Source organism: Lynx canadensis, chromosome B3, assembly GCF_007474595.2.
Source record: "Lynx canadensis isolate LIC74 chromosome B3, mLynCan4.pri.v2, whole genome shotgun sequence".
NCBI classification, from domain to species: domain Eukaryota; kingdom Metazoa; phylum Chordata; class Mammalia; order Carnivora; family Felidae; genus Lynx; species Lynx canadensis.
This window is the reverse complement of record NC_044308.2, coordinates 11,120,715-11,264,603: the sequence shown is the minus strand read 5'-3', so window position 1 is coordinate 11,264,603 and position 143,889 is coordinate 11,120,715. Positions and strand designations below refer to the sequence as shown.

The 143,889-nt window shown below is 47.1% G+C and overlaps 1 protein-coding gene across 1 annotated transcript; it reads right to left on the bottom strand.

Annotated features, from left to right (window-relative positions):
- Positions 1-43,423: 43,423 nt before the first annotated feature.
- ST8SIA2 (ST8 alpha-N-acetyl-neuraminide alpha-2,8-sialyltransferase 2) lies at positions 43,424-109,826 on the bottom strand. The gene is made up of 8 exons (XM_032593471.1): positions 109,729-109,826; positions 108,915-109,025; positions 77,115-77,177; positions 72,997-73,125; positions 68,852-69,109; positions 62,541-62,834; positions 46,252-46,533; positions 43,424-43,673 (listed from the first exon to the last, which is right to left on the bottom strand). Exons 1-8 carry the CDS (start codon positions 109,824-109,826, stop codon positions 43,424-43,426), a joined length of 1,485 nt encoding a protein of 494 aa, XP_032449362.1.
- Positions 109,827-143,889: the final 34,063 nt, after the last annotated feature.

Below are 143,889 nucleotides of genomic sequence, written 5' to 3'. Positions count from 1 at the left end.
TATCAAAATACCAATAGCATTTCTTACAAAACTACAACAAACAATCCTAAAATTTGTGTGGAACCACAAAAGACCCCAAATAGCCAAAGCAATCTTGAAAAAGAAAAACAAAACTGGAGGTACCACAATTCTAGACTTTATATTACAAAGATGTAGTAATCAAAATAGTATGGTACTGGCATAAAAACAGACACATAGATCAGTAGAACAGAATAGAAAACCCAGAAATAAACCCACAATTATATGGTCAATTAATCTTTGACAAAGCAGGAAAAAATATGCAGTGGGAAAAAAGATAGTCTCTTCAATAAATGATACTGGGAAAACTGGACAGCCACACACAAAAGAATGAAACTGGACCACTTTCCTACACCACACACAAAAATAAATTCAAAATGTATGAAAGACCTAACCGTGAGACCTGAAACTCTAAAAATCCTAGAAGAGTGCACAGGGAATAACTTTTCTGAACTTGGTCGTGGCAGCATGTTTCCTGGGCAAGGGAAATAAAAGCTAGAATAGACTATTGGGACTACATCAAAATAAAAAGCTTCTGCACAGTGAAGGAAACAATCAACAAAAGCAAAAGACAATCTATTGAATGGGAGAAGATATTTGCAGGTGACATATCTGATAAAGGGTTAGTATCCAAAATATATAAAGAACTGATACAGGGGTCCCTTGGTGGCTCGGTCAGTTAAGCGTCTGACTCTAGATTTCAGCTCAGGTCATGATCTCAGGGTCATGAAATTGAGCCCTGCATTGGGATCTGCATTGAATGTGAACCCTGCTTAAGATTCTCTTTCTCGCCCTCTGCCTCTCTCCTGTTTGGTCTTTCTCTCTAAAATTAAAAAAAAAAACACAAAAAACAAAAAACCAAGAACTGATACAATGCAACACCCCAAATAATCTAATTAAAATGGTCAGAAGATATGAATAGACATTTCTCCAAAGAACATATTCAGGTGGCCAACAGACACATAAAAAGATGCTCAACGTCGCTCATCATCAGGGAAATGAAAATCAAAACTACAATGAGATATTACCTTACACCTATCAGAATGGCTAAAATCAACAACACAAGAAACAAGTGTTGGTGAGGATGTGGAGAAGAGGGGAACCTTCCTGCACTGTTGGTGGGAATACAAACTGGTGCAGCCACTCTGGAAAACAGTATAAAGATTCCTCGAAAAGTTAAAAATAGATTACCCCACAATCCAGTAATTGCACCACTGAATATTTACTCCCAAAATATAAAAACATTAATTCAAAGGAATACATGTATCCCTATGTTTATTGCAGCATTATTTACAATAGGCAAATTATGGAAGCAGCCCAACTGTCCGCTGAGAGGTGAATGGACATACACAATGGGTACTAGCCATCAAAAACAATGAAATCTTGCCTTTTAGAATGACATGGATGGAGATAGAGAGTATAATGCTAAATGAAATAAGTCAGCTAGAGAGAGACAAATACCAGATGATCTCACTCATATGTGGAAGTTAAGAAACAAAACAAATGAGCAAAGGGAAAAAAAAAAGAGAGATGAACCAAGAAATAGACTCCTCACTATAGAGAACAAACTGCTGGTCACCAGAAGGGCGAGGGGCGGGATATGATGAAATAGCTGATGGGGATTAAGGAGTGCACTTGTCGTGATGAACACAGGGTGATGTGTACAATTGTTGAATCACTGTATTGTGCACCTGAAACTAATATCACACTGTATGTTACCTAACTGGAATCAAAATAAAATCTTAAACATTTTTTTTTTTTAACTTCTATTCAGTTTTGAGAGACAGAGAGAGACAGAGAGTGAACAGGAGAGGGGTAGAGAGAGAGGAAGACACAGAATCTGAAGCAGGCTCCAGGCTCCGAGCTGTCAGCACAGAGCCCAACGCGGGGCTCGTACTCACAAATGGTGAGATCATGACCTGAACCAAAGTTGGGACACATAACCGACTGAGCCACCCAGGTGCCCCTGAAATAAAGTCTTAATAAAAAAAATGATATGCTCTTAATAAATCAGTGCTATTCCTTTTTCATTTCATTACTGGCAGGTTCCAGGGTATTTGTCAGAGAAGTGCACAGCACCTCCCAAAGGCTTGTCTGAGTCTCTACATTTTCATAAAGCTCCAACTTGTCTGTCTATTTCCTTTCTCTGGCTCCCTTTGCCAAGGACCTTGACAAAATTGGGAGATAACTGATGTTTTTCCTCCCAGCCTTTCCTGCTGTCCCCCTTTGCTCTCTGTGGAAGCTCTCCAAAAGTCTTCTGGGGGAGAGTTTCCTGATTCCGACCACCTTCAATGAGTAACGTCATCCTTTGCAATTTATATTCTGTTAAATTCTCATTTCAGTTCTCTCCAGAAATTGCTATGCTATTTTCGAGATGAGGGAAACCGAGGCTCAGGGAGGTCAGATAATGTGGCTAGTTTTCTGCTGAGCAAGAACTTGCATTCAGTTCAGGGCTGAAGTCCTCCCTGTGGGGTGTGCTTCCACGGACTGCCTTCCACCCACCCCGGTGACCCCCGCTTTCTCTGGCTGCCCCTTACAACATCTGCTTTCAGCAGGCTGTATTTTTCTAGCCATTATCTTTTTGTTCATGTTCATTTTCTATTCCATTATTTTCCTCGATGGCAGGGTGCTGCCTCTTTAAAATACAAATCCCATCACATCGCCCCTTAGCATAAAATTAGTCATGCTTCCGCACGGCTTTCTGGACAGAATCCAAGCATGGCCTCTCAGGCCTGATCTGGCCTTTGCTCTCCTGGCCATTTATTCCTTGCTCTACCCCTGACCCCCACCCCCACCCATTCCACTTGCCCCCTGTGCTCTGCACAGGATCATTGGCAGTGCCTAGGATTCTTGAGTCTCTCTTACCATCATGGCTTTGCACCTGGTATTTTCTCCTTGCCTAGAATGAGCTAGTTTCTGCCCATCCTTGAAGATTCACTCCTCTGGGGAGCCATTCTTACCATGGTCACCCCGCTGCCCTGGGCTATTCTGTGCAGGACCCCTTACAGCTGGACAGCTGAACCCCTGCCCACCCAGTGCCTGCGCCCTCATCTAGACCATGTTCTGAGCCTCAGGGCCCAGGAATATTCTTTGTACAGGGCTCCAGCCTGCTTCCAGGGCCTGAGAAGTTGGGCTGTACACCTCAAGGTCAGAGGGACAGCCATGTTTAGGGAGAGGAGTATTATGTGAATTTATATGTATGTACTGAGCTGGGCACAAATGTTCATAGAGGCCTTTTGTGATGTCCCCGTGAAGTCAGGATAGGAACAGAAAGAGGGTAAGCTAGGGTGGGGAACACTCTTCTCCTGGGTGCTACAGATACTATGCTTAGCCAGCATCCATCCATCATCCTTCCTCCCTCCCTTCCTTCCCTCCCTCCCTTCCTTCCTTCCCTCCTTCCTTCCTTCCTTCCTTCCTTCCTTCCTTCCTTCCTTCCTTCCTCCCTCCCTCCCTCCCTCCCTCCCTCCCTCCCTCCCTCCCTCCTTCCATCCTTCCCTCCTCCATCTCTTTCTCCCTCCTTCCCTTGTTCATTGTGGTACAAAATACATCACACAAAATTTACCATTTTAATACTTTTCTTGTTATTAAGGCGATGCTAACGCTTGAGGTTGAGCTCTTTAATATAAGCTACCCTGGAAGAATTCTGGAGGTCAGACCAGACCTAAGCAGCTAAGGCCAGGGAGTTCGATTTTGGCCGAGAAAGAGTGAAGTCTGGATCGGAAGGCCAGCTCTGGGTGGCAGGAGGAGGAGGACTTGCTCAGAATGCAAGGTCAAAAGACAGTACCTTTGAATTGTTGTCAGCATCTTGAAAAGGGAATTTTAAGTTGGGGTCCAGAAAGGGTTGTGGCCAAATCCTTGATAACGCCCTGCTACTGAGTGCTATGCCAGGAAAATCACCTCCTTAACTGCGTTGGCTTACTTTCCAGGCCTGAACTGGGTATATCCCTGGTCAATACACTTTAAGAGAGGTAGTGACAAGCTGAGGTTTTCAAGAGTAAGGTAAATAGGGGTCTGGATGTGTGCCATAGAAGGAGCTGGAGATATTTGCTCTGAGGACAAGATTCAGGGGACCAAGGTAATTGTGCATATAGTGCAATACTATGTAAATAACTGGGGAAAGAATCCAGTCTTGCACAATTTTAATTAAATTTATTCTTAGATACTGTCTATATGTTGACATATGCTATAAATTGTGTACTGTTCTAAATAGCTTCTTCTGAAAATTACATTTTGAACAGTTATTTTGCTGGTATATAGAAATGAAAAATGTTTTTATATTTTGATTTCAAATCTGGTAACCTTAAACTATCATATTAATTCTAATTATCTATAGATGCTATGTATTCTCCATACCTAATAGTATATTCTGCAAACAATGATAGCTTTGTTTCTTCCTTTCCAATCCTTATTTATTTTCTTGGAGAAAGAAAATTCCTTTTATTATTCTGGGTTTTTTTGTTTTGTTTTGTTTTTTTGAGGCCTCAAGAGCAGAGGGTCAAGTTATTTATGCTTCTTAGTTCATGGTGAATGGTGAATTATCATAATTGATTCATGCAAAGCACCTCTCTTGCATTATTTATTTATTCCCCATTTCTGATACTCCCACTGCCCTCCCCATACTCCAGGGACAATGGCTTCAGCATGTTTAATCTACATGTTTTCCTTTGTATGTATTTTGGAAGATGTTATTGTTTGGTGGGAATACACTTTTAGTTTACATAAATATGTTGTATTATATAGGTCATTAGGTTTCTTTCTTTTTATATTAAACGTTATATGAAGACTTAATCCATAGTTTCTAACTGCTTCATGGTAAATCTATCGTATTTTGCTTCTTCAGTTTCTCAGTAACGCATGCCCAGAAAACCTCTTTGCCACACAAATAGAGCTACAGCAAACATCTCTGTAAATATCTCCTTATAGACCTGTGTAAGAGCATATTTGGAATCCATAGGTGGGAGTGGAATCATGGGCTCTTAATTTTTTTTAAGTTTATATACTTATTTTTTAAAGTTTATTTATTTTGAGAGAGAGAGAGAGAGAGCAAGCTCATGGGGGATGAGCAGAGAGCAAGAGGGACAGAATGAAGAAGGCTCCAGGCTCTGAGCGGTCAGCACAGACCCCCATGCGGGGCTTGAACCCATGAACTGTGAGATCATGACTTGAGCTGAAGTTGACCATGCTACCGACTGAGCCACTCAGGTGTCCCAGTTTATTTATTTATTTTGAGAGAGAGAAAGTGCAAGTGTGGGAGGGGCAGAGAGATGGAGAAAGAGAGAAAATTCCAAGCAGGCCCTGCACACTGTTAGTGTAGACCCCGACGTGGGGCTTGAACTCATGAACTATGAGATCATGACCTGGGCTGAAGTTGTACGCCCAACTGACTGAAGCACCCAGGTGCCCTGCATATTCCTAATTTGATGAAGTCATCTGCATGGGGCTTCAGAACCCCTCTTGCCAGTGGTGTATGGTGTTTCTGTGTCCTCATCTCTTCCAACACATGGCATAGGCCATCTTCCTAATTTTGCCAAGCTAATACATGAAAATGGATATTTCATTGTTATTTTCATTTGCATTTCTTATCCTAATAAGTTTGAGCATCTCTTCATATGCTTTTTGGTTTTGGGGTTTCTTTTTAGTAAAATGCTTGTTTATATTTTCCTCATTTTTCTATTGGGTTTCTGTTCTTTCCTGTTGATTTACACACATTCCTTGTATATTCTAGATATTATTCTCTTGTTGATTTTAGACATTGAAAAATTGTTGATTTTATCAACATGTTTGCCTTATGATTTATACTTTTGAAAATTTGTTTATAGGGTCCTTCCTTGCCCCCAAACCACAAGAATGTTATTGTGCATTTTCTTTGATCAATTTTATGTTCATACTATGTTTCATATTCAGGTCTTTGATCCATCAGAAGTCCTCTAGTAGTAGGTTTAAAATCAGATTTAATGATCCATTCTTTTCGAACTGATTCATGGTGACACCTTCGTCACATATTCAATTCCAATGCATGCACATGTGTGTGCACATAGGCATTTATATGTGTGTGTGTATGCATGTGGATGTATACATAAGGTTAGCCCAAATCTGTAGGTTTGAACTGAGCTCTTCATTCTCTTCTATTGGTCTGCTTAACTATTTTTTCTCTACTGCCAAAATGTTTTTTTATTAATATGTGAATATGTCTTTGTAGACTGTCTTATGTAAGCAAAGACCCTTTATTAACTGTACTTTTTTTTAGGTTTATTTATTTATTTTGAGAGAGAGAGTGAGTGGGGAGGGGCAGAAGGAGAGGGAGAGAATCCCAAGCACAGAGCCTGACACGGGGCTCAAACTCATGAGCCATAAGATCATGACCTGAGCTGAAATCAAGAGTTGGATGCTTAACCGACTGAGCCACCCAGGTGTCCCTTAATTAACTGTACTTTTAAAAAATGATTTACCTACTCACAAATCTTTATTTTTATATGTATGTTTTAAAGTAAATTTATTGAGTTCCTTAAAAAATCGAAACAGAGGGGCGCCTGGGTGGCGCAGTCGGTTAAGCGTCCGACTTCAGCCAGGTCACGATCTCGCGGTCCGTGAGTTCGAGCCCCGCGTCGGGCTCTGGGCTGATGGCTCAGAGCCTGGAGCCTGTTTCCGATTCTGTGTCTCCCTCTCTCTCTGCCCCTCCCCCGTTCATGCTCTGTCTCTCTCTGTCCCAAAAATAAATAAACATTGAAAAAAAAAATTAAAAAAAAAAATCGAAACAGAATTTTGATTGCATAGGATTTATACATTACTGAGGGCAGACTGTAATTTTATAATATTAAGTAATATCATTCAAGAAAATGAAATGCAGTATCTGCATTTAATTAATTTTGAATATTCTTTACTGAATTTTAAAGTTTCACCATAGATGTCTTGTGTGTTCTTGGTGAACCTTTTTCTTAGAAACTTTCTAGTTGTACTGATTTGGGAAATTATGTCTTATTTTGAAGTATATTTTCTTTATGGTTAGAAGGGTCATGTAGAGAAAGTCTCAAGCTGATGAGTCTTATAGGTTATGTCTCTCTTCTGGGCTCTAATTAGATGCATGTCTCTATATTTCTTATTTTTTTCTTTCATACTTACCATCTGTTTTTCCATGTGTTGCCTTTTAGATAATTTATTCAGCTGTAACTTCCAGTTAATTAATTCTCTCTTCAGCAGTGTCTAAAGTGCTCCACCTCTGTAGTGTGTTTTTAGAAAAGAAAAATTTCCCCATGTTATCTTTTTTTTTTTTTGAGAGAGAGAGAGAGAGAGAGAGAGAGAGAGAGAGAGAGAGAGAGAGAGAGAGAGAGACAGGCAGAGAGGGAGAATCTCAAGCAGGCTCCATGCCCAGTGCCAAGCCCAGTGCAGGGCTTGATTTCACAACTGTGAGATCATGACCTAAGCCAGAATCAAGAGTCAGATGCTTAAACTACTGAGCCACCCAGGTGCCCTCATGTTATCTTGTTTTTTAAAGTCAGGTTTATTGAGATATAATTTATAGCCAGTAAAATTCACCATTTTTAGTAGTTTGATATGATCAGTTTTGACAAAATTATACAATAGTGGAATCATCACCACAATCAGTGCATAGAGCATTTCCATCCCCTCAAAAAGTTTCCTCAAGATCTTTCATATTCATTTCTGTCTGTCCTCTCCCAGGTCCTGGAAACCACTGGTTTATTTTCTTTTTTTTTATAGTTTTGCCTTTTCCAGAATGCCATCTAAATGGAATCATATAGCATATAGCCTTTCATGTTTGGCTTCTTTTACTCACTTAGCATGCTTTTGAGATTCATCCATGCATCAATAGTTCATTCTGTTTTATTCCTGAATAGTATCCCTTTGTATGGATGTACCATGATTTATTGATCCATTTTTTTCAATTGATAGAATTTGGGTGGTTTCAATTTTTGGCTATTATGAATAAGAATGCTATGAACACTTGCTTGTAGGTCTGTGTGTGTGGACGTTTGTTTCACTTATTATGGATAGTACCTAGGAGTAGGATTTCTGGATTGTAGAGTAAATATGTTTAGCTTTAAAAAATAGCTGAACATGGGGCGCCTGGGTGGCGCAGTCGGTTAAGCGTCCGACTTCAGCCAGGTCACGATCTCGCGGTCCGGGAGTTCGAGCCCTGCGTCAGGCTCTGGGCTGATGGCTCAGAGCCTGGAGCCTGTTTCCGATTCTGTGTCTCCCTCTCTCTCTGCCCCTCCCCCGTTCATGCTCTGTCTCTCTCTGTCCGAAAAATAAATAAACGTTGAAAAAAAAATTAAAAAAAAACAAAAAACAAAAAAAAACCAGCTGAACATTTCCCAAAGCTTCCATACCATTTTGCATTCCTGCTGGCAATGTATGAGCATTTCAATTCCTCCACATCCATGTCAACGCTTGATATTGCCAGTCTTTTTTAAGTTTAGCTGTTGTAGCAGGTGTGTGGTGTTTATGTAATATATTTGCAATTTCAGTTACTATATTTTTTATTTCTAGAGGTTTTATTCATTTTTCTTCAAATCTGGTTAGTCATTTTTAGATATGCTTGTTTATTACCTGACTCTCCTTTACTTTTTTTATGTTTATTTTTGATAGAGAGAGAGAGAGAGAGAGCGAGCGAGCACAAGTGGGGGATGGGAAGAGAGAGGGAGACACAGAGTCCGAAGCAGGCTCCCGGCTTTGAGCTGTCAGCTTGGACTCAGGAATGGTGAGATCATGACCTGAGCTGAAGTCAGATGCTTAACCAACTGAGTCACCCAGGCATCCCTCTTCTTTACTTTTCAAAAACATATTAAACTTACTTTATATTCGGCGTCCAATAATCGCCTTAGCTACCATATTTTCAGGTCTCATTCTGCTGTTTTTTCAGCTGACTCTTATTCGTGATTTCTCGCTATAGATTGTGAATTCATATTATTTGGACCTTTATCTGAGGAAATGCTCTGAGAGCTGGGTTGAAGATGACGTTTCTCAGGTAGGGAAGGCATCCCTTGCTGTCAGGTGGCTGGGGAATCACCAATCTGGGACTGTTTGAACTGCATTCTCTCCTTGAGGTTCTTAAAATCAAGCATGTGTTTTAATTCAGTCTGTGAACATGCACGAGTCAGATTTGGGATTACAGAGTCTCAGGGGAGATGTTTTTTCTTCTCTACTCACCACAGAGATTTGAGACAGGTCATTTTCCTTGCAGCTCTTGACGGGTGGGTTTCTTTCTAAATCATTCTAACACTAAGGGATGGCTTTTGGGGTCCCAGCTTTTTGTGGAGGGTGTCAAATTTCACGCTCGCTCTACGTTGAGGGAGCTCTGAGCTTTGCTCTGCCATCAGGAAAGATGGGAAAGGAACGGAATTGGGCAGGCAACCAACCCTATGTACTGTAAACAGTATCCTACATGAAAATCACATTAAACACAGCCCGAAGTGAGAAAAAGCAAGGGCCAAGGAGTAGGAACAAAATCCTTACAGGCTTACCTGAAGGCACGGTGTGAGTTGCCTCTAACACCTCACTCCTCTCCTTTTGCATAAAGACTCACACATCATTTTCTCCTTCTCGAGATGAGTTCTTCATAGATTGCCAATAGAGGTCAACCAGCAAAGCATTTAATCCCCTCATTTTTTTTCTTTAAATATGACTAATGTATGGTGGAATAATAAGGTAGAAATTAACACACTCTAAGTCAGATGTGAGAAAACATGTGGCACCATCAGTTACTGCCGATTCTAGAGGAGATTGAGGACGCTTGCACTGTAACAGTGCTCTGTAAGTAGGTTTGTATTGCTTTCTTTCTTGCTGCCTGATAAACTTGTTAGGATAAATTACTAGAAACAGAATTGCAGGCTCAAATGTATGCTGATTTTTTTAAAAACATTTATTTATTTTTGAGAGAGAGAGACAGAGCACGAGCGGGGGAGGGTCAGAGAGAGAGGGAGACACAGAATCCGAAACAGGCTCCAGGCTCCGAGCTGTCAGCACAGAGCCCGATGCAGGGCTCGGACTCACAGACCGCGAGATCATGACCTGAGCTGAAGTCGGCCGTTCAACCGACTGAGCCACCCAGGTGCCCCTGTATGCTGATTTTAAATTTGGAGAGGTATTACCTAATTTTTCCTCAGTTACTGTCTTACCAGCAGAGTATGGGCATTCCTTTTCCTCCATATGTTAGTCACACACCAAATAAAATTCAAAAAAATTTTACACAGTCTTGTAGTCTTGTAACAATTGTCATAAGTTAGTTCTAACTCTCATCTATAAATATCCAATCAAATTCTATGTTCAGCCTCTACTGGGCCAGTTTTTTCTTCTTTCAAGTGCTTTTCTCTATTCTCCATCTTTTCAAGATGGCATCTGGGTGTAGGCATAGGTGTATGTGATTTCATGCCAGTATGCAGGCGACTGGTTCATGGAGGGTCCTTTTGTCGTCATCTGAACTCTTGATGGTCCTACCAGGGTTCTTGTGGGCCTTGCAGATATTCTCTTCACTTTCCATCTGTCCATGGCTTGGGCCATCTCCTTATCAATTTCTGCCTTCAGTGGCACCTTGCCCCTCGCCACTGCAGTCTCATGGCAGGCCTGCTGGCTTACAATGTTCTACTTCCTCCTGCTTTCCTCAGTGGTAAGCCAGGATGAAGGTTCTGGCTGCTCTCTCACTGGGGAAAGACACTAATGTGTCCAACTTATACTCTTGGAGGCAAGGCAGCCGAGTACATAGAGGGTGTAAAAAAGACATCAATTTTCCTTCCCTTCTTTCTCTTCAGTAGGCAATCACAAGTCTGGCTCCGATAGTGGGTTAAAGGAAGGGAAATGGGTCCACTGCTCAGAGATAACCACTTCTCCCTTTCTGATATTTATCCACCTCCAGACGTTTTTCTGTGGCTACATATCTACTTTAGGGTGTGGGTAGAGGGAACCTCCTTTCTCTGCTGTTTGTGGTTCCACATGGTAACACTTGGACTAGAGGAACACTCTAGCCTTTCTCTAATGCTTCATTTAGTCCTCTGAAGAGGAGGGGCTTGGAGATGCTGGGCCTGTAAAAGTCACTACCTCCACTTGCCTGAGACATGCAGAGAGCCTCCATTCTGCCTTGGGGCTCCCTACTGTGAGTCTTACAGGGACAGGATCTGGTCCTGCTGAGGGAGCCTGCTTTTGCCCAATGTTGCCAGTGATCCAGTAGGCAAGGCAGTCAGTGGTGGGGCTGTGTACTGGGAAGCCATAGTCAGTATTTCTCTCTCTCTCTCTCTCTCTCTCTCTCTCTTTCCCTTAATCCCCTATGGATGCATTAAATTGTTTCCATATTTTACTATTAAAACACAGGCTTTGTAAACATTCTTGTACGTATTTCTTTCCTACTTGTCTGATGAACTCGTTAGGATAAATTACTCAAAGCAGAATTGTAGGGTCAAATGTATGGTAATTTTAAATTTGGAGGGGTATTACCTAATTTTTCTAATTACTTAATTCTTTCGTCAGCAGTGTGGAGTTCCTTTTCCTCTGTACCCTCGCCAACACTGGCTGTAATTAATTAAAAAAAAATCTTTGCTCATCTGCTAGCTGAAATATTGTTTTAATTTCCATTCGTTTTATTACTAGTGAGCTTGAACATCTTTTCCAATTTGTTTTTCTTCTTTAATTTGCTTGTGTGTGTTCTCTACAAATTTTTCCATTAGGGTGGTTTTTCTCCCCCTTCTTTGATTTGGAAGAGTTATTTTTGTGTTAGGGATCTCCATCCTTTGTTGATGGCAGATTAGAGTGGTGGCTGAGAGCTTGGGTTTTCGAGATCAAACTAAGATATTTAAATTCTGCTGTCACTTCTTCATCTGTAAATTAGTCCATATTGGACAGGTATAAAATATTAGTCTTTTCCTCTCAACCACACCCCTCCAGGGACAACTGGGAGAGATGGCATTGGTAGCAGCCAAGAGGGTTGGGTCTGTACATAATAGTGACAAATCCAGAGAAGGCAGGAAGCATAAAGAGAAGAATCAATGGAGGAAAATGGAAAGAGAGACGATTGAGGGGAGCAGCTCCACTCTGGGGTGTGGGGAAGATAGATGGGCCAAACAGTTTTTTAAAGAACGTTTTTCTGAGTGTTGTAACCTTTCCTTTGTAGACTCTGGTTCTTCCCCCTCCCTGAGCTTTTTATTCAATAAAATTCTTTTCTTGAGCTTTGATACAGAGCTGTATTTCTTTAGTACTTAGCTCTATGTGACACTGGATTTAAGGAGAGCCAGAAGACTCATTTGACCAGGTTATTAACTGAGATGGGGCAAGTGAGGTGCATTTTGCAAACATTTTCCTTTATCTGTTCTTAGTCTTTATATTGCGTATGACATTCTGCCACGAAGGAAAAAATTGTTTTCATTTTAAATATTTTAAAATACTGTCTCCTAAACTTGTGTCAGTGATGATGTATTTGTCTGCAGGTGACAGAAGACACAATGCAGAGGGGCTTAAACTGTAATCAGGGGTATTGGTTAATGTAAAGGTAGGTCTAGCAATGGGGTGGGCTTCACATCAAGGACTCAGATCTTTCCACCTTTCAGAGTATCGATAACATCTTAAGGCTGATTTCTCTTGTTATTCTAGGACACCTAGAACTCTCCTCTTGTTTCGTGTTCAGGGCAGGAAAAAAGGAGAGAAAGTCTGACTTGCCCTGTGGCTCTATCTTAAGGAAGTTTTATTCCAAAAAACTTTTATCAAACATCTCACTGTATCTCAGAAGGCATAGGTGACCTATCCCAGAAGCCATCATTGGCAAAAAGGAGGGGTATTATACTCTTGGCTTACATCAGGGGTTCTCAAAGTGTGGTCTCTAGAACAGCAACGTCAACCTTCCTTTGAAATAAAAGTTCTCAGGGCCTCACTGCAGGTCTACAGAGTCAGAAATTCTCTGATTTAATAAGTCCTCCAGCTGGTTCAAATGCCCCCTCAAGCCTGAAACCCACTGGCTCAGGGCCCACCACTGGAGCTGAGTGGGTATGTCCCTTGAATCACATAGAGTAGTTAAGGGAGGGATGGACTCCTGAATAAAGCTGAGATTCTGGGAGGCAGGAAGAGAGAAATGAAAGCTGGAGAGGTATCAGCAAAGGTCACTACATGGGACAAATGGCCCATAATTCAAACCCAGATGACCTTTTAAATGCAACTTGTTAAATACAAAAATTAAACAGCACCTGGGTGGCTCAGTCACTTAAGTGTCTGACTCTTTTTTTTTTTTTTTTTTAATTTTTTTTTTCAACGTTTATTTATTTTTGGGACAGAGAGAGAGCATGAACGGGGGAGGGGCAGAGAGAGAGGGAGACACAGAATCGGAAACAGGCTCCAGGCTCCGAGCCATCAGCCCAGAGCCTGACGCGGGGCTCGAACTCACGGACCGCGAGATCGTGACCTGGCTGAAGTCGGACGCTTAACCGACTGCGCCACCCAGGCGCCCCAAGTGTCTGACTCTTGATTTTGGCTCAGGTCATGATCTCGCAGTTGTGAGATTGAGCCCTGCTTCGTGCTCCACACTGAGCATGGAGCCTGCTTGGGGTTCTCACTCTTCTTCTCTCTTCGCCCCTCCCCCGCTTATTCCCTCTCTCTCAAAAAAAATTAAAAAATTAATACATGCACTTAGTAACGTTTTCTAGTTGTGGAAAGGTATAGGTGGGCATACTATACTCATGATTCCATACTTGCTTTTTTCATTCAGAATGCCAGGGAGATTGCTTTATGTCCATAGCCACGAATCTCAGTCTCTCTAAAAGCTGTATATCATTCCATTTCATGAATGTTCCATAATGTATTCCATCAGTCTCCTCTACCTTGAAGTTTTTTCTAATGTTTGCTAATATAAACAAGGCCGCAGTGAACATCTACATCCACACATCTTTGTTTGAGACCAGATATGTACAAGTGGAATTTCCAGCTCAAAGGGAGAGCCATTTAGAATTTTGATAGTTAGGGGCGCCTGGGTGGCGCAGTCGGTTACGCGTCCGACTTCAGCCAGGTCACGATCTCGCGGTCCGTGAGTTCGAGCCCCGCGTCGGGCTCTGGGCTGATGGCTCAGAGCCTGGAGCCTGTTTCCGATTCTGTGTCTCCCTCTCTCTCTGCCCCTCCCCCGTTCATGCTCTGTCTCTCTCTGTCCCAAAAATAAATAAACGTTGAAAAAAAAAATTAGAATTTTGATAGTTATTTGCAAATTATTCCCCATTGGAACGATACTAATTTGCACTGCCACCGAGAACGTATGAGACCCATTCTCCGCCAGCTCAAGGTAGTACCACACATCTAGATTTTTGCTTATTGGAGAAGCAAAAAATTATTACTTTAATGGACATCTTTTTGTCACCATTTAAATTGGCATATACTTATATATAAGGAAGGTTGGGTTAATTTTCCATATTTTCTTATGCTTAAAATGTAGTTTATCACCTTTCTCGAGGGGCCAGCCACACAGACATTCATATTTATATGGTTTCTGCAAGTTCCTGGCTTCAGTGTCATGCAAAGCAGCGTCTTCTGAACTCCACGATTTTGAAGTGACTTTCTAATAGAAAAGAGATTAAATAAAGCATTTCGGGAGTGATAAAGAAGGTCAGTGCTGTTCCATTTGCAAAACTCTGGCTTGTGGAGAACTTTTCAGGCATACATGTCTTAGGCGCACGCAGGATTCTTTACTATCCAAATGCCTGGGTAAAAAAGATTGTCAAACCTTCCATTGAGCAGGGACAGATTGTGGCAAGTCTGAGCTTTCGGTGGAGACCTGAGTCCTCTGTCTGTAGGACGAGGTGTTTACAGTGTTGGCTCTGGTGGGATCCCCCCCCCCAGGACACCCCCTCTGCTGTTGTTTGCTTCCCATTCCTGGTGCCTCGCTGGTCCTCTGCAGGTAGCTTTCAAATACCAGCTCCTCTGGGTCTTGTTAAAATACTTTATCAATGCCCATCTTTCTCTGCAGGGGTGACCTTTAACTCAGCTTTGCTGTCACTACCTGACTTGGATAACCTCCAAAGGAAGGTTGCCATGGCGATCCTGCATTCAGCTCAACCAAATCTGGCTTCTGTATCTTATTAAATGTTCCCTAAAAAGGAAATCACACAGAGACACGGGCGATGAGGGTCATTCACATGTAGCCATGATGTGCTCTCGCCTTGTCTCGCTCCCTGATTCCCAGCCTCTCCTCCTCTGCCATGAATCCGGTCCCTGCCTGGTTCTCCTTGCCCTAATCCCAGCTGTTGTGGTAAATGCTTACATTTTAGGGGGCGAAGGGGTGGGGGATAGTTAGGCAAATGTCAATTTGCCTTTTAGAAGCCATTTTTTTGCAGCTCAATTCGAACATCACTGGCAAATGTCAGAAGTGGATGTATAATGAGGCCGTGTTAGAGACACTAATTGGACGGATCTCCTTTTTCCTCCTTTTTTTTTTTTATTGTGTTTTTCTTCTTTTCCTGGGGACTCTGTGTTCACTGTGACTCTCATTAAATCTGAGGAGATAATCTCCTTTAAACTACAAGCTCGGTGCTTCTTGTAAAGGGAGAGGAGCTGGAATGCACAATGACTGCTGGGGACTTTCAAGAGGTTGTTTTGTATTCACCCCATGGTTAAAAGAAGAGGGGAGAAGGCAAAAAATATGTGACGCTCACAGAGTCTTCAGGAGGATAGATCAGGCTCTCAATCCCTTGCCAACAGTCAGTCTGGCGAAAGGGATGATTGGGCATCGGGGAAGATAAAGGTCGCTCCTGGAAAGGGCACGTGCTGCCATCAGTCTTCAGGTCCCCCTGCCTTTAGAAGCAGAGGCCCCACATCTGCTCTGAGAGGAGGGGAGGCCTGACCCTCTGGCCAGTGCAGAGACGAGGGGCTGGAGATGTGGGCAAACTCTGCTGGTCCTTACCTCCTCCCAGAGTGTCGTCCCCACCCTGACCCCTGTGTTAGTCTGCTATAGGCCTGCCATAATGAAATACCATAGACTGGGCAGCTTAAACATTTATTTCCTCACATTTCTGGAAGTGGGAAGTCTGAGATCAAGATGATGGTACAGTTGTTTCCTTCTGAGGCCTCTCTCCTTGGCTTGCAAATGGTTGTCTTCTTCTTGAGTCCTCACATGGTCTCCCAAGTGAATATCTATGTCCTAATCACTCCATCTTATAAGGACACCAGTCAGATTAGATTGGGGCCCACCCATATGACCCCATTTTACCTCTTTGAAGACCCTATCTGTCTCCAAATACAGTTGCATTCTGACATGCTCGGGGTTAAGACTTCCCCATAAGAACTTTGGTAGGACTCAGTTCAGTCCCAAATAGTCACCTGCTCCTGACCAGTCATCTTTACTGGGCTACCCTTGCCCCCATGCTGTGTTTGTTGAGGAGAATCGCCAGGATTCTGTTCTAGAAGCATGTCTCAAAAGCAAACCGGAAAACTGGTACAGTGTCTGGAACCTCATTTTTACTAGATGTTGGTTGCCATTATGATGAAATGCTAACAAAATTTGATGTTTAAATAATATAATGATCTGCGGTTAAAAATATAATAAAGCATAGGGGCACCTGGGTGGCTCAGTCGGTTAAGCGTCCGACTTCGGCTCAGGTCGTGATCTCACAGTCTGTGGGTTCAAGCCCCATGTCGGGCTCTGTGCTGTCAGCTCAGAGCCCGGAGCCTGCTTCAGATTCTGTGTCTCCCTCTCTCTCTGCCCCTCCTCTGTGGTCTGTCTCTCTCTCTCTCTCTCTCAAAAATAAAATAAACATTAAAAAAATATAACAAAGCATAATCCAATAAATAGGAGTTGTAGGTGAGGTCACTCATTACACTCTCTTTGGGCTCTCGGATCTCTCCTGTTGTACTCCACAGAGCCCTAATTAATACGTTGTGTACAGCATGATTATTGTTCATTCGTTTCTGGTGTTGGAAGCTCCATCCGGGCAAGAACTGTGACTGTTTTCTTCACTCTGTATCCTAACCACTTTACATGGCATGTACTTGAAAATAAATGGTTACGGGCACCTGGGTGGCTCAGTTGTTTGAGCGTCCGACTTCGGCTCAGGTCATGATCTCACAGTTTGTGAGTTCACGCCCCATATCAGGCTCACTGCTGTCAAGCCTGTCAGCACAGAGCCCACTTTGGATGCTCCGTCCCCTTACTCTGCCCACCGCCCCCTTCCCCCCGCCTACTTGCACTCTCCCCAAAATAAGTAAACATTAAAAATGCTAAAAAAATATGGTGAGTCTGGAATATTACTCAGCCATCAAAAAGGATGAAATCTTGCTATTTGCAATGACATGGATGGAGCTAGAGTGTCTTATGCTAAGCAAAATAAGTCAGTCAGAGGAAGACAACTACCATATGATTTCACTTATATGTGGAATTTAAGAAACAGATGAACATATAGGAAGGGGGGAAGAGAGAGAGGGAAACAAACCATAATAGACTCTTAACTATAGAGAACAAACTCAGGGTTGATGGAGGGAGGTGGGTGGAGAATGGGCTAGATGGGTATTAGGGAGGGCACTTGTTGTATGAGCACTGGGTAAGTGACGAATCACCGAATTCTAGTCCTGAAATATTGCACTGTATGTTAAATAACTAAAATTTAAATAAAAACTTGAAACAAATAAACTAAACGGTGAATAAGTAAGTTTATATGCATTCTTATTCCTCCCTCTGTTACAAAACAAATGGCCACAACTCAAGTGCTTTTCTGGTAAGTCAGTGTCCAGCACCCCCACCCCCACCCCATCTGGGAAATCTACCCACAAGTGCTGAAAGGGGGACCCTCGACCAGAGAGGGCTCCCCACCTCCTCTAGCTGCCTTGGCCCAGAGTTAACCACTGACTCTTCCCTTTGTCTTCTAAGAGATAAACACGAACATGGATCTGTTTTAAAAGCTTCATTTGAAGCTTGAAGGATTTGTATTAAAGAGAATAAAACCTTAGAAGTGGTCCTGGGGTTTCACTTCCTCAAAGTTTGTTACCTCCAGGTGTCAGACCTGCCTCCGGCTCCCTCCCATCTCCAGAGCAATCTATTTGCTGAGCCTCAGGCCTGTCCCCAGCTTGTGAGGCTTCTCCTTGCACAGCTGAGTCAATCTGGTGTTATCCACTTAGCCCCCTACCTCGTTCTGGAGCCTCCCCACCCCTGTGCCTGGGAAGGTCAGAGCTGGCATCAAAACTGTCTTCGGAGAGGTATCCCTCACCTTCTGTGAAGATTTCCTGTTAGGTTATCACACCTGGAGACCCACATCCCAATCATAGCATTGGCTTCTGCATTGTTAAGCACTCCCCATTTCAGGACACTTACATAGGGACTTGGGTCTGCACCCTGGAAAATAGCCACTGTGGTGACTTTTCCCAACACCAGGCAGGTCCTGCCCCAAAGAAAAACCACAATTTCTGCCCAAAGCCACTAGAAATTAATGCTCCAGGTTTTGGCTTCTAGCTATCTGAGCCTCAGAGATATTGGGGTTCAGTGTCTGGGGCTCTGGTTTTGCCGGTCTCTTTACCCATAAATTAGGGCCAAGGTGGCACTCTAAGACATTAAGGGATAGTGGGTTGGCCCAGAAAGGCTCAGCTTATAGCAAGGGGCAGTGGAGATGCCCAGGGGGGGTGTGCCTGGCACAGAAACCGCCTGGTCTCTGGCCCCTAATGCTTATCTGGGGGACTCAGAACGTGTCCCCGTGCAGAGTGAAGCCTGAGTGGAGTGGAGAAAAAGAGAGGGTCCCAGAGCCAGTCTTAGGTGGTCATTACCCTTCCCACCCCTTCTCTTAACTCTGCAGATACAGGACAAAATCGGGGCTCACTGGGTCAGTTCATAGAGACAGGTCTTCCCTGGGGTAGAGGTACCTGGGGCTTATGCTTCTCCTCAGAGGAGGTGAGGAGGGGGTCTTGGAGAACCCCTCCCTGGCTCTGCCTGCCCAGGAAGAGGAGTAAGGAGGTGAGCTGGAGGTGCAGCTGGTGATCATGACATTGGAATTGGCTGAACTCTCTTTGTCATTTGCTTTCACTGTGTTCCTGACCCTGTGCCGAAGGATTGCACACAAATGCTCTCATCCCATTCTTACAGGTGCCTTTGAGTTAACAGATAGAGAAATGGGAGACTCCAGGAGACCCAGATCACACTGCTAGCTTGAGGCATGGCCAGACTTTAAACCTTGATTCCCTGATTCCCAAACTGGCCCTGTCCGGGGCTCTGGCCCACAGGTTCTCACTACTCTCTCCTTTAGTGGGTAGAGACAGAACTCTCCTGAGCCAGTTTTGAGAAGCTCATACCTGAGAGGTGGAGACTGACAAATAAAAACGTCTTCAGTGCAACAGGAACCGCAGTCTCAATTCCCTGGGTCGTAGGAAGGACCCCAGGAGTCTTGGGGTGCCCATCCTGAGCACATGGTGTGCGTTGTGTCAGATGAAGGAACACGCCGGCTGCAAACATTCCAAGTTCCTTAGGAGCTGGCCACGTAAGTGGCCGGGAACTCTGGGGGAAGGCCAGCGCCATCTGCACGGGGACATTCCTTCCATTCTAGTTTATAACCTGCCTCATCAGGAGGGGGTCCTGGGTCGTCCCCACCATGACCACAGGCATCCTTGTTTCCCGTCCTCTCAGGCTTGGTTCACCTTTCAAAGAGTGTGGAAAACAGATCCCAGCCCGGGGCTGCTGCTGTGTGGCCACCTGGAAGGTGACAACATATTTAAAAAAAAAATTTTTTTTTAATGTTTATTTTTGAGAGAGGGAGAGAAAAAGAGCACAAGCAGAGGAGGGGCAGAGTGAGAGGGGGACACAGAATCCAAAGCAGGCTCTAGGCTCCGCGCTGTCAGCACAGAGCCCGACTCGGGGCTCAAACTCACCGACCATGAGATTTTGTTGTGTTCTTGTCATTTAACAATCCCTGTCTTTGTCGTCCCTGCCCCACCTCGCTTACCTTGCAAACCGTGGTACCAAGTCACCTCAAAGTAGACAACATCAGTGGGGGCCCACAGGCAACTGCGTTCCAGGGGAGGCAAGAGCCCCAGGCAGCGAGCGTGTTCATGGGCACACCAAGGGTAGAGCCTGGAGGCTGGGTGACTGCCCCCAGCACCCCCTGGCCCCATGAAGAGCGAAATCATTTCCAGACCTTCCAACAGGCATAGAAGCAGTGCAGAGCTGGCCCCAAGGGCATTGAGGAGAGAGAGGGTCAAAGGGAATGTGGGCAGACATCTGGCAGTTGACAGCAAGGACCAGATGGTGACACCGCAGAGGTCCTCAGGATTTGGGGGCCATCACAGGGAGATGAGGACATTCTGAACTAAGTCAGATTTTCTCCCAGCCTTATGGAGCGATGGCTCCAAACAGAACTAAACCCGAGTTACGAGTTACAGAAAGACAAGCAGGTCTCCTTATTTGCACACCGAGTGGGAGACTACAGTTCATGTCTGCCACCCATGTTGCCAGACTTAAAGGCCCTTTCTTCAGGGGGCAGGACTCTGGCCTTTTCTACAGACTGGATGTTGGAGAAGGAAGCAGGGGCTGGTCCTGAATTAGGGGAGGGGGATACAGGCCTGTATAGGAAGAGGGTGAGTGCGGATGGGGAGGGGGCGCTTGGTGTGCGGATGCAATTTTGTGTCTTTGTCCCAGGGGAGGTGGGGAGGGGGCAGAGGCCAGTGTCTCAGCATAACGTAAATTATCCAGACATGGCCACCACAAGGAGCTTTCTTTTGGAGGCAGGAGAGAGCTGGGAGCCTGTGCGTCAGGCCGCCTTCCTGGGCCTCCAGCTCTGCTCAGCATCTCCTACTTCTCGTGCGGCTTCTTTGCATTTACCGGCCCTGTGGTGGCATTTCCTTGGATCAGCTGCTGACAAATAGCGTCTCAATGAATGCTCTGATGGGTGTGTTCTGTGATAGGGAAACCTGAAATAAATTGTGCTAAGCCTTACATGGGGTGTCAAGATGAGGAACGAGAAGGAACCAGAAAAAAAAAAAAAAAAAAACTCCACGATTTTCCAGTAAAAGAAATCTACATTTCATTTTCTCAGAATCCATTCTTTTAAGATTTTTTTTTTTTTCAACGTTTATTTATTTTTGGGACAGAGAGAGACAGAGCACGAACGGGGGAGGGGCAGAGAGAGAGGGAGACACAGAATCGGAAACAGGTTCCAGGCTCCGAGCCATCAGCCCAGAGCCCGACGCGGGGCTCGAACTCACGGACCGCGAGATCGTGACCTGGCTGAAGTCGGACGCTTAACCGACTGCGCCACCCAGGCGCCCCAGAATCCATTCTTTTAGAATGGATACCGGGGAGCTAAAACTGTCTTCTTTTAATTTCCTTGTATCTTTCACTTGGATCTTGAAAACACCAGAAGACACATCACAAACAGATGCAGCGGCTTCTTCTGTGACCTCCTTCCTATCAAGCACCGAGCAAGGCACGGTCACCTTGCACATGATGCTTGGTCTGCTACCCGAGCGAGGGCTGCTCCAGACAGAGGGCTCAGTAACACTCTCTCGGAAATGATGCAGGTGGGGACTCCCTTGAACTCCACCTTCCGTGATCATGTAGGATGATACGGTTCCCTTAATGCACGCAATTATGAAAATGGCTCTTGTTAACGACGAGCCTGGCTGCTTCCCACAACAATTCTGCTTCCTTGCAAAAAGCCAAGAGATGTGTCCATGGCTGGTCTGTCAGGACTCTTACAGGTAGAAGGTGAAAAATGGGTCTACAACTACAGATTTCCAGCAGATTTCCAGATTTCCTTCTTTCAGAGAAGGAAGCCATGAGCCCCCACTCACTTTTCAAATGGAGGGGTTCTCTTTGCCGATTTCATCTGGAGGGGAAAAGGTCTCTGTTGCTGAAATAGGTTTGAAAACCATGTGACTAGGAAGCCCCGAATGGACAAAAGCCTTCACTCCATAGGGAAAGATTGAGTGTGGGGTTTTGGTTACCTTCAGCCTCAATCAGAAGTGTCTTTAAAAAAATTTTTTTTAATGTTTTATTTATTTTTGAGAGAGAGAGAGAGAGAGAGGGAGAGAGAGACAGAGTGCAAGTGGGGGAGGGGCAGGGAGAGAGGGAGACACAGAATCTGAAACAGGCTCCAGGCTCTGAGCTGTCAGCACAGAGCCCGACGCGGGACTCGAATTTGTGGACTGCAAGATCATGACCTGAGCTGAAGTTGGACGCTTAGCCCACTGAGCCACCTGGGCACCCTGTTTTTTTTAAACGTTTATTTTTGAGAGAAACTGCACCTGTGCCTGCACAGGCAGGAGAGGGCCAGAGAGACAGGGGGAGGGACAGGGAGAGAGAGAGGGAGAGGGGTAGAGAGAGAGGGGGACAGAGAGTCCCAGATGGGCTCTGTGCTGACAGCAGAGAGCCCAATTTGGGGCTTGAACTCTCAAACCCTTGAACCCTGAGACTGTGATATGAGCCAAAGTTGGATGCTTAACCGACTGAGTCACCCAGATGCCCCTCGATCAGAAGTGTTTTTTTTTTAAACGTAATCTTTTTAAATGTATATTTATTTTTGAGAGAGAGACACACACACAGCATGAGCAGGGGAGTGCAGAGAGAGAGAGGGAGACACAGAATCCGAAGCAGGCTCCAGGCTCCAGGTCTGACAGTCGCACAGAGCCGGAAGCCGGGCTTGAACTCATGAACCATGAGATCACAACCTGAGCTGAAGTCAGGTGCTTAACTGACTGAGCCACCCTTATATAAGGCGCCCCAGAAATGTCTCGATCGGAGTCATATTACAGTGTTGAGGAAGCCAGTCCCGTCCAGGTGGGAATGACGCCATTGATGTTTTGTGTAGGCTTCTGCCCTGTACTGCTTTGACCAAGGACCATGACTAGGGAGCAGTTGATTTTCTTGTTAGTCCTGGTTTGAGTGAACTGGCACTTTAGGCATGCTGGGCTGTCCCATCACAAGATGCAGCAGCCCACGTGGGTGCTCACAGAGGATGCCACCCCACCTTTTCCTGTTTGATCCCAGCATAGGCTTGGGGCAGGAACACTGGTGTTCTTGGTCTACCGTTCACTAACTCTGTGACGTTGGCAGCTACACTTTCTTCATCTGAAAAGTGGGGAGGACAGAATTTACGAAGTTCTTCTAAAACGGAATCAGATCATTCACATGTAACGCATAGCATGCTGTCTGGCACAGATCAGAATCTCACTGAATTATCATCATCATCATCACCATCATCTCAGGAGTGGATGGCCCGTGGGTCAGTGACTGAGCATCACAGGGGCTGCAGGTGAGCCCTCTGGGATGTGAAATGTGTGACATGGAAGCACAGCGCAATTGTTCAAGGAAGAACTCCAAATTCTCTCTTGCTACATTTAGGAAGGGCAAGTCTGCCCACTGGTCCCTTGAGGATAAGCAGCCCATGGAGTTTTGCTGGAGGGGCATGAACAAGAAGACCCCATGATGCATTTTTGTTTACATTGAAGTAAAATTGGTATACAACATTATATAAATTTCAGGTGTACGACATTATAATTTGACATCAGTAATACTACAAAGTGGTCACCATTAAAAGTCTAGTTACTGTCCATCTGCTATGGACACTCACCCCCTATTTCACTCCCACCCTCCCACCCCAGTCCCCTCTAGTAACCACCAATCTGTTCTCTGTCTCTAGGAGTTTGAGTTATTTTGTTTGTTCATTTGTTTTGTTTTTTAGATTCCACATTTGAGTGATACCATACGATATTTGTCTTTCTCTATCGGACTTGTTTCACTCAGAGTAATGCCCTCTAGGTCCATCCATATTGTTGCAAATGGCAAGATCTCATTCTTTTTTTTTTTATGGCTGATTAGTATTCCATTGTATATATGAAATGTGTATATACCACATCTTTATCCGTGTATCCATTGATGGACATTGGGATTGTTACCATTTCTCCTGGATATTGTAAATAATGCTGCCATGAGTGGTGGTGCCTATATATTTTTGAATGAGTGTTTTTGTATTCTTTGGAGAAATACCCAGAAATGGAATAGCTGGATCATATTGTAGTTGTATTCTTAATTTTTTGAGGAATCTCCGTACTGTTTTTCATAGTGTCTGTACCAGTTTATATTCCCACCAGCACGTATGAGGGTTTCCTGTTCTCCACATCTTCTCCAACACTTGTTATTTCTTCTGTTGTTGACGGTAGCCATTGTAACCAGTGTAAGGTAATAACTCATTATGGTTTTGATATGCATTTCTGTAATAATTGATGATGTTAAATGTCTTTTCTTGTGGCTGTTGTATGTCTTCTTTGGAAAAATGCTTATTTAGGTTCTCTGCCCTTTTTTAAATTGGGTTGATTGTTGTTGTTGTTGAGGTGTATGGGTTCTTTATGTATTTTGGATACATAATCCTTTGTCATATATATGACTTGCAAAAATTTTCTCCCATTCAGTAGATTGCCGTTTCATTTTGATGTTTTTTTCCCTCACTGTGCAGCTTTTTAATTGATGGAATCCTGTTCACTTATTCTTGCTTTTGTTTCCCTTCTCTTTGGAGTCACATCTATAAAAATACCACTAAGACCAATGTTAAGGAGCTTATTACCTATATTTTCTTCTAGGAATTTTATGGTTTTAGATTTTACGTTCAAGTCTTTAATACATTTTTGAGTTTATTTTTGTGTATTGCATGCAATAATGATATAGTTTCATTCTTTTGTGTGTGGGTGCCCAGTTTTCCAAACATCATTTATTGAAAGACTGTCCTTTCTCCATTGTATATTCTTGGCTCCTTGTCATAAATTAATTGCTCATATATGTGTGGGTTTAATTCTGGGCTCTCAATTCTGTTGCATTGTTCTGTGTGTCTGTTTTGATTATTGTAGCACTGTTTTTTTAAAAAGTGCTTTTTTATTTACTTTGAAAGTGAAAGGGAGAGAGAACACGTGTGTGTGTGACTATGGGCAGGGCAAAGAGACAGGGAGAGAGAATCCCAAGCAGGCTCTGAGCTGTCAGCACGGACAGTCTCATGAATTTTGTAGTTCATGACCTGAGCCGAGGTCAAGAGTCAGATACTTCACCAACTGAGCCCAGGTGCCCCATTGATTATTATAGCTTTAATAGTTTGAAATCAGGGTGCATGGTGCCTCCAGCTCTTCTTCTTTCTTAAGTTTGCCCTGCCTATTCGGGATCTTTTATGGTTCCATGCAAATTTTAGAATTATTTGTTCTAGTTCTGTGAAAAATGCCATTGGAATTTTGATAGGTATTGCACGGAATCTATAGACTTTTTTTGGGTAGTATGAACATTATAACAATATTCTTCTAATATGTGAGCATGAAATATCTTTTCATTTATTTGTGTCTTTTTCAATTTCTTTATCAGTGTTTTATAGTTTTCAGTGTAGAGGTCTTTCACTCTCTTAAATTTTTTCCTAGGTATTTTATTCTTTTTGATGCAGTTGTAAATGGGATTGTTTTCTTAGTTTCTCTTTCTGATAATTTGCTATTAGTGTACAGAAACTCAACAGATTTCTGTATGTTGATTTTGTTGTTTTTTAATAAAACATTTTTAAATTTTATTTTAGAGAGAGGGAGAGAGAGTGTGAGCAGGGCAGAAGGGCAGAGGGAAAGAGAGATAATCTTATTAAGCAGGCTCATGCTCAGCATGGAGCCCCATGTGGGGCTCGATCCCATGATCCTGGGATCATGACCTGAGCCAAAATTGAGTCGCATGCTCGGCTGACTGAGCCAGATGCCCCCAGATGGGTCTTGTTCTTGCTTTTTTTTTTTTTTTTTTTTTTTTAAATCCATTCAGCCACTCTGTGTCTTTTGATTGGAGAGTTTAGTGTGTTTACATCTGAAGTGATTATTGATAAGTATGTGCTTATTGTCATTTTGTTAATTGTTTTCTGCTGTTTTTGTAGTTCTTTTCTCTTCCTTTCTTTTTCTCTTTCTTTTCCTCCCGTGGTTTGATGGCTTTCTTTAGTGTTATGCTTAGACCACTTTCTCATTTTCTTTTGTGTATTTAGTATAAATTTTTGCTTTGTGGTTACTGGGAGGTTCACATATAATTTCCTAAGTAAATAAAGGTCTGTTTTGATTTGATAGCAACTTAAATTTGATTGCATTATAAACTTGACATTGCCTCCCATTTTATATTTTTGATGTCACATTTCCCATCTTTTAATTTGTGCATCACTTTACTAATTATTATAGCTTTAGTTAATTTGACTATTTTTGTCTTTTAACCTTCATAGTTGCTTTATGAGTAATTGATCGTACTACCTTTACTATATATTTCCCTTTCCCTTTTCTGGTAAGATTTTTGCTTTCTTGTATTTTCTTATTATAAATTAGTGCCATTTTCTTTAGTCCCTTTACATTTCTTGTAAGGCTGGCTTAACGGTAATGAACTCCTTTAGCTTTTGCTTATTTGGAAAACTCTTAATAATCTCTTTTAATTCCTGAATAATAACCTTCCTGGGTAAAGAATTCTTAATTGGAAGTTTTATCCTTTTAGTACTCTGAATATGTCATGACAGTCTTTTCTGGTTTACAAAGTTTCTGCTTAAAAGTCTGTTGATAGCCTTATGTGATTTCCCTTGTATGTGGTAAGTTTTTCTTTCTTTCTGCTTTTAAGATTCTGTCTTTAACTTTTACCTTTTTAATTATAAAGTGTCTTGGTGTGGCTCTTTTTAGATTCATCTTATTTGGAACTCTCTGGGATTCCTAGACCTGGGGTGTCTCCTTCTTTAGGTAAGTTTTGGGCCATTTTTCTCAAATAAGTTTTCTGGCCCTTTCCCTCTCTCTTCTCCTTTTGGGACCCCTATAATACAAATATTATTTCATTTAGTACTGTCTCAAAAGTCCCTTGAATTATATTCATTTTTTAAAAGTTTTTTTTTTTTTTTTTTTTTTTTTTTCCTGCTCGGTCTGGATGAGTTCTATTTCTTTGTCTTCCAGTTTGTTGATCTTATCTTTGGCCTCATCCAGTCTGTTGAAACCTTCTATTGTATTTGTTAGTTCAGTTATTGTATTTTCAGTTCTGTAACTTCTGTTTGGAACTTACTTATATTTTCTAGCTCTTTATTGATGGTCTACTTGGCTCATCCATTCTTTTCTCAAGTTCAGTGAGCATCTTTATAATCATTACTTTGACTCTTCCTCAGGTAGATTGCTTAGTCCATTTCATTAATTTCTTTTTCCATTGTTTTGTCTTGGTCTTTCATTTGGAACATATTCCTCTGTCTGTTCATTTTGCCCGACTTTCTGAGTTTGTTTCTATGTGTTAGGCAAATCAACTACCTTTCCCAGTCTTGAAGGAGTGGTCTTGTGTAGGAGATGTCACATGGAGCCCAGAAACATAATCACCTCTGACTATTAGAGCTAGTCACTTAAAGGGTATCCCCTATGTGGGATGCACATGCCTGTCTGCTGTGGTGGGGCCACATCTGTGGCATAGAGGCAAGTAAGACTGGCACCTGCTTGGCTGTAGTGTGTAGTTGTGCTGTGGTGTAGGGACAGGAAGGGCTAGTAATTGGCCCATCTGTGACTTGCTGTTGCACTGGGCAGTGTTTTCAGCTGGGTAAGCCCACCACCTCTAGCATGTTGGGGAAATAGTTTCAAAATGGCATGTGCCAGTGCCATCATTGGCAAAATAGAATGAAGTTGCAAATATAGTGCCTTCCAGCGTCTCTGTCCCCAGAGGAAGTCCTAATAGTTTCCTGCCTCTTTGGCAGGTGATTTAAGGTTAATAAGTGGGTCTTTTTCACATATGGTATAGGTGCTTTTCAAATTGATGTTTTGTGCTGAGTCCTAGGGTGAGTTCCTGTGCATGAGCCCTTTAAGACTGGGTTGTTTGTTCCCTACAGTTCTATGATTTCCCTGGACATAATCCCCAGTGTTTTTCAAAGCCTGCCATTTAGGGGGCTTGTTCCTCTTGTGCAGGATCTAAGGGTTGAGATGCCTGATGCGGAACATAAACCCGTTACTCCTCAGGATAAAGTTCTATATTTTTGAGATCCCTCCCAATTGTGGATTGAAATGCCTGGGATGGTTCCCCCCCCTCCCTTTTTTTTGTGACATAGTGTCTCTCTCTCTCCTACCTGTCTTGATGCTATCCTTTTTGTCCTTTGTTGTGGATCCTCTGTTTACTCAGTTTTCTGGTCTTTTTCAGAGGAAAGTATTCCATATGTAGCTGTACATTTATTGTGTCTGTGGGAAGGAGTGTGTTCAGGATCTTCCTACACTGCCATCTTGCACTCAACTCCCCGTTAGGCAGTTTTTAAAAGAACATCTACTTGAATTCTCTCTCCCAACCTCATCTTAGGGAGTTGAAACAGGATCAGCTGTGCCTAGTGTTGTGAACTTCATGAAATCTGGCCTGTTACAGAAGCCAAAATGCTTAGTGCATTTCCTGGGGGGAAACAACACAAAATAACAGAGAGTGGCTTGAGGGAAGGAAAAAAGGCATTTATTCCTTCAAGGAGAATGTCAAACATTCAGTCCAAACACCCCCGTAACTAATTCATTACTTTACACCAAGCAGACATCTTTTAAATTAGGCGGAATACAAATGAGTCTTGTTTTGTGCCATTAATTTCAATGGTTTTACACAATATTTGAATCACTGGTTTTTCTTCTCCTTTGGAGGCAGACCAAGTCAGGCTGAATCTACTCGCATTAAAAGCCATTCATGGGACCCAGCCAGCCCCATCTTGCAGATGGAACGCCATATGTTTTGGCTTGCCCCCACATATGGAACAGTGATATTCAATCCAAGAATAGAATGCACTATTTCTCTACGTCTGCATTGTCGGTCACCTCTAACCCATAAGCACTTTCTGTTCTGGACAGAGGTAGGCAAGTTTATCTGGAAAAGATTCAGAAAGATGCTGAAAGTCTGAAGAGATGGCTTTTGTTTTCTCTGGCTCCTTCTAGACTCAAGACCTCAAATGCAATCAGTTCTAAGAGTTTAGTGCATCCATAATATGGCACTTGGAAGTATTCCATTTTTACTTTTCCAAGAATGTTAGGCCTTTTAACTTGAAAGCATAACATTTGACTTTTTGTTAAAGTCTGAAGACTATAAATAACGAGTTAGCTTGTTCTAGTCCTTTCAAGCACATTTGAACTTAGTTTGATGCTTCTTGGGGTGATCTCAGAATGGAAAAGCAGAAGTACTGTGGCTCAGGAGAGACTGGTAAATATGGCATCTAGATCATATCTACAACTAGAATAAGCCTTGAGTGTTTGGAGAAACTTGACAGGAAAGACGGAGTAAAGGTAGTAAGAAGGAAGGGCTCATTTTCCTGTTTACCCACGTTGCTGCTGACTAGCTGTGTGACTTTGAGCGAGTGCTGGGATTACGGTCCTCACCTATAAAATACGGGAATTAGGTAGAATTGGCAATAGCAAATGGATTTCATCTCTCATGGTATCTTGCACTGGTGGGTACTGGCTGAGGCTTAGTGTGCATGGTGGTGAGGTGAATTAGATGTTCGCTGTGAGCCTGGGGCCTGGAGGTGAGCATGGCCACCACTTACTTGGTTTAGAATTGAATGTCTCCAAGGTCCTTTCCAGCAATAACCTTTTGTAACTATGATTCAGTTTGTTCAACAATTGACCTTGAGGATCCTGGGCACCATTTGGAAACCTCTTAGTGACTGAAGAAGTCTGCTCGGACTTCTTCAAAGCATTCTCGAACATGAGGAATGCCTGTACACAAACCCCTATGTCCATCTGCCCATTGCTGTGAGGTTTTCCTGCCCAGACAGGGAATAGTTCCAACAACAGACCGTTTGATGTCATGGAAACACAGATGCAGCTACTCTGGAATTCTGATTTTAATGAGATTGTAAACCATTAAATAATTCCATTAGATAATGGAATCTCATCTTGTTTCAGATCCCTGAGGTGTGGCCCATCTCTTCTGGTAGCTCTTTGGGTTTCAGTCAGCTATAATCATGGCCTTTGAGTTACCAAATGTCTATTTTCTGGGTCCTTGGAGATTGAGCTTTAAGAAATCTAGGCCCTGAGATTGCCTGACCCTGTAGAACAGGCTTTCAAGCAAGCTGCCTGAACCATTACCTGTAACGGTACATTAAAATGTGACTTTCTGGGGCGCGTGGGTGGCTCAGTTAAGTGTCCGACCTCAGCTCAGGTCATGATCTCACGGTTTGTAAGTTCGAGCCCCGTGACAGCTCAAAGCCTGGAGCCTGCTTCGGATTCTGTGTCTCCCTCTCTCTCTCTGCCTCTCCCCCACTCGCTCTCTCTCTCTCTCTCTCAAAAATAAATAAATATTGAGAAAAATAAAAAAATAAATAAAATGTGACTTTCTATTTCTCTTTTCGCTGAGATGCCACAGGCCAGGAACATGACTCTCGCATTCCAAAGCCAGGAGCTACACATCCACTCAGGACTTGCAAAAGGGCTGACCTAAATCCAGTGTCCTGATCCTTAGCCCATTGCGCATCTCAAGGCCATATAATTGTGGAAAATGGCAATTGGAAAGAGGATATTTGGGGGTAGAGTTGGTAGGTGATATGACCCTCCCCATACCCCAGTCCACACACCACAGGGGAGAGGAGGCAAAAGAAGTAAGAAAGCCTCTGGAGGACCACCTGGAATGCTGCTCTTCCTTAGAATTGGGTGACACAGTGGACTGTGACCTGATACATGTTGGAGTTATTGATTAAGGATTAGAGATGAAGTTATAGATTGAGGCACCAGAGCTGGGAGGATGGAGGCTGCTGGCAGGCAATGTTGTGAATTTTCTGTGAGTCCAATGGGTGTGAGGAGGAGATTTGGTCTGGAAACTTTGCCCAGGAGGTACAATTGGAAGGATGATGGACCCGATGCCTGGTGATCCTTGAATGCTCATGTGTTAGCACTGTGAACGAAAATAGCATTTGAAAACTCGTGTGTCAGTGTATGTGTATATGTGTGTGTATTTGTGTTAGTCATGAGAGACTACACTTATGCTTTTCTTTTTTTAATTTGAAGATCTAATTGGCTTTGTTAAGTAATTTATGAATTGGGTAGTATACCATTCAGCAAGTAGAGGGGAGCTCCCATAGACTTACGTTTGGAAACAATCTCCAGTTCTCAGCCACTTAACAGAACATACTTAGTGAAGGTTACTTTAGAACTCTGCTCTGCACTCAGTGTCCCTGCTTGAGGGAGTTTCCATCATTCTATTGTTGTTTCATCTGGGTCATGTTGTCTGTTTGGGCACAGTACAGGAATAGTCAACCAGATGGCTCTGTGTGTGTGTGTGTGTGTGTGTGTGTGTGTGTGTGTGTGTGTTTGTGCTGGTTCTTATATGTCTTACTCCAGAAGTACTATGCCACTTCTGCCTAAAGTCAATTGGCCATATCTAGTTAGAATTAGGTTCTGCCTCACTGCAAGTGGGCTGGAAAATGTGGGAGAGCAGATGGAATGCTTGTTGACCAGCACTGCCTTTGCCACAAGCTTTTTAACTGTGGGCTCTTGTACAGTGATCTGGCTGGACCCCAGTGTTAATATCTTTCTGTGTTTTTCTCTTGAGATAGTCAGATTGCAAAAGAAGTTCTTCTAATCTCTTACCTATAGAGTGACTCCCCATATCCAATGCTCTGGAAGGAGGAAGAAGGCTAAAATGGGGTTTGTGGAGGGGAAATCTCTACATTTAATATGCCCGGAATCACTCAGTGCCTCTGTCCTGTACCTTTGCCTGGTATCCCCCGTTCTTTGGTTTTATCCTCTCCAGTGCTAGATGTGTGAGGAGCTGTCATCTAGTTTCCCAGAGGGCAGAGGGAATCAGAGGGTTTAATCACTACTGTAATGTGTCTTAACCATTTTTCCTGTTTTTAGCCTCATCTTCACCCCACATTCACAGGCACCTGGTGCCACCTTTCCTATGCCAGCTTACAACGTAGTAGGTCAGTCTGTATTAATCCCTCTGCTTTTCATCTTCCAAATTTCTCTTGTTTTCTTCCCCATGATTTATGTGCCAGAAGATTTGCATCCTTTTTTAAAGAAAAATTTTTAGCGTTTATTTATTTTTCAGAGAGAGAGAGAGAGAGAGAGAGAGAGAGAGAGAGAGAGCACGAGTGGGGGAGAGGCAGAGAGAGAGGGAGACACACAATCTGAAACAGGATCCAGGCTTCGAGCGGTCAGCACAGAGCCCGACGCGGGGCTCGAACTCACGGACCGCGAGATCACGACCTGAGCTGGAGTCAGACATTCAACCGATTGAGCCACCCAGGCGCCTGGATTTGTATCCTTTTTAAAAATCATTTTAATAGGATTTCTAAAGTCAATAGAGGTAAATGGATGCTTTCAATCCCCATCTTTATGCAGAAGACCTGTTCTAACAATTTTTAGAAATTTCCCTTTCTTGTTAAATGACAATTCCTGGACTCTTACATACATCTTATCATTTAAAATTGTTTTTATTGGAACTTGGGACAGCCCTGTCCTACTCCCATTCAGGAAGCAAAACAGGGCACTTTACTCACCCTGCCTTCCTTCTCTGTAGTAAGAGTGGTAAGTAGGTACCTTAGCTTTGGAGTATTTTTGTAGATGACAAACCACAGTTAATTCAAAGGAGCTTGGTAGAGTAGGACCACTGAATGTGGAGAGAGAGTTTTCTTTTTCATTACCTGGAACACAAATTCATCCACCACATATGCCCTCAAGCCCTAAAACTGTTGTGCTGTGACTCTGGTACCATAAACCTTCAGGGTAGCATATTGTGGCTTTATCATGGGCTTTTTCAACTTGGAAGAAGCGTAGTATCTCTTAATGTTTTAAGAGTTTATTTAATGGTTTATGGAAAGCTTGATGAGAGCCCACTTTGTTCTCTTTATAGGGAGTTATAAAAGACCTTATTTCCAGAAACACATCGTAATTTATCTTTTTTTTTTTTTCTCTTGTAGAATATGGCAGAATGAAAGGAGATTTCAAGGGGAGGGGTGGTGTCTGTGGGATACAGAGACACTATATTGAAGGTACAGCCTGAAATAGACTCTCCAGTAGAAATGGGTCATTGTTTGTGCTTTTCAAAGGGAGGATAAACACATGCTTTGTGCTTGGAGTTTGTTTAGAATATGGTTGAGACTCAGCTAATCAACTCTGCTTTTAAACCTACTCTGGGTACATATGAGTCATCCTGAGCCCATCCCCTATCTACAGATTTACATGTGAATATTTGATATTATCCGGTCCCCTGATGTACAGCTAAGGCCCTTCTGAGTGGCAGCTGCCCTGTGTTCAGCATAGGAAACATGAGCTGGAATTATAGAGCCATCTAGGCCAGCTTCCTGTCACTGGCACATGCAGGAGGAAAAATTGGGTTTGAATCTAGTCTATGACTTAGTGCTTCCCTGGGAAACCTCTTTATAATTCCATAATGGAAGTCCCATTGTCCTTAAAATTCTCTCTCATGATTGGCAAAGATAATGCCTGAGTCAAAAGTAGGCAGGGCTACCTTCTGTGCCCCAGCTCTTGAGAAAGGCTAGACCCCACATTGTGCATGCTGTTTTTAAATAGGCTGAGTTCAAAGTCACCATCTGTTATAGACAGAAGTGTAGCTCGTGTCTCCCTTTGGAAATGCAAGCAGGGATGAGCTCTTTTGGCATCTGCGTTGTTGGGTGTGAGGTTGTAAGCACCAGCAAAGCGCCACCACTTAGCCATGTGTCTCTACGTCTTGCCTCACCTTGCTCCTCCTCCTTTTCATCAGTCTTAGTGATTGTCATGTCAGCTTAGTACCTTAAATATTTTGGGAAAAGGTGCCACTTTGTAGAATGGGCTTCTCTTCCGTCCTCCACCACCACCTCCAGATATAATTCAGGGTAGGTCATCTTGTTAATTTCTCCGTTCTTTTTAACCAAGCAGGCAGATTTTGAGGCACCCCGCTATTTACCATGCCCCATTTATTCCTGCCATCCACCTCTTCCTCTTGTAGGTGGGGGCTCAGATTTAGGACCTTGTCACATATCCTTTATGCTCTCAGGCAGGGATAGGATAGCATGTCTCCTGGAGATTCTGGTTAGCTTGGTGGGATCCCGACTGATGACATCATTAGGTGCTGAGGCTGCTCCTCAGATCCAGGACAGGTCTTTTTTTCCTCCAGGGCTGAAGAAAAAAGTGCAGGATCCTGCTCACCCAGCTCAGTGATACTACTTTTATCCTCAGCTCCTCCTTTCTATCTGCTTGACTCCCATTGGTGAGAAGCTGGAGGCCCCTATGTTCCTTGAGAAAGAGCGGGAGGAAGCAGATCAGTGCCTCAGTGGTCTGCGTAGTTTACAGCACTCTTGGGAAACTGTAGCACTTTGGGTGGGCACCTGCTTGCCTTCTCTCCCTCTGGAAAGGCAGAGACCATTATCCACAGATCAAGGGTCTCATGAATCCAGGTAACCTCACCTGGGGCAGCATTTCAATGTAGCGGGGAGGCCAGTGGCAAGGTTTATTCCCTTGGTGGCTTTCGTAAATTGGTGGGGATTGGCAGGAGTGTGGCAGTCCGCTGCCCGAACCTTCCCCTGCTCCTCGCTGCTGCCAAGGAGGGTGGAACCATCCAGAGGGCCAATCAAGAAAGTCAACATCCAACTACCAAAATCCTACTCATTCCTCAAGCCTCAGCTCATCTATCCTCCCCTCTGTGAAGCCTGCCCTGAATCTCTCCAGTTGCTTGGACTGACGTTTCCCTTGTATTTCATTCTGCCATTGGTTGTGCAGAACTGTCCTTCCCATCAGACCTGAGCTTCTGGGGGCAGGTTCTGTGTCTCCCACAGTGCCCAGAGAAAGCTAGTTCATTGCTGGCTCTCAGTGTGTCTGATAATGAATGAACAACTACAAGCAGACACAGGCACCACTTGGGGCCCTCTCCTTGCCCTGCTCCTACTGGTGAGCTCACTGGTGGGGGCCGTGTGCTGTGTATGTGGACTACACCCCCCAACTCCCAGAGCCGGAGGCTCACCAAGCTTCCAGGGTGTGAGGAGGTAGGATCCAGAGGGTCCCAGCCCCCACTGGGGTCCTGTGTCTGTAGAGGAAAGGAGAGTTGTCTTCACAGGCACGAAGACTCAGTCCCTAGGGCGTGTTTTAGAGTTCCACTGCCCCTCCGTAGTGAAGGTCATCAAAGAGAATGGACAAACAGGAGAGGAAGGAGCTGACATGTGCGGGCTGGCAAACTGGCAACAAGGGGAACAGTCACTTACTGTAAGAATTCAAGCACTCCTCATTTGAGAGCTGCCCCTCCAAGGGCCCTTCTCTTTGGTGTGCCTTCCTGCCAGCCAGGTTCCTCCCTCCTTTCTTTCTGCTCTCCCTGGGCAATCTGCTCCTTCCCCTCACATGTACTCTTACAGTGCTGTGCTGTGTGTCTGCCCTCCCTCTGCCATGCCCAACACTGGACTGTGAGCCCCTCCGGAGTGAGCACGGGCTCTTCTTGTGCCCTGACACCCAGAGGAACTCCCCAGTGTTTCTTGAGTGGGTGAAAAGATGAATGAGTGAGTGAGTGATGCATGCATGCATGCATGAATGAATGAGCAGACTCCACCTGCTGCATAGATTAGGGAGGGAGAGATTCATAGAAGGAATTCTCCCTCTGAGTTAGATCCCAGCGCTGCCATACTAGCCATCTGACAGGAATGGGCCTTGGCTTTCTCATCCATAAAATGGGGATAGTACTATTGACCCCAGAGGGCAAAGTGCCCGATGCGGCAATGAGCACATGGTAGATACTCAACAAATGGCAGGTCCTAAGACTACATGACTCGGGGTGTCGCAGGGACACAAAGCCACTTAGAGAAAGCCCTCTTCTGGTGTGCAGTGGGGAGGGAATTTAGGGATTCTGACTGGCATTCAAAACCCATGGTAATCTGCTGCACTACTATGATCCCAGGTGTGGCTGTCAGGTAGAGGAAGGCAGAGGAATGGACCTCTTTTGTTCAGGTATGGAAACCAAGGCTGGGGAGCCCATCTGTTGAGGAGCTGGAGAGAAGTGGTTTCAGGAAACTGGGAAGCATCGTTCATCCATTCATGCCAGGCCCTGCCACTCACTTCTGCAACAGCTAAGCAGACAGGCCGAGCCAGGCGGGGACCAAGCAGAACTCATCACAGGCTAGGCTTCACCCGAGTGGCCTGAGTGCCCTGGAGAAGGCCTCGCTGGCTTTGCGAGGTGGGGGGGGGGGGGGGGGCTCAAGGTGCCTGGTCAGACTTAGTCACAAGGGCATCTAAGCCAAGCGAATTTTCATTTTCCCAGTTTGCTGATGGGGAAACACAGACAGGGGATGAAGTTGCTGGACCCAGCAGCTCAGACAGGACGCTGTGGAGGAAAGGTTGGGGCTGGGTCATCTGGGGTGCCCCAGTTCCGCAGTGCTGCAAAGCAGGTCTGGAGGTCCCTTGTGTGCTGTAACTCAGCCTCGTGTGAATGGTTGTTTTGAGGCAGGCTGTTAGAGCAAGGGTCTTGGCAGGACAGCTGGTGACATCTGGCAGAGTTCACAGGAAAGCTCCATGACCTTTTCCATGCTCTGTCTCTTCTGTTCCTGCTCTTTACCCTCTCACCTCTGTCCACTGTCCCTTTCCAGGCTAGCCTCTGACAGAGGGCGCTTCCACATTTTCCTAGCAGCCTGTGGCTTGGCTGTCCCCCCATGTCATCCCCGGACACGGGCCAAGTGGCTCGGCGTGTGCACAGGGAAATGTCTAGTCCCCGCTTCCTCGCCAAGTTCAAAAAGCAACAGCTGCATCCACAGGGCCCTGTGCAGACAGAGCCTGTCACTGTCACTGTGCTAATGAGCGTTTCCACTCAGTGGGCTGGTGGTGACAGCTGGGGGTCAGCGGGGGCTGGTGGCTGCTACTGGTGTGGGAACAGCACCTGTGGGAAAAGGCTGGTCATCCAGCAGTGAGGCTAATGCAGCCCCCCAGGCCACTGAGATATGCTGACCAAGGTGATGGTGAGGGGCTTCCCGCACCGCTTTGGAATCTGTGGACTTCAGTTCAAATCCCAACTCAGTCACTTCCTGGAATTTTGACCCCTGGCAAATTAATAAACCCTTTGCCTCAGTGTCCTCATCTGTGAGGTGGGAATGATGATAATGTCCACCTGCAAGGAGCACTGTGAGGAGTTAGTCCACGTAAAGCATTCAGTTAGTGGTCAGTGAACCTTGCCTGCCTTTTCTGGTCCTCTGCCAGCCCTCTGTTCCTGGCCCATCTCCCACCCTCCACTTGTGCCTCACATACACTCGTGAAGGCAATCATTTCTTACCACCAGTCCTGGCTGATTGCCCTAAGATGCCTCTCCTGCTTCTTAGGTCTCTTGATGCTTCTGCAGTTGAATTCACCACCCACACTCACATGAGCTGCACAGAACATCTGCTCTGGGTCAAGGGTGTGTCCACGGGAAACAAGAGGGGGGAAAGCCAGCCACCTCTGCAGGCCTGGCTGCCACAAAAACACCAAGGAGAGGAGGCTGTGGTGTCCTGCCCTGTGATCCAGATGCTCCAGCCGCTCTCTTGCCTGGAGGGTCTGGGAGCAGGGGATGATGTGGGAAATGGTGAAGGGCCCCGGGCAGTCAGAGTGGACTCTGGTCATGGTGCTGGAGCATGGCGCACTCGGGAGGGCTCAGCATGGTAGCTCGTAACCAACTGGCAAGGAGGTAGTTTTTCTTCTCTTAATTTTTTAAATGCTTATTTTTGAGAGAGAGAGACAGAGCACAACTGGGGGAGGGACAGAGAGAGAGGGAGACACAGAATGTGAAGCAGGCTCCAGGCTCCGAGCTGACAGCACAGAGCCCGACGTGAGGCTCGAACCCATGAACCGTGAGATCATGACCTGAGCCGAAGTCGGACGCTTAATCAACTGAGCCACCCAGGTGCCCCTTTAATTTTTTTTTTTTTTAATGTTTAAGGAAGTACTTTTAACAGTTGACATTGTTGTGCAAGTGTGTTCTGGGTCTATAGCAGCTGTGCCCATGGGAAGAGCCAATGCAAGCAGTAGGCCGGGAGGGGTCTGGGTGCTCCTGAGCCCCTTCCTGTATGTGGGCTCAGCTTGTGTCTAGAGAGTAGGGGGTTCGAGGGGCCTGTGCTAAGTGTTGGCTTTGGCATCAAACCATCTGCTCATGAGCTTTGGCATCTTGCACAAGTTTTTAGCCCCTGAGACCTTGGTGATCTAATCTATAAAATGGGGGCATGAAGCTCACACGGCTGTTGTAAAGATAAGTGTTACAGAAAGCACAGGGCCCAGCATGCAGGGCCCACAAGGAGAAATGGGTGCAATCTCTGTTCCTCTTCAGGAGGCCCCGGTATTCTTCCCATTAAGATAGGAGTCCTTCCCACTCTGGGGGTCAGCGGGGTGCAAATCTTCCTTAAAGCACTCACTCCCTGCAGCCCGGGCCCGTTTGTTCATTCAGGCCACAAGACTTTGTTAAGTGCCTTCTCGGTGCCAGGCATAGTTCCAGTGCTGGGGATGCTTCAGTGAACATGCCAGGCAGGCCCCGGGCCTCACAGAGCTTTACATTTGGGAAGGGGAGGCAGGTGAGGCCAGGCCTTTCCTCCTGCTGCAAGCACACAGAGATCTCAAACCCTGGAGGTGTTTCATCAGCAGCAGCATCGACAGAACCCAGCAGATGCAACGGAACCAAGCTTGACATCGAGGAAGGAAAACTCCAGAAGCCAGAAACAAAAGAACGACCTCCAACCAGCGGCCTGAGGGAAGTTGCCATGAACTGGTGCAGGGATTCCTGAGCTGGGTCTGGGTCAGCCCTTCCCGTGGGGGTGCACCTCAGTGCCCCCTGGGGGCCTTCTAGAGACGCCAAGGTCTCATCTCAGAACCAACTGTATCAGCATCCTGCTGGGTGCAGGGCTGAGGTACCAGCCATTTGAAAGTGCCCCCAGCTTCTGCAGTGGGATGGGGCTGGGGTTCTCAAGCCTGCTCAGACCAGAAATGAGCTGGGATCCCGGGTAGGGCAGGAGTCGTGAAGTTCTCTGAGTAGGTAAAAAGGGCCCCGGAAAAACTCCACTCCCAACTCAGCTAACGGGATAAAATGCTGGCCACCTGCCCAACTGCTACCCAGCCACCTACGCGGCTGCAGGGGACAAACTGTCGCTCCTGAGAGTGCAAAGCTGGTTTGTGCCTCCTAAGAGTGCCAGAGAACTGGTCACATTGCCAGCCTGTTGCCAGCACCCGGGGCAGACACATTAACAACAATGATGAAGGGTGGACATTTCTCCCTCCCGGGGCACAAGACATTGCTGTCAGAAACGAGTTCCCACTGAACATTCTAGAAAGGCAGGCAGGCAGGCAACAAACAAGGGAGCAAATGCCATTGTTTCTTAATCCTGGCTGTGCACCAGAAGGAGCTTTTAAAAAATACTGACATCCCCGATGAGTTTCCGGAGAAACTGATGAAACTTATCCAGAGTGTGGCCTGGGCATTGGGACCTTTTATGACGTTTCTTGGAGCTGAGAACTACAAGATAAATGAGACAATTCAGAGAGTTTATAGAGGCTACCTAGCAGGATAATGCGATAGGTAATAGAGAGTAATTAGCTGTGGGAGACCAGGGATGGACTCCCCAGGAGGTGAAGTTCAATTTGCAACTTGAAACATGAGGAGGTGGCAGCTTGCAAGGGGCAGGGGAAGCTGTGATCCAGGTAGAGGGAACTGTAAGTGCAAAGTCCCTGAGACTGGAATGAGGCCCGTAAGTTTTAGGAGAAGCCGAAAAAGCTGTGTGCCTGGAATGGCATGAGCCAAAGGGGAGGGGGTTTCAAGCCCCAGTAAGCCGTGGAATTTTGCAGTCTCGGAAACGTCAGCATTTTTTTTTTTCCAAGAGCTAAGGAAAGCCACTAACATGTTTGAGCAGGGCAATGACATGGGGAGATTCCTACAAACTCATAGCTGCACCCATTTCATTTGCTTTATGGCACTGAACCTCCCCACTCCCCTCACCCAGCTTCTCTCTCCACCCCGTTTTTTTTTTTTTGAAAGCTTATTTCTTTATCTTTGAGAGAGGGAGAGAGGGAGAGAGAGAGAGAGAGAGGGAGAGAGGGAGGGAGGGAGGGAGAGAGGGAGAGAGACACAGAGAGAGAATCCCAAGCAGGCTCAGCACTGTCAGTGCGGGGGGCTCAAACTCATGAACCGTGAGATCACGACCTGAGCCAAAAACAAGAGTCAGACGCTCAACCGTCTGAGCCCCCCCAGGCGCCCCTCTACCCGGTTCTTTATATGCATTTTCACAATGACTCGGTGAAAGAGGTAGGTAGGCATCTTCTCCAGTTTACAGAAGAGATGGCGCCCAAGTCGACTGGCTTCATCTTGACTGTGTCTTGCTGCTCTGAGTGCAGGCTTCTGCGATCATCGGGTGCGGGTCCCAGAGCTCTTGCGGGGAGATGGGTTGCTCCTGAGCTCACGCAGCAGCCACAGTTGTTACTACAGTGAGTTACATTCTTGTCAACCCCAGGCCCTTGCAAGGGGAATGCACAATGCTGGCTTTCCTTGAGCAAAGCAGCTTGCCCCAGAGTGGTCTCCTTTGCAACGTCTGCCTTCCAGGAAGGGCTAATTATTCTCATTGCCAGTCGTCTCTTCACAGACTCTCTCTGGCACTCCCCTGTGACCACCTCGTTTTAGAACATGAAGGTGCTTTGAACCAAATCGAAGGGGTGTTTTGTGGAGCCAACCCCGACTTGACTCACCTCCACGTTTGGCCACGGAGTCTGCCCTGCCAGGGTCCACGCGGCCACTGAGCAGCTTCCCCACTGCTTGGCTGTGGGCTCTCATTTTATATTAATTCCCCAAGTTCTGGCTGCTCACAGCTGGTGCTGGGTCAGTTTTGGAGAAACCTCTTTAATATTAGAACATCATGGCTGGAGCATTTGGGTCTTTCCTGACATAGCCCTTGGATCCCCTGGGAGACCCATTTCTCACCCCAGGTTCTCAGGAGGGGGGGGATGGCTGAGGAAATGGAGAGGAAGACTAAGAACAGCCACAGGGGACCCTTAGTGTCCTCATTGGGTGGTTCTGCTGGGTTCTGGATATACACAACGGGGGTGATTCTGGAAACTGGATGATTTGGGGATAGATGGCTCAATGTGTAGTATGTAGAATACGGCCCCACCACCAGGACCACTAATGGTGAAACTCCTGCCCTCACCATGAAGCCCAAGGGCGGTAATTGCTTCCGGATAGACCTCCTTCCGCTGCCTGCCTGTTGCTGTGGATAACCTGCCACTGGAGGAGAATCCCTTGGGATTTTGCTTCCCAGAGAAATGGCATAGGGTGCTCCCCACCCTCCTCCCTTTCTGCCATCCCCCCACATTGCCCCAGTCAGGGCTCAGATACCCGAGAAGAGCTGCAACCCGGCTCCCCAGGCTCACCCTGCTCTTGGTGGATGCCAGAGGGAAGAGCCCTGCTTAGGGGAAGCAGAAGGAGGCGGATGGAGACGGGAAGAGATGATTCCATCCAGCAGTGCTGGTGAGAGACAGGCGGGCTAGGGCAGGCTGTCAGTGTCATTGGGGATGCTATTAAGGGCATTCATGAGGCAGCACACACGTCTGGAGTCCCATCTGACTGGCATCAACAAATGTCCCTGTTCCGTTCATTCTGGAAGGGGGGCTTTAATTAGGCATGAAGAGATTTATCAAACGGCGGCCCCTTGGAGCTGTTGGTCTCTTTGCCATCTGGACGGATGGCTTCGTACCCTGTGACAACAACAGCGGGAATGATTTATGAGGTCCCGCAGGGACCTGGTAAAACCTGAATGGCTTTTGTCCTCCCCCCAAAAGGAGGGAGGCTTTGCCTTTGTGGGTGCAAAATCTGGGGTTCATGTTGAGGTTTATGTTCATGTCTGACTCTGTGAAGGCAATGCCCAGACCTCTGGCAGCCAGGACTGTGATTAAGGTCACTTTCCTGTTTGCAGTGACCCAACCACAAGGATTAACAGAAGATTCCATAAGGGGGTAAGACCTGAGTGCAAATTCTGCCAGTGAGCTATGGGGCTTCATGCAGTTTTTTGCCTCAGTTTTATGACCCATCCAATAGGAATAATGATTTCTGCATCTGCCCAGTTCATATGATTTTTTTTGGAGGTTCTTATGACATTACAGATGCAAAATGACTTCATTAAGTATACAGCCCTCCACAGGCATTCAGGATTTAATCCAACAAACATTTATTGAGCAACTGCTGTGTGCTATGCACCTCTCCTGGTGCTGTGATGGACACAGATGAGTAAAACACAGTCCCTGCCCTTGGCGAGCTTACAATCTAAGAACGGTCATAGGACAAGTGCACAATAACTATAATACAAGGCAGAGTATGGTAAGTGCCATGAGAAAGGTACAAATAAAGTGCTATGGTGGTCCAGCGGAGGGAGAGATCCCAGTGGTTGGTAGATCAGGGAGGGCTTCATGGAAGATGTAGTTTCTGAATGGGCCTTGAAGGGAACAGAAGAAGAACAGCAAGACCAAAGGCACAGAGACAGGAAACCCGGGCACCCCTTCCAGAAGTAGCAACAATTCTAGATGGACCAGTGCAAGGTGTAAAGAAGGAATGGGGTGTTACTGGGTGGTCTGTAGTGTCAGGGTGAAGACTTGTACTTTATTTTGTGGGTCAGGGGAATGTTTAAAGTTTTGTGAATGGCTGGAGATAAAAATTGCCATGCAGGTGCAGGACGCCGGGGGTGTGCCAACGTGCCCAGAGTGAGGGCAAGGGAGCATGCTGCTGCCATTGTGTGAGCCACGGGGAGGCAAGGACAGAGCTGGTGGGGAGGGGTGACAAGGGGACCCCTGGAGAAGAGTCGAAGATGACTTTTGGGTCTCAGACTTGGGTGGTTGAGAAGGTCGTGGGGCTTTTCTCATGAAGAGAGAGGATTGTGGCAGAAGCGGGGGCAGACGTGATAAACTTGCCTTTGGGTGCATGAGGTCTATGGCGCCACCAAGGGGTAGTGTGGGGATGCCACGGAAGGCGCCCATGTACAGAGTGTCCATGTGGTGGGGCAAGGTGGAGAGAAGGAAATGATGGTCTGACCCTCCTCGGGTCCTTTTTGGATCCAGGTAAGGGTGGCAATAAATAAATCATAAATACATAAATAAATAAATACATAAATACATGATGAGGCATTGGGAAGGGAGGAGAGCATGGCATCCTGGGCACCAAGGGGACAGGGGTCTCCAGGAAGGGTCACTGTGGAACCAAGCCATGTGGGGAGCTTGGGGATGACAAGGGGTCTTTTGGTGTGGCCACGTGGAGGGTGCTGAGTTGCAGGTCCCTGGAGCATGGAGGCCAGGTTGGGGGGACCTCAGCACAAGCACCAGAGACCGCTTCCCAAGGCTGGTAGTGATGGGAAGGGAGGGAAGAGGCCGCAGAAGCCGGGATGGGTGGTGTGTGCTGCTGGAAGGGAGGACAGAGGTGGCAGAGGAGTGGCTGGGGAAAATGTCACTGGTCAGAGGACAGAGGTCACTTCCTCCCAGAAATGGGAGGAAGGAGGGGAGCGGGGAGGAAAGAGAGCAGGAGATCTGGAGGAGAGATGGTGTTTTAGATGGCTCCATCAGCCAAGGAGGTGGCTGCTGGAGGGCGGTGGTCATCTGGGGACTTGAGGGGCATAGGGGTCTCGGGGGCTCCAGGGTGGGTGATGGCAGAGTACTGGGGACTAACGGCCAACAGGAGGTGACTGGAAGGGTCTCCTGCTCCGAGGATGGCCATGCCCACTGTCGTCACAAGGTGGTGGACCAGGTGGTAGGGACAGGATGCAGGCTGGGACTCGGGGCCACCCAGGCTAGCTGGCCTGTGCCAGAGGCTACGGTGTCACCTCAGTCAAACTGAACTTCTCTGAATGGGCAGAGGGGGCAGGCTGCCTCCTGACTGTGCGCCCAGCTGGAGGAGCAGGAGCTGGTGGGGGAGCCCAGGCCCCTGGAGCTTCTGCCATCAGTGGCCAGAGCATTTTGGTGGCGCAGGACCTGTGAGCTGGGGAACAGAAGGGTGTGGATGGTCCTGGCTCCCCAGCCCTTCTCTGGGGAGAAGCTGAGGACAGGTTCTCAGGGCTCCTTCTACTTCAACAGCCGCCACTGTCAGTTTAAAGGAGCCACGACAATGGGACAATATGGGACAATGGGGGACAATGCTCAATATGGGACAGAAGGAAAATCATCTCTTCCACGGAGCTCTGGCCGGTACACAGAGCGCGGGGCCAACCCCAGGACCTGGCATCCCAGCTTCCCTAGGACTCACCACTGGAACGTTCTGGAGTCCAAAGCCTTAGTTAATCCGCCGAGACCCAGGCAATTCTGCCTGTTCCCCAGGGCATTGCCAGCTTCAGACATTAAATGTCTTCCAGGGCCTTTGAGATCCTCAAGATGAAAGGCTCTGGAGAAGTGTAAAATATGATACTAATTACTTCCATTTCTTGTGAGGGAGTCCAACCACTCAGTTCCCACAGAGGCTGTTAGGGCTGTTGCTTTTTAAAATATTCATTTTATAATGCAAATCCCAAATCTCAGACTTCAAGCATCAACGGCAAGAACAACAAGGGAAGAAACACAGAGATGCAGGGTGGCAATCGTAGTCGCGGTTTGGAGCTGGGGTATCCACGTGTGGGGGTTGATGGTTCTGGGTACCCTCCCACAGCCTCTCCTTCCCCTCAGTCACGAATTTAGAGCCAACGTCCTGTTCTGAATTGCCGCTGATTAATTATGTCCGGTCTCATGCGCTTGGGAGCAGATCTGGGTTGCTTTTCTTAACTCCCTTCACCTTCGAGATAATGGTTTTTTACTTATCTTTCAAATATGTTTGAAAACACTGTTATTTATCAGGTGAGGGAATACATCTAACTAATCGGGCCGGCTGATGCTTGTCTATATGTGACCTCTGATTCTAGCCCCTAAGTGATTGGCATGGAGCCCAGATTTCCCCAGGGAGATCGTGTCCAGTATTTGGATACTGCATTTGGCTTTGGGTTAAAAAAAAAAAAAAAAAAAAAAAAAAGTCTTAACTATTAATCTTAATAGGGGGCGAGAAGGATCTTCGTGAAATTCTAAAATCATTGCCTCCGTGGGGGAGGGTGGGCCGGTGGGGGTCGAGGTGGAATTGGAACCGCTCCCTGCAGACTTGAAAGCCTCAGTGTTGGAGCTCAGCGCCGGCTAATGTGACCATCAGGATAGGAAGATGATAAGGAAGTGACATTGACACAGGCAGTCTGGCTGCACAGGCCCCCCGAGTGCATGATGCAGAAAGCAAACAGAGCAGTTACAGAGAAATGAAGCTGGGTGCTTAACGTTTTTTCAGGTCTCACGCTCTGGGGCTCTGTGAGGCACCCAGAAAGGCAATCATGTATATTTTAAAAAGGGTGACATTTATCTTGATGGTGCCCTTTCAAGCTTTTGCCATGGCTTCCCCGGTGGCAGAAGGGGACAGTCCGGTCCCTCCAGTGACATTCTAACAGAGCAGGAAGGGGGCTAACCCAGAGGGTGGAATCCCAGGGCCCCTTGCTCCTTGGTGGACTCTACTTGCCTTAAAGAACACCCACCAAACCACCACATTCTGGACACGCTTCTGCCTCACTGTGGGGCGGAGTGCTCCCCTGAGCAGGAGGTCTCAAATTTTGAAAAACGCAAGGCTCTTTAGTGTCATCTGCCTGCTCTGTCCAGGTCCTTGGTGGTTCTTGCAAAGCCAGAATATGCACTGACCATAGTTTCTTCTCTAGCCTTCCCTCCACAGCTGTGGAAGCCTGGCTGGGACAGGTGCGTCCACCGGGGATCATCCCTGGGAGAGTTAAACTCCAAGTTTGTGGAACAAGGCCCACGGCTCTGAAGCGGCTTCTGCTTCCCAGTGTCCCTATACTCCTCTGCCAGGCTGGACCCCTCAATCTCCTTCTCCTCTGTGAACAGCACCATTTTAGACTTGGGTCAAGATGTCCCTTCTGGGTCTTGGCTCACCCAGGATCCACATATCTCAGAGGCTTGGGGCAGCTGCCAACAGGTGGCTCTCCATCCATCCATGAGCCCAAAGATCTCTCCAATCCAGGAAGCAGTTTGTCATCCAAAGTCATGGGACTGGCTTCTTTTTCATGTCAAGTCCTTCTGCCCTTAAAGATGGACCGAGTCTCCATCTGGTTTGGGTGGGTTCTCCACACCTTCTTCCTGTGGCTTATCTGCCTAATGCTAGATGAACACCACACAGTTATAAATACTCAGGTCAATATATATATGCAGGTATAGATATATATATTCTGGTCACTGTTTTACACTTGAACAAAGAAAACCACTAGCCTGCTTGTTGTATGATTTGTACCACCCCGACTCCCATCTGCCTGTGGTGTAGCTGGCAGGAAATGTGAGCCACTGAGTCCCACGAGGTGCCCAGCTTACGTGGCCCCGTCACACTGGCCAACAGTCAGTTTCAAAGCCCCCTGCTCATGCAGGCTCTTGAGGGCCTTGAACTCCAAAGGCATGGTGTGGGGGCTGGCCTGGGAGGTGTAGCCATACTTGAGGCTGTCGTAATAGTGGTACTTGACGGGGTTCTGGTTCTGATCTAGTGGAAAGGGCCAGAAGCCATAGAGGTAGATCTGGTTGCAGAAACGTGTGGCCAGGGTGTACATCAAGAGACCGGTGGTGGGTCTTTTGATGTGGACTTTGTTGGTCAGCCAGTATCTGAAAAAAAAAAAAAAGAAAAAGTGAGAAGAGAAACAAAAAAGAAACGTGAGCTTGTGAATCACTTTTCCAGGAAGGGAACAATTTCTTTATTTTTTTAAGGTTTGAAATGTTAGATTTCCTTCCTTCCTTCCTTCCTTCCTTCCTTCCTTCCTTCCTTCCTTCCTTCCTTTCTTTCTTTCTTTCTTTCTTTCTTTCTTTCTTTCTTTCTTTCTTTCTTTCTTTCTTCCTTCCTTCCTCCCTCCCTCCCTTCCTTCCTTCCTTCTTTCCTTTCCTTCCTTCCTTCCTTTCCTTTCCTTTCCTTTCCTTTCCTTTCCTTTCCTTTCCTTCCTTTCCTTTCCTTTCCTTTCCTTTCCTTCCTTCCTCCCTCCTCCTTCCTTCCTTCCTTCCTTCCTTCCTTCCTTCCTTCCTTCCTTCTTTCCTTTCCTTTTCTTTCCTTCCTTCCTTCCTTCCTCCTTTCCTTTCTTTCTTCTTCCTTCCTTCCTTCCTTCCTTCCTTCCTTCCTTCCTTCCTTCCTTCCTTCCTTCCTTCCTTCCAAGTTAGTTAACATTCAGTGTAGTCTTAGCTTCAGGAGTAGATCCCAGCGATTCATCTCTTACATATGACACCCAGTGCTCATCCCAACAAGTGTCCTCCTCAATGCTCATCACCTATTTTCCCCACCCCCATCAACCCTCAGTTTGTTCTCTGTATTTAAGAATCTCTTGTGGTTTGCCTCCCTCTCCGTTTTTATCTTATTTTTCCTTCCCTTCCCATATGATCACCTGTTAAGTTTCTCAAATTCCACATATGATTGAAATCATGTGATACCTGTCTTTTTTTGACTGACTTATTTCGTTTAGCATAATACCCTCCAGTTCCATCCACATTGTTGCAAATGGCAAGATTTCATTCTTTTTCATCACTGAGTAGTACTCCATTGTATATATACACCACATCTTTATCCATCCATCAGTCAATGGACATTTGGATAGTTCCATAATTTGGCTATTGTTGAAAACGCTGCTATAAACATTGGGGTGCATGTGCCCCTTAGAATCAGCATTTTTGTATCCTTTGGATAAATTCCTAGTAGTGCAATTGCTGGGTAATAGGACAGTTTTATTTTTAATTTTTTGAGGAACCTCCATACTGTTTTCCAGAGTGGCTGCACCAGTTTGTATTCCCACCAATAGTACAAAAGGGTCCTAGGAAGGGGACAATTAAAAAAAATTTTTTTAATCTTATTTTTGAGAGAGAGACAGAGTATGAGCAGGGGAGGAGCAGAGAGAGACACACAGAAACCGAAGCAGGCTCCAGGCCCTGAGCTGTCAGCACAGAGCCCGATGCAGGGCTCGAACTCACAGACCTGAGATCATGATCTGAGCCGAAGTCGGACACTTAACCGACTGAGCCACCCAGGCGCCCCTCCTCTGTGGTTCTTCTGCTTGGTTTTCAAACTCACTGGGGTGTGTGGTATAACCTCTTTCTTTCTTGTAAAAGTTTGTCTTTACCCTAGGCTGAATCCCTTTACATGCAGTACATATGCTTCGGTGGAAAGACAGAATTCCTTACCACCGACTCCTCACGACCATGTGTCCACGCCAGACGCTGACTGTATTTTTCTGACCTCACACCCCATGTGCTCCACCTGCCATTGTGAGACACGTGCACTCCCCAGCCACAGTGCGGCTCCTGATGACACCTGAGCACAGTGATACGTGTGACTGTATAGTCACACACACCAACTGAATTCACGCCAGAAGTAAAAGTATGCCAGGCAGGACATTTACATGTTGCTGGAAGTTGAAACTGCTTCATTAGTCACAGTGGTTTTTAGCTAAAAGCTGGGTGAGCAGGGGGAAGATTTTCTTGAAGCTCAGGTATGCCCTGTCTTTTGCAAGTGGTTCTTTCTGCAGCCCCCAAAGGGAAACCCCAAGACATTCCAGAAAGTTAACCTTAAAATCCTTTTTTTTTTTTTGTGGGGGGGAGGAGGTATTAGCCGTTGGCTCAGACAAGCTTACAGATTCCTAATAACCCATATAATTTCAGTATATCAGGAATATTTGCTATAATGAAACCTATTTCCAGGACACCCCCCACCTCCCTTGGTCCATTCTGTCAGGGTGGGTGATTTGAATCTCCCCTTAGAGTTTGCCGGTGGAGGCTGTGGTCCCAGGTGGCCAGAATCAGAGCAAACATGATTCTCTGGAGCACCGTGTGCTCCGGGGGGAGGCGGGTACAGGCAACTGCTGTTATCTCATGAGCCTGTCACTTGAAGACCACTGTGCTTGGGTCTCTTGTTTCATCCTGTCTGGGCCGAGCAACTTCCCTGTGGCTGAATTTTTCAACCCAGAATCAGACAGGCAGAGAGCAAGACAATGGCTCCACTAACCACAAACACAACTGGGAAAAAATAGGGGGAAAACCTGTGTGGACATCGCGCAGACCTTCATCATTTCTTCCCTGCACGGCTGAGAAGCTTACTCCCAGCTGATACGTGGAGGTCATGGAGCCGGCTCAGGGCGGGCGCTTGGTGCTGAGGTCGAGGCTCACCAGAGAAGGTGTCCTTCCTTGTATGTTCAACGGGGCTGAGCTGAGCTTGGAAGGGCCCCGGGGGAGCGGGGGCAAAAGCAGGGAGAGTACAAGGAGGAGAAGAATCCCAGCAGAGTAGCAGCTGATGTTTGGATCGCCCCACACATCTTTAACAAAGCGCTCATTCACCTTGGCTTCACTACCTCTGATAACAGGGAGCTCTCCCACTCCTGTGCTAGCCTGTTGCATTTTTGGTTCTAACTCGATGGTTTCGACCTCGGCTGTCCACTGAATGGCCTGGAGCTTTAAGAGCACTGAACCTGAATGCAACCTCTAGGTGCAGACTGGACACTGGAAATTTTAAAACCTTCTCCAGTAGTTCAGATGTGCAGCCAAGGCTACAAAGCCCTGCTCTCACTGGTAGGTGGTTCTGCTAAGAGGAAGGTATATTTAGAGAAAAGAGGGGCAACGAGTGAGTCTGAAAGGAATAGTCGTAGAGTTTTAAAGACGATTGAGCCCAGAGAACTCATCTAGCCCGGCAGCCTGGCAGGGGATGTGACAGAGTGAGCTGGGAGCTGGGATGTGTGTAGAGAAAACCAGTGCCCACCCTCAGGCTTGCCAGTGATGGGACTGTGGCATCTAATAGGGCACTCAGTTTTACCATTGTCCAGTATGGTGGTGCTGAATTTTCTGATTTTTTTTCCCAAGAGTATCAGAGATCTGGATTTTTATGCAATTTCTCAAAGCCTTTAAATGTTGGCAACTAATTAAAAAAAACAAACAGGGGCTCCTGGGTGGTTCAGTTAAGCATTCAACTTCGGTTCAGGTGATGATCTCACAGTCCGTGGGTTCGAGCCTCGTGTCTGTCTAAGCACCGATTGCTCAGAGCCTGGAACCTGGTTCAGGTTCTGTGTCTCCTCTCTCTCCCCCTCCCCTGCTCACATACACTCTTTCTCTCTCTCTCAAAAAAATAAAATAAAAAGATCATGTGAGGCCCTATTGGGTGAGTCAACAGACTGTATCTGTGGGTAATCGATGGGTCTCCTAGATTGAACTTGACCTCTTCTTTCAGGTTCCAGGGGAAAACGCAGCAGTCCTAGATGTGCCTGAGAAAAGGTTAGATAGAGCTTAGATAAAACGCTGCTTCCCCACTCCTGGTTTTTGGGCCTCTTCCGCCCTAGGGTGATTCTGAGAGGGTCGAGGCCAGGACCGAGCTGGCCACAGAGGCTGTTGACCCTACCCAGGGGCGTGTGAGCCACTGCAGTGTCCCTGCACGAGAGCATAGCTCCATTTGCTCCCTGAGCAAATTGAAGCCCTAACACCGGCCACATGCCAGATTAAGGGATTTGTGGTTTGTTTATTTTCTGATTGTAAGACCTTTCGCCTGAGAAGGCTTTTGGATATGAATTTCTTTTCAGGACATCAGTGCTTTGCTCAGAGACGGGGAGGGAAGAGTTTGATCAGGAGGAGGTCTGAGGTTACACAGACACATGCTCTGCCCTCCCTTGCAGATGTGACTTTCATCCCCACGTCTCCTTGGTGAACACTGTCTTTCCCCTCCCCTCGCCGCCCCCCTCCCCCAAACTAACCACATGAATCACATCTTCCTGGAAATGTTCTCTTTGTTCCATTCCTTCCCAGTTCCTACTGAGGTAATCGCTTCCACCTATTATGAACGTTGCTCCTGCTTCTCCTGTGGTGCTTATCAATCTGGCCTGATAATTCGCTAGTGTATGGGTTGGTCTCCCCCCCCTAAACAGTGCTGGAATTTCCTCGAGAGCAGAGGCTGTGCCTTATACTCCTGGTAGGAGCTCCAGAGGCACCTGGCTCATTGCAAGGGGCAGCCAGGGCACTGTGGTGAGGACAGCAGCACTCAACAAACACTCCATGTGGCCTCCTACATCTCCCAGTATCCCTTGCAATTGGACAGGAGTCATGTGACCAGCTTTTGCCAATAGGCTGTGACAAGAAATGTGTCCCTTGGGGGCCAATGTTTCTTTTTTTTTTAATTTTTAAAAAATATTTATTTATTTTTGAGAGAGAGAAACAGAGTGCGAGCAGTGGAGGGACAGACAGAGAGGGAGACACAGAATCTGAAGCAGGCTCCAGGCTCTGAGCTGTCAGCACAGAGCCCGAAGTGGAACTCGAACTCACAAACTGCGAGATCATGACCTGAGCTGATGTCAGACACTCAACCGACTAAGCCACCCAGGCGCCCCAGGGCCAATGTTTCTTAAGAGCTGGCCCTCCCTTCTTCTCTTCTGCCTTGGAGAACCTCAAAGCCTCTCATAAAGACGGTGTCAGCCTAAGAAGGAAGAATCCTAGATCCCTGAATCACTGGCTGGAAGAGGCTGGGAGCCGACCTGCACCACACCTTGCACGAATGAGCAATGAGCTTCAGTTGTGCTAAACCATGAAGGGTCTGGGGGTTGTTACTGTAGCACAGCCTAGAACCACTATTATCCTGGCTTCCATTGTGCTCAGCAAACGTTTGACTCAAATGGAACTGGAAAATACAAAGAAGTCAAAAAGCAGAAAGGGGGAAGCCCAGCAGCGCACACGGCCTTGTACTTGTGGCTGGTGGGGCCGGAGATGCCTGCCCTCTCGGGTCTGCTGCCAGCCTTTCCACCGAGAGTCAATCACTGGGGAAGGTGTTAACAGCAAAGGAGGCTCCAGATTGAATCGAGAGCTCAGGGGCACGGAGGGACCCACTTAATTCCCATCCTGCAGCCATGGGTAAACAAGAACACTCCTGAGCGATGTCTGACAGGGACACGGGGGTGCCGTTTAATGAGCAGCTTGTAATAGAAGCTGGCTGAGTCATGTGGGAACAAATCACCCTTGATTTCCTTTCTATCTCCTCAGCCGCTCTGGCCAATTTAGAGACTGTGTGTGTGGCCGACTTGTACACTATTTCCTTCCTTAGGATAACAGCTGGGTGTTAAAACACAAACTAATTAATTTTGCCTTCCCAAATGAGGTTAGCTGGGTGCATCCGGGATGTTGTATTGACAATGCACCTTTAATATCCCAGTCTTGAGATTTTAATTAGAAGGCAAAGTAATCTCAAAGAAGGCAGTAATTATTTTTCAAATTGGTTACCCCAATTGCCAAGACGATTAAGCGCCGTATTTTATGAGCATGGACAGCAATAGATGAGGATTGCCAAAATCATCTCCAAAGCACATTTGTCCTTCTTCCTGGCTCCCTGGGCTCGGGATGTGGCAAACGCAATGGTTGCCACTGTTGGAAAAAGACACCAAAAGGGCTTTCTCTAAGACACTAAAAGCACTTTGTGGGACATAGCTCATGTTGTCCTTAAGGAGCAGGAATGCCTTACAGGTAGTTACCATGGGACACTTGGTGTCACTTTGTGCAAGGCCAGCAGCAAAATAGGGGACAAGACCCTCAGACTCCTGGTCTCCCATTATGCACATCAACAGCTTGGGCCCTGATCTGAGGGCCCACAGCTGTTTTTTCTGACCACAGCCCTCTGCGTAGGGCTCTGGTATCCTGGGGAACATCTCAGGATGAGGCTGCCCAGCTTTGTGACGATGGAGAGCTGGGGATTTTGTCTCAAAATCTGGAAGGGGGGCAGTGCAGAGCTAAGTCCCGTGGATGGTTGAGGCCCATTCCTGGTCCTCAGGCCTCCGTGCTTACCCAAGCCAATGCTCTTCAGTCGAGTCAGCAAGGTTAACCTCAAGTATGACCATGCCACCAAAAACTCCCCAGTGACTCTCGGAGTCCCCGGGAGAATGTCCAGTGGCCTCAGCCAGGCTTGTGAAGCCCTCGTGAGCTGGGCCTGAAATCCCTCCTGCCACCTGGCATACACAGCCACGTGGCTACAAGGTACTTCTTGGTTTCTAGCAGGACATCACCACCTCCCAGTTCTCCTGGCTGGCAATTCCTTCGTATGGTCTCAGCTTCGATGTCACTTCCCGGACCTCCCCAGATGGGTCTGTGCCTGTGTGCTGTTCTTTCCCTAGCAGAGCGCTTATCACCCTATGCTATAATTATTCATTTACTTGTCTTTCTCCTCCCCTACAATTAAAAATTCTGTGAGCAAGTGGACTGACTTCCTGCTTCTTTATGACCCCAGATCCTAGCATAGCTCACGCACAAAGTGGGTGAATCACAAATCTTTATTCAATGAAGCAATGAGTGGAAACGAGCAAGCAGAGGCCAGTGATTCCCTGTGGGGGCACTGGTCAGAGAAGTGAAGGAGGCTGGCCTTACCATAGACCCTTCTAGGCAGCCACCAGGTCTGCACATGAGAGAGGCACGCCAACGGTATGGTGCCAAAAAACATGAGGAAAAATCACGATGCTGATCCCTTCAGGGCTTCCTCCTGCTACAGGGAGGGCCCCTTGGGGAGTCAAGAGACTGTCGCTCATGCACAGGGATCACCCTTTGGCCCAGCAGGGACAGAAAGACCACCTCTTGGGGGCTGAAAACTTGTGGTTGGATCCTGGAGGTTAAACTGACACCACTCCAGACAGGAAAAAAAAATAATAATTAACCTCATTCATAACTAAAGGAATCCAATTTCACACAACAGTCAGATGCCATTTTCCGCTGGATTGGAAACATAACAAATGTTGATAATATACAACGTTGGCAAGGTTATGGAAAAACAGGAATTTTCAATAATTGTAGGTGGGAGTGAAAATTGGTACCTACCTCTAGTGAGGGCAATTTGGTAACCTCTATACAAACTAACAATACCCACATTCATCTCTTTTTAGCGATGGCACATCTAACGAGCAAGCCTATACGTGCATGTATGTGTGCAGGTGTCAGTATAAGATGATCACTGTAGCAGTGGTTATACTAGGACAAGATTGGAAAAACCCACGATGACCACCAATGGCTTCTGCTCACAGAAATTATTGGCCAGACACTGTAAAGGAGAGCTAGGTGCTGTGTACTGATGTGGAACGATTTCCAGAATATATTAAGGTATGGTACTTAAAAAACGCTCCTTTTTGTTTAAAAGTGGCTATTTCTGGAGGAGTATACACAGAAAACCAGTTTAACAGGCTGCCTCTGTGGAGGAAGGCTTGCTTGCTTTTCACTTTAAATCCTTTTAGACTGTTTGGATTTTTCTTTTTACTATGTGCATTTGCTATTTAAAAAATAGAGAGACAGTCTATGAAAAATGACTTAATACCGCAGACCTCTCTCCTTTTCTCCATGTAACGCCGTCATGGAATATACACTCCACGTCCCTGGAGGAGACTGGAACCCGGCTCCTGGACTGGCCCTAGGGACACGTTCTTGGGACTGAGACGGGCATGTGTGGGAGGGGCCACCTCCCAACTGCGCTGGTCTTGCCTCTTATTCTCTGCACCAGGCTTGCTCTCTCACGCATCCAACCTCAGGCTTCTCCAGGCTGCCAGGCAGCAGTGCCCGCTCTGAAGATCTGCTCCAGCCCTGGCTGGGATGCCCGCTGGATCACTGCCATCCTACGGCCTACGTTCAGCACTTTTGGTGCCCAATTAAGCATCAATTCACAGGCTTCCTCTGCACCAGGCCCACGGTTGGGCAGCTAAACGGGCCAGGCAGCAGGCTGCTTTCCTGCCCGAGGGCCACCCTCTCAGTGGGTCACAGGCTTCCGAATTGTTGTCATTGAATCTGAGCCATTCACTACCAGCTGCGGACCAGAGTGTTCCCCATCCTGCAGCCACGTTCAGCTGCCTGGGTGTCCTTCCGCTGGGTTGCTCATCTCCCTTGTCAGCAGCCAGCCGGGGCACTGTGCCACCTGCAGTGTGGCAGAGCCAGAAGCCCTCTGGAAGAGCTGTTCAGTCAGGGGCAGGGCCAGTATGAAGAGTCAAGGGCAGGCTTTCTTAGCACCAGGCTGCCCCCTCCCTGCAAAGCCGCTGCCCAAGGACTACCTCAGATGGGCAAGCATCTGCAGAGTAGCCAGTGGTTAGAGACTCTCCTGGCACAGGTGCAATGAATCAAAGACTCTGAATGGAAAAAGTGACCATCTAGCCCAACTGTTGTGGGCTGAAATATGTTCCCTCAAAATTCGTCTGTGGAAGTCAACCTCAGAATGTGACGTCATCTGGAGATAAGGGTCTTTACAGAGGTAATGAAGTTAAAATGAGGTAATTAGGGTGGCCCTTATTCCAATGCAATGGATGTCATAATACGCAGGGGGGATTTGGAGATACACAGGCACACAGGGAGAATGATGGAGCTGGTCCTCCACAAGAGAGAGGCCTGGGACAGATTCTTCCCTCAGAGCTCTTGGAAGGACTTCCAGTTTGCATATCTGTGAGACAATAATTTCCTGTTGTCAATTTAGGTCACTCGGCCTGTGGTCCTTTGTTATAGCAGTCCTCACAAACTAATACACTAACTCTGCCTGATGCAGGTTTCCCAAGTCATGGCCCACCAAGAGGCATTCACTGCTGCCTGAACAAGAGGCAACCAAGCTCATTTCAGATGACCTTTATTTGTTGGAATGTTCTTCCCAGTGTCCAGATGAAACCTGACTCCCTGTATATCCCTTCTCAACCCTAGTTCTACACCTAGAGCCTCACAGGCCAAATCCTTGAGCCCCTCAAGGGCAAAATCCTTGCTTCATTGACTTTTGTGTTCCCCCAGGACAGGCCTGGAGCCTTCTGGGAGCCTATAAATACTTGTTAATCGGAGAAAGATTGTTCTCATGCTCTTTGGAGACTTCTCTGTCTAAAGCTTTCAACTTTCGAACTTCTCTGCCACCGTGGTCCTTCTCATGCCTGGGCCTGGGACCTAAAACATCTCCAAGTGGGATTTGACCAAAGTCATTGATGACTCCCAGACTCTCGAAATGTTATACATTTTGTATAAGATCTAAGATTTTAGATTATACGGTTGTTTAGAACTTGAGTACAGAATCTCGCATTTATCCATATTAAATTCCTCCCTCTTAGACTGACTGATTGTTTCAGCCCATCAAAAGAAGTGTGGATTCAACTCTGAGCCCCAAATATTAGGAACGTCCCAAAAGTCACGTCTTCTGTGCATTGGCTAAGGAGACAACTGATGCCTTCATCTAAGCCATTGGTAAAAATGGGGATAGTTGGCAGGATGGGAGGCTGGTGGAATGTTCTTAGAGATCCCCATGAAATCAACCTTTAATTAATTAGTGTCTTTTGGGTGTCAGTGGTCAACAGACAGTGGTCAGCCTATCTGTCAAGGACATGAGAGGAGGGATGGCAGTGGAAGAGTAGAGACAACTGAAGCCTATACACATGGGTTCTAGTCCCACCGCTCCTCATCTGAGTGACCTGGGGCGATCCACTTAGCATTTCTGAGCCTGTTTCCTTGTGAGGAAAATGGGGATGAAAATAGCGTGTATCTTACAAGGCTTCTCTGAGAAGAGAGTTAACATTTGCTCCCTTTTACTCCTTGAACCATCCATCAGATCGCAGTTCTTTCTCCATGCTGCTCAAGAAATACTTTGTCAAAGTATTGATCCTGGCTCTACCTGTCTACCATCCTCCTTGGAAAAGCAGAGCAGGACAGTGTGCCCTGGCATCGTCCAGTGAGCACAACTGCTCTCGGTGTTTACTTCTTCAGGTGTTCATGAGCCATTGATTGCACTGCTGACCTTTTTAAAATTCTGGCTTAGGGTTGACAACAAGCCCAGTGGAGTCCATATTTCACCCATGTTTAGAAAATTGGGGCAAGGATGGGCTGTTCCAGACTGTCCTTTTCCAATTTTTGTATGATTTGGAGAAGATCACAGCCAGCTTCTCAGTGGTCTTAGTGTACGATTTCTCCCGGGATGTTAATTGGTCTCGGTTTTGTTGAGAGTAGAGGTTCTCAAACTTACGCCATGCATTGGAATCACCTACTGGGTTTGTTAAAATGCAGATTTCTTGGCCCCAGTCCTACAGTTTCTGATTCAGTAAGCCCGGTTGGGTCCGAGAATTTGCATTTCTAACAGGTACCCAGGTGATGCTGATATTGCTGGTCTGGGGACCATGTTGAGAACCACTGGTTTCAAGCAGTTGGGTGGCATTGTAAGTAATGACACCAAAGGCTTTGTTACACTATCCACAGCTCTTCTTTGCTGAGAAGACAGATGTAGAAGAGAAATCAAGAGTCCAGTTTCCCTCTGTCTTTTGTAGCCTCTGCACCACCTGCCCTTATCTTTTTGGTTTTCCTTACTTGAAACATAAGATGCCCTTTCTGTTGTTCTTATTATTTTCTTAAGCTCAAACTCAGGCTTTGGCCTTCCTGACATTATTCTTCTAGGGCCTCTGTCATTATTCCCTGGTTATTGTAATGGGGCAAATGGATCGGGGGCGGGCGGGGGGGGGGGGGGGTGATCCGGAGCAAGGGAGGAGTCCTGAATCTGTCTCTTGCCAGCCATGGGACCTTATACAAGTTGCTTACCACCCGAGGCTCAATTTTCTTATCTTTAAAATAGGATATTTGTAGTAGCTCTCTCATTACGTGACACAATGCTTAGCACGGTGTCTGGCACAGAAGTGTTAGGGATGGTTACTTGTGGCCCTTGTCTCTTTTCCTACATGTCCTTCTTAAATCTGAGCTCACTGGGGACCTGTTGACCAGTCGCCAGATGCTCTCTGAGTATCAGCACTGTGCAGCAGGAAGTGGCATCACCCTGGCCTCAAGGCACTTACACCTGAAACAATTAGTGACCAGAAGCAGGTTAATAATCACAAATGTGTACTAGGAGATTGTTGAACCAGGGAAACTGAAACCATGGTCATTTGGTCTCTTGACATGGCTCTACCATGTGCCAGGTGTTAGTGCCGGATGGACTTAACACCAGCCGCATTGGCTCTAGAAGTGATTTATATACATGATTTCATGTGGTCCTCACAATAAGCCTATTGGCGGTTACTAGAGCATCCCACAATTTTTTCCCCATGAATGGATGGACTGCGGACACTAAACCAGCCCTGGGAGCACAGTGACTTGCATGTGGACATATCTGGGCATTGCAAGCCACCCAACAGCCAAATGAATGAGGGAGGGCAAAGACCAAGGTGAGGTCAAGGGGCAAACGACACTGAGAGCCTCAACAGAGGGTTCCACAAGACTGTGTCAAGCCTCAGGTGCCAGCGGGTGTTTGGTGGGACCCTGAGGTATTCTCACCTTTTGGTGCATCGTACCTGGTGGGAAAGTTGCCCCATACTCAGAACTGCCCTGTGCACTGCGCTCATATATGCTGCTGCCCACTGTGGTCTCCTAACATCGCTTCCCCAGTGCGGCAGTGCCCGGCCCACTGAGCTCACTGGACCCCCAATCCAGACCGGGCTGGGTGTAAATTTGCTGCATCTCATGCACTGGCTAGAGTGGGGTGATGTGCTTGAGTGCCTGGCTGTGCCTCTCACTGGCTGGGTGGTCTCCCACAAATCACCCAACCCATCTAGGCATTGACTTCCTCATTTGAAGAACGAAGACGCTAGGATGACTCAAAGTTCATTCCCACTTGACATTCCCACCAGCAGGGCACAAGGATTCCGATTTCTTCACATCCTCACTGACACTTGCTATTTCCCACTTTTTCGATAGCCATCATCCTAGTGGGTGTAGAGTGGTACCTCACTGTGGTTTCGTGTTTTCCCAATGACTAGTGATGTTGAGCATCTTTTCATGTGCTTTTTGGCCATCTGGACATCTGCTCTGTAGAAATGTCTATCCAAATCATTTTTAAATTGGGTTGTTTGATTTATTTATGTTGCTGAATTGTAGGAGTTCCATGTGTACTCCGGATACTAATCCCTTATCAGATATGTGATTTTCTCCCATTTATTTTCCCATTTATGTGATTTTCTCCCAAATATTTTCTCCCATTCTGTGGGTGGATTTTTTTTTTCACTCTTTTAATATATTGGCTTTTTGGTGCAGAAGAAGTTTTAATTTTGATGAAGTCCCTTTTATCTGTTTTTTCTTTTGTTGCCTGTGTTTTTGGTGTCATTCTTAAGAAGCCGTGGCTTAACCTAAGGTCATAAGGATTTTCCCCTACGTTTTCCTCTAATAGCCACTTTCTTATAATTGTACACTTAAAAGCGGCTAACATGGGCTACTATATAAAAAAACAAACAAACATAACAAGTGTTATCAGGGATGTGGGAAAATTCAATGACAAATGTCAGTGAAAATGTGGAGAAACCGAGACCCTTGGGCACTGCTGGTGGATTGTAAAATGGTGCAGCTACTATGGAGAACAGTGTGGAGGTTCTTTAAAAAATTAAAAACAGAACTACCATACGATCCAGCAATTCTACTTGGGTATGTAGCTGAAAGAATCAAAAGCAGGGTCTTGGGGCGCCTGAGTGGCTCAGTTGGTTCAGCAACTGACTTTGGCTCAGGTCACAATCTCCCAGTTTGTGGGATCAAGCTCTGAGCTGGGTTGTGTGCTGACGGCATAGAGCCTGCTTCAGATTCTCTGCCTCCCTCACTCTCTGCCCCTCCCCTGCTCTCTCTCTCTCTCTCTCTTTCAAGAATAAACAAAACAAACATTAAAAAAAAAGAAAGCAGGGTCTTGAAGAGAGAGCACACCTATGTTCATAATAGCACTACTCAACAATTGTCAAGAAGTGAAAGAAAATTGAATGTCCTTTGAAGGGTGAATGGACAAACAGAATATTACTCAGTCTTCAAAAGGAAGCACATTCTGACATATGCTACAGTATGGGTGAACCTTGAGGACATTATGTTAAGTGAAAATGAGTCAGTCACAGCAAGGCAACTGCTGTGCACGAATCTACTTGTAGGAAGTATATAAAGTAGCCAAATTCATGGCAAGTGAAGTAGAAAGTGGTACCAGGGGCTGGAGGGATTGGAGAAAAGGGGACTTGTTGTTTCATAGGTACAGAGTTTCAGATTTGCAAGATGAAAAACTTCTGGAGATCTGTTTCCCAACAGTGTCCATATACTTAATGCTACTGAGCTGCCCGGTTAAAACTGGTTAAAGTAGTAAATATTATGTTGTATATATTTTATCACAATGAAAATGTTTATCCCCTCCCACCTCATAAACAGAATTTAATTACAGATTTTTAAAAAAGGAACAAGATTATCCTGTGAACTAGTTTATACTGGAACTTTGAGGTGAAGAACTCCCGACAGGTGACTCTGACTTCATCCATCACTGTACTGCAGGATCCTTTATCAAAATTGAGCCTAATATGGCTCCTTCCTGTGGTTTCACCTTCTGGTCCTACTTCTCCTTCTTCCTTTTAAATATGGTCTTTTTTTTTTTTTTTAAGTTTGCTTATTTGAGAGAGAGAGAGAGAGAGAGAGAGAGAGAGAATGAGCAGGGAGGGGCAGAGACAGAGGGGGACAGAGGATCTGAAGCAGCTCTGCACTGACATCACAGAGCCCGATGCAGGGCTCAAACTCAGGAACTGCGAGATCATGACCTGAGCCAAAGTTGAATGCTTAACCGACTGAGCCACCCAGGCGCCCCCTAACTTCTACCTCTTAAGTCTATAGGTCAAGTCTAATCCCTTGGTGGGTGGTTGGTGGCAGCTGGCATGGTGGCAGGAGCTATGGTTGACTGACTGTGTGTCTCCTTCGTCAGCACAGGACACACACTCAGATGTAGGAAGTGTTCCCCAGCGAAGGGACAGAAAAAACAGGGCTCAGGCAGACAATGGGCCTCTTCAACCGCATGAGTAGCGGAGCCGGGATTTGAAGCCAGGGCTCCCTAACTCCAAAGCCCACAATTTTCATGCTAGACGGGTCTGCCTCTGGGCCAGGTTCCTCCTCAGCCATCTTTTCTGTGATCCCTTGGTCTTTTCTCCTGTGGCTTTTTTCCACGTGCCCCCCGCCCCCACCAGCCCACTCCTCCTCTTGAAGCAAACCCCAGGTAAATTCCCACCAAGTCCAAGGCAAGCCCTCCCTCTCACTACAGATGCTGCCCACCTTTCCTGTAACGCCCTCCTGGACCCCAGACCCCACAGAGGGAGAGGCTCATTGGCAGAAATCCATTCCAAGGCCCCTGAAGCCCTCTCCGCCCCCCGCCCCCCACCTCTTTTTCTTGCTAAAAGCAGAAGGCTGCCCTGTTCTCTCTCCTGCAGGATTTCCTCCCGGGAGTTGCTGCAAGAGAAAATGTTGCCATCCCAGGATTAACAGCCTGTTTGTTTAAAGGGCCTATTACTGGTGCTTAATGCTATTTTGACAGATGAAAGTGAGTCAATTATAGCTGGAAATAGCTCTGGCTGTGTACGTCTCTTCCAGGTAGTGGCCCATTCCCTGTCTAAGGGACTGTTTCTCTTTACCAAGGGGCAGTCCTTCTTCTTTTCTTATCCCGTCTGACCTCCAAACCATGCAAAGAATTTCTTCCTTCCAGGAAGAGGCAACATTTAAGGCCTGGAACCTAAATCCAAGAGATGGGGGCTTCTGGGGGCAAGACCCACGCTGTGACAGGGGTGAAGTGGATGCTGAAGGAAGGCCTGACAGGTGAACCTCCAGGATAAGGGATGTGGCCCCAGTGAGCCCTGTGTCCATCAGGAGTCACTCTGCTCCATCAGCCACGAGCATGGCTGCCTCTTACTGAATGTCTCTTTAGGCCTTTTTGGGGGGCAATGGGTTTCTGTGTTGACACCCACCCTAAAGAGACCAGAGCTGGTCACAGGCTTGGGTGCCTCAGGGGTCACCTTGGTGAGGACAGCAAGAGTCCTTTGATTGGCTAGAGAGTTTCCCAGGGTCACACTGAGTTATGCTCAGGCCCCAGTAAAGAGCATTTCAATTTCACAGGGGGTCTGTACAAGGGGCTCGCTTATGCCCAGGGCAGGACAGTGAACTTCCTGCCACGTGACTGGATGGGCATCTGGTTGTAGGGCCTGACTCAAGCTGCAAGGTCAGGAGTGTGCAGGGGCATGTTTGTAACAGGCATCTCAAGCTTAATATGCCCCAAATCCTTCTTCCTCAATACCCCCAGGCATGCATGGGGTTCTCCCCAGCTCTCCACTCACAGAAAATGGTGCCACTGTCCACCCACCTGCTCAAGCTCTAATCCTAACTGCCATCCTGGATGTTTCTCTTTCTCACACCCTGGAAGTCCTTAAGCAGAACCCACCAGAAAATCCTGCTGCCTCTCCTCCAAAGTATTCAGCAAATCTGAGCCAACTGTTGCCTATCTGCCAGCACTGTCCCAGTCAAAGCCACAGTCAGCCCCAACCCAAACTATTGCAAGAGCTTCCAACACATGTTCCTCCTTCCATCCTTGCCCTTCATGGTTTGTCACTCGCACAGCAGCAAGGGGAGGACCGTTCTCAACACAGCTCTCCAGGCCGGCACTACCGATTGGTCAAAACTGGCATGCCAGATGGAACCCACCTGCCAGCGCCCCTCCTTCCTCCAGGTGGGAAGGCTCAGAAAGGCCGGGGACGTGCTGAGGTCACACAACCAGTGAGGGGGGTAAGCTGGAACGGAAATGCATCTGGGAAAGGAGTATTGCCCACCAAGCACCCGTCATACTCGGTGACGGCCCCCACCCCCAGGGAGAGGCCGCTCACCCGCGGACGGCGTGCAGCAGGCGCAGAGAGGGGTATGCAGTTCGCACGTTGACGCGGTGCTTCAGGATGAGCTCGTTGACCCACTCAACGCGCTCCTTGCCGCCCCTGGCCATGAAGGCGGGAATCCACAGGATGCTGCCGTTGAGACTGTGCAGTCGCTGCAGCAACTTCTCCCGCCAAGTGGCGTTGACCAAGTCCTCAAAGGCCCGTTGGATGACGGAGGGGTTCATGGTCACCAGGTCTGTCTTGAGCCCCACATCCCGGGCATATTCCTGCACGGGGGCCAGGTTGCACCTGCCAGGGAGAAAAGCATCATGGTCCTTTGGGGCAAGATGAGACGCTGTTGCTTGTATTTCATTTTGTCCAACCTTTGCCTCCCCTCACCTCTTCCTCATCCCCCAAGACCCAGGGCATCTTCCAGCACCCACCCGCCCCTCCTGTCACCCGTGCTCCTTCTTCCCTGCCACACGTATTTGCTAGGCTCTTACCACACACATACAACTTTGCTGGTCCCTGGGGCTGTACAGTGCCTGCCTTCTGGAGTTGAGGATGTAGCAGAGGAAGGAGGCAAGTAAGCCACCCTAAGCTCACAAGATGACCATGCTATTGCAGGTGTGACCTGGCCACGTTAGGTAACAGTGAGGGCTCTGAAGGCACACTCCTGCTTCTTACCTGTGTGATTCTGGGCAACCTGCTCAACCTCTCTGTGCTTCCTAAGAGCTTTCCCTACAGCTAAGGAATATGCCCAACGGGTTCTTTAGCTATGATAGAGATTGCAACAGCACCCCATTCCAGGGATTAAAGGAGTCATTGCATATTGAGTACTTAGGACCTGTTGGACCACACCAAGATCTCAGTAAATGCAAACTATTGGCCTATTAATATTCCCATATTAATATGGGAAGGAGGAATGTTTGGTCGTGTTCCCAGAGGTGGTGACCACTGAGAGAAATCTAGAAGGATGGGTGAGCATTAGTCCATTTGTGGATGAGGCAGTTAGAAGAGTGTTTTTCCAGCTTGCCCGAGCAGAGGAATCACTTCAGGCAGTAGTTAAAAATACGGATTCACTGTGTCTCTCACCTGGGCATCCAGGTTCAGCAGGTGAGCCTAGGAATTGATACTTATTTTTACAAGCTCTTCAGGTAATTCTTATAACCAGGCAGTTTGGGAAACATCAGGCTCTGGCATTGTAGGCACAAGAAATGTATGTAAGGGCATAGAGGTGTGGAGCAGTGTGGGTATTAAGGGGAAGGCAAGCGATTTGCCTTCTGGGGCATATTGTGTGGAAGCGATGAATCTAGAGAGGTCAGCAGGGCCTATATGTCAGGGATTTGGCTCCAAGGGCAATAGGGAGTCACTGAAGATTCCCGAGCAGGAGAGTAACAGATTTGCATTTTAGGCAATAGCTAGACAACAATAAGATGAAGTTGTACAGGTATTTAGAGTGGATGGAATTGTATCTAGGAGGACAAACTAAAAGGCCATTGCAATCTCTTGCTGAACAAGCCTGGGACTCTGGGTGGGTGGCCTCTGATATCTCACCAGAGGCCTGCTTTGTGGGGAACTCTCCCACCTTCACGGGTCCAGCTTGCATGTGCACACGGGGGCTTCTTGCCTGTGATGCAAGCTGATCAGACTAGGGTGGCCAAGGGCACTGCTGGGGAGGCCTCGCTGCTGTCTGCCTGGAAGATTTGTTGGTGGAGGAGCCCTTTGACCAGTGGAGTTAAGTCTGAGAAATTAGAGTAAGTATTTATAGAACAGAGGCTAGAGACATGAAGACCAGGGTCACAGGTCATTGCCAAATGATGAGATCCAGAGAGACACCACTTACCCTCCTTTCAAGCCAGGACTTTCTTCCTTCAACGATTGGGGAGAAAAAGTAGGATCATCAGAAAGAAAACTAACATCCTGGGGCTCCGGGTGTTTGTCAGCCCCTGGTCCTTTAACACAGGTCTGCTCATCTTATTCTGGCTCAGTATTAATCACCCTCACTTTATGGATGTGGAAACTAAGGCCCAGAATGTGCCAAGTAACTTGCCCAGAGTCCTAGAGCTAGTAAGGGAATCTCCAGGATTCAGTCTCTGGTGTGTCGGGCTCAAAAGCCTGTTTGCTACTCAGACTAGACCCCCTAAAATGCCCGCTCTCCCCATTCCCACCCTGGCCTTGCTATCGCTGACTGTGGTTACACATTGCAAGGGGGCAGAACTGACTTGAGACACCTTCAGGGGCCCCTGCTGCAGACCTTAGAGGAACAGAGCATCTCATCATGTCCACCAGTTAGAGACAGTTACCCCTATTGTCCTATAGCCCGGCTGAACCAGGCTTCTGAGGGCTTCCTGAAGGCCTGGGGCCTCTTCCAGGCCAACCACCAGGTCCTGATAGCAGGGTCCTCAGTGCAGTTCAGGTGTACTGAGTCTGTCGTGGGCCAGTGAGGGCTGTGGGGGAGGCAAAGGAGGAACTGATGTGGAGCCTGACACCAGGAGGCTTCTGGGGTGGTTAGGGGAGAGGAACCATGGAAGTCCTTACCCAGCTACGATACTGGTCACTCGGGATATCGTCCAAGTAAGGTGCGATAGACTCTGGGGAGCCCTGGGGCTTCAACCTCCCTGGGGCAGGCTCCCAACCTCATTCAACATGGGGCCCAGCTAATGGAAGGTATTCCAGGCAGGGGAAAACTGCAAAGGCTAGGATTTTCCCATGACCATGTCTCAGGGCCACTTCTTGAGCGAGGATGATGGAGACATTAGAGTAAGTCTGCTCAGCTCTATCTTATCCCACAGCAGGCCCGGCCTCCCAAAGCAAATTCTGGGTGGGCTGTGGGTGGGCTGGACAAGAGTCCATCCATTCCAGAAACAGGCATGTCCACAGGCACAGGGTGAGGCCCACAGCCTGAGCCTGGTCCGAGTGTGCCATGGACCTCTGGTTCTCTCAGCCTCAATTTCCTCCCTGCAAAAGCCAGCGCAAGATAGAACATTCCTGACAGGGTTGTTGCAAGAATAAAATAAGTTAGGGGCGCCTGGGTGGCGCAGTCGGTTAAGCGTCCGACTTCAGCCAGGTCACGATCTCGCGGTCCGGGAGTTCGAGCCCCGCGTCAGGCTCTGGGCTGATGGCTCAGAGCCTGGAGCCTGTTTCCGATTCTGTGTCTCCCTCTCTCTCTGCCCCTCCCCCGTTCATGCTCTGTCTCTCTCTGTCCGAAAAATAAATAAACGTTGAAAAAAAAATTAAAAAAAAAAAAAAAAAAGAATAAAATAAGTTAATAAACATGAAGTGCATAGATTTGCACCTGGTGTATGCTAAGTAACTAATGAGCATGATGATAATGATGGGGATTTATCTGTGAAAGGGCGTTTGTTCATAAGACTCTCCCTATTGAAATTGTGTGTGTGTGTGTGTGTGTGTGTGTGTCCATGCGCACACATGTAAATGTGAGCAAACAGTGAAGTTTTGATCCCTAAACATCTGGGAATATACTCTGTACATATATGACCCTGAGTTAGGTAGTCTCTTCAACCTGCCATTGCAGGCTCATGGGGACCCTGTGGGGACCAGCCCTCCTGTCTGGCCCCATTTCCCAGCCACACCCGAGACAACGTAGGCTCACTCAGGCACCAGCTTCCATGATCCATGAGTCTAGCTTCTTGCTTCCATGGCTTTCCTCACACTACGTCCTCATGCTCACCATTTTCATGTGCTAAACTCAGCCACCTTCTTCTAGAAGCCTGCCCTCAGGTCCCCCAGGAGGCTGCGTATTTTGCAACCTCATTGCATTTTGCATGGGGGTGTCTTCCCATGGTTCAGTGTTGAGTTTTCTGAGAGGGGGCAAGGTCTTGATGTCTCCCATGCAGAAGAGGGGCCCAAATGACATAGAGCAAGGCAAAGTGATTGAAGACTTCAATTGATGGAGACAAAGAACATCCCATCAGAACCCTCCAGGCATCTGTTCTCTCAGCAAAGCTGCTCCGAGCCTGAGCCCGAGCCCCTCATCTATGCCAGGCACAGGCTTGGGCTGGCGTTCAGGGATGGACACAAGCAGTCCGCTTTAGGGGAGCTCATGGTCAGTGTGAGGCAGGTGGGGTGGAGACACAGGGTCCACGGAGAGCTCTCATTTGCAGAGGCAAATGGTACAGGAGAGACGGTGTGGAATTGTGGGGTGACCTCCCTGCACCCCAAGGGAAAGGCAGCGGGGAGATGAACACTTGTGCTTTGTTGTGGGACACATGGCCCAGGCACACTCACACGTGCCAACTCAGGCAGTGGCCATAGCATCACACCCCGTTTACTCTTTATGGGGCCTTTGGCCTGTGGGATTCCCCCCGGGGGAGGACACGGGTGATCCTCCAGATGGGAAGAGCCCAGAGGAATGGCCCCACTGGGGCGGAGGAGCCAGTGCTGCCACTCGGCACCAGCAGGGGTCTGTACCCGGAACAGCTTTGTGCTCTTGTCCTAAAAGACCACTCAAGTCCACCCCCCAAACACACAGGTGTGTGAGAGCCACGTGCAGAGTGTAAAGCTCGAAGGACAACTGTGCGTTGTTCTGAGGCGCTCTCTCCTTGGTGCTTCAGCTCCCTCTTTTCTAAGCACGCGTGGACAGGTGTGGACAGGACCCCCAGGAGAGGCAAAGCATGGCCTTCCAAGTACAGCCCGCACAGCAGCAGGGAGGGCATTAGATATGCATGGTCTTAGGCCCCGCCCCAGACTGGATGACTCTGCCCTTGGAATAAGCTCAGGGGGCTCCTGTGAAGGTCAAAGTTTGCCGGGTCTGGCCCAGAGCACAGCCGGTATTCCTAACAGAAGGACCTCAAAGACAACCAGTCCAACCCGCTCCATTTACAGAGGGTGAAACAGAGGTCCAGAAAGGGCAGTGACACACTCCCGAGTCGTGTGACAAAAATGAGCCACAGAGCCAAGATGGGACTCTGACGCCACACTGCTCATCTTGCTGTGTCAGTGCCCACAAGGGAAAGTTCTGGCTGGAATCAGCCGTTGCCTTTGGAAATTGCTAGGGCAGGGCTAGTTCAGAGAGGGAAACCTCGTCATCAAAACTAGTGACAAAGGCATGGCTTATATGTGTGACACCAAATCAGAAAGGCCTCCCTCCATGCTGCCTGGCACCCCTGCTTTTACCCTCCGCCTGCACCTTTAACACCTCTGTCCCCTTCGCTCCCCCCGACCCTCCTTCGGCTTCTGTCAGACATTTGCTCCGCTTTCTGCCTGCCTTCTTCTCCCCCTCTGTCCCTGAGACTTTAGACCGGAAGGACTGAGCCACTGGCTATGCCAGGCACAGACAAAGCCTGGGACACTAACACAAGTTCGGCTGCTAGGTTGCGGTGGCTCTTCCATGAGAGTGGAGGCAGGAGTAAACACACCTTCTAAAATCCCATGTCCCAAGGCCCAGGGAATTCTGTGATAAAGGCCATTTCCCAAAGCCTCAGGACAAGGCTCTCTTTGCATCAGGACAGCCCCGAAGGAAACGTGAGATGCCGTATGCACTTCTGCCAGGGCTGGGGCACTGTTTGGGGACGAAACTCGAGGCTCTGTGTGCCCTACTTCTGACCAGAGGACAGCAAGGCCTTGTTTCCAAGTCTGTCTGGGTTGGGGGTCAGGTATCAGGGCCACTTGCAACTGTGTCCAAATATGTCCCCGGAGACTGAACAATGAGAGCTGATATTTCAGCAGAATGATGGTCAAGTTGAAGCCCAAGTTTCTCTGTTGCCCCTTCACTTTCCAGATTTTGACTGCAGGATAATAGTTACGAGCGGAGCACCACCTTCACGAATACTTAAAAGAGATTTGCAAACTTGAACCAACTGACCGGTCAGCCCGGGCTTTATCTAAGGCTCAGCAAACTTTTTCTGTAAGGACCTGATATAAAGGCTTCTGGTATATGCTCTCTCTGTTGCAACACTTCAACCCTGCCCAACTAATCTAACTTTACTTTGCAGAGAGAAAGCAGCCATTGAGGATATGAAAATGAATGGGCATGACTGTGTTCCAGTAAAACCTTATTGACAAAAGCAGGCTGTGGGCCATAGTCTGCCTACCTCTGTGTCAGATTAGAGATTCTCAACCCTGGCTGTTCACCAGAAGCATTCTGGGCCACATGCCCCTGACCCTTCAGGTTGATTTAATCGGACTGGGGTGCAGTCTGGACGCCAGGACTTTTAAAGGCACCTGAAGAAATTCTAATGCACAAGGTTGAGAATGGGGACAAACCCAAGCAGTGTCTCTGGTTGCAGAGACACTGGGACAAGTGGCCAGGCTCAACTTCAACCTGCCTGTCGCTCTGGGCCCAGAGCCCCTGCAGCCGTTACCTTATGACAAAGCTGTGCATGTCAATCTCCTGCCCGCAGCCGCTGTTCAGCAAGACCCCCGAGTTGCCCACGATGGCACAAGTCTGGAAGTGCTTGTTCTTCAGCGGAGACGTTCTGGGGAGCAGATCGTAGAGGTTCTGGGACACGTTCATTGTGCTGTCACGGTCGAAGATGTAATGAATAATGTCTCCGGGCTTCAGGGTCCCCTTGAGGACAGAAATGTCCTTTTCAGCGTCCAAGAACTTCAAGATCTGCTTCCTACAAACACCAAATACACATGAAGAAAAGGTCTTCCTGTTGTCCTGTTGCCAGTTGCCCTCTGCCCTGCAACCCGGCTTTCCCAGTCCTGTGTCACCCTGTGGCCTGCTGCAGCCAGCCCCCGGGTGAAGCTGAGTTCGGAGGCCCTCTGAGAATGGGTTCCAGGTGGGGAGTATCAGAAATGACCCAGAGGCAACAACGGGCGTGGCCAGTCTGGTTGCTGTGGTTACGCCCTCTTCCTGTGAGAGGTGATAACTGCCCAGAGAAATGACTCCATTAGGACACACTGTGAGCTCATCACAGAAGGCCCTGGAAGGAAGGGTGACCTACTGCTCTGGTTTGCCCAGGACCTGCGTTTATCACTGAAAATCCCACGTGGCAGGGAACCCGTGTCTCGGATAAACCCAGACAGCGGTCAGCATACATCACACTCTCCTCTCAGTAGGATTCGGGGCCATCATCTGACAGGAGGTCCTGAACCAGGATGGCACCTGTCCCTCACTCCTCAGTGGTCTGTTTTCTTCTCTGCGCAAAGGGTTTCCTATGGGGTGAGTGGGAATGGATACCGTGAGGTGCGTCAGCTGCTCTCCCTTTGAGAGACTGAGCATGCCGCCTGATGTCCCTGAGCCGGTCCATTCCACGCAGTGTGCTGCCTGAACCCACTGCTGTCTAGTTTGGAGTTTGTAAATATTGATACCTGTCTTGCCCCTCCGAGCAAGTTCCTTTGTGCTGTTTCAGAACAAAGGTGAGCAAATGACAGCTCTCTAGGCTCTAGGATGAAAGTTCTAGAATCATCTGGCAAAGTACACAGTTGGAACGGGGGATGGTCAGAAAAAGGATAGATGTCCTCTTAGAATCACCTGGGGAGATTTACTGAAACCACTCAGGCCAAGGTAGGGGATCCTAGGTGGGGGGGGGGGGGGGGAGCTGCAGTGACATGAAGAACTGTCTAAATCTCCCAAAAGATCTTTAGAAATGATTCAAGTCGGGGTACCTGCGTGGCTCTGTTGGTTAAGTGTCTGGCTTCAGCTCAGGTCATGATCTCGTGGTTTGTGAGTTTGAGCCCTGCGTTGGGCTGACAGCTCAGAGCTTAGAGCCTGCTTCAGATTCTTTGTCTCCCTCTCTCTGCCCCTCCCCTGCTTGTGCACGCTCTCTCTCTCTCTCTCTCTCTCTCTCAAAAATAAATAAACATTAAAAAAAAATGATTCAAGTAATAGAAAGAAACTTGGTACCCACACTAGCCTAAATGCACTTCATTTCCTACAGCAAACCCCTATCTAGAATAGATACAATGATGGCAGTCTTCTTTCCCACAGAACACTGGAGGGGTAGAGCCTTCCTGCACTTGGCAAAGGTGAGAATTTGCAAGATGGTTGCCCCATTGTGCAGATGGTAACACTGATGCCTGAGAGCCTGTGAGATGTGAGATATTTACAACCTGCAGTGCATCCCAGTAGGGTGCCCACTCAGTCACTCAGGGGACTATAAAGAATTCAGAAGTTCTGGGATCCCACCTGAGAAACCCCAACTCCAAGAGTGGCCCAGGTCCCAGCATGCTTCCCAAAGCTCAGCAGGTGACTCCAGCATGTGCCCAGGGTTGGGAGCCTCTGGAATAGCCAAGGAGTAACTAGAATGCTTGGCAGGGCACCACCTCTCTGCTAGTCTTTCCTGATTAATGACCGGGAACTCTTGCCATCATGCAGGGGAGACACCCTTTGCTGAATAATTTGTATCTCTTGATAGGAAACAGAGGCATTAATTTTATTTACCACCCTGCCCTTTACCAAGGATTATACAATTTGGCAAACTGACACAGTATGGAAATTGCTACAGCCTCTGCAGTCACTTACCCCACAGTATTTAAAACTAAGGAGAGCGCCCCAGAAAGTCCATAAATAAACACCTCTGTGAGTGAATTAATTTATAGCTAATTATGAGAAATTACTATCAATTATTAAACATCATTCCAAATCACTCCCAGCATCTTTTATTAAGAATAATTTTGGTGATTAATTGAAGGAAGTTAAAGGAAATTCTTTTCCCCCTTGGTGAAGGCACATTGCTCCTGCCCGGGTGGCTGTGTGTAGGCTCCCATGGTCTGGTCTTCTCTGAAAGTGAGGTGTGTGTGTGTGTGTGTGTGTGTGTGTGTGTGTGTGTGTGTGTGTAGTGTCCATTTCTCTACGCAGTGGCCGAAAAAGGGCCAGGGAAAGGATTTCACTCATAGGTGGTGCAGTGGGTGAACAGTGCCCACCCGCTAAATATATGTCTGGTCCCTAGCCCTCAGAACCTGTGATGTGGCTTTATTTGCAAAGAGCATCTTTGCAGATGTAATGAAATTAAGGATCTTGAGATGGTCCTGGATTACCTGGCCCTAAATCCAGCGATAAGTGTCTGTACGAGAGGCAGGCTAGGGAAATACACAGACACAGAGAAGAAGACCATGTGACATGGAGGCAGGGATTGGAGTGATGAGGCCACAGGGTGAGAAAGGGCTGGAACCTTCACCTGCCCCACCCCCCCAGCATCTGGAAGGGACAAAGAAGGATCTCCCCAGGGCCTGCAGAGGGAGCATTTGGAACTCTAGCCCCAGAGCTTGGAGAGAATACATTCCCATTGTTTGAAGCCCCCAAGTGGGTGGGAACTGGTTACTGCCACAGCTGTTCTCACTGACTGATCCAAGGGCAAGTGAGGAAGGCCTGCAGCTGGTCCACCCAGGGGGCCCCAGGAGGGGCACTGGTGAGGGTGGCAGGTCGGGGGCAGCAGAAGTCCGTTCCTTCAGATGGCTTCTCAGCTGCCGTCTGGGTCTCAGGCCTCTCCAGCCCCGACACCCTCTCGTGTCCCCACGCAAAACCTTGAGAGCTACGGGGTGGGGGCATTTCCACTTTGACAATGAGCCTACCTGGAAGGGGCCCCCCTGTCTGTGTGGTGACACTTTGGGTAGCTGGGCCCCCTGTTCTCCCTCCCCATGGTGGAAGGCCTGGGAAGGTTGGCCACCATAGTTGAGGCTTTCCCCGTCTGATCCAGGCGACTGTGCCCACCTCACCACCCGTATCCCCCACCTCCTACTGAGAGCTCCAGAGGCACTGAGCGCGAATAGCGGAAGTCAGCCTGTGTGCAAGCGGGACGCAGCTTGGCGTGCCTGGCAAACCCCTAATTACCGCTCAAAACACATTGCTCCTTTCTCTGCTATCCCTCTCAGCTCCCTTACAAAATGAAGTGTGCTCTCTTCTCAGCACGATCTCTGTATTTCCACCTATTGATGAGAAGCAACACCATCTGTGTACGTCACGTGGCCCCGTCCTGTCTGACATTTGTGTCTCCCTGCTAGCATGTCTGATTCACGTTAGCACCCCGGGCCCCCAGCACGATGCTGGGGTTATACTGACCACCCTCTGCTGGGTCAGTCATGGCTACGTCAAAGTCACGCGGTCCAAGTGCTGGACAAGAGCTGCTCTCTGGCTAAGCAGCCTTCTCCCTTGGCAAACAGGTGTCGCGTCACTCTGGGTCATGCACAGAAAGGGGGCCACGGGTGCCAGACTGGCCCAAGCAGGAGACATATCCTGCCAGAGAAGGACTCCTGCCTGTGGTCTCTAGCCCCCAGGCTCCTGCTGCTGCTGGCCCAAGAGCCTCACTCCTTCCAGACCCAGGACCCTAGCTGGGTGCTCCTGCCCCCTCTCAGGCCCCGGTCGCTGCATACACGTGCTGGCCGGCTCGGCTTGTCTCGGGTTTTTATTTCCAATTGATCGCTTACAGATGACACCTGCCTCGGCGGGAGGTAAACATTTTATTTCTATCCTGACTTCTTTAGATGATGGAGAGTGGCAATTTGCTGGCTTGTGCTGAAGAAGGCCAGGTCTGTCTCTTCTCCTATTGGTAATTACCACTACCTGATCCTTAGAGACAGCGTCTGGTTGTGTCTCCACTTGGCCGAGGCGGGCTGGATGTTGTGCTTAATGCTTTCATTACTTCTGTCAACAACAGCTGGCGACGAGGAACCATTTATTACAACTTCAGCTCTGGATGGGAGGGAAAAAGAGGAAGAGGGTAGACATGATGTGTTAGCATGCCGATGACAAGTCTAATAGTTTTGTTTTTGCACGGGCTTGGATGTAAACTTCGGGAGAGCAAAATTGAGGTTATTACCTGAGAAGAGAAGGAAGTCTATTTATCCTCTGGAATGCCCGAGCTCTCTCCCTTAGGTATAAGCTCCTTACGCTTTGGAGACAGGGAGGGGGTATTAAAACTATCTTTCTCCCCACCCTCCGCCCCACCGTCTCCTCCCAGGGAGATCTAGCTGTCACTGTCAGAACGGTAATACGTCTTCTCTCGAGTTACTTTTGTGAAACTCCGCAGTTGCATTAGCAGCTGGGTGTTATACGATGGTCTGCAAACTTAATAAAGAGAAAACAAAAGCTCATGCCAGGGGAATGAGATGCAGCCTGCGGCTTCCCCCACCTCCCCCTTATCTTATCACTGCCTCGTTTGTACTCTCCGATGCCACCTCACACATCCGCCTTGTTCCAGAGTTATCGGTGTTGGGTCTGTCTCTCCCACTAGGCCGTGAGCAGGGGAGCTCCCTCATTCATTTCTTTATTCCCTGATGGTCTAACATAGCAGGTGCTCAATAAATAACCGTTTGTTGAATTTGAGTTTGAATTTCACCCTGGGGGGCGCCTGGGTGGCGCAGTCGGTTAAGCGTCCGACTTCAGCCAGGTCACGATCTCGCGGTCCGTGAGTTCGAGCCCCGCGTCGGGCTCTGGGCTGATGGCTCAGAGCCTGGAGCCTGTTTCCGATTCTGTGTCTCCCTCTCTCTCTGCCCCTCCCCTGTTCATGCTCTGTCTCCCTCTGTCCCAAAAATAAATAAACGTTGAAAAAAAAAATGAATTTCACCCTGGGGGGAGCCTGGATGTGTGAAGTTGCTGGTTGGCCCTGCCTGCCTCGGGGCAAATCACAATTCTGGCTGCGCATGGTCTTTCCGCCTGACGCTGGAACGCCAGGCATTTCGGACCCACTTGAATTCTGAGGGTTGCAATCTATGCTAGTAGGTTTCTAAGAAACTAGGTTACAATTACATCTCTAAAGGCAGTGTGGTAGCCAGCCTGCCTCTGTCGGATATGTACAAATGCAGAATTTCCTTTGCTGTGGATTCTCCCACTTAAGTGGATTCTCCCACTTAGAATAAGTGGGTTTGTGATGCCAAATTTTGGAGCTCTAAAAAATTCAAACCAGGGGTGCCTGGGTGGCTCAGTCGGTTAGGCGTCCGACTCTTGATTTTAGTTCACGTCGTGATCTCACGGTTGTGGGATTGAGCCTCATGTTGGGCTCCATGCTGACAGCCCAGACTCTGCCTGGGATTCTCTCTCTTCCTCTCTATCTGCCCCTCACCTGCTCGCTCTCTCTCTCTCTCTCTCTCTCTCTCTGTCTCTCTCTCTTTCCCTCCCTCTCTTTCTGCCCTGCCTCACTTGCACTTGTGCTCGTGCACGTTGTCTCTCAAAATAAATAAATTAAAAAAAAAAAAGAATTCAAACCAAACATCTATGTCCTCGGCGTTTATCTCAGAGCACCTAAGTTAAAAAAAGCTGCAGGCCTTTTAAGGAGGTATACAGTCAATGCTCTATTTTTCTTTTTGTAGGTAGAGAAGTTGGGGGTGCAAATTTTCTCTGCACGTTCTCCCCACACACCTCCATTTCTCTATATTCCTGACTCCTCTGGATGACACAGCTGGCCCTGGATTCAAACATATGTAACTTTTGCAGAGGACTAGAAAAGGAAACCAAAGACCCGACCCTTGGAAATTTTGCCGTTTTCATGAAAGGGAGCAGAAGGCGTAGTGAAAAGATTTCACAGGCTGTGTGACTGTGGGTAAACCACTTTACCTCTCTGAGCTTCAGTTTGCCCACTTATGGAAAGAAGGTGTGGAAGAGGAAGATATCCACCTCTAAGGTTCTGGAATTCAGTGAGGACCATGGTGTCACCTGCACCTGTCACTGACTGCACTCTCATGAGGTTCCAGCAGGAGCTGCTTGTGGCTGTCAACCTTTGGTACAGCCTACTTCTGCACAGGGCACAGGCAGGAGCAGTGACACTTGGGACCACAGCTTCAGCTGTCACACCCGAAGAGCCCAAGCTTCACTGCAGCTTACATCAGACGGTATCTATGATAGAAACACTTGACTACTTGTGATGGGGAGTTGTCTTCTTAAGAGGCTAGCTGATGTTCTCGTCAGTAACAGGTGACTAGAACCTGGCATCTGTGGCCTAAAGTGGACTCAGTCTAAGGTGAAGGTCCTCAGAAACTGGGGCACATTGGGTGACCCCGGGCTATCTCAGGCAAGAGGGATCTGTCATGGCTGCTTGCCCTGGGGATTTGCTTGGAACACTCCAGAAGGAGTTTCCAGGCTTCTCTGGGACACAGTGTGGTGGAGGCAATAAAGGGAAGGAGATAAACACTGGCGTGGCTGGGGGTAATGTTCTGTTTCTGTCTCCACTTCCAAGTGAAACTTCAGAGGGGACATCGTCTACCACCACCGGCCATGGTCTTCCTGGACTAAACCTGGCTCTGTGGCTATTGAGCTGGGGAACTTGGTCAAGTCACCTCGGGTCTCTCGCCTCTGCCTTCTTCTCTATAACATCGAGGGGATGGGTTAGGTGACCCCAGGAGCCACTTCAACTCACTGGTTTACGTGCTGTATGTTGCACCAACACACCTGGATTGGTGGGTTGTTCTAATTGAGTGAGGAAACTGAGGCTCAGAGGGGAGAGATCATTTGCCCACAGCCCCAGCTAACAAGCATGGGGACTGAATCCAGGTCTGCTTGGCTCCCAAGACTTTTCTTCCCGCTTCTCACGCTATTTCAAGAAAGGTTCTTCCACCCTGAATTTACCATGGGGCACAGGGTTCCCCCTCGGGGGACAAGATCTTTTTTCTCCAATAGGGGACATCTTTCCACAGTAGAAGAGAGAGGAACTTAGGGTCGCATGGCCTCCTTTTTTATTTCTGCGTTTTACCAGGCACAGTATAAGCTTCATCTGTAGCTCCCAGGTGGTTAAGGGGTCATTAGATATCCAGAAGCAATGACATCAGGGAGAGAGGGTCAGTTTCCTGAATCATGTGGGGTCAGGGAGGGACACAACTGATAGGTCTAATAGGGTCAAGAGACCTAAAAAAATTTACGGAAGAGCAAATAACAGACCCTGCTCTAAATAATTTTAGGTCTCTCATTCCAAGACTGACCACAAGGAAGTAAAGCAAGACCTTCATTTTCAGTAGTGGTTGTCTATGTTAAGTAACTTGGCATTCCTTTCTCCCTTCTACCGTTCCTTTAGCTGGAGCTCCTAAGACTGTAAGTCAGAGCTATGGAGCAGTTGTCATTAATGGAGAATGAGGACTCAGAGGCATGGGCCAACCATAGCCAGTGGCAAGTGTGAGTCTGTTGGCTTACAAAACATGTGCTCACGCCTTCATACCCAGCTGCCCCTGGCCAGGGAATCATCACAGGAGAAAATGCTTTTTTGAGAGTTTAGATTGTGCATTCAATAATCAAGGTTAACATTACTGAGTGGGCTCCCTAAAAATTTTAAGAGATCTTTGTGAAGTTCCCAAATGCTTTATTTTCTGTCTTAATCTCTTGGACAAGCCACCTACCACAATGAAATGGAGTGAAAGTCCGGATTCTCTTCAGAGCCTCCACCGTTCAGCAAAAATGCCAAGTTTCTGAATAAGCACATTGACGGCTCAAGTGCTCCAAAGAGTGTGGGCTCTTTTCCAGAAAGCAGCGCTTACCCATCTCAGTTTTCCACCTCTGAAGCCTCTAGACCTTGGGCCATTTCATGGGCTCTTCTATCGACAGCTCCTCCCCAAAAGTGATTAGGGAAATGCAAAGCCAAAGTGAAACAAAACAGATCTATTTGCTAAGGAAGAAGGGCACCATCCCGCAAAGAGGAGAAGCAGATTAATAGCTGCCTTACAGCAAAAACAAATGAACACAAAATCTAATTTACAAACCTATTAGATTTGCTATGTAAGCTGTTCACAGCTGATCTGATTGTACCTCTGCCTCCAGAATCCCTGCAAGACAAAGGAAATGCATTATTTATAAACCCAGCTCTTCTTTGTAAAGCCCTCTTCAATCACCAGGAGATCCTGCAGCCCGCCTGGAGAACTACAGAGGGAGAAGGAGATCTTACTTTGGCTTCTCCAGGATGGGTAACATCCTGGCCCAGCTACAAACCCAAGCATTTTTCAGGGAATGAGGCCTCCCAGATCCTCCCTGCCTCCCACTTGAACACTGTTTGAATGCGCACAAAGATTTCCACTTGAGACTCTCATTTGACTCTTGAGACAAACTCCTCTGAGATTAATCTCCGGTAGTTAATCCCACAGGACAGCTACACCTCAGCATGTGCTCTAACATGACTCGTCATGACTCAGCATGTGCTCTAGTATGACTCAGTATCTGTTCTAGCATGACTCATCATGACTCAGCATCTTTCTAGCATGACTCGTCATGACTCAGCATGTGCTCTAGTATGACTCAGCATGGCTTGGCATTCACGCTAGCATGATTCAGCCTCTGCCCCTAGTCTTCTCTTGCTCTCACTCACATGTGTTAGGATGGTGTCCATCACATTCTTTCCAAAACTGAGACACCAGAAGTTCAACAGAGGCAGCAGTGATCGAGTCAGTCATTGCCTCCAACCGAATGTAATAATGATTTGCTTTTTGGTGGCAGAAAAAATACTAAGCGGTGTCACTTTGTTGGGGGGAGCAGGAGCTGGGGGAATAATGGAGTCCTTTGCTTCTTCTGGCATATCAAGTTTTGGAATAAAAGCTTTCTAAGGCCCTTTCTAGCCCCATGATCCCTTCAGTTCTGGAAAATTCCATCCTCAGGGGACTCTCAGGCCATGAAGTTTCACCCCGCTTTGCGATCATAATGGGCCAGGGAACAGATGAATCCGTCCGTCCCCGGTACCTAGTCCACTTTGCGCTCTGTGTGTGTTTTTAAAAAGTTGCGAGATGAGTTATTTTCATTAAATTAAACAATTTTTCCCCACTGATCTATATAGGCTATGTGGTTTGAAGAGCTATTTCTTCATACTTTTCTCATTTTTTTAAAATTCCATCTAGCTTTTTGGTCAGGGTGTTGGTACAATCCAAAGAAATGATTAAATTACTAGCAAAGCTCTGTGTTTCGAGGGATCCTATGATTTAATGAGAACTCTTTAGGGGATGTTAATGCCTATCTCTATGCTGGCTTTACATCTGAATTTTTCTGTCTGCTTTCTTTAGGGTTAGCATATCTGTAGGTATAAGTCTGTGTGTGTGTGTGTGTGTGTGTGTGTGTGTGTGTGTGTGTGTGTGTCTGTGAAAACATACATGGCTTTTCCTGATGGACTGAAATGTCTTTTTAGCATTACTTGGCAATGGCAATGTCCTCCTACTTCACAACCAGCCAGACAAGAGGAAGCGTGCTATGTCCTACCCAGAGCCTCCTCCCAGCTCTTCCCTCGGGTCTCAGATTTCATCACTTCCTGTCTGGTTCTTGATTACATGGAATATCATTTGTTCTTCACATTTTAAATCAATGTCTCATATTTCCTTTTTATTCCTCCTGGCTTCTCCCTGGGATGACAGATCTTTGGTCCTTGTAACTCAGGGCTCTGGCCCTGTAACTATAGCTACTCAGGTCAAACCCCAAGGGCTTTCCTGGGTGTACTGCTGTCCACATGTCACTGACCTTTCACACCCCCACCCTGACCCTCGTCCTCAAAATCAGTACTCCTTGTGGGGAGAGGAGACCTGCATGGCCAGATATTAAGTCAAATGCAGTAATTCAAACTGTGGTAATAGCTCAAGACTAGTGAAATGTTAATGGAACAAAAAAGATCATCCAAAAAGGCTACATATAAGAATTGATTTACGACTTTAAAAAATCATGATCAATGAGAAATTCAATAAATGGTTCAGAGTAGTTGGTTAACAACCAGGAGGTGAGGTGGAGGGAAGTCAGTTGAGTGTTGCTCTATTCTACACCGTGAAATAAATTTCAAGTGATTTAACTAGTGTTTCCTAAACTTCAGCCATTCTCATACCCCTATCACCAGTTTGCTGGATTTTGTTTATCACTCACACCATTATCTACTTAAGTTTTAAAATGGACTCATCTTTAAAAACTCCTTATCCTAAGCAATGACATCTGTGAAAATACAGGTTTGATATGATGGTTATATATCTATTTGACAACACAAAATCATTAACACAAAAGTATTTATCAACGGAATTCCTAGAAGCATCTTACATTATCCCCAAGAATACTTATAGCACCCTCTGGGAAAGACTGAATTGAATAGTTACATATTTAAGGAGGGTATCCCATAAGAAATTGGTAAGAAAATGGAAGAGAATATTTATCATATACTTGTTGAGGTATGAAGAGTGTATATGAAGGACTTTTTACATTCAGAAGGGTAAGAAGAAATCATGAGAGGAAATACAAGACAGATTTGACTTCATAAAAATGTAAAACTCTGCTTGTACAAAAAACAGTCCTCAACAAACTCCATGCACAGTGTCTTTCATGAGATGGAAGCAGGCACCAGGTGAGAGAGCACTGTCTGTATGAACCCTCTGGTTTAATGTGACCCGAGTTTAGAGAGGACCATATGCCAGACAACAGCTGCCCCTGGTCTTTCTCTTCACCTGCCTCCAGGCCAGGTGCTGAGTGGCACCCAGATTTGCCAACGTGGCACCACACCTCCATGCACTCTTTCTACCAAGCCTTCCTCTACCTCAGGTCTTCCTAGCTTTAGCACTGTTGACATTTGGTTGGGGTATTTCTTTGTTGGCGGGTTCTGGGGTAGGGTGTTTAGCAGCATCCTGGCCTCCATCACTTTCGGCAAGTAGCAGGCCTCCCGCCCTACCCCTTAAGCTTTGACAACCCCAAATGTCTCTGGACATCACCAAATGTCCCCTGGGGCCGTGGGGCCAAATTGTCTCCATTTCAGGATCTCTGCTCTAACTCCTGTTTTCTGCCTGGTGCCCCTGGGAAGATGAATCCCCCACCAGCCAGCCCATCCACATCACCTTCCCATGCTAAACCCCAAGCCAATGCCTGCGCCTTCCTTCTGAACCATCTCCATTTTCATTTCTCCACCATCTTTTCCTTCTCCCAGAGCATTCAATTCTCTTATAGCATTTGTCACCTTAGTTCCGTATTTAATTATATCATGGACTCACAGATGGGAGGCTTTAAAAAAAAATCTCATTTGTATCATCTAAACTCCTCTTCTTAGAGTTGAAATCAGGGACTAGAGATTTGGTCCTGGTTGCAGCTTTCTTGGCGGCTCACCACACTAGAATGTAAGCCCCTGGAGGGCATGCATTAACCACATCTTTTATTTTCTGTGTTCTGATGCTTTGATGTCTGAGGTCTTGTGGACTCTGGAGGGACTGCCCCTCCCAGGGTTAGCCAATTCCTAGGGACAGTAAACAACTCACCTGGGAGTGCAAACCAACCAATCTGGAGCCCACACCCCTGCCACCTCCCTTACTGGAGTCTCATACTCTGGGCTACTATTCCCCTGCCCTAACTACCCCAGAGCTAGGTGTCAGATTCTAAGGACAGCCCTTATGTCCCAGAGCTTGCTGAAATTATTCAAATTAGCCAACCCTCAGCCTGCTTGCCCTGCCTCACTCTTCCTTCTGGTGAGAATGACAGTAAAGGCTCTTGTCCACAGTTTTTCCCATCTTCCTGCCTCCTGAGTGACCTGGCACTCGTCCATGTGGCCCTGCATGGTGCACCATGTCCTCTCCTCTTGGGGTCTAGGAGTATAACCAATATCTTTTTAATGGCAGTTGTCCCCTGATCTGTTGGCCTGACCATATCTAAATAATAATAAAACCTATATTAAGACGGGGGGATCCTGCCTTGTTCACCTTCACAGCCTTACCCAACTGGGGCTCAGTGAATCAAATCTGACTTCAAGATTTAGTGGGACTTTTCTTCCAAAGTCTTCTCTTCAGTGTGCACACTGTGTTCCTGCATATTATTTCCACCTGTACCAGACATAGTTTTACCTCTCACATGTCCATAGAATGGGGCAGACAGACATTCAAAGAAACAGACTGCAGATTTTTGGCTCAACAAGAATCACATGAATTAAGAAGGGATTTTTTTTTTTCCTCATTAGGTTTTGCCTTCAATGTTATTAAAATAAGCTTACATTCCTTATGCTAGGGGAATGCTGATATCTGCTTGGGTGAGTGACATAAGAAGGTGATCAAGTGGGAAAGGTTTGCTAAAGATAATTCACAGTGTGCTTAAGTCATAGAAACAGAGGCGCTTAGATCATGCAAAGGAGAAAATATATGGGAAAGCACTCCGCACACATAAAGAACCCTATAAAACAAGGTATAATACTAGTAATAACCACTGTTCATTTGACCCTGCTAAATATTCTCAGCCACAGCGGAAATAGAGATTGACTGCTTTAAAGCTCTACATTTTAGCACAGTGGTCTCCCTTCCACCACTGACCTAATACTTCCTCTGAGTACAGTGTATGTGGTCAACTAAGACAATACATCAAAATGGCATATTAAAAAAATACATCATGCACAGTTAGCTCTGTTTTTAGTGAAAAGCAATTAGCAAACCTGAAAACTGCATTTCTGTGTTGCCTCTTCACCCAAGCCCAGTTGTTTCTGGGTAAGGTAACACCCGGCATGTTGGGGTCTTGTAGCTGTGTGAGAATCTCCTGTGTTCTCTGTTTTTCACTGGAGAGTCAGGCTCAGTAAACAAACTGTCAGCTTTAATTAAGAGTCTAGACCCAACTTAAGCAATTGACTAGTCTTGAGAATAAAAGATTAAACTAAAGCATAATTCATGAATTTGCAGATGGTTCTTCCTTCAGAGTTTTGGGAGGATATTAAATGTGTTGTTGTTGTTGTTTTTTAATTTTTCCTTAAAACCACTTGGGGTTCCTACTTGTTGACATCCAAGGGACACACTATAAGTATATGGCTCCACAGACGCATGGTTGGGAGGACAGTCACGAAAGGGATGAATCATTTGGGATCAATCACATGGACCGAGCTAGGGCTTCCCTACAGAGTTCAAGAGCAGGTTTCTTAAAAAATATTTTTATTGTGCTAAAATGTGCTCCCATAAAACTCCAATTTTAACCCTTTTAAAGTGTACAATTCAGTGGCCTTAGTATATTCACAAAATCCTGTAGCCATCAGCACTATTTTTCTCCTCACACAGAAACAGGTTTTTGTTTGTTTTTTTATCACCTCAAACAGAAACTCTGTACCCATTAAACAATATCTCCCCAATCCCTCCTCCTCCCAGCCCTTGGTAACCTCTATTCTACTTCCTTTTTTTTCCCCAAACATTCTTTTAATGTTTATTTATTTTTGAGAGAGAGAGAGAGAGAGAGAGAGAGAGAAATAAACAGAGCGCAAGCAGGGGAGGAACAGAGACAGAGGTGGACACAGAACCCGAAGCAGGCTTCAGGCTCTGAACTGTCAGCACAGAGCCCGACATGGGGCTCGAACTCACAAACTGTGAGATCATGACCTGAGCTGAAGTTAGTCGCTTAACCGACTGAGCCACCCAGGCGCCCCTCTACTTCCTATCTTTGTGAATTTGTCCATTCTAGATATTTTATATGCATGGAATCATATAATATTTGTCCTTTGTATCTGGCTTCTTTCAATTAGTATAATGTTTTCAAGATTCTTCCATGTAGTTGCATGTATCAGAAGCCTGGCTTTTGATGAGGCAGTTGTAAGGAGGCAGAACGTTATTGAGACCAGAGAAGAAAAGACCCCTCCAAAGCGTTCATGTCTTGATCCTTGAGCACCTGTGATTAGAATAGGAGCAGAGGTTCTACCGGTTGACCAGTGTTTGAATGGCTTGGGGGCTCTCTTGCCCAGGAGCTTCCTGAGTTTGTTGCCAGAAAATTAAGCTTTGCTGTCCATCTCCTCCTCCATGGAGCTCGTTGTACTTGGCCAAGTGCTCAGATGGGCAAGGGGCCCGGCCTTGTTGATCCACTGCAGATCATCACTATGAGTCTGGCAATAAAAGTATCTTCAGTTGCCCTAGCACAGTGGGAAACATGGCACCCCATCCTTTGGGCTAAGCCAATTTGCATTCCTGAAGATTCTCTGTCACTGGTCTCTGATTCACTCTAAGCAGAAGGTAGTTGCAGGCCTTCTTGTCCATAGGCTTAGTAATCCATTTTGGGTTGGTTGCTGTGAGACCAACCCCTACAACCTGTATACTACCTGCAAGCTTTCTGGTCATCTTGGTCTAAGGCATCTTCAGTAGACACCACTGGGTAGTCCTTGATGAAGTGCTTGCACCCAGTCACCAGCTAGTCAGGAGTGAGGCAATGGCTGGGGTCATCAAGAAACCTGAAGTTCAAGGTCATACTTTCCAAACTCTAAGAACTAGAGGCTATTGCATTCACATCATTCACTACCATGTAAATGTAGCCCCCTTTTCTTTCTTTCTTTCTTTCTTTCTTTCTTTCTTTCTTTCTTTCTTTCTTTCTTTCTTTCTCCCTCTCTCTCCCTTCTCTCCCTCACTCTCTCTCTCTCCCTCTCTCTCTCCCCTCCCCTCCCCTCCCCTCCCCTCCCCTCCCCTCCCCTCCCCTCCCCTCCCCTCCCCTTCCCTTCCTTTCCCTTCCCTTCCCTTTCTTTCCCTTCATAATGTGGGGCCTGAATTCACAACCCTGAGATCAAGAGTCAGATGCTTAACTGCTTGGACCACCCAGGTGCCCCAATGGAGCCAGCCTTTCTAGTCACATTTCATTGCAGCTCCAAGGTTCTATGTTCTCCAGGATATGAGTCAGCGAACTTTTCCTTTGAAGGGTCAGACAGCAAATATTTTAGGCTTTGTGGTCCAAGAGGGAAAATTGAAGAACTTAAACAAGAGAAAAAAACAAATGTCCACATATTTCTCATTGATGAAATAGAAAAAGTAATTGAGTACTTTTTTTTTTTTTTTGGTATAGGTCTGTCAATGAGAAGAATATAGTTCTTTTTGGGGGAGATTAGAATTTGCCTAATTGAGGTTCAGAGTTAATAGTCTTCCTGTATCATTCCTCCACAAAACCTTCCGTTCCCTTGCTTCTCCACCACACTGTTATCTTCCCTCCCATGAACCCACTGGAACATGAGACTCGAATCTCTCAGACTTCTACTCTACCTACCCTTACTCTGTATGGGGATGCGGGTTGAGAACACAGGCTCTGGGATGACTCCCTGGGTCTGACTTCTAGCTGGACTAATGGTTAGTGGTGTGACCTTTGACTATTACTTAACCTATCTAGAAGCTTCCGTTGGGTTCCCCGTCTACAAAATGAGTAACACTACCTACTTCATGGGGTTTCTGTAAAGATTGCATGTGCTAATGAATGCAAGGCTTTAGAACACTGCAGGACATATTATAAAGCACTCGATATTAGTGTTAGACTTCCTTTGATTTTTTTTACCCTGGCTTTTAAAAAATGTCCAAATATTCTTGGCTTGAGGGCCACGTGATAACAGGTAGTTGGCTGGATTATGGCCTGTGGGCCACACTTTGCTGACCTCTGCTCTAGGAAGTCAAGAGCAAAATGCCCCTCATCCTGCACATGGGAGGTGTCTTTGCTATATTTGTTTTTGATGATGTCCTTCTGATTGGGCACAGCTCCAACCAGGAGGACTATGCCCTCCTGCACTGCCAGCTCTTCCCCACCGTGACAACTACCGTGGATCACATAGAAAGCAGGAACTGACCAGTCACTTCTGGATTGCCAGCCAGGACTGCGTGTCACTGTAAAGGTCACAGCAGCTCTGACTTTATAGGCAGCAGGTGACGCTTTGGGCATGGTATTTCCATCAAATTGAGACTTATTTTCCATGCCACCCATGTCTGTCACCAGTTTGTCCCTCCCCTCTTGTTCCATGAACTCAGCTTCTTGCTCATCAGGTAAGCCTAAAGTTTTACTGATGTGCCCAACAGTCTCTGAGACACCTTTTCCTGTACAGCAAGTCTTACTGTACAGAAGCTCTTGAACCTCACAGACACTGAAACACCCTGGGCACAGAGCTCTGAAGACACCTGTGTGGGGTTCCACCTTGATCGTGGTGTTGCCATGGCGATTGAGATATCTGCTGTAGATGCCAGGGAGGAGGGTTATGTCAGCAAGCTCGCAGGTGTCGCTCTTACACCCCTGTGGGTGTCTCTCTTAGGCCCCTGCGCTCTCCCTGTTGGCTACTCAGCTCCCTTCTCTGCTGTCCTCACTTTACATATTAGCTTATTATTAAATTATTAAATTTTATCCATTTGCTTTGATTTCGGCAAACTTTTGCTTGTTACTCAGCTTCTGTCGGTGTACAAAAAGCAACCAGCTCATGGCTCTTCCCTTTGCTCAACTTCAGAAAACATCTGTGTGAACTTAGGGCTTTGATTATGTGCCAGCCAATTTCCCTCATCTTTATATAAAGGTGCGGTGAGGCATCTGCACATCAAAATTCAAGTAAACAAGTCACTCGGATGCCAAACATTTTGTACCATGTTTATTCCTGATCCTTTCTCATCGTCAAACTGTCCCTTGTAATGGAATGGGGTGGGGGAGAGGGGGGCCATATGACTTATCATCCAAACCAGATCCCTGTCAGAGTACACTGAGGCACCGATTACCAATCCATGTGGGACTCATCGATGGTCCAATCCACACCCATGTTATAAAGGCGATGGACTTTATAATAGAAAGACTTCTAAGAGAATGCTTCATTCCAAAATCCTGAGCACTCAAAAACCCAGAAACCAAAGCAGCTGTAAGTCAGAGAGGAGACATATTTATTGTGTCGCTTGAGCTGGAAATAGTAAAGCTGTTGGCAGAGAAGACTTCTGTAAGTTGTTCATGGCTATGGAGGTTTTTCTGAGTCCCCCGGACTCCTGTCCCCATTCTGAAGACCCCACTTTACAGCGAGCCAGTGCACTTGTCCTACTCAGTGTCCTGGTTGTATCTGCACCCAAGTGTTCCCTACCACTTGCAGTGTCGCCTAGCATGTGGCTTTGCCAGAACGCGGCCAAGCATAGGACAAGGTCCTGCTCATCTCCATACTGCGAGGGGTGGGTGTGTTTCTCCTGCACATCAAACATGCTCTGGAGAGTGCTGCTGAATGAATAGATGAGTCAGAAAAGCTAAAAGTGTCCCTCTGCTGTAGAGAAGAGGATTCAGCCTCCCAGAAGCATGGCTTGGGGAAGAAGAAGGGAAATCCCAGCCTCACCTCCAATACTACTGCCCACCTACCCATGTTCCCCCAGGGGTGCTACAGTCCCAGGGCCTTTGCACTGGCTGTGCCCTCTCCCTAGAACACTCTTTTTACAGATATCTCCATGGCTCTCTCCCTGCTAGTTCAAACCTTGGCTCATATGTCACCTTCTCAGAGAGACCTCTCCATCCATCCCATAAAATAGCATCTGCTCTGCTCTTCCCACCCCCCTCCCCCATTTTGGCCCTTCTCACTCCTATCTCCTTTTGTCTTCTTATCACCATGTTTGTGTATTAAGCGCCCTGTCTGCTTCTGCCCCTGGAATGTAAGCTTTGTGATGGAAGTGTTGTGTCTGTCTTGTTGACTGCTGCGCCCCCAGTGTTGGGCACAGCGCCAGGACGTCATCAGGGCCCAATGAATATTTGTAAATAGAAGGAGCCTGCCCCCTCCCTTCCTTTGTTAAAACAGAGAAGCTGGCTGATCTCTTATCCAAACCCACTGCTCCCACCTGGGCTCTGAATTGCATTGCTACCTGCCTTTTGAGACTCTTGTTCTACTATTTCTTTTCCCTTCCTTATATTCAACAGCCTCCTTTCAGCTCTGTAATACTTCTGATATTTATCTTATCCATTCTATATAAGACGACACCCAGGCACAGAGAAGTTGAAATACTTTTTTTAGGGTAGCACAGGGACAAAGTAGGGACACCAGGATTTGATCCCAGTAGACTGGCTCAGGAGCCCAGCTCCTGAGTTACTGGCTAATACCCACTAGCATTTATATACTTATGTTTGCTTTTCTGAAACAAACACCCCAACCTTAATTTGACATTTCCCCTCACTTCTTTCTCTGTGTCTTGCCAGCACTTTGCAAACTTCTTAATGCACTGTCTATACTAACCATCAGTGTTCCTCATTCCATCCCCTCCTGGCATCATTCTCATCTGGTCTACGTCCTCATCACACCATCAGAAGAGCTCTTGTGTGAGTATCTCGCAATGGACGTTACTCATTCCCCGTCTTATTTGAACCCCGTCATTGTGTGACGCCAGTGGCCACGTCCTCCTTCCTGGAGAGGTAAAGAGGTAAAGTCAGGGCTTCCTGGGTCTGGCCATGGGACAGACCTTCTCCCTCTGGAGGAAATATGCTACTAGATAATGACATGATGAATGATCCCCAATGAAGAGATGGGTTAGAGTCCTCAGGGCATCGTTAAGATTCCTTCTGGCTCAGAAAATCCATTATTATATTAAATCATCTCCTCTGAACACTTTAAGGTTCCACTTTACAGTGACATAAAATCCCTCCTTGATTCTCACCGCTCCCCTGACAGGGCACCCCCAATTAAAAGTCTTGATTTTTCTCTATATTCAAACTCAGCAAGGTTTTGTCCAGCAGTATTTTCTATGGTTTTTCTCACAAAATATGAGTTATGTAAAATTTTCAAACACACAGTATAGCAGAATATGTTTTTTTTTTTCCCAAATGAAAAAGTCTCTTTTCCCACCAAAATTTACTTCCTAAGAGTGATGCTTTCTCCAATCCAGGTGATAATCCCTGTCCCAGGTGGACACGTTAATAAAACATATTCCTGGGGCGCCTAGGTGGCTCAGTTGGTTAAGTGTCTGACTCTTGGTTTCGGCTCAGGTCATGATCTCATGGTTCATGGGTTTGCGCCCTGTGTTGGAGTCAGTGCTGACAGGGTAGATCCTGCTTGGGATTCTCTCTCCCTGTCTCTTTCTGCCCCTCTCCTGCTCATGCTGTCTCTCTCAAAATAAACAAATAAACTTAAAAAAAAAAAAAACAACATATTCCTGGGACGGGGATGCAGATTCCAAGAGATCAGTGCAAAATATTAGTAACCTCATCTGCCTGAGCCCACCATGTGCCAGGCTGGGTGCAAAAGACATATTAATTTCCATGTTTTGGTTTTAGAAATAAGATCCACTGGGCCCCAAAAGATTTGGCCCAGTGGAAACACTGACAGAGCAGGCATTGGGATCTCCCGTGACCACAGAAGCCAGTCCCTGACCCCCACCCTTCACCAGCTGCAAGTAAGGATTTAATATATTGTCAAGGGGGCTCCAGGGGGTTAAGAGGAAGCAAAGGTTAGCTCAACAAGTAGTCTTGAGGCAGCTGGTGGGCTAACTGGGGAAATACTCAAGTTGGATTCTTTACCCACAGCGCCCCAGTAAAGACAAAACATGATCCAGCCGTTGGAAGCTACAGTTAGGAATGGTTTTATATGAAAATTCATTCGATCCTACTGTCTGAGTCCGTTTGGGCTGCTGGAACAACACCAGAGACTGGGTGGCTTATAAACAGAAATTTATTGCTCACTGTCCTGGAGGTTGGAAGATTGAGATCAGGGAGCCAGCACAGTTAGGTGAGGCCCCCTCTTTGTTCTAGCCTCGCGTGGTGGGGAAAGCGAGGGTGCTCCATGGGGTTTACAGGGAGGGCACTCATCCCATCCTGGGGGCCCCACCCTTGTGACCTGATCCCCTCCCAAAGGCGCCACTTCCTAACAGCATCACATTGAGGGTTAGGATTGTGACCTGTGAATTTGGGGGAGGACACACGCACTCAGACGGTAGTGCCTCCCCTGGCCAGTTACTTAGCGTCCATCATCGGCAGTCCCTGGGCCTCCTGCTGCAGACGCAGTGTTAAACTTGGCTGTCATTTTTCCCTTTCGCATTGTGTTGGAAATATACTCTTGCAAAACCTGAGGCAAGAGGTTGGCAGCTCTGAAGACTTCTCATTTCATTCATGTGGCCTGCTGTGGATAAATCCGTGCTCTTTAAAGAGAAGCAGAATGCCCGTCCACCGTGCCGTGCTTTGCTCTTGAACCCACCTCGCCAGCACTTGAAAGGCCTCTACCTTAAGCCGGCCTTTCTTCCCCGTCTTTTGTTCACTTCTTGATAGAGCCACATTCAGAAACAGCATCCCCATTAATGCCAGCTGTGGCCTTTTCCCGAGGAAACCCCCCGAGGGCACCAGTGTTACAGAGGACTTTGAAGTCATGTTTTTTTCTGGGTGTCAGATGTGTCCCCACCCTGCCTGCCCAGCGGTCAACAGCAGGGAGTGTTTGTGTCATACAGAAGGAGGACAGCCACGGGGCACCTGGGTGGCTCAGTTGGTTAAGCGTCCAACTCTTGGTTTTGGCTCGGGTCGTGATCTCGTGGCTTCATGAGTTCGAGCCCTGTGTCGGGCTGTGCACTGACAGCATGGAGCCTGCTTGGGATTCTCTCTCCCCCTGTGTCTATGCCCCTCCTCCACTTGCACGCTCTGTCTCTCTCAAAATAAATAAATAAAATTTAAAAAAAAAAGAAGGAGGCCAGCCAGGACCATCATTTAGGGGACTAGGGGTTCTGGCTCCTGATGGTTCTACCTTCGCAGCTCTAGACCTCTGTAGGTCTTGATGCCCTTCTTGATAAAGTGGGGTCTTTTTGTGGGACTGCAGTGACATGTACTGGACACACAGGAGAAGCAGCCATGCCTCACGTTGGCTGGAGTTGGGGCGGGGGATATGCCACAGTCCTCTCCACTCCCCATTGTATTACACTGAGCTGCCTCACTTATGTATGTGTCCCACCTGACTCTGAAGTTTGAGATCCCTGGACCGACTCTTTGTTACTCAGGTAGCAACGTGCACGTCATCTTCTCCATTAACTCCCCTGTAGAAGCCCATCTTATGCCAGGCAGAGTAACCCTGCCGGACCTGATGATGTGCAGGGAGTGGCTGGGGGGTACCAATTTCTTGCTCCTCAGGGACAACTGACAAGATGCTTATTGACCAAGTCAACCATAGACAGAAGAGGAACACCCAGGACCCCAGCCCTTTGCTCCCTGCAACGTGTAGAAGACGAAGCTGCTAGAAAGGAATATCTGGGAGCCTTGTTCTTCCTACAATACAGTGCAAGGCTGCTCCCTGAGGCTCACTGATTGAATCGCCAACTGACAGAACAGTAAGAGGAAGCCAGCCCACACTCCGGAAGGATACTTAGCCCCACTGTCTTCAGGTGACAGTCGTGGCCTCCATCGCCAACCCCGCCCTGTGTTCTGCAGGAGTCTGGGGCTCTGGGGAGGGATTGTGGTGGGGTTCTGCTCCTTTGGTCCTCTCTGTGAGCCTACTCTTGATTGCCTTAGAGAAAAGCCCAGAGATGGTGCTCAGGGTGGAAAACACGACCTCCAGCCATGCTGAGTTAGGGCATGGAAAAATGAGTCCACTCAACAAAGATCACTGAAGCTTGTAGCAGGTGGGGGTGGGGTAGGGATAGGCGTAGGGAGGATGGTGGCAACAGAGGGTGTGTCAGGTCGATCTAGAAACAGGTGTCTGGATGGGGGCTTAAGAAGAACTTTGTGTGGGTGGACAGAGCCCAGAGGAGGGACCATGCAGAGTTACTACTGCTGGGCACCTAGCATGCAGCACTCACAGGCCACGCCCTCGCTGAGGATTTTCTCCTTCCATCTCTATCACAGCCCTGTGAGCTGGACATTTTTAGTATTCCCATTCAGTTAGAGATGGTAAGCATTGAATTCAAGGGTTTACAGCAAGGAGGGGCTGGAGGCAGGATCTGAACCCGGCTTTGTCTGACAGATTGTCTCCAAATCAGGAACGTGGTGTAAAGGGCTGGGGTGAGGGGGCAGGTAAAGCCTGGCAAAGCCTGAGTGGAGTCCAAACTGGGGCTTAGTGTGACCGGAACAAACCCAGAAGAGAATCCAGAGAGCAGGGCCAGGCAGTCGTTGTACCTGGGACACTACACCTGACTCCAGACAGATGCCCAAAAAACGTCACCGGGCAGAGTGGAGAGGAGGAAGCATGAAGCCAAGTCCTATAACGGGTGTGCGCGCAGGGGTCTGGGACTGTCCATCCGACTGGATTCCTACCCTTTTATTCTAGAAGGCTTTGGCCCTCATGCATGGAATGTTTCTAGCAGCTTTTCAGGGAGTTCAGGCTGTGCCTGGTGTCTGTTGTGAATATGCACAAATGAGAGGTGCAACGCTGGGCTAGAAACTAGCCCCTCCTTTGCTTTTCCTCTTGCCCTGAGCCTCAGTCCAGACTTCCAGAGGGGGAGATTGGGGCCTGGGAGCATCACAGTCACAGGCCTGTCTGCCTCCAGCGTCTGGGCTGGTGGCTCTGCATGGTGCTCTGGGAACAGTGGTTCAAGGTACAATTTTGGGCTTTGTACTGGGGCTGCTTGAGAGCACTACCCTCTCCCCACTTCTCCTGCCACCAAATTCCCATGGAATATGCCAGGGAAGAAGCTAGGGTGAAGTGGAGGGGGAGGGGCTAGTCTGCCCCTCCCTGGAGTTGAGAATAATCCATAGGCAAAGAGAATTCCTCTCCATGTGACCAGAGCGGACTGACAAGTGGATGGCGAATGTAACCCTTTTCATGCTCTGGTAAAACACCCTGGCATGTGAAGGGTTTTGTATGGCATGTTTGGAATGGGGAGGAGTGGGGACAGGGCACCTACAACTGCCTGGCATTTTTTTTTTTTTTTTTTTTGTGACAGAAAGGCGTCTTTGATCCAATGCTGTCAAAAAATGAATAGCAAAAGAACACAGGCTTTAGGGTGATTCCCTAGCTCCGCCTTCACAAGCAGAGTATTTAAAACTGAGCCTCCTCACTCCTTCAAGGGAGTAAACTCTGAAGAGTCACTGAGATGGTGAATACATACAAACAGCTTGGCAGATGCTTTGTTTTATTTTATTATTGTTCTCGTTAAAACTTTTCAGAGAGGAGAGGTTGGTCACGGCTGAATTCCTCTGCCTTCCTGTCATTTTGTGCCAATGAGCACGCACTTACTGAGCACCTACTATGTGACAGGCTCCTGAGCTGGGCCCTGGGGGCACAGTGGGGATAGACAGGGAGCTCCCCGTTTGAAGGTGCTTAGCATCTCCATTTGGAGATGGGAATTGCACACATACACACCCGAGGAAAGCAAATGCCCCAGCAAAGGAAGAGTGGCCCTGAGAACAAAACAGGGGGAGTGGTGAGGGGCGTGGATTGGGGGGCGACTCGGCAGTGGTCAGGGAAGAGCTATTGAAGGAGCCGCATTTTGTCAGAATCCTAGAATCTGATGAGGAGCCAGCCTTGCCAAGGACTGTGGGAAGAGCCCCAGGCAGAGGGGTCAGCTGAGGCCAGAGCATGCAGGCAAGAAGCTCCTGATGGGTCAGTGGATCCCGAATCTTCCCTCCTTTAATTTTTTTTAAATCTTTATTTATTTTTGAGAGAGAGAGGCAGAGTGCGAGTGGGGGAGGGGCAGAGAGAGAGAGGGAGACACAGACTCTGAAGCAGGCTCCAGGCTCTGAGCCATCAGCATAGAGCCCGACGCGGGGCTCGAACTCGCGAACCGTGAAATCATGACCTGAGCCGAAGTCGGACGCTTAACCGACTGAGCCGCCTAGGCGCCCCTTCTCTCCTTTAAAATTCATGTTTCTGGACCCTCCCCACTGCAGAATATGGTCTCTGAACCTTCATTCCCACCCCCCCTCTTCCTCCCCACCTCTGATACTGGGCCTGTTTTCACCTCAACATTGTGGCTTTATCGTAGAACCTCCCGTTTCTCCTTCCACTCCTGGTTTCTCTGCCTTATTTTTACAAACGCATTCTTCCCTTTGTAAAATAGTGTCCTCCTGCCTGGTCTCCCCGCCCCTGACCTGCTTCTCCTTCCTTCTCAAACCTCTGGCGCGGCCAGACTGTGATCACTGCTCCTTTGATCAGGGACCTCGTTTTGTTTTGTTTTGAATATAATTTATTGTCAAATTGGCTGACATACAGTGCGTACAGTGTGCTGTTGGTTTTGGGGGTACATTCCCGTGATTCGAACTCTCCTTCCACCTCATCATTGTCTCACAGGTCACCAGGGGCCTGACAACAGCCGAGACACTCATTCCTGTGGTCCTCCTGCCAGGAGCACTCACCTCTCTTGCTCACTGCCTTTCCTTTGGTTCCCCTCTCATCTTTCTGGCCATCCTTCTCCATGGCCTTTGCTGTCTTGGCCTCTCCAAGGGCAATGGCCAAGGCTTAATCCTAGGGTCTCTGCTACTTTAGGGATTTCATCTCTACTCGTGGCTTCAGTCAATGTCTCCCTACAAATGGCTTCCAATTTCCATCTCCATCTTCCATGACCTCCTTCCTAAATATAATTCTCTCATGGATTGGTCCCCTGTTGCTCACCATCTCGGTGACCACGGACAGTCTCTCACCATCTCAGCACCTTTGTGGCCATACTTGAAACATAAAGGAGAATGGACCACCTGGCCTTTTGTCCCTGTGCTCCAACAATTGGTGTTTCAGTTATTTTTAAATGTCTTCATTCCCACATAGATAAACTCCATCTTGTTAAAACCATCATGTTTAAGACCAAGCCATTGTCCCGGCCACTACTGATGGTCCCCAAAGTGCTGTCACTTCTTCTCTGTACCAAGACGCCCTAACTCTGTCTTCCTTTCCATTGACATGACCACACCCCACACCCTCCAAGCTGCTCCTGTAGATGACCTGAGTGGTCTCCCCAGCCTGTCCCCTTCTGAGCAACTCACATATTCTCTGCACACTGCTGTTCAAAACCTTTCAGGGGTCCCCACTGTCCATAGCATCTTGTCTTCAGTTTTGTGGATCCCTTTGAGAATCCTTTAAAATACATGTATCCTTTGCCCAGAAAAATGCCTACAATTTCAGGAGGTTCACAGATCTCCTGAGATCCATCACGGACTCTTTAGAGGTCTTTGGACCCCAGCTTAACCTGAAGTGACTCCCCAAAGAACCAAGTGTGAGTTCCTCAGCACAGACAGCTTGGCTCTGAGCCCTCTGACCTGGCATATTTCCCTCCACCTCCAGGCACCCAGAAGCCTTCACTCCAGCCAAGCCCCTTGCTGTCACTCATACCTTCTTTGCCCTGGGCCATTTTCCCCATCTGGATCACCACCTTCATTTTTTTTTTTTCAGCTAAGTCCTTGGACCCTTCCTGTAAGTCCCACCCTGATCCTGTCTCCTCTAGAAAATGTCTACCTTGTCCCCAGCCCTTGGTGGGGACTCCCTCTTTGGAACTCCTATAGTACGAATCATCAGTACCGTTAGCATAATAATGTCACTTTCATTTTTATTACAAGGCAGGGCTCACGGCTGAGGACAGGCTCTGCCGTTGCACACCCGAGAGGTTGGTTGGTGACGATGAATCTTCCTGAAAACCAAAGGAAGAAGGCTTTCCAAATCCGCCAACCTAGCTATGTTCGATAATAGCTTTTTCGTATTTTATTACACACACTCAGGCGCTTTTCTGAAACATGGAATATTGAGCATAATTTATCTGGAACGCCAATCCTGCCGTAATAGAACGAGTCTCCAAGTGGTGCTGGAAGGTGGGAAACAACAATGCTGCTGCACCTCTCTTGCAAGTTTATCAAGGCGCTTTGTTGAGATGTGAAAGTGTCTACTGCAATGCCTGGCGTGTGGCAGGTGCTCCGTGTGTTAGCTTGCCCGCTCTGACAGTGGCCTTTTTATTCTATTTAATGTAGAGCAGATGGTGGGTGAAAATAGACCAGCACCTATTACTGCCCCGCTCTAAAATTTCAGGGCAAGGAATTCAGAGGCATAGCAAAAGGATTTGCTATTTCCAGGGAGTCTGGACTCCATCCAGCAGGGAAGCTCATCCAGGGAGGCACCCAGTTGTGATGTGTGAGTTCATCGAATGTTCATTGTACAGATGGGGAAACTGAGGCCCAGAAAGCTTAGGGCCTGCCGTTAAGGTAACGGCCCGGTGGTGGCGAATCCACAACCAAAGCCCTGTCTCCAAATTGTTGCTCACTCCAGACACGCCTGTCATCAACCCCTAAGGATTCTCTGCCCCGTCACACCACAAACGCCTTGAGTCCTTTCTCTGTACTGGGTTCAGCTTTGCACGGTGCCAGCATCCAACAGAGGGCCTGTGAGCACCTGTATACACTGAGTCGGATGCATTTTACTCACACAGCTTTGTGATGGCTGCACGGAGCTCATGGTCTCTGTCACAGAAAAGTAGGCACCAAGGAGCCTCCCGGGGCTTTTCTCCAGGGGCACCGTGAACGCCTAGTAAGGCTGCTGTTTCTGCCCCGGCCCCGCATCAGGAGCAGATGGACTTTTCCAGCAGACTGGCCCGTGGCGCATAGCATGCCCTGGTTACACTGAAATGTTGCATGTGAGAAACTGACACTCGAGCCTGTACCGTGTGCCCTGCACTTGAGACACACTGGTGAACGGGACAGAAACGGATCCTTCCCTCACGGAGATCATCTTGTGGCAGATGAAAACAGTAAGAACAAAAGTAAACAGACCACTGCCTCGTCCAGGCTGAACGACCCTCTCTGTGGCTAATCTCCGCCTGTTTCCAAGACAGAAAATAAAAACAACGCTACACAATGGGACTCTGATGAAGACTAAGAAATCCAAAAGTCAACACGTTTTACTTTATTTTCTCTCAATTGATCTCAACTCCCAAATGTTCCAGCTTCAAAAGGTAAGATTAGGTACCATTAAGCCAGTCAGACCAGCATTGATTTAAAAACCCTCCTTGATGCTACAGGATGGAAGAGGTTGCAGACCCTTATTAATCTCCTTCTTTATCAGCTTAATCTCAGCCTGCCAGGAGCCAGCCTGTCTGATTCCCGATTCTGGCCACATCCCTCCAGTCCTCTGGCTTCTGTGTACCAGGCCACGGAGCCGGTATAGAACCGTGAATTACCCTGCAAGGAATACTTTAGCAGGGGGCTGGTCTTTCTTCATGGAATCAGGAAGAAGGAAAGTGGGGCTTCATCTATAAATAAGATAGAACTCTAAGGATTTCACAGAAGACAGTTCTATGGCAGGGGCTCATATAACTCAATACATTTCTCACCTCTGGCCATGGAGAGAAACATATACATGATCTCAGGATGTCGATGTCAGGGGCCTTTCTGAACCCCAAGGAGCTAATTCCCTCCTTTCCATCTTTTTTTCTCCAACCCAGCACTTACTCTCTGCCAGGCACCCTGCAGGGAGCTGGAAGTACCATGGAGCCCAGGTCTGAAATGGTCCCAGCCTTCCTCGGGCTACTGTCTAGCAGGCAAGAAAGATACCATGCAAGACACACAAGACCCATAAAGCCCAAGAAATTGTGCAAAAAAGCAGGAGAGCATGCCTTAAGACGGCAAGATCGGGGTCTAACCTAGTGGCATTGCTGGGGGTGGGGAGGTCTCTCGAGTCGAAATTGTCCGTGTCTTTTGAGTCATTCACAAGATTATTTCATCGGACCATTCCTTATCTGCACGCTGGGCAATTTCCCAGGTACAGTGGGAAAATGTATCTGTCACTAGGTACTTTTCTGGGAAGGTTAACTCACTTCTTCTCTATAGGAATTTTGCAAGGAGTTGTCGAAGGTTTGCTACCAAAGGGGCAGATAGTGACCAGGGGGAAGAAGAAAGACTAGCACGTGGTCGCTGCATAGACGTCAATTGTTTCCGGGATCCACCTTCACGTGTTCTGCCAGCTCCACATTATTGACTTAATACTTTACTTTGCAATGACTCGCTTAAAAATTTAAATGAATTTATCACAAAAGGAATCTTTATATCACTGCCATAAATAGAATACCAATATCCCGTGCCCCGAGTAGAAAGTAACGGCAAAAATAAACGCAGTTAAATTCTCTGCTACCGACCTGCCCAGAGGCTGTCTTTACCTGCAGGAGCAGGTTGGTTCTAAAAGGCTCCATTATACTTGTCTTAGATCGCCCCCAGAGGCCTCCTCCCTCAAATCTTCTGCTTTCCAGAACAGAGCACAGTTTGGAATGAGACTGTAGGCTGGGCAGGTCACCAAAAACACTCGGGAACCCCAAGAACTCGAGGGGAGTGTTACTGCATGTGCCAACTGTAAAGGGAGTGCCATTTGCTGTGTGAATGACCACCTCTCAGTCAAGCTCATGAGGGGGCCTAATGATCCAGTCGAGGAGTGCTCTGCTGTCCAGCTTCTCCAGAAATTTCAATCACATGCTCTAGGCCTGGGTCAAAGTTGTTTCTGGTACAGACCGGCCGCAGCCTCCTTAAAAACTGATTTAGTAAGTCAGTTAAATACTTGATTAGGATTTCTCCTTGCCTTGCCTCATCTGGGAGATGGGCAAAGAGAGAGAAGCAGGTTAATCTCTAGGGCTAAATTGCCAGCACCTGGGAAATGGCCAGCTTGACCTTGAGAAAATTCAGTTCTTTTTTTTTGTGTTTAGTAAGTAGTTACTTTATCTCAGTCTCAGTTTACCTCTCCATAAAGTGGGTTTTGTAGGGGCTTTATAATCAATGTGTGAAATAATGTATGAAAGGCTCCTGGTGCATACACAGGCATCCAGCAAGTGGCTATAATTATAATTAATGTCTTTTGACATCCATTTGAACATAACTCCAGGCCAACTTTGTGATGGGTAACAGGGATCCCCTTGTCTCATGGGCCTACATCACTGCCTTGGGCTGGGACTCTGCAGAAACCAACTATTCCCACCAATGGAAGGAGTGTATACACAAGTTACCTGGGGTCTTGTTACAATGCAGATTCCATTTCATTAAGTCTGGGTCTGGGGTGAGGCCTGAGATTTTTCGTTTTCACCAAAACTCCAGAGGATGCCATGTGGCTGGTCTGAGGACTGCCCTTTGAGTGACAAGGCTCTAGCCCAGTGGTCCTCAAAGGATGGTGCCTGGAAGGACCAAGGGTCCTTGGGACTTGTTCGAGATTTGGATTCTCAGACCCCACTCGGGACCTGCTGAATCAGAACCTCCGGGGTGGGGCTAGCAATGTGTGTGTGTTCTTACACCCTCATGTGATGCTGAGCCACAGCTCTGGCACTTCCCGTCCCTGGAATCCACCCACAGCACTTGCTCATTCCTCTTGTGCTATGGGAACCATGTGGCCTGAGCCTAAAAGGGAAGAGACAGCTGTATCTCAGCCCTTCCTAGGCCAGAAAGAGCCAAGTCTCTGGGGGCTCTTTTCTGTTTTCAGATTCACTGTTGACCCCCAAACACTAGATCAGGCGACCCCAATGCAGGTGGTAAGGAAAGGGGCAGCTAGGGACCTAGTTCTGCTAGGGAGGATGAGTTGGCTGTCCAGCGCCCTACTGTCTTCCCCCACCATTTGGTGCCTTACATGTGGCTTGGGCTTTTACGAGACCTCATGGGCTCCTCCACTGAACGGAGACAGGCAGGCAGACCAACAAGTATTTACAGAACGCCACACACACACAAAAAAATTATGCATTTGCACTTTCCACAATCCTAAATCCCAGGTGTTGGGTATTTGCTCACCTGCAGCAAGTGTGTCCAAATATAACAAACACCGGTTTGTATTTCTGTAAATCTACGTCTACATCCCTTCTTCTTTTTCGCCCTCTACTTCCTCCGCACCACGCTTTTAGTCACTATATTATTTTTTGAACTAAAGCACGTTCCCATTGATGTTGCTCGGTTAATATCGTAACTACCCTCTTAAAATAAATCAATGGGTGTTGAGCACCTGCCAGACACTCTTTCGGCGGCTCGCATCTGTATGTGTGTTTTTAATTGTGGTAAAGTGCGCATAACATAAAATTCACCATCTTAACCATTTTTAACTGCACAGTTCAGTAGCGCTAAGTACATTCTCGTGGTTGTAAAACCAGTCTCCAGAGTTCTCCTCGTCTTGCAAAACTGAAACTCTGTACCCATTAAATAGGAGCTCCCTCCTCCCCCAGCCGCAGGCCACCACCTTGCTACTTCCTGTCTGGATGTATTTGACGACTCTAGGCCCCTCTTGTAAGTGGAATCATACACTATTTGTCTTTTTGTGACTGGCTTATTTCATTGAGCATCATGTCCTCAAAGCTCATCCACGTTGTTTTCTTCCTTTTTAAGGTTGAGTAATATCCCGTTGTACGTATAGGCCACATTTTACTTATCCTATCATCCACCCATGGACATCTTTTGGCCACCGTAAATAATACTGCTGTGAACATAGGAATATAAATACCTGTCCAGGCCCCTGCTTTCGATTCTTTGGGGTAGACGCCCAGATGTGGAATTGCTGGATCGTACGATAATTCTATTTTTAATTTTTTGAGGAACCACCGTCCTGATTTCCATAACGGCTGCACTATTTTTCATTCCCATAGTCCTGTTTTATTTAATCCTCAGAACACGGTGAGTTGGATATTATTGACCCCATTATTTAGATTAGGAAAGTGGAGCTCAGAGAGGTGAGGGCACCCGCCTGCGGTCACACAGGCGATAAGTATTTCTCAAGAGACCAGAGCCTCAATGTTCCCACAGTAACCCTCAGGTTGGCAGCTGAGAGAAATCTACAGGGAAGACCTAAATGAGTTATTCTGACACTGCTAGAGGTCGGAGCTTTGGTGGGCAGCACCAGCAGGCTGGAGAAGGGGCCATGGCGCTTTGGCTGGTTCCCCCCCAAGGCTGGACCACGCGGGCCCATGCAAGGCCGTTTGTCAGCATGCCGTCCTCATGCACAGCAGCACAAGAGGCATCCTACCCAGGGCCAGGATAGAGGCACCATTGCAGGTTTCTCTCTTGCCCTTCTCTTTGCTTCTCCTTGGAACTAAATCTATCCATCAGGGTATAGTCAGACATCACCCAGGGTCCTCTTAGCACCAATTCCCAAATTTTGGGAACTGCAGAGGTTCAATAGGAGAGGATTTGCTTCTCACAGGAGAACAGCAAATGAAAGCCACTGGCCTGATGAATTTACCAACTCATTTTCTCTGGATATCTTCTGCCTCCTCCCTTCATTATTTAAGCCACGGTGGCATTTACCGAGAGAGAAGGTGTGAATTAATCCTGGGTATCGCTCCTCCGAGTGCAGCCAATGTTCTTGTTCTTGAAATCGGAGATGGGTAACTAGCGACACACACCCACGCCTCACCGGGCAGAGTCTGAGCGCGGCTGCCCCTTCCCCCAGCATCTGCCGAAACGGTGCGCCCAAGGGCAAAGGCCATCGCTGCGTTTCGGAGGCTCACCTGCCCTGCCGTGAGTCTAGTGTGCAGTGTCAGATGTCCCCAGTCCACTGTACAAACTGTGTGGCACAGAGTGTACGGAGGAGGCCTCGGGAGCTGGAAGACCAGGACCAGCCGCCTTGTAGTTGCCGTGCACAAAAGCGGCTACAGCCTGCGTGGGCCGTGGAATCAGGCAAACCGGCCTGGAACCCCAGCTCCTCACTTTCCCCACCTGCGTGACCTTAGTAAATCCTGGAGCCTCTCCGGGCCTCCACTTCCTCCTCTGCAAATGGGCAAAGAGGGTGGTTGTGAGGCTTCAGCGGGTGACCCGTGGGGCTCTTGGCAGAACGGGGGGCCCAGAGGCAGTCCCCAGGCCACGGGGCTCCTTGGGTGGGTACCTCCTCCCGGCAGAAGCCTGTCCCCTTCCCTGGCAGCTTCCTTCCTTTCTCGCCAGGCCCCCCCCCCCCCCCCGCCCGGCCTGAGGAAGCTGAAAGCCCCAGCCCTTCTATCTTTCCCCAGAAGAAAATTGCTCCAGGCCTTAATCATTTGTGTTGTTTCTCTCTTCCTTCAGTGTGTATCTGTCTGTCTGGTAATGAGACAGGCAAACAAATGCCGTGCTCCAGAGCCGATGTGATGAGACTCGGCGGGGCAAGCAGGTGGCTGGGGGAGGCAGAGAGACGGAAGGCAGAGCGGGAGCACCGTTGTGCCACAGGGTGATTCGATGCGGCAGTGGTCCTTAGGCTGCAGGATGCTGTCCCGGCCTTGGCACTGGCCCGCCGCCCCGCGGGTCTCTTTTGGCACTGGTGCTTCCCACAGACCTTTGTGTTTCCCAGCTTTAGCCTTTGGAGCAGGAGCGTGCCTGCTTCCCTACTGGATGCTATTTAGCACATCGTTTCTGGATAGTTCTCCTTGTTTCCCGGGGCCTGGGTTCAAATCCCAGCTCTGCACAGCTTACTGGCTGTGTGACTTTGGCCGAGTTGCTCAACTGCTCTGTGCCTCAGTTTCCTCATCTGTGGATGAGGCAGTAACACAGGCCTCACAGAACTTCTGGGAAGGCTACAGGGGTGAAGAAGGCTCATGGGTCTAGAGTATCATTCAGCGCAGAGCAGACACCCACAGGCGATGCGTTATTCTCTGTTGGCTTCAGCCTCTGAGCAGAAAAGATGTGTGAGTGGTGAAGCCATGCTTCCAGAAGCAACCACCTCCCTTTACCTTTCAAGGCAAACTCGGACCCCAGCACGTTTGATTTCAGGGACAGGTAATGTGTCCCCCAGATTGGGACTTGGGGAGTCATAGGGTTATCAACCTCTTTGGCTAAGGAAGACCGTCACAATCACTACCTACTGACACCCTCTTTCAGGGAGGAATACCCCAAAGAAAAAAGGACGTCATCTCTGAACAAAGAAGAGTCATCGTCAGCAATGGTGATGAGCAACTTGAAAAGAACGTAACTGTCATGGATGCATTGTGCTTTTTCTCTTTTTTCTTTCTCTTCTCCCTCTCAGATCACCGCCCGTCTGCAGATCAGCCTTCAGGACCACTGATCTAAGGATCATTTCGACCCCCTAGTCATTGACTAAGAGGCTAGAGGGGAAGGAGAAACTTTAAGCCTCAAAAAGGGGCTACAGGCAGGGCTGAGGGCCTCCATGTTCCTCCAATAAGAACACAAAAGTGTTCGGGGAAAGTCTGGGTCAAAGCAAGATCCTCCTTGTTTGCAGAGCAAAGCAATTTAGGACCTCACACCCACACCCACCCCTCAAGGCGGACCCTGGATTTCCAAGAGCAGCGAATCAGGATTCCAAGTGGACAAGTGTCCGGAAGGGCCGCTCCTGCTGGCATGTCACCAGGATACATGTCTCGTCACAGCCACTGCTCTCTCCCCAGATGGAGCAGTTCCCCTTGCCACTGTGAAGTCTGTGACAGCTGAAGCCGAGAAAACGCGGGGACAAACAGGTCCCGTCAGGACACCGGGCAGCTTCCTAGCCTAGTGACGAATTGCAGGCGACTGGGGAGAATTTAAAACCAACCCAGCTGCCACCCAGGAGAGTGAGTAATCTCAACACTTAAGGAGAAGCCCCAGACCGGCAGTCATTCAGACACAGGAGACAGTTTTCCTGGACCCAGATGGCACCCAAGTGTCTCACCCTGGGGCTTCTCTTGGACAAATGGACCTACCCCATCCCCTGGTAGGAGATGGCCACCTGATGTGTCCACCCCTCCTGCGCCCCCCTCCCCCCACCATGGCATTTATGTTCATTCTGTCTTTCCATCTGCCTCCAGAACTTCCTCCAGAATCTCTGGAGCTTCTCTAGGGTCCACACAGCTGCCACAAGTCTTGACCCATCCATCACGATTCCCTGGTTTGCTCAGTGTTTGAAAATCAGAACACCAGTTAAAAATGCTTAATAACAAAAGTCTTGGAGATCACACACATTGACCTGACCTCACGTCTCTTACCCTCCCAATGTTTCAAACATGCAACTTCCAGCATCCTCTCTGGGGATCAGCCCTTGGAAGGAAATAGTTGGCTCTAAGTGAAGTCTGCTCTTAGCACCCGTATGGAAGCATTAAGGTGATACAGGCGCACAAGGGCTGGCACTTTCTCTCCGGGCAAAAGGACGACGTCTGGCGGCACTGGCACTCTGGGCAGTGGCAGGGCTGGAAGGGGCTCAGTGGAGGATAAAGAGCTAAACAGAGGCTTGGAGGTGGGTCTCTACAGCTATGGTTTTTATCTGAACTGGCAGTTCTGAACATACCACCAGGTCTCCTTCTTTTACAAACTAGAAAGGCTTTTCCATTGGCCCGCCTCCAACATTCTAAGATGATGAACAATGCCCTTAACAGGGCTGTGCTCTCCATGTTGGATGCATATGGTGGAAAAAGCAGGGCCTTCTGACTAAGTGGAGGGTGTTTACTTGTTATTAGACTAGTATAGACCTTTGGGGGCAGAAAGACTGAAAGCTTATTTTCGCCATGTCCTAGGCCTGAACTTGCTCATCCAAAAAAATATATTATGGGCTTTATGCACTAGACCATATGCTTATCACCAGGGGCCTGGGGGCAGGGAGAACTAAAACAGAATCGAGTCTCTCTTCATTGGCGTGGATACTGGCATGACAGCATGCTAAGGGAACACACAGGAGGGGCAGCTACCGTGGACTGTCCAAGGAGGGTCTGGGGTCTGGAAATGCTTTACAAAGGAACTGATACCAGACCTCAGCCTTGAAAGCGGAGGCAGGGGAAGGAAGGATAGGGTGGGGTGGGACTCAGGAGGGCTAGGATGTGCAAGAAGGCTTTTCCAGAAAGGAGAAAGAACATGTGCAAAAGCATGGAGGCATGGAGGCATGGCTCATCCCGGGAAATTGTAAGCAAAACAGAATGGCTGGAACCCAGGGAGGCTGAAACAGGAGGCAGGGGCCAGATTATGTATTACCTTGTACACCGTGCTAAAAGCCATGAGAGCCCTTCTGGAATTCCACTCTCTCTGAGAAGTATTTATAATTGGCAACTCACAACATCCCCAATTTGTAAAACCTAAATAATTTTTAAAAACCTAGCAACCCTGCTTTATAAGGGGAAAGAGGCCCTGAGTGGTGAATTGGTTTCTAAGACGGATCTGTATTTACAATTTAAATTTGATGCTAGGAACAGTTGGCAAGAGGACTTGGAGCAAGTGACTTAAAAACCAGAGCTTTCTCTCTTATTTTACCCTCCAGTCATATTTCTACGCGAGGTGAGGGAAGTACACCATGACTGGGGAGAAGAATGAGCTTCTTCCAAAAAAAAAGAAAGAATGAAAAAAAAAGATTGTATCGTCTTGAGCAAATATGTATGCTTCTTACAAAGTGCCTGCACTTCAAATGTTCAAAGAGGAGAGCTTGTTTTCTTTCACATCAGCCTGGACTCATCCACCACCAAAAGGTGCACCTCACCTCACTCTTGGCTGACGGCCACAGTTGCTGCCTGCTCCCAGATCTGGTCACAGCCAAGGACCAGAGGTAGAACCCCACCCCTGCCCCCCAACTTGCCTTTACTTTCCCCAGACATGGTCTCATGTCTCCCTGAGGTGCACTGGGACCGCTGGCCAGGGTGACTGGATGGCATCCATTCTGACCAGTTGGATGTCTCTTCCAATAGACCCGTTGTTAAATATCTTTACTATCACCCCTGCTCCAGGCCCCTGGATGCCCAATCATATGGCACATAGATGCCAGCATTCTCTTTCAATTGACATCTGAATCAGATTTGCAGAGGGATGAGAGTTTTCCCTCCGGAAGCTTTAGCCAAGGCCCCAGCTGTGAGTCTAGGATGCCCATGCCTATGGCATGGGAGCTTGTCTGGCAAGCCAGGGGGATGGCGCCATTACTGAACTTGACTGGACCAATGGGGCATTTTGGGGAGACAGGCGCTCAGTGCTTCCACAGTCTTCTTTATTCACCTTCCCTCTTTATAAGGTTCTGAGGCCAGACTAGTCTCTCAGGAAATCTCTGGGCCTGTGGAAGATCCCTGGGGAATGGGTTAAGTTCTGAGACCCACTCCCTACTATTGGCACAGGGGGAAAGAACCCACAGGGCAGGGCAGTCTAGCAAGGTGGTCAAGAGCACAGGCTGTGGGGTGTCTGGGTGGCTCAGTCGGTTAAGCATCCGACTCTTGATTTTGGCTCAGGTCCTGATCTCATAGTTTCTGAGGTTGAGCCCCACGTGGGGCTCTGTGCTGACAGTGTGGACCCTGCTTGGGATTCTCTCTCTCTCTCTCTCTCTCTCTCTCCTTCTTTCTCTGCCCTTCCCCCACTCGCTCTCTCTCAAAAATAAATAAAAATTAAAAAAAAAAAAGGGGACAGGCTTTGGCTTCTCACAGAACTAGGGTCACTTGCTTGATCACCAAAACTCTCTGAGCCTCAGTTTCCTCATTGATAATTTGGAGACAGCCACAAGTACCTAGCTTAAGGAGGTTCAGTAAGGATTGAGTGAAGTGGTACTTTAAAGCAATTAGCCCATGTTTGACACAACAGAACTCAACAAATAGTAGCTCTTGTTGCCAGTGGGAGGTGACCACTGGGTGGCCATGAGGATAACATGTATTAACATCTATGAAGCACTTGGAATGGCCTTTGGCTTCTAGCAAGCACTCAGTAAATCAATAAATGCTAATGAGGGGCGCCTGGGTGGCGCAGTCGGTTAAGCGTCCGACTTCAGCCAGGTCACGATCTCGCGGTCCGTGAGTTCGAGCCCCGCGTCGGGCTCTGGGCTGATGGCTCAGAGCCTGGAGCCTGTTTCCGATTCTGTGTCTCCCTCTCTCTCTGCCCCTCCCCCGTTCATGCTCTGTCTCTCTCTGTCCCAAAAATAAATAAACGTTGAAAAAAGAAAATAAATGCTAATGATCATCATCATCTTCATCTTCACCATTATCACGATGACTATCATTATTGCCAGTTACCTCCTTTGAAACCAGAGACTCTTTTATGTTCATGGAGATCCTCTGGGGAGGAGGGGGTTGGGTTGCAAATATGGAGATCTGTGCGGGCCTGGCCTCTCTTTACCAGGTCAGGGTGTGATGTTGGATAGGTGAAGTTGCTTCTCAGGGTCAAATTTACCCTAACTGTAAAAAGGGAGGAGGTTTCCTAGGGGGAAACTCACACTTCCTTTCCATCCTAAGGCTGTGTGGGTGTCTGCTTTGCCCAAGGATGCCATGCATGGCCATCACTGGGCCAGTGCAATAGATGTGTATTGAATGCTCTGTGTGCTGGGTTCTGGGGACACCATGGTGGGCAAGACAGCCGTGCCTCATGCTCCTCTCTTGTGGGTTACATGTAAGACTAAAGCTCAGGGGACAATCAGAAAAACATTGTAGCTTACAACTGGGTCTAAAAATTGGGGCATGGCATGAATCCATGGGGGCTGTTTTATCAAAGCCCCATCCAACGTTGGATGTAGAATTTGAATTTGCTCTTTGTTTGAGTGCTTTGCAGAGAATTCATCTTTCTACATTTCCTTTTCTCTTCCAGCCCCAGGGAGGCATTTTCACAAGTGCGCAAGTTAGAAGTTGAAAACCATCACCGAGGAAAAGAAACGAGTCTCTCAGAAAAAGCTTCGGGAAGAAAATCCTGCCCCTCATAACCCATCATACGATTACTTGGGCAGGACAGGACCTCTGAGACTACCATACCAGAAGCTTCATTTTACAAGAAAGGGGATGGAGAACTTAAGAAAAGTGTATCTCAGTTTTTTCGACCTGATATGCATATACAATTCTCTTTCCTTGTTCACTTCTCATTCCTTAATCCTTTGAATATTTACTCCAGAAAGACAAGTCTTCTTCATTTTCTCATACCTCCCTCCCTCCCACTCCGCCCTGCCCGGCCGGGGCTCCAGGGGAAGGCAAGGAAAGAGGGAAGGACGGTCGACGGAAGAAAGAGCGCCGGAGGGTCCTTCCTTCCTTCCTTCCTTCCTTCCTCCTTCCTTCCTTCCTTCCTTTTTCCCCTTCCTCCCTTCCTTCCTTCCTTCCTTCCTTCCTTCCCTTCCTTTTTTTCCTTCCTTTTTCCCCCTTCCTTCCTTCCTTCCTTCACTCTTTCCTTCCCTTCCTCCTTCCCTCCCTCTCTTCCTTCCTTCCTTCCCTCTTTCCTTCCTTCCCTCCCTTCCTCCCTCGCTTCCTCCCTCCCTTCCTTCTTCCCTTCCTTCCCTTCCTTCCCTTCCTTTCCCTTCCCTTCCCCTTCCCCTTCCCTACCTCCCCTTCCTTCCTTCTTTCCTTCCTACCAAAATCACAAGGTCCCCACTCTTCACTGCCTTCCAGAAACAGCCATCCTTTTACAGAACCATCGTCTTCTCCGGCAGGTAATTTTCCATCTCCCCTAGCATAGGGGAGGTCAAGTTGGGGAAGGGTGGGCATGCCTGGTATAATAGCACCATGGTCTTCAGTGTGATTCCAGGTCCCCCAGGAAGGACTATGATAAGGAAGACAGAACCCTACTCCTGGCGCCCCTTACTGGCCACTGTGCCAGGGCTCTTAAACCACTGAGCCCCTACTGGTTACTCGAAGATGGGCTGGTTCCAAGGGTTATATAGACGACTGAGCTTGAAACCTGGCTTTGAAGCAGATATCAGACCTGTTGGGATTCTAGTCTTCTGCCCCATGTCCTTCTTCCTCCAGTCACGGTGAATCCTAGATACGGCTCCACTCCACTTAAACACTTGTGGGGCAGCCTGGGGGGAGGGATTGAAGTGGGAGGATATTCTCAAGCTTGGGTCACAAGTGGTCTAGCCAGGGGTCACCCTGAGGACAGGGGCACCAAGAAGGAAGGATAATGCCACAGAAGATAACACATTTGACCTGTCTGACAGTTTTCCCCAGGGTCAGCCTAAACAGGGAACCTCCCAATGAAACAGGTCTCCAGGGGCACACGCATAGCAGAAAAGCCCTGGGTTTTAAATATATATGCAAATGTCCTTAGCTCAGGCCTTCTGGCTTATTCCTGGATACACTGTTGGAGTAACCTGATGTGGGGTGTGGGGGCTCTATAAGGCATTTGGCAGGAAAGTGCAGCATTATGCGCAAAGTGATTTCCTGACTGTGTTTTAAAAATTAAAAGTCCCTGGCATGTAGAAGCTATTCAGTAAAAGTTTGGGGAATGGATAAGCCAGGGATGCCTGAATGAGTGCAGCACTCCTTAGGTTTTTATGGTAGAACAATGGGCAGCTGCTGATCTGTCCCTCTCACCTGACAAGGTCAGCAAGTGGTTTGGGCCACGCAAGCCCACATCTGGGAGGAGAGAGGGAGAACTGGGAGGAAGGCCCTCCCCACCGGGTCATCCATCACCCCAAGACTTGGCTTGCCTGATTTCCTTTCCGACCCTGGTTTTTGAGGCGAACAGCTCCGGAAAGTAGCGTGTTCCTCTATCTCCGCTTGGGAGCACGTCATGTATTAACTGAACAGTATTTGTGAAAGTTTGCGGAGCTCTTGGGGAAACCGAGGACGAAGAAGAGGCAGACAGAGGGGTTCTTGAAGTGCTGTGGAGTTCACAGAAGGAATTCTTGGGTTCCTGAGATGGGAAGGCGCAGGGAGAAAAGGAGAGAGCAGGAGGTGGGCGCCTCCCCCGGGGCTGGGGTCTGGGTCCTTAGGGCCTTGGGATCCTGGCATTCCCCTTTTGAGGGACGTGTCGGCATAGCGGGCCCTAAACTCGCTGTGATAATGAAGGCAACAAATGGGACAAAGGAGGAGGGGGCGCGCGCGGCGCAGACTCGAGTAGGGCTCCGGCTCGGCCGTAGCCCCAAAGAAGAGGGGACCTTTTGCCCACTCGGCGACCTCACCTTTTCCCTGCCCTGGGCCAGGAAGCTCTCCACAGGGCCCCTCAGAACCCTAGCTGCCTCCCCACCTGCCCGCCGCGGGTTGGACGCTCTTTGTGGCGCTGAAGCAGAGAGACCGCGAGGAGCGTGCGGGAGGTGGCCGGGCGGGGCGCGAGTCTCAGCCTCCCGGACCCACGGCGGGTGCGTCCCGAGCTGCAAGTGCGCACTCCTGGAAGTCCCGCGCCAAGGGCAGGGGCTCGTGGTCCCTCCCCACCTCTGGAGAGATCCCAGAAAAGCCGGGGCGAGACAGCGCGCCTGGGGGCCCCCGAAGGCCCCCCGGCGACGGTACAGACTTTCTCGAAAGGTCTCGGTCTCGGTATCGGCGCTGGGAGCGCACGGGAACCCGGGGGCGCAGGGGGCGCCGCGGGGTTGGCTGAGCGTCCAAAGCCAGGCGACAGCGAGAGTCTCAGCGCAGCCCCAAGCGCTCCGCCTCTAGCGGTACCAGCCGGCGCCCCAACGCCGGGCTCCCGGGCCGGCGGGAGGATCGTGTGCCAGTCCGTGGGTACTGGGGACACTCCCCTTCCCGGGAGCCAGTGCAGAGCCCCCGCCCTCCGCTCCGACCCGGGGATCCCCTCCCCCAGCGCAGAGATCCCCGCGCGCCCCCTGCCCACTTTGCCAAGGCGAGAAAGCGGCCGAGCTGGAGACAAAGAAACTCCTGCCTCCTCCACTCTCGGCCCCTCCGCCCACCCCAGACACTCCCCGGCGCCCTCCCTCGACCCGGCGACAGCGCCCGCGGACAAGCTAGGGAAGGGGGGTAGGGTGGGCGAGTCTGCTCCCTGACGCGGGCCAGCTGGAGGCTGCCCGTGCTCCCCGCTTGGGGACACCCCACGGCAGCCGCGCCCCCCATCCTCCGCTCCCCAAACCGTCCCGGTCCCCCGGCACCGCCTCCCCGGGCCGAAACCTCCCCCCCACTTCTCCAGCTGAGCGTTAGGGGGGCGCGGCGCACACAAAGCGGGTGTGGGGGGCGGAGTACCGGGGTGGGTGAGATCCCGCCAGGGCTCCGCACGGGCCTGGGCGCAGCTATTTACCCGATTTCTTCTTCGATCTCCGAGATGTCCGCGAAGATGAGGAAGACCACGAGCAGCGTGAGCGCAGCCAGCATCCAGCTCCGGAACTGCAGCTGCATGGTGGGTTCGCGCCCGCCGGGACCCGCGCGGGCCGGCGCGAGGAGCGGGGGCTGGAGGGCGCAGCGGCGGGCGCCGGAGCCTCCGCGCGCGGCGCGCAGCGGGGCAGACACCCTGCGCTCCGGGCGAGTGCGGGCCAGCGGCGGCGGCGGCGACAGCGGCAGACAGGGGTTGCTCAGGCGCGGCGAGCCCGCTCGCTCCCTCTCCGCTCCTGCCCGCCCCTCCTCTCCCCTCCCTTCTCCTCCCTCCCCTTCCCCTCCCCTCCCTCCTCCGCCCCGCGCGGGGCTCTGAGTGCAGTTTGACAGCTTTGGTCCGCGCCTCAGCTCGCCTCCTCCCACCCTAGTCAACTCCAATGTCCAGCCATCCGCCTTTGCTTCTCCCGCCTGGTTCCTCTCTCAGCTCCCGAGGGCGCTGGGATGTGGCCAGAACCTGCCACTCCCCGCCTAGGGAGGCTGGGCTCGGGGCACCGCGGGCGTCCGGGTACCGCGCTGAGCCCAGGGAAGAGCGCGCACCGCCCGGCGTCCCCAGACGGCTGGCAGACGCCCTCCCGCGCTCGCTCTTTGTCCAGCGCCCTCGCTTCCTTGCAAAGTTTTGGCGACACAAAGACCTACACCTGGGGACTGCCCCCAGCGCTCGGCGAGGAGGCGGTTTCAACCAGGCAGATGTTTCAGCAGTTGACGAATTAGGAGGGGTGGTGGGGGAAGGGGAGGAGAGAAAAGATACCTAAGATAGGCTAACTTCGGCGGAGATGCAGATTGCAATTTGAGGGCCAGGTGCTCGGCCCGTGAGAAATCACCCCCTCAGGGCGGTCATCTTGGTCACCACTGATACAGCCGAGAGTGGATCCGGAGAGGCTCCCCGAGTTGCCTGAGGTCACACAGCCTTGGCTAGAACTCGGGGCTCTTGCCGGAGTGGCGGCTCTACCCACAATGGCAGACTCAGCGCCCACCCTGCCTTGGCCCTCGCCCTTCTAACTCTGGGCTGGGCTTCCTCTCCCCAGCTCTTACCCTCTCCTTGCAAAATCAACACCCCCCACCCCCGCCACCCAGTCCTACCTTGATCTAAAGGCCTCCTAGAAAATATGGCTCCCACAAAGGGGTAATGCCCCCCATGCCGAATATTTTTCGCTTCCCCAGCCTTAGACAATTTAACTCAAATTACATTTTGCACCAACCATTAGCCTGGGAAGGGCCCCATTAAGTTTTACTGGAATTAGATAATTACCTAATTTTTTTTTCTTGCACTAATTGTAACAATCCTGAAATCAGGAAATGTAACTTCCCAGAAGTGATGGTCGGGTTTATGAAAGGGTCTTTGAGGTCTGAGTTTGGGGAAAAGGGTCCTGTTCAAGAAGCTGTGTGGAATATCTTAACTGCCTGGAAAGGACCGAAGAATAAAGGGGGGGGGGTGTGTGTGCAGATTGGCTATTTCTTCAGGGCCACCAATTCAGAGCCCATTCTCAGAGGGTTTGGGGAGGGGCTGGCAGTGGCTAAGTCCTTTCAGGGTCACCTTGGGGAGGTAAGAGGGCCTTTAAAGCACTGCTTTTGGCCAGAATCCTGCCTCTTTGTGTTAGGAAGGAGGGACAGGACCAAGGCTTCCAAGCTAGGAGGCTGCTGGACAGCTGTTGTTGATCCTGGAAGTGGAGATAAGTTCAGTTCTGCAGGAGGGGTTCCATCAGCTTGCCTGGAGAGCAGGAAAGGGAAGCAGCCCTTAGAAAGGGGGAGAGCTTTGGTTGTGGGGAGCAGACGTCTTGTCCCCATTGGAGGGGTGTACCAATGCCCGCGGCAGCATTTAATTTCTTTCCCAGCCTCTTGCACCTCCATTCCTACAGCGAGCTTCTCCAGAATACCCCATATTTTTCTTGGAGTGTGATGTTGAGGTACAATGTTGGATGTTCATCTCCCAGTCCATTAGAGGTGGTAATATGCACCAAAAGAGGGCTTACCATCTGTGTGTGTGGCTGGCCACATGGTCTAACCATCGTGTCGCCACATCTTCTGATCGCCTTGATCTTTCCCTCTGTCTTGCTGGATGGGTGGTTAAGGAGTTGTTGAATCGCATTTGTTGTTGTTTTATTTTTCTGAGATGAATGGTTGTGATATCTGAACAGGGAGAGGTAAGAAAAACAGGTTGTACCTGCTACGCTACTCAATATTTCAATCACTTATTCATTCACTTCATTACTCAGCAATGTTTATTGAGCACCTACCCTGTGCTAGCCACTCTGTGCTTCAGGCTAGAGCTATGAAGAGGAGAGAGAGAGGGAGAAGGAGAGAGGGAGGGAGGGAAGGAGGGAGGAAGCGAGAGCGAGAGCGAGAGCGAGAGCGAGAGTGAGAGAGAGAGAGAGAGAGAGAGACATTTCCTGCCCTCTAGTGGCTCATGGTTTAGGAGGAAGACAGATGTAATTATGGTATGGGATGTGAGTGAGCTACACTATAGCCATGGTCTCCTGCATAGCTTATAACTAATTAATAAGATCACACAAGAGAGCAAGAAGAAACTGGCTGGCCTCTCTCTTCTCTGCTCCCTGCTTCTCTACCAGCTACACTCTTACTATGCTGAACAGCATGGAGAGATTATTGTGATCCTAAATTCATCCAAATCAGGGCCTTCCTTCTTTGGACTCACTTGAGACGAGTCATTAGGACCGGACAGGAAACGTGGACACTGTTGGACAGTTCCATCCCTTATAGAGAAATGCTTGTAACCAGACCCACAGAGCAACATCTTCAACTACACCTGCTGGGAAAAAACTGGCTATCCTTGTTATTGAGGCTGTCCTTGTACTGAGAGTTACTGGGACAGGATTTTATTTGGAGGGTGATAGGGAACCCTCATGACAGTTGACTGCAATGCTGTCTGGAGGCAGTTTGAATCTGCATGGCCCCGTGCACACTCACTGCCTCACAGCTGTCTCTGAACACTGAGTTTGTTCCTGGAGTCTGGAAAGAGGGAACATGATTGCATTGGCAGTAAGTGTCATCGCTGCGGATGCTGAGTTAACTGCCACAGGCACACATACTTGGCTCAGCCATCCTGACCGCTCCCCTCTTTCCGACCCCTCCGTTTAAACAAGTCCCTTTTCCTGCCTTGGTCTTTCCAAGAAACTGGGAAAACCCACAGTGATCACATCTTTAGGTTAAGTTAGTATTTGGGTTAAAACACAGGTGTTAGATGGGAGTGACAGCAAATTAAAAGTCTTTACCACACATCAACATTTTAACTCGCATTAATGGTAGTATATTCGTTATCTGGGCAACTGATAAGGCCCTAGGAAGTTCATATTAATGAGGGATAGAGTAACAGGAGGTTCTGCAGAGCCCCCAAGGCACCTAGTGGATTCACACGTAGCAGTTAGGCAGCCCTTCCTTGTCTCTGACTCTGGCTAAGGGCGTGCTTCTCTTTCCAGCTGCTGACCTCAACAGTGGGGACCCCCATCCAGAGCTGAAGTTCATGAAAACCCCAAAACCGTATGTATCACTGACACATCAGCAAACTCTCTATACCGCTCACCCCAGATATGGCGAGTTTCCATCTGAACTACTTCCTGGGGGCAAAAAAGACACCTCTTGGCAATCGTTTTGCACAGGTACCATCATCTTCATTTTACACGTGAGGAAACTGAGGCTCAAAGGAGGCTCGATGGCCCAAGATAGCTCAGTTGGCAGAGAGGGAATCGCAATGCAGTTGGCCTCCTCTGGGCTTCATTGACTTCTGGGACTGTGGGAATGCCAAGGTCCTCTGAGCACTTTGGGCAGTTCTAAATGGATGTATAAGTAGGTAGCATCTTTGATTCTAATGGAATCCCCTTCGGCCTGGGTATGTCAGGATTCAGGGAACAAATTTATCTTCACTCACAGTACACCCTCCATCACTGGTGAGACTGTAATCATAAATCTCAATTTTTATCTCTCCACCCAGAAGAAACCAGTCCTTTTAATCTAACCTTTTAAAAAATTTTTTATTTATTTTGAGAGAGAAGTGGGGGGAGAGAGGGAGGGAGAAAGAGAATCCCAAGCAGGCTCCACGTTGTCAGCACAGAGCCTGATGCGGGGCTCGATCTCATGAACTCTGAGATCATGTTCTGAGCTGAAACCAAGAGTTGGATGCTTCACTGACTGAGCCACCCAGGTGCCCCTTAATCCAATCTCAAAAAACAAAACAAAACAAAACAAAACAAAAACCCACCCCAAACCCCTCAATAATAAATAATAATTTTCTTATCCAGAATTCTGACCCAGTCCTGAACACCCTTGAACTCATTCAGAAAGCAGTTTAGAACGCTTAAGAAAAAATAGAGTGGTAATAGCCTTGTGTTTTCACATCTCTGAAGGAGGAGCTATGAATAGCCTAGTAGAGGGGAGGGGGCTGTTTAGGAGGGGGTAAAGAGTTTAGAATATCATTGTTGGAACAGACTAATAGGCTATTGTATTTCTGCACCTCCCATAAGGAGAGAACCTGCCTTCCCTTTTGAAATTTACACCAAATTTGAATGTTCTCACAAATGCAACATTTCCCCCTTCAAAATCAGAACCCGTTGATAACAATATGGGAAAATAAATGGGCACATTTGCATTCCATTTGTAGCTTTTGTAAATAGCAAAATTGTATATTAGCTAAAGAAAGAAAAGAAATATACCCAGGCAAGTGCTGTAAATGTTTCTGGGATTATCTGCTAGAGACCTTGGGAGGGACTTGGAATGGGCTCCACAGGGGAGCTGGAGGTAATAGCAGAAGGTGAGGGGTGGGGGAGGGCGGTGGTTCAGTATTTTGCTGGGATTTTTCCAAAGTCTTCAGTCAGGATTAAAGGTGGTTTTGAACCAAAACATGAAGTCAAGGACCAGATGGCAGAGATAAATGAAAAGGAATGTGCTCTCATGATTCTCAACAGTGCTTGAGCAAAATTACAACTGGGATGTCTGAATCAGCTCGTCCAACTTTGCCCAAACGCCAGCATGACTCCCTCCCCATGAGCATCCAAGGAAGCTGGCCCTTGTCAGCCATCCCTGGCTCTCCCTCTTGTATCACTTTTCCTAGCCTCTGTTTGGATCACAGACCTCTCCATTGTCAGAGCTGGAAAGTTGGGTAGAGAGCATGCCCCCTGTCCATTCACTCACTCAACAAATATTGCTGCATCACCTATGGTGTGTCTGGAATTATGCTAGAAGCCCGCGCGGCAGTGGTGAACTGCAGGCACAGTTTCTGCCCTTGTGGAGCTCGGGGTCCCATGGGATTTTACAGGTAGAGAATGCTGGGACCCAGAGATCAAGGGACAACCTGCAGGCCCATTGCTAGTTTTAGAGTTTTAGAGCTGAGAACAGAATCCTCTCTGTCTTGTCCCCTAGCTAAACTCCATGCCAGGTGTCCCACACATACACAATTTCATCTCGTTTTTCATGACATTTCGAGGAGATTGTAAGCTACCAAGGGGTAGAGAGCTTTATTCCTCTTCTGGTCCCACATTATCTAGTGCTGTAGAAACCCAATGAATACCGGTTCCCCCCATGGCCAGTTTCAAGCCACCAACATCATGTCATTGAAGGCAATGTTGGGAAGGGTGTGCAGTGGCACACCATGGTATAGTATGTCCATCACATACGTATGATAAATGAAATCATTTCAAGGGCATAGGTAGTAGTAAAAGTTAGAAAATAAAACTAGGAAGTGATGAGTTCTGAGTACGTATGGCTTTTGTGTTTAATAAGTTTATTTAGTGGGAGTTTACATGGCTCTATTTAGCAATCAGCATGGGTCACCGTCAGCACAATACTGGTTACCAGTGGCAACAATGAACTTGGTGAGCATGCTTGGTGAAATACCATTTTTTTATTAAAATTTTTTTTTTTACATTTTTATTTATTTTTGAGAGACAGAGAGAGACAGAGCACAAGTGGGGGAGGGGCAGAGAGAGAATGAGACACAGAATCCAAAGCAGGCTCCAGGCTCTGAGCTGTCAGCACAGAGCCCGACGCGGGGCTTGAACTCACAAACTGTGAGATCATGACCTGAGCTAAAGTCGGACGCTCAACTGACTGAGCCACCCAGGGGCCCTGGTGAAATATCATTTAAAGAAAATTTTTTAAAGTGTTTATTTTATTTTTGAGAGAGAGAGAGAGAATGAGAGAGAGTGATGGGGGGGGGGCAGAGAGAGGGAGACACAGAATCCTAAGCAGGCTCCAGGCTCTGAGCTGTCAGCACAGAGCCCAACGTGGGGCTTGAACTCACAGACCAGGAGATCATGACCTGAGCCAAAGTCGGACACTTAACTGACTGAGCCACCCAGGCGCCCCGGTGAAATAACATCTCTACAGCAAACTCCAGATGGAATAGTCTTCAAAGCGGTGGCAGCATTCAGTGGAATATCGACCTGCTAGGATCTTGGCATAAAGCAGTGGCCAAAGGAGAGTGCCCTGGGACCCAAATGCATTTCTTGCAAAATGTCCCTTTGGGTGTCGTCTTCTACCTCTCCCTGCCTCAGAGTCTTTGTGGTTGCACTTCCTCTCTCCCCAGTTCCCCCAGTCTGGCTGGACAAAGCAGACTGGGAAACTGCAGGGAGATCTAGAGACAGTGGTTTTTTTGGGCTGCATGAGTGTATTTGGATTAGGTTAAGCAGCAAGCAACAGTGAACCCTAAATGCCAATGGCTTATTCGAAACAAGTTTATTTCTCTGTCCTGTGCAAATGCCCAAGGAGGCAGGCAGGGCTGGCTTTTGGCCAGGGTGCTCCTGATGTCCTTAGGATTCAGGTCCTTCCAGCTTTCCCTTCGATGAGGCTCTTCCTCATGGCTCTTCGCATCCAGATTCCAAGCAGTAGAATGGAGGAAGAGATAAAAAAGCAAGGAAACTTCCTGAAACCTACCACACGGTGCTTCTGCTTAGTCCCCTTCAGCCAGAAGAATGCTGTCACACGGCCTCACCCAGCTGCAGGGCAAGCATGAAGCAGACCTTGATTCTGGCTCTCTGGGCGCTCAGCTCAATAGTCCATTATGGAACAAGGGCAGCGCAGATGTGAGGGGTAAGTGCCGGGATCTGCCGCAAAGGCAACGAAGAGACCACTCACCGCAGGGTTTTTCTCTCCCGTCTTCAGCTCTGCACACCAGTCCTCATTAGCCCTGCCTTCAGATAATTGTGCGGACTGACCAGAAATGCCCGAGTCCGTGGCAACAGAGCTGTTTCTGAAGCTGAGTTCCACGTTGTTGATGTCTTCCTGTTTCTCCGCTCCCTAGTTTGCCACATTTATCTCTTTGTTATCGCCCTAGGGAGGCAGCACAGTGATCTGAATTAAGCAGATCTTTCTATTCTAATGCTTTGACATCTACGGCTTCCCTGACCCTGGAAAGTACCCTCCGAGGACTAGTCAATTCCTAGAGATAGTAAGGGTTCTGCCTGGGAGTATGCCTTTCGTATGCAAACCAGCCAATTCAGAGCCCAGAGCCCATCCACCTCCTCTGTGGACTCTCATTCTCTGGGCCACGATTTCTGTGCCCTCATCACCCCAAGGCCTCATACCAGGCAGCCAGAAACAGCCCCTGTGCCCCAGAGTCCCCTGAAATTACACAAACAAGTGAATCCTAAGCCTGACCCACCTGGTCCTTCCCATGAAAACCACAATAAAGGCTCTTGCCCACGTTTTCCTCCCACTCCTTTGCCTCCTGAAGGACGCTGTGGCCCTGTGTGGCACGGCCTGTGCTCTCCTCGCGGGAGCTGTAACAAAGCATCTTTTCGATGGTCACGGTCTCCTGATCACTGGCTTCACCACAGCTGAATTATAATAACACCTACATTTAAAGACATGGTTTGGGGTAGAGCTTCTCAAACTATTAGTGGAACAGGACCGGGGTTCTTATTCACTTTTAAGTGTCATTGATTGCAAAGCACCCACTAGTGGGCATTTCACACCGAGTGCCGCTCACCATGCCTGTCGAGCACCCCTAAACCCTCTTCATCGAGGGGAGTCCCTGATTGCACACACAGATGCTGCAAAACGTGGAACTGCTGTGAATGTTTCTAAACGTTTGTCTTCGGCTTCTGTGCTTGCCTCAGCACGGACCAGGAAGGTACAGTTCACACACCAGCGCTGGCCCCTGTGCCACACCTTGAAAGGTCCTGACAGGAGCTGATTTTGAGATCACACCGATTCCTGTTTGGAACTTCGCTTTTTCCGTGATATTGATCTAAGTTCCTGTCTTCTTGATATTAAATGGGGGAGATAATAACAGTTAGCTCATGAGTTTTGGTAAGAAGGTAACTCAAGTACTTAGGAGGATGCCTGCATAAAGTAAGTGTTCGTTACAGCCGGGCTTTTGTTTATTATTTAGGATAATGCAAAAAGAGAAAAGATACACAGTATGTAAAATGCAAGGCATGGTTATCTCCGGGTGGTGAAATTTGGGTTGCTTTTTATTTTCTCCACACTTTTTCCCACTTTCTACGTTTTCTACAATGACCATAAATTACTCTGTGATCAGGAAAAAAAAAAGTCATTACAATTTGTTGCGCCTATTTTCTCTGCCTTGAATTTTTTTTCTGCCAGAATTTAATATTCTTTCTTAATAACCCAATAGAAACACACGTATTTAGTAAAGAAAATTGGTTTTGCAATTTCTTTCTTTGATGTTTTGTGAGCAGCTGCCTAATATTCATACTGCCGTTTCTGGTGAAGGAAAACACAATCCATAAAACTTTGCCCACCGGCATTGGGAGCCCTGGAGATGCTTTCCTCTCGTTCTCACCTGATGCCACCCGCTCAGCATGGAACCCGGACTTCTCTGTGGCTCTGTGTCACAGCCAAGTCCCAGCTTCTGGACCAAAGGGGTGACTGGTGTGCAGGGAGAGAAGGAAGTAGCCTCCCACCCACACGATGCTTCAAGTCACCCAGCTCCTGGGGCTGAAGGGACTGACTCTCCTCTCCATTCTCACCATGGCTCACACTCTGCCACTGAAGGTTTTGTGCAGGCGACTGTACTGAAGATGTATTAAAATGAGGGGCAGAGGGGGAAAGACAAACACGAGGGACATAATCAAGACATCTTTCCTTTTCAAATCCTCACACATAAAGTCCTTGCATCTCATTGTACACAGCTCTCTTTGAGAAGAATGACCCTCACTTTGAATGCAGCTATGTGACCACTTCCTATTTTGGAATATCTAACCCCTCCCTACTTTTTTTTTTTTTTTTTTTTTTTGGTGGGAAGAAATTTATTGAGATGAAAAAAGAAGGCAATAATTTAAGATCCCCCAGACTTTTTTTTTAATCTGAACAGTAAAATCCAAATTGTCTCAAACTCTTCCAAATTCTAAAGGCATTATTACTACGTAACATTTATTATCGTTAACATTTTTGGGAGAAAGATTATCTTTATGGCTTAGTAGTGTTGCATGTTTCGTTTTGTTTTGTTTTGTTTTGTTTTGTTCTTGTTGTTGTTACAAATATCCTTCAGAGTGCTTTGGGATCCCGTGTATAACTAAAGCTTAAGAGCAGATGTTCACCAACAGGGAGATGATTTTGATAATTTTAAATGATTATGGAGATTTGTAGCTGTGTATCTGCCTTTATATCCACATATTATTGGTAATAGCTAGCATTTGTTTGCTTCCAAGCCCGCTGGTCAGTAACAGAACCCCAGTCATAGCCTTGATCCATTGGAAGAAATATGGTCCATTTTGCAGGTTTCTGGAAATTCACTGACATGACAAGTAAGTTCTGGGTCATTCTTTCTTCTGAAAACAGGTGCGTAAATTTTCCTGAGTGGCCCTGGGAGCAGCCATGGCCTCCAGCCACCTGACATCACCAGAGGTAAATTGGGCACATAACAGCAGTCCCTGTGAGCATTTAAGTTACTCACATACTGAGTCAGAAAAATGCTATGTGATTTTCCCAGTACAGCAGAACATATGTCCAAGAGAGATTAGGAAGGCCAGCTTGATCTTTCAGTTTTATTCCAAAAGGAAAATGCCAGGGTCTCAGATCCAGAAAGGCCCCAGAGAGGCTTATTATACTTCTCTAAATGCCCATAAGATCCTTGGCCAAACTCTCTAAATTTTACCAGAGGGACACACTGGCTCACGTCCATGGATTCAGCTGTTTGTGTGGATTGTGGTTCTTGAGTGCTCGGGGGCGGTCAAAACGGACGACGAACCACTGACAGCTGGATTCAGAACGCTTTCTTCACAATATCCTTCCTTTTGCCTTGTTCTCTGTGTGAATAATCCCTAGTGTGGACCATTTAAGATGAGTCTTGTAGTACTTATTTGACACTTAATTTTGTACTTAAAAGGTATAAAGGGCTTCATCTGGCTTTTTCTTTTACTTTTTTTAAAGTTTATTTCTGTATTTTGAAAGTGAGAGAGAGTGGGGCAGGGGCAGAGAGAGAGAGAGAATCCTAAGCAGGCTCCGTGCTGCCAGTGCAGAGCCCGATGTGGGGCTCAAACCCACTAAGCCATGAGACTATGACCTGAGCCAAAACCAAGAGTCAGACGCTCAACCGACTGAGCCACCCAGGCGTCCCCATCTGGCTTTTTCTAAGGAGCTCCCACATTTCTAGTATTGCCACCCTACCTTTCCACCTGAATTGCCAACTTCTTGGTTCTCTTTTATTTTCTGTAGTGAGGCTCATTTCAAAAGAAAACGTTCTCTCATGGTTCCAGGCCCAGCAAAGGGGGGACACATCTTCCCCTCCTCTTTCTTACTTCCTGTTTGCTTGCCCCAGGGGCAGGCGTCCTCCTTGCAGGATGAGTGTCCTCATGGCTTAGATGGAGCCTGGCCCTGGCAGAGGTGTGTGCACAAAGGAAGAAAATAACAGCAGCACTATATTCATTTCAAGATCCATTAGGGGCATGCATTGGGCGAGGAAACCAATGGGAAAGAGGAAGCTGATGGAAAAGAACTTCTTTTTCTCTGTTTCTAGAATGTAATTGACCACAAATAATGATGTGGTGGAAATCGCTAAGCAGCATCCACTTTAAAAGGTAGAGAAATGTAAAAATCATATCCAACAAACATTTTCGTTGTCATTTCCAAAGCGTAGCTAAAAAAAAAAAAAAGATAATTGCTTAAAAAGATAACTGCCACTTTGTTCCTTTTTTCTTCTCACAGCAGAGTACCTGCTGGGATCCAGGACTATAGCACGCAGCTAGCCATCGTGAGAGCCAGACGCTTTGTGCAAAGCAGGAATTAAGTATCAATAATATTGATGATTCATCATAATTTGCTAGATAGTAGAAAACCATTTTACAGTTTTGCTTTCAGAAGCCAGTAAAGAGAAGGCTTCCGTTGGGAGTGGTTAACCACTCGAAAGTGATCCTTGTCCACTGACAAAACACGATGTAAAAGGTATTTTGAGAGAAGACGTGGAGAAGAGAATAGTTTTGATATTTGTGAAATAGTCTCTGCAGAATCAATCCTTCCTGTGCTGTCATACAGGTTGGGGATTTATGGGCCATTCCGCAAAAGGAGGAATTTATCTCTCTTTATCCCTCATTTGATTTCTTTCATGCGATCAATCCAGGATGTTCTCATCCTCACTCATTTGGTGGACTTTTCTGGGCTTTTGCAATCGCTGAGAGGGGCCACCAGGTGGCGCCGTGCTAGACAAGGGTCTCCAGAAATGAAATGGAATTACAGGGCTGAGCCTGTGCGGGGTGGATCCTGGGCCAGGGTGGGTCAAAAACAGAGATAGAGGGAATGTGAACAGAAAGAGCACAGGAGCACCCGAGGGACAAGAATCTTGCATTTTGCTTATTGACCTGTGTTTGACTCACGGAAGCCAGTTTCCATCAGCCAGTTTTCAAGCTTGTAACTGGGATTGAGATGAGAAGTAGACATAGCATCTCCAGCAATCAGTATTCAAGACAAGCAAAACATGAGATGACCATGGATCACCTAAAACTGGTTGGAAGATCCAAGTTGTCTCTGCAGCGGGGTCCTTTTATTAATGCCCCTTCCAGCCTTGGTGGAGGAAGTAAGTTTGAGCAGTTCTTCAGACAATCCATAATGGAAATCAATAATAGATAGACACTTTGCACTATCGGTGAAAATCAATGCAGTGTCCCTGATTTGGGCACAACAACAGTAGATGTGCATTTCCAGCTATTCAAATTGAAGAGTTAGAAGATATGAAATGTTTCCACTTTCCCAGTTATCCCGACATATAATTAGACCAAGAATCAGCCTTTCTCTTGGTGCCTTTCCCCCCTCCTCCAAGGAGGGTACATAAAACTGCAAATCTGCTCGCTTCCTAGGGAACGGAGGACGGGGGTGATATTAACACGGCATCCATGTCCTTACAGCTCATGCACTGGCCATGAGGCACTATTTGGTATCATCCCTTTATGTGCCCACCACTGTGCCCAGTGCTATGGTATTAAGAAATAGAAATCAGAACTCTTCCCCCAGAGTCTTTGGAAAAGATCCCTGATTCAATTATGGGGTGACGCTTGTCACATGTTGCACAGATATAGCTGCACCCAACCCCTCATTAACTTAATGGATTCCTATAGTCAGTCCCCCAGGGATGTAGAATTGAAGCTACTGCAATTCATGGTGAGTGCAGAGTATTTATAAGTGTGTCTCCCACTGCTCCCAGGTTCTGAAAGCAGGAGAGCTCTGGTCCTGTGGCAGATAAGGAGGAAGTGAACACTGTTCCCACAAGCTGTCACTGTTTGTTCATTCATTTATGCTTTTTATGACACCTCATTTTGCTTCCCAAGAAGAGAAGGCTTATTGATTTTTGCATTTTGTCCATCTTGGAGTTCCTGCTGGCCCATTTTGTATGACTTTTTTTTTTTTTTTTGTAGTAAGGATGTGTGGCTTTTGGGTCACCTATCTGAGGCAGTTGGCTTTGCTTAGGCAATGCTTTTTTTTTTTTTTTCTCTTTCCTTTTTTCCATGTTCAGAGGCAATAACTGTTCTCCACTGTCTTTCTCTGAAGTGTGAATCATGGGTCATAAACTCATAGCCCAAGTTTAATCCGAGCCTCCCAAATATTTTCTTGGACTAGCCAAGTGTTTGAAAATGTTTTTGAGACTGAAAACCTCGAGGGGACCACAGGCTTCCCAGCTCTCAATAGGCTCCACCACTCCCTGTCGTTTTACATCTAGTCTGATTCACACGCTGTGATCTCTGCCTGGCTCCAGGGCCATCTGGGAACTGGATCAACATGAAACCTACATCATTAGGAAAAAGAACCTAGAAAGTGTGTACCTCACTAAGGATGGGTTAGCACCTTCTCACATAATAGATATTAAATGGGGGAGAATCCCCTATACTGTTCAGAGAGGGTAAATTGGAACAGCACCTCTGGAGGCCAATTTGGCGATATATGGAAGCCCTGTTATACGAGGCACTTATACGAGAATTGATGATCAGTGAGAATACAAGTGTGCAGACCCACCAAGAAGGAGGTCTGCACCTCCTGCACAGTCTGCATGCCCTGGAAGCGGTTAGCAGTATGATTTACAGAGAGGAGTGGAGGCCTCTCGTTAACCAAACAAGTCCATTAATTGGAGTTGAAAACATCCCATAACATAACAGAAGTGTTTAAAGAGAGAATTCCCTCAACCTAACAATCCCACCCATCTCTAGAAATTGTTTTCCTTAGGAAGTACATAATTGAATGTGGACACATCTAGACAGATGATGTTTATGACAATGTCATTTATAGAAATGAAATATTGAGAATAACCTAATGGCTGTCAATAGGCCTTCATGAACAAATCATGTGACAGCTATCCAGTGGAATACAATGTTGTCATTAGCAATCATAAATAGGTGATATTTATATCATCATAAATAGGTGATATATCAAAGTTGTTTTTCATTTTAGTAAGTTGAAGATTATAGAACAATATGACCCCAGTTTTGCAACTGTTAACATGCACATAGATGCATGGTGTGGTGAGCATCCTTCAAAATGGCACCCAGGGATGTCTGCCTCCTGGTGTTGCAGCCTTGTATAACCCTCTTCCTGTGAGAAACTTGTTTCTAACCAATAGAATACAGCAACACTGAGGGGATGTCAGTTCCGTGATTAGGCTACAAAAGATTGTGACTTTTGTCTTGCATTTGGGCTCTCTATGCTGCCTTTTTGGCTTGTTCACGTGGTGAAGACAGCCACTATGTCAGAAAGGCCCATCTGGCAGGGAACGGGGTCGGGGGGTGAGGGTGGAGGTGGTGGCTTCTAGCCAGCAGCCAGTGGGGAACTGAGGCCTTCATCCAGTAGCCCATAGGGAACTGAATCTTGCAAATAACCGTTGAGTGAGCTTCCCCTATTGAGCCTCCAGATGAGACCCTACTCTGGACAACATTTTGATTGCAGATTTTGGAAGACTCTTAAAAAGAGGATCCAACTTAGCTGTGTCTAGATTCCTGATTCACAGAAACTGAAATAATAAATGTGTGTTGTTTTGAGCTGCTAAGCTTGTGGTAATTTGTTACGTAGCAATAGATAACTAACACCCCAGGTGAGAGATCTAGAGGTATATATAGGAAAATAGTAGACGTCAATGTGTCTGGATGGCATAAATCCAGCATTCTTAAAACGTTTGGGGGCTACACATCACTTAGATGCAGCACTGACAGGCTTTTATATTTTATTCTGATGAAAACATTGAGATTTTGACATTGTCATTGAGTAAACAGAAGGGTGACTTAACAGTTTACAATTTATTTGGCTGATTTCATATACTTATGACAGAGCTATCATGTCTCTGAGACACACTCTATATTTATGGTGGAAATTGTGATTTGGGGTGACTTTAATTCACATTTCCCCCCTTCTCTTCATTGTAGGTTGGGTTCTCTGAAACAGAGTTTGGTTTGCAAGATGTTCATCAGGTTCAACACCTGTGAAAGGAAGGGAAGGGAACAGGATTGGGCAGAAAAGAGAACTGAATCACAGTGTCCACTAATACAGCTTCATCTAATTGGGGCTGGGAGGACTCTGGAGCAAATATTGTCCATCAGACGTGTCTGGAATGGGACTGAAATGGCAGAGCCTCTATAGCCCAGCTTTCTGGGCCACTGGATGCAAGCTGCCCCCAAGAGGGGAGTGACCTCTGCTTGGGGGCTGTCTGTCCCTGACACAGAGCAGGAAGGAGCTGACACTGGAGCTGCTAACTGCATCTTCTGGACACCATATCTTTCCTTGAATAGGGCTTGGGGCAGCTCATTTCTCTGTGAACCACAGTAAAAAAGAGGTAAAGGGAGCAAGGCTGGGTTGGGGTTGGGAGTGGGGGAGTGGTGCTATGTGGACCTAACAAAAGCTTGGCCAACTACATGGGGAACTCTTGACTATGTTTGGCCAACCAGAGATTTTTTCCCCATTGAGTGGAAAATGACAGATATTATACTCCTCACAATGGGTCATTGGTTGTATTACCCTAGGAAAGACATGCCCTTGGGTGAGGTCACTCTCTGCAGCTGAGAAAACCTGGAGGAGTTGACAGCTGGAAGTTGTCCTCTGAGAGCAATCTTCACAGCTGCAGGAACAAGCCTTCTCTTCCATAGGGATCTTAGTGGATGTCTCTGTGTCCACAGTCCACTATTGGCACCACCAGACTCACTTCTTCACGTACATTCTCAAGCAGCTCTGCCGAGATCCCAGAGTGCTGCTCCCCTCCTGTGGAAAATTTAGGAGAAAAAGATTAGAAGGGCCTATGACAGCTGGTCTTGGGGCCCCACCTGGAACTCATTGTTCTCTAGATTTCCCCCACCATCAGTTAGTACCTCTGCTGGTCTCAGTGGCTTACCTGATAAAGTGGTCCAGAGGTCTGAGTCCCTTGTCGCCGTTCCTTCTTAGGCCAGGGTTGTGCACCATCCCCTCACCTTCACATTTGGAAGGGAAGACCAGCTGACAGGCACTGAGTAGATAACCTGGAGCTCTACCTCTCCTCACATTCAGGGACAGTTTTCTCTGTCAAAATGGAGATTCCTTGCTTTTCTTCTTTGTCTCTGGACTGAAGGAGTTTGAAGTGCCATGTGGCAATCATAACTTACAATTCAATAGCATTCTTGCTCTGCCTCTGGCAAAAGTGTGCCCCTTTTGGCAAAAAGGACCTCTAACTCTGAAGAGCACAGTTACAGGGATGGGAAGCACAAAGTTCTCCAGCAGGTCACTGAGAGGGATGTTAAGTAAGATCATTCCTCTTTCCACCTCTTGGTTCCCAGACCCATGCATTCTTCTCATTAGGCACACAATGCCATATAAAGGTCTTTAATTTAATGTGTATACTGCATCCTGGAGAATGGTACCCCATCCTCATGAAGTATTGTGTTTAAGCGGTGTTTCAACTGAATATTCAACAAGCCATTCCATTGCTCTATAAGGCTGGCAGCTTCTGGGTGGTGCATTATGTAATATGACCAGTGGATTCCATATGAGCCAACTTCCACACCTCCTTTGCTGCAAAGTGTGCCTCTTATGATGCAATGTTATGTAAGATCCCTCGTTGGTGGATCAAACATTTTAAGCCCTTGGAGAGTGGTGCTAGCTGAGGCCATGTGGACAAGAAAGGCAAAACTATACTTGGAATATACGTCTATTCCTCTTAAAAAGGATCTCTAGCTCTTCCAGAATGGAAGAATTTAAGTGGCCAGCTGTATATTCTTTAAACTATATTGCCATATTAGGCACTCAGGGTTTTCTCGGTGGCTGGCAAATGGACCCTCGGTAGCAGCAGTAGTTTACCAACCTTGGTAAGTGGGATCCCATGCTGTTGGGACCATGCATAGCATTCACCCCTCCCTCTGTGGCCACTCTATTCATGTGCCTATTGTATGAGCACTGGGGTGGCCAATAACTCAGGGTGGATGATTCAAATGGCTGAGTCATTTTGTCTTGTTGGTTGTTTTGTGCCTCATTCATGGTGGGTGCTCGTTGGTAGATGTTAACATTTGATGTAAAGATCTTCACACCTTGTGTCCATTGCCATATGCCCATCCACATGCCACTACCCAAATCTCTTTGTTCTCAGTCTCCAAATCTTTGTGTCCAGGCTCCCGACCACTCAGCCAGACTAATCACACTAACTACGAGCCATATATATTCTCACCTTTGGCCACTTATCCTTCTGTACAAAGAGGACACTGAAGCATACTGCTGGAAATGCTACTTGTCGGAAGAATTTTCCTCACCGCTGTCTTTCAAGACTCCCTGGAGTGAGGCTCTAGTGCAACCATCATCCAGTTTTTGCTCACATCTATGTACCAAGCTGTCTTAGTCAGCTCAGACTACTATAACAAAATATTAGAAACTGTGTGGCTTAAACAATAGACATTTATTTTCTCACAGGTTCAGTTCTTGGTGAGAGCTCTTTACGTGGCTTTCAGACAGCTGCCTTTGCTCTGTATCCTCACATGGTAGAGAGAGGAGTTTTGGTGCTTCTTCCTTTTTTATAAGGGCACTTATCCCATCACAAGGGACACACCCTCATGACCTCATCTGAACCTAATTACTTCCCAATGACCCCACCTTGAATACCATCACATTGAGGGTAAGTCTTCAGCGTATGAATTCTGAGGGTATGTAAGCATGCAGTCCATGGTACTGATCCATCTATAAACCAAGGTTTGTTGTTTTCTTCCTTTAACCAGTTATACGTGGTTCCAATACAGCTGCAGACATGAGCTAAGGGAGGAGTCATAGACACCTGGGCAATCTGTTCCTGCAGCTTCCTTGTGCCCTCTGGGCACACTTCTTTTCCGTTTTATGATGGGCTGCTGCTGGGCCAGCCCAACCTTAGGACGTGGTGGGTCTGAGAGACTTAGATCATGATGGAAAGTTCTGGATCCACTCAAAGTATGCAGTGTTTCAATTTACCCAGTCTGTAGGCTGGAACAGTAATGTCAGGTGTGGCATATGATACCTCCAGAACTCGATGAAGCCTACCAGGCACTATGTTTCCTTCCTTCTTCATGGCTGGAGATATAAATGTAATACTTTATCTTTTACTTGGAAGGATGGAAGGAGATGTCTTGGCATGCCCCCGACCACTGTAACCCTAAAAATTGTATTGATGTAGCAGGCCCTGCATAGGCACAGTTTACCTTCCACCATCAGGACCATGTGTCATACCAAAGCATCCAGTGTGCTAGCCAACTCTTTCTTATCTGGCCCAATTATCATAATGTAATCAATGTAGAAGATGTGAGGCTTTGTGGGATGTCCAAATCATCCCTATCTCTTTTATCAGGAGGGTTCCTATATCTCTGGGACAAAATGATGAATATATAGTGTTGCCCATTCCGGGTGAATGAATACTGTTTCAGATCCTCTTTTCATACCATGTACCTGAGCCCATGTTAATTTGCCCTAACAACGTCAATGTATTTGACATGACAGCTGCTATTAGGGGTACTATTGTTGAGTTTGTGGCACTTTATTGTCATTTTTCAGGATCCATTTGGTTTCTGCCAGGAGCCATATTGATGAATTCATTTGAGGTATGATGTGGATTTCATACCCTGCAATCTTTAGATTTTAGCAAACCTTTAAAGTACAAGATAATAAATATTTTAGGCTTTGTGGCCACACAATCTCTGTTATAACTGTTTGACACTACTACTGTAGTGCAAAAACAGCCATAGACAATATATAAGCAAATGAACATGGCTGTGTTCCAATAAAACTTTATTTAGAGAAAGAGGTGGTAGAATGGGCTTGGCCTATGGACTTTAATTTGCCAACGCCAGCTTTAGGTCTTTAAGAGTGTCACTAATTTCTACCATCCTAAAGAAATTTTACTATCTTGTTTTGGAGGAGGGTGTGTTAAACCAAGCAGTCAAGCAGTTCCTAAAATTTGGTTTCTACATTTCCATGAATTTGGTAAGAGAAAAATGAGGAAAAATGAATTTAGACAATTCATTAGTCATGGCACAATGTATTTGCATGGATTCCCATTGCCCCCCCCCCCCCCAAATACCATGGGGTGATGTGGAATGGATAGATGCTGCACACACAGGTCTGTGTCACAGCCAAGAAATATTAAGCTTAGAAAATGCTAAATCTTATAAGGGTTGCTGGCAAACATGCCCATCCTCTTCTCCAGATTAGGCTCATTACTCTGGAAGGTAAGAAAATCCTCTCCTGGGAGGAGGGAGATTTTATCATCCTGGAATGTCTCCTGCAGTTTCTATCTTTAGGGAAACACTCTTTCTAGCTTCTAAGGCTATCTGTTATAGAAACATTCCTACATGGCCTTTGGCTTGAAAGATAAACAGAAATGTCAGAATTATGGGAATTACCTCCAAATGTGAATACCATTCCAGAAGCTTCCACTTGGTCTTCCCTATTGTGATAGTTCTCATCTCACAGATCAAGAACCCAATATGGGGGTTGCATCAACTCCCATGTATGTTAACCATAAATATGCATTTGGGGCCCTGAAGTGACTAGTAGGTGGGCCTATGGACCCAGAGGATCTACTGTAAGCCATGACTTGGCCAGGCTTCCACTTATTACCTGGACCCCATCTGATCCCTTCCCTAACAGAGCAGGAGAGGATAGTGATGCTTTAGGTTTGTAAGTATCTGTGTTAATTCAGACCTGTGTCCAACAGTCCTCCAAACATTTGAGTATTCCCTTCTCTAGGTGTACACCTATGCAAATTAATGGCTGTAGGTCCCTTAGGAAGTGGATATGTCATGTAAAGCCAGGAGACTCAACAAATTATCTAAGGAAGTCTCAAAGATACCATTTTCTAAGACCAGTGGTTCGGGAGCACCAGAATCACCAAAAAGTTCACTGGTTTTTACTCCTCTATAAGCCAGAGCTGGTGATAGGAGAAGCTGTTACTGAGCTGGGCACACGGAGAGCAATAGGGATGAGAGGGCACTGGAACAATGAAGGCCATGTGGGCACATTTATCATGATGAGGACCAGGGCAGGAGTGGAATCCAAGAGGCTTGACCCACAGAAAATTCAGAATGTTCTGGAGACAAGTAATAGAACACAGTGGCAGTAGAGATGAAATATATGGCATCCAACAAGGGTACTTACTGCTCAGCTGTGAAACCAGAAGAAATCAAGGATGGATGAGAAGAAGACTGGGGGCAATCACCTCCGTAAAATATTACATCTCCTTTCCCATATTCTTGGTTTCAGCCAATTTTTGATTGAAGAGGTACCTGAGTCCCAGGAGGAAGGACCCTACACTATGACATGCATACACATTAATGACTCCCACAGTCCTGCCCAATCCAATCTTACATCCGGATCCCTTGATCAAGCACCCATGAATATTTCCCCAGCTTCTGCAGGTGCATGCTGGCTGGGGCTCACAGTCTCCTTGATCAGCAAATAATTGTAAACCTTTGTGGAACCCACTGCTGGCTTCCAGCCTCTCTTGAGTTGACTAAATCAAGTACATTTTGCATCCATACAGAATGAATTCAGATTTAACAGCCCATCTGATGGCCCAGACCCTGGGAGGTAATGCCATCTGATGTCTTTAGGAAGACAGTGAGTGACAGGCAGATCATGACCCCATTTGAGTGTGGCATTGACTTGTCCATTTTGTGCTCATTTTTGGAGTAATCTTTTTTGGCAGGCTCAGATTCATGTGGCCATCATAGTCAATCCATTTGCACAAATTCTGGCTTATTAACCTGAAACAATCAAGGGGAGGGAGTGTGGATCTTTTTTTTTCCTCTCTGTTATATCTTTGAATGTTTCCCTTCTGTGAAAGTACTTATGGGAGGAAATTAGTAGAAGACCTTTGCTTTTGGAGGTACAAAGACCTGCCTGGGGCCTCATCCCTACTTCTCCTAATAAGATCTCTTTTCTGATAAGAAAAGTCCCTTCCTGACAAGAGGCTTTGGAGGATAACTAGAGAATTTAGTTTATTTCTTATAACTGTAGGCGAAAAAACCCAGAGGAAGAAAACATACTGAAAGATTGTGGAGGGTTTATCTGTGCATCGAAGACAGCACAGGATTTGGTGATTGGTCGGCTTCAGGGGTAAATGGGTTTAAATGCCACCTATTTGTATGAGACTTTGGTCATTCTTGGTTATTCTTGATTCTTCTCTTTCCTTCAAGGGTATGTCCAGGATCTACCTAGGCTATTTAGGTAAAGAAGAAGAATTTCAGAGAGTTTACATGACTTGGCCAAAATCTCATGCTAATAGGTGACATTTAAACCTATTTACCTCTAAAGCTGACTAGCAAATCCTAGGCTGTTTTCCTTTCCCATGATAGACCTGCCATAATTTTGAAATTGGGAAAACAAGTTTGTATCTGCATCTCTTTCTCCATGAAGACTGAGGAGGGATCTCTAGCTGAGAGAAGTTCAAGGTAAGAAGTGAGGCGCCCGTATGATGGGGTCATCTAGAGGAACAGGAAGTCATGAGACTAGGAAAGAGTGGTAGAATCCCTGAGCAGGGTCAGGGAGGCTGTTTGAGATTTGAAGCTAAAATTAAAAGGAGTCCAATCTGCACAGGCATGGGATTTTCTTCAGCCATGTTCACACGGGCCATTGTAGCTCTGAGAAGTCCCAGGAGCAGAGTTGCTGAATCAGGGATCATATTCACTTTACATTTTGGCGGCCATTGCCAAAGAGCTATGCAAATATCCTCTTCCATCAAAATGTTTCTCCACACCTGTTAAAATAACATTATATCAAACTTGTTGATCTTTGCCATCTGCTAGGTGGAAAGAAATTGGTATTTTGTTGTTTTAAATGAAAATCATTTCATTATATGTGTGAGTGAACATCTTATGTTTCTTCTGTGAACTGCTATTCATGATGGAAACTAGTTATGAATTTTAGGATAGTTGGATTGAAAGGAAGATACATTGTCTAAGCAGCTTATCAAAAATATAAAATATTAAGGAGTAGGTCCTAATACCTTAGGGTCAAGTCTTCTTCTGCGTTGGCAAGAAACATTTTGGCTGAGGCCACAACTCTTCTCAAAACAACCTCATGCCACCCAGGTCTAAGTAGCAGCCAACCAGAGACTGGTACCCGGATTCCCAACTCCCACTGCTATAATTCCATCTCTAACCACAGGCAAAATTTTGCCCATGACACAGTCCTAGGGAAACACTGAAAATGAAGAAAAAGCAATGAATAAAAGGAAAGGATAAAATAAATCCTCTTCCTTATAGGTTCAGTGGGAACTATGAGTCAGAATTATGCATTCAGCAGCACAGAAATGATGCTAATGAATGCAAAATTTATGAATCATGCACTTTTTAACCTGCTGTACAACTCCTTAAGAGAAAATAAGACTCCTAAATCTAGTAAGTTTGTCTATACCGAGACCCATGGTACATACACACACTGTACCCTTCCAAAATTTTTAACCTGGAGTGTGAAAAGAAATAAATCTTTTGGATTCCTTTTCCTTTTTTTGTGTGTGTGTGTGGGGGTAGGGTTAAACACAAGTGGGAGGAGGCTGAGAATCTAAGTCCATGCTTGGAGTGGGAGGCATGCTATGGACATCGAAGAGAGAACATAGGGCATTGGGATGAGATGGTTGTACAGAGAAAGACACCCGTGCTGAGGGTGTGGATGTGTCACCAGGAGTCCAGGCTTGCCTGAGCTATGACAGTGTCTTCATATGAGTGTGCATTTTGCATTTAGGACCCCTGGAAGTGAGGGTGGGATGACTACTCAGTAGGTGTGGTGGACTTATGCCAGATGAGTGATTTTTAAATGATGTTCTCTGAAGTCCTTGGTGCTACTGTTGATTCCAGAGAGAAATGAGACTCAAATGTGAGGGCTGCCTTAACAGAATGAGCTCTTCCCTTATTATCTGTGTAGATGGTGCTTCTGTCTATGAAGAAAAGTGTTCTGCATCAATAACATATGTGGGATGCTTCCCATGTGCCACGGACTATGTTGCAGTTTTCATGTACTTTAGCTCATTTAACTTGGGGAATTGTCCAGGTCTCCCAGTTTTGCAGGTGACAAAATTGAGACTCAGAAAGTCTCATGGCCTTCCTAAGACCCCCTAGCTAGTAAGTGGTGTGCTTGAGTGTTATTGACTGAATGTTTTTACCTCCCCCAAATTCATATGTTGAAATAATAACCCTCAATAAAATAGTATTTGGCAATGAGGCTTTTGGGAAATAATTAGGTTTAGAGGAAGTCATGAGGGTGGGGACCTTCATGATGGGCTTAGTACTTCTATAAGAAAGGACATCACAGAGTTTGCTCTTTCTCTTCTCCATATAAGGACACAATGAGAAGGTGGCCATCTGCAAATGAGGGAAAAGAGTTTTGATCAGAACTTAATCATGCTGCACCTTGATCTGTGCCTTCCAGCCTTCAGCGCCATGAGAAAATAAATGTCTATTGTTGAAGCCACCAAGTTTATGCCATATTTTTTTTATGGAAGCCTGAGCTGACTGTGACACTGGATTTCAACCTATGTCTGTTTGACCGGAGCACCCATATTCATTCCAGTGTACCCTGCCATCTCTCCAGGATGATCTATGATTCCAGTAGGCCATTATTCTGCTAACATATCATGCAATAGTGGTAAAATAACTCATGACAAAGCACATGCAAACTGCCCTGAGATATCTCTAATATTCTTGGGATAGTTTTTGGTCTTTAAACTTGTCATAAGGATGGTGTTCAAAAAGAGACTTCTAATTCCCTTCCTTTGAAAGAAAGTAATCCACAATCAATAATTCTGCCATCCGTAGAAGTCCACCTATCATATGTGGTCCTGGGTTCCATAAAACTCTGTTTCATAGAATCTATTTAAAAATCCTAAGCAATAAAATTTCCCCTTGAAGATGAGTCCTTCTTTCACTATTTCCCAATTTTTGCCTTTGAAAAGTAGACTTTGTTGAAAGTGCACACAAAGCTTGTTCATGGTTGAGCATCTAAAGGCTGAGCCATATTGAGAGCTTCTCAGGTAACTCATCAGATCCAAAGTACCTAAGACAGAAGGAAATCATGCCTGATATTTTGCCCTGTGAGTGAAAGGGGGCTGAGCACCAAGTTTATTCTCCACTTTCCCTCTGGAATGATCTTGGTTTGGGACACTTGCCTGCTAATAGCCTCAACTTGGGACACTAACTCAGGTTGGTCAGACCACATGGGTCTTTGGCCCTTGCCAGTGAGACCCTGCCTTAATTTTGATGTCATCCATGATACTGTCCAGCCACTCCCCCCCCACCTTTCTCAGTCCATGTCCAACTTCTTGCTTGAAAAACTACTTTCATTCTCTAGCCTCCTCTTGCCTTCCAAAGAACCAAATGAGATTACAGATCAGACATCTCCAGAGCTCTCCTCCCACCTCATCACAGACAAACAAGGTGTCAGCAACTTCCCATTTGAATAACCACATTAAAAAAAATTACCACGTATTTGGAAACTATTTTAAATGTTACTTAAGGGGCGCCTGGGTGGCTCGGTCGGCTAAGTGTCCGACTTCGGCTCAGGTCATGATCTCACGGTCTGTGAGTTTGAGCCCTGCGTCAGGCTCTGTGCTGACAGCTCAGAGCCTGGAGCCTGTTTCAGATTCTGTGTCTCCCTCTCTCTCTGCCCCTCCCCTGTTCATGCTCTGTCTCTCTCCGTCTCAAAAATAAATAAACGTTAAAAAAATTTAAAAAAATGTTACTTAAAAGTCTGTTACTTGGTTAACCACTGTATCATTTTGGTTTAGATTAATACTTTTTCCTATGTACATTAAAAAAATGTAAATATTAAAAAAGCATACATACATGTTTGCATCCTAATTTTTTGAAACATTACAACATGGTATTTCCCAAGTTATTATGGAAACGTCCTAATACGTTTTTAAATTTCTGCGTAGCTAGTGAAATAAGGAGGCTACTTGGTCTGGAGAGAAGACAAAAGGCTCTAGTGTCAGACAGACTTGCCTTCAAATATCTGCTTCCACTTACCAGTTGATGTGAATTATTTGCTCTCTCTTTTCCTTGGTTTCCTCATTTCTAAAGTGAAGTAATATCATCTAACTTTTATAGAGGTATGAGGATTCAATGAAGAAAAACACCTTAAGGATTGGCATTTTATACTTGGTTGCCATTTTCATTATGATTAAAGAGTGGATGCATGATTCTGAGCTATTCTCCAATTCATGGGCGTACCATACCTCTCCTCTTTAAATTTGTTCTTAGCAGGTCCCATGTTTCTCCATGAAACTTTGCTACAGGTTTAAAGAGCTAACAGAATTCTGTTTTCTGCCTACACTATTGCATCTCTGGGCAGTTTGTTCTGTTGTTAAACAAGTAGTGATGTGAGCAAAGGTTCAAGCTCTTGGGACTCAAGGATGAGTTGGCCTCCTAAAATGCTCTAGGAGAGCATGGTGTTGAAAGCATTGCCCCTGGACTCCATTCTGTGATTGGAGAACAAAAGACACCAATTCAGTTTACCTAAAATTACTCCAACAGAAAATACTTATAGAATGCTTTCTATGGACCAGACTTTCCTCTAAGTGGGGAATAAGACTAACCCTCTGATCTCTATGTAGAAGGAAAAGACAGACAATAAATTTCAGTCAAGTTTAGCATATGGTAAGTGATAAAAAAGTGAAAAGAAATTAGGGTGGGCCATCTTATAAAGGTGGTTTATGAAAGCTTCTCTAAAGATATAACATTGGAAAGTAGCCTGAAGGAAATGAAAAAGCCAGCCATGTGAATATTTAGTATAGTAGGATAGACAAACCTCCTTCTGCCCAAGGCTGAGGCATTTCCTAAGAGGTGGGAACTTCAGTGCTAAAAGCAGGATAGTTTTAGGCAAAACAGGATGGTTGGTTACTCTAGTAACAGTGTCCCAGTCAGAGGAAACAGTGGGTGAGAAGGTCCAGTGAGAGGCGAAGAATGTGGTGTATTTCAGGGATGTCCAGGAGGCTGATATAATGAGCACGTGGTAAAGCATGGGGACAAGCACAGAGTGAGAGGAAGGGCCAGGTTACACAGGGCCTTATTGGTTAGGGTAAAGGCAGTTGGATGAATGATCCCCATGTTCTCTGAAGGCCATTCTCATGCCTGCATAAACCCATACTCAAGGTCAGGGTAGGAAAGGAAAGGCCATCTGCAGACACCTTTTTCCAGATGAGGAAACTGGGACCAAGATGAGAGAAAGCAACTTATCCAGTGAAACTCAGGGAGTCAGAGGCAGATCTGGGAATAGACCCCAAAGTGAGGGCAACTGGCTAAGGAATTGGTCTTGACAGGGTTGCTGCAACTGACTTGGCTGGGTGGGTGTTGTCCCTTTCCGTTGGTCTCACTTGGGATGAATTAATAGGAATTTGGTCTCAAGACAATGGAAGAGGCCATCTAATTTATTCCTCTCAGTCAAGGCCGTGGCAGGAGCACTGTGGGATATTGTGGGGGGACCTAGTATTGAAGGGGTACACATATAATGTAGAGTGCATTTGGAGACATGTGGGATGAGATGGTGAGGGGAATTGAAAGCATAGCATGTAGATGACAGTTGGTAGAACAGACAGTATAAAGCTCAGATTAGGAGCTGGGGTTGGCAGTGTAGAACATTGAGTCCAAATATATGAAGGGCTGACATGGACAAATAATGTACTTTGTTTGATTTTTATTATTTTGTCTATCATTAATAATTCTATTGTCATGGTGCTACTATCATGTTTTATTCCAATTATATTGCCCTGTAATTCCTTCATGCAGGGTTAACTGCCTATCTGTGGGGTAGCTTGGGACCTGAATCATCCTTTAGGAGGAAGAATCCAACCCCAGCTGCATATTTTAGGGGGCTTTTTCATTGCCCATTCCCCAACCCAGAAATTATTATTTAATTGCTCTGAGATGGAGCCATGTGATAGTTTGGACCACTGAGCAGAATATTTTTTCCCATCTTGTTGATATCAGGCTTGGCCATAGGACTTGCTTTGGCCAATGGGATGTTACTGGACATGACATAAGCAGAAGCTTTAAATGTGCTTAGTTTGGCTTGTCTCTTGCATTCCAATGATCCGTCATGAAAACATATCCTAAGTAGCCACTGATCTAAGGAGAATGAAATATACTTAGTGCTGACCTCAATGCAACCTGCAGTTTTTAGTATTTGCCCAGCTGAGTCCAGCTTAGGTCAGTCAACTCTAATCCACCCACAGACCTGTAAGTGAGAAATAAATGCTTGTGGCTTTATGCTGTTGAGTTTTGAGATGTTTGTTACACAGCATCATTATAGCAATGTCTTACTAATACAAGGCTTCAGTCCTCAGAGATTATGATTCAGTTGGCTGGAGTTGAGGCCCAGGCATTAGTATTTTTAAAATGCTGTCCAGGTGATGCAACCAAGGTTGATGACTGCCCATTTGGAATTTCTTTTCTGTTCAGGAATCAGGTGATGATATCGTTTCTTGAACTGGTATCTCTTTAAATCTGGCTCTAGAACCACATACACTAGAATCCCTGAGGTAGTAGGCCAGCTCTCACATTAAGAATGCAGATTCCTGGGCCCCTTCCTAGGCTTACTGAATCAGACTCTCTGCAGTAGGCCCAGGACTTTGCATTTTTAACACACTCCCCCTTGGGCACTTTTCAAACACAATGATGTTCAAGAAAGGTTGATTTAGGGATTCTTTCCCATTTCTCACCACCCTGCAATAATAACAGAGTTGATGATAATTGAAACTTTCTTGTTAAAATTTTAAACCATTTGTGCTTGTCTCTATGAACATCTGACTTGAGTCTTTCAAGTCTTTATATTGGAGGTCTCTGGGAAGGGAAACAGTCTCTGATCTGATTTTGATGTAATGGAGGAGGTTGGACTACATTATTTCTTGGGGCTCTGACACTCTGTGGTTTTATACCATTACATTTGTCATTACAATCTGTGTAGCAATGGCATGAAATGGACCAACGCTTAGCTACCAGAGGCAGAATGGTGCCAAAGAGGTATAAATAGGAAATCACAGACATGCCATGGGTCTTGCCTCAGACATTAAGCCAAGCTGACCTACTGGGGCTCCAAGACACCTTAGCCTCCAAGGCTGAGCTGTGGGCCCCACCAGGCCATGGCCCTTGCAGAGGCCACTGTGGGCTCTTGTGGCGCTTGTATGGTTGGCTTTTTTTTTTTTTTTTTTTTTTTTTTTTTTTTTTTCACTGTGCTTCCTTTCTGCCCTGCTTTGAACTCTTCACTTTGTAGCCTGGACTCCAATCCTATTGCTGGTCCTTTGGACTTGAGGTTGAGCCTTGCTCTCCTCTGCTTGTGAAGCTGAGCTTTTTCTTACAGACTCTGATTTAGCTCAAACCTTCAGTCCAGTGGTCTTCAGTCTAATCTAGGGAACTTCAAACAACCTGGATTCAGGCTTCCTCTTTCCCAATCATTCAGTCAGGATCTCTGAGGAGGATAGAGATGTTAGAATTTTCAAATGCCCTCCCCCACCCCACCCCCCGCCCCCAGAAGACTGAACTGGGCAGCTAGGCTAGAGAGAACCATTCTCTGGCAGAAACCACACCTCTCTGTGGCCCTCACCTTTACCTCCATTCCCAAAGCTTTGGTTAAACCTCTGTTACCAGGGTGTTGCTTCCACCAGGAGAGTTTTAACATAGTAACCACGTTGCCATGCAATAAAAGAGCTTTCTTTAATGTTTATTCATTTTTTGAGGCAGGGGGTGGGGAAGGGGGAGAGAGAGAGAGAGAGAGAGAGAGAGAGAGCGAGCTCCAGGCTCTAAGCTGCCAGCACAAAGCCCAAGGTGGGGCTCGAACCATGAACCGTGAGATCATGACCTGAGCCAAAGTTGGTTGCTTAACCTACTGAGCCACCCAGGTGTCCCTAGAAGAGCTCTTTTAATCTCACTCCCAAACTAGTAGTTAACTTCCTCACCCTCAGGGAGTAGAGTTTGAAATATGCCATGATCATCAGGTTGCAGTCTGAGCACAGAGGCAGCTGGCCAAAGAAAACAGAGCGCTCAAATGAGAGAGACACAGACAGAAAGCTGTGGGGCCATGCAAAATAGGAAGCGAAGCCATTCCCTGTAATGAGTAACCAGCGGCAGGCGCTTTGCAGAGCAATACAGTTGATAAATACTCTGTACTTAAAGTGAACTTTGAACAAATGCATAAGCAGAGATTGAGTGTTTTCTGCAAAGAGAAGCAAGCAAGGGCTTCACACAATGAAGCCATGTCCCAGCACAGACTGAAGGGGAATAAGAATGGAGTTGGAGCCTCAGCGAAAGCAAAGTAGCCAAACATAGGCAATAAAATAAATTTCAAAAACCCAGATGAATCAGAGGGCAGGCGAGCTTCTCATGATACTAAAGAGAGGTTGCCCTCATTTTGTAGTGAAAAGAAATTGAGATTCATATCAGAATATCCCTGTGTGTTATGTATAGTTTGCTGTATGCACCATGGCTTAAACTGACTGTGTAATAAGTGGATTATCATTTTTCATTCCATTGGGTGGCTCATTGTTTTCAATTAATTCTTCTGTTGTCTTCACAAAGGCCAGAACTAAGGAATCCATCAGGCCCTTTTGCAGAAACATACCTGGACTCTGGGGTTTGGAGGCCCTGTCGGGGGCAGACGGGATGCTATCTCCCCTTAGAGAATGGGTCTTCAGCATTGGAATGTCTCTCTAGAATGCTGTTTAGTTATGTCCGCACCAGCAGTCCCTAGAAGAGAGAATAAACACTGTCTATGAGAAAGGAAGAATGGAAAAACCCTGGGGATAATGCAGTTGGGACATTCTTCAGCCAAACAGGGAACCAGAAAGATCGGCAACAGGTACTAATTGTCAAACTGGAGAGGTTGAGGGAGTCAAGTGGAACATTTCAGAGCAGCCATGCCTGCTTTTCATTAAGATGGAAAACCAGATAGGTCCTTTCCTCATGCAATGCCAGCTGATCTCAATAAGGCAGCCCAAACTCACTGCCCATCAGTTCTGACAGGAACTAGCTGGTGAGAATAAGATCTGCCTCTCTCCTTTGTCAGGACCGGATATTGATTTGAGATCCTGGCAGGAAAAAAAAAGCAGGATTTGCTTTTTTTCCGTGATTTAAACAGGCGTAATTTAGAAAGAAACATCCGGGCTGAAGGTAGAGTGCTGTGAACAGAGTTCTTTCTCTTCCTGGCCCTCTGGGGAGGCCCCTTTCAGCTCCTCCACTGCTGCTGATTCTCTTTGGAAGAGTTTCTGGAAACTCTGTAGAGGAGATGTTTAAACGACATTGCCATTGAAAACAGATTAAGAGCGAATGATTACTTGGGAGCTGAGCTGAAACCGAGCCCTGCCCTGGCAATATGCTCGTGATAACAGCATGCAGCTACATGGAAGGTCTCCTTGGATTTTCACGGAAAAGGGCAGATTAAAAGCAAACAAAGGGATAAGAAGACCAAACCTTAAATAGCCAGACAGCAGCCGGGTGGTAGGAACAGCCCTTGCCAGGTCCTGTCTCTTGGGGCCTTTGAGGCCAAATCCCATTTCACACCAGATTTAATGGAGAATTCTTCTGAAAGTCAAAATCTGCCCACTGCCTTTGAACATCTTCCTTTAAAAGGATGTTAATGAGCTTGACTTCTTCTGGACCAGGAGACCCCATTGCTTCCCCTGCAGAGTTGATACCTACCTAAACCTAACAACTATCTGAATTCATTCATTTGGAGATACAACTTCTTCACTAATTTTCTTTTTTTTTTTAATTCCTTTATCTGAGAAGAAAAGAATATTTAGACATTTAATTGGCATGTAACGAGATAACTATAACAAGTTAATTAGTTCTCAATTAAGTTGCATTTACCATACTTCCTGAATGTGTTCTTAGCAATTAGGGGCATCTAATGAACTTGCAGTAGCTGCCTGCTTCCCACAGCATACAGAGTGCTGAGAACATTTCTCCTCAGGTCTGAGGCAGCACAGCATTGTCTTCTTGAAAGCCAGAGTCCATGTACATATCCAACCTGTCTTAGGATCCATTGAATGTCACAGCTGGTCAATCAGCCAAACAATAAGCTGGACAAGTTCTATGAAGAGTGGAATGGTAATTGGAATCCAAGTGACACGAGTTTAGGTCTTGACTAATGCTTTCCAGTAATGCGACATTGGGCAAGTATCCCCCAAATTCCAGAGCCTCAGTTTCCCCATTGCTAAGCTGGGCATAAAAAATAGGGAACTGACTAAGGTTGCTGGGTAGATTGGTGAGAAAATGTAGGGAAAGCCTTGTAGGTCCTGTGTATAGTCGATGTTGATATTAGTTTGTAGATGTTTCTCTGTAGGTGCTGTGACTTTGAAGGTTTTGGGCAAAGAGGTTACTTGGCTAAGCACTTTGGGGGTTAATTGTCATTTTCAGTCATTGCAGGAACCCCAAGTCAAACTTCACTATGCTGTTTGTGGAGAAAGCTCCCTGAAAGCATTACCAAAATATTATAGGACAGCCAGGGAATGTAGGTGGATAAGGTTAATTATTCATTTTATCCTGGTGAAGATAGCATTGTTCAGTAAGCTTGAGATAAGAAAAATGATTACATTTATCAGTCAAGCACAGGGGGTCAGTGAGGATGAAACCAGTCCCCTCTGGGGAGCAAGTGAGATGCTGGAGGGGTGAAGAAGGGGGTAAGGCTGTCAGGAAATCCTTTGTCCTGCAGCAGTGAGAGGGGCTCTAGAGTTTTGTCTCTCCCTCTCTATTCCTTCCTAGCTACAGGTTCACCTCTCCTTCAGCACCAGCTATGATTAAAAAGCCATGTTGAGGAATCATCAGAAGGAGGGAAAAAAATTTACAAACTAATTTGCATTTTAATGAATTTTTAATTGAACCAAAATCTGTTGTTTCTGTTTAAAGATGCAGTGCTGACTTTGTGGTCTCTGCTGCTGAGGGCCAAGTGGGAACTTAATGTGATAAAAACAATGATAATGCTAAGCTTAATTAGGTTTGAAAACTTGTCGGGAAAGGCTTCAAGGAATCCGGGAATGGCAAGCAATTTGCTAGGAGCAAGCTAAGAAGCTGAATTGGATGGGTAGATGCCTTCTTTCTAAAACCACCAAGAATGCAGCCCATATCAGTCAGCTGATTTGGCCCTACCCAAGCTGGACCAGGGCATCCTCAAACTGTCCTCTCCTGTCTTCATGCTTTTGGGTTTCTAGGCATGGTGCTAGAGGCCAGCCAGTGGGAGGTGGATGGTAGATTTCTACAATGGCTTTGGTTTTTGTTATCACCAACAGCTTCTCCTTCTGTTTATGTCACTTAGCAAGATCTTATTTTGGGTCACACTAAGACACATAGATGGTGGTCACAGATGACCTGTGTACCCTTTGGGAGAAGGCATTGAAAGGAACTTTGAAAAAAACCTGTCAATGTCTGGGATTTCACCCTACTTACAAGCTATCATGTCACTGTTCTATGGATGCTGGCAAAAGACATGAGACTCCTGGGTCAGAGACAGAGGACTTTATTACTTATGGCAAAGTCTGTGTCAGAGCTTCGTATTTGTATCAGTTCACTGTGACCTTGGTCCCGTGGGGTTTGGGGGAAAATACCAGAGGTACATCTAGATGAATGCCTCATAGGCGGTGGATCATGTTGCAGGAGAGGAACACTGAGCTTGGAGGAGTCATTGCTTTTATAGAGAGGAGAAGAAAGCCTCCTTTGGGGAATGAGATGCTGCCTCTTCCCTCAAGGTTACTTGCTGCAGATAATAACCCTGAGAAGCAGCCCAGGTAAATAGCTGTCAGGGCCTGGCATTCCTCACACACCTAGGAAGAACATGTAGGGATGCTCAGGTCCATTGTGGTTTCCTTTCCCAACAACAGTGCCTATGTACTACTTTCAGTGTCAAGGCCATTGTCTCACTGGACTCAAATGCAGTGTGTACAGTAGGCACATTGGGAAGGGGTTTGGAAAGGAAAGAAGTATTTGTTGAAATTATTACCTAGGTAGTCCTTGTGTTTGAGTATTTGTGCAGTGGAGGAAATTCTGGAATATTAACTGATGAGTCCCTGCTTCCACTTTGAATTTCCCCATTTGCTCCTTAAGGTCATTTTGCTATGCTTCCACTTTTTCTCACATGCTCTTTTCCCCCTCAACCCCAGCAGTTAGCTGTGAGTGCATTTCCCTACAAGATGATGACTACAGTACAGCCAGAGGAAAATATATCACATGGTTGGTTTTTAAAGAGTAAGGAACCACTGCCCAAGAGTGTGGTAAAAAAATTTTGGAAGATTATTTTTCAAGCAGCTCTTTCTCTTCTGTAAACACAGACTAGATAACAATTCCACAGGCTTAGGGGAGGACAGAACAGTCAGAGAGGAAGTGAGAGGTGTATGCCCTTGTGAGCTGTTCTCTCAGGCTGAGTGAGGGGATGCCTGCTTGATAGAACCCTTAGATGAGTTTAGGAACTAACTACAAGATGAGAAAAATGTCCTGGAAAATGTGGTAGAGAGAATCTGAGAAATACACAATGTCTTATGATGTACAACAATAGTTGTATTTTCCCCATGCCCTAAAATCAGCTTCTGCACGACCCCTGCTCATCAGGGTTGACACAGATTTTAGTCTATCTTGTGAATTCCAGTTTGTCCATTCTCTCCCTCATTTTACCTCCATCTTCCCATCCCAACTGCCTGCCCTGAAGACTTAAAGTGCAGCATCAGCTAAGAAGACAAACAGCCTTACAGGGTCTTCTTACAATTGTATAAGACCAAGTCCCTGCTGAGCAGACCTATCCATCCATCTACCCACCTACCCACTCATCCATCTATCCATCCATCCACCCGTCCATCCATCCATCCATCCACCCACCCACCCACCCAAGTGGTTCTGCTTCTCTGTGATTTCTAAAGGTCACTCTCATTACACATACAGTTGACCCTTGAACAATGAAGGAATTAAGGGTGCTGACCTTCCACAAAGTTGAAAATTTGTATAATTTTTGACTCCCCCCAAATGTAATTATGAATAGCCTACTGTTGACTAGAAGCCTTACCAATAACATAAACAGTTGATTAACACATATTTTGTATGTTATATGTTACATCTATTACATACAGTATTCTTAGAGTCAAGTAAGGTAGAGAGGAAAAAATGTTATTAAGAAAATCATAAGGAAGAAAAAATACATTTATAGCACTGTACTATATTGATTGAAAAAAATCTGTGTATAAGTGGACCCATGAAGTTCAAGG

Excerpts from the sequence above, each read along its gene's own strand:
- ST8SIA2 (XM_032593471.1), bottom strand. The coding sequence starts at position 109,826 with ATGCAGCTGCAGTTCCGGAGCTGGATGCTGGCTGCGCTCACGCTGCTC. Across the intron at positions 69,110-72,996 it reads ACGCTGTCTCTAAGGATCAG|GAAGCAGATCTTGAAGTTCT; the intron begins GTAGTGGTAATT and ends TGGTGTTTGTAG. Across the intron at positions 46,534-62,540 it reads CTGCTGCACGCCGTCCGCGG|ATACTGGCTGACCAACAAAG; the intron begins GTGAGCGGCCTC and ends TTTTTTTTTCAG.